Here is a 101,313-nt window from a genome sequence, read left to right as displayed (position 1 = left end):
CCAAGAGGGAGCACAAAGGCCAGTATAGGAGAAATGAGGAATATTGTCAGTCAGGCCAAGCCTTTGTAGTACAGTTCAGGGATAAAAATATGGAACTAGAAATGAACACAATGGGTCCACTTTAATATGATCCCAACAAACACATTTCGTGTTTTAATCCCTTTAAATAAACTTTCACGAATCATCAGTGTACAATCAGAGGCAGACACAGACTGAAGCAAAAGATCTTTTTTTAATTCCAAGTGAATCTTGACATGGTACACCATCATTTCATAATTTGACACTCACCAATAAGAGTCACCAAGAAGGAACCCGCTTTTTGTGACAAAGTATATACGGCTTGGTCACACTGAAACTCACTGAGAACTAGAGGAGGGGCGAGGGGCAGGAAAACGACTGCAAACTGGTAAGACACACATAATTACAACCAAACAATTATCATTTCCCCAGTCCTCAAATTGATGTATATTGCACAGTGCAGTTGCTACATGTCACACAAGTGTAGCATTTAAGATAAAAAATAAAACCAAAATGAAAAATCAAAGCCACACAAATCTACACATTTAGAACAGTAACAGATTCAATTTAGCAATCATGTCTACATAATTGTGTCCAAGTACAACAAATGTTTACCCGATAATTTCATAGGTGCCATACAAAAATTCATGTGTTCACACTGCTTATTTTTCAGTCCATATGAGACATTGAGAGGATGTTTGGTAGCTTTGATATAGCGCCAATAACGGCAGGCCTGGGGGTCCAAATTTTAGTGTTAAGAGTGGAGCCATTTTTGGATTATTGCTTTTTTGGTTTTGTTTTTTATAAGAGGGACTCGTTAAGTACAATGCCTATAGGAGGAACTCTGTCACAGAAATTTCAGCTTTCCCCTTGTGTTTTATTGGTGTCCGAGCAGTCCTCAGGCCTGCTCGAGGATGCTGAGCACCAAGTGCTTTTGGATCCTGGGCTGTGCAACCCCTCTAGTGCCTTTGAGATTGTTAACCTCAAATGGAGAGGGGGGGGTTGTGGCGTGCGATGTTGCTGAATTTGGTACATCTCATCACCTGTGCGTGGCTGACAAAGAATACACACAGGGGCTGCACGCCGCAGGATTTAAAAACTGATTTTCCTTGGAGTGGAGTACATGTTACGGTGCAGTTGCACTCCAAGCCAAACTGCGCACCATCGCGCATCACTTAAAATTCATCAACGCGGTAGAATAGTAGACAAAAAAACCAAACAGGATACACCCATTAATTAAGCAACATAGCAAAAACCCATATGATGTAATACAATAAGCAGATCAGGGTGGGATAACTTTGGAGCTAAACCTTTGAATATTAATTGATAGATAAAGCCTTTTGAAGGAGCCCCTGACTGAAACACATGATGTCTGCCTATGGTAATAGCTGCATATCAACATCCCAATCACAAAAAAAAGCAAGAAAAAAAAAAAAAGAAGCTGTGCAGCCAACAGAAACGCAACAACATTTGAAAACCACAAACAGATGTCGAGTTCCACAAATACATTCACTGTTTGAGAGTAAAGCTTTGCATTTGTGTATGTTCAGGCCCTATGTTCTGGAGTACTGCACAAGTACGGTGAGCACGATGAAACATTCCCTGACTTGAACCTTCTTAGGATTCTGTGAAAAGAGAGATTGTTTTTAGACGTCATGTCGGTCTAACAAACAAACTTTGGATTTTTTTCTTCTTCTTTTTTTGTGAAAACAGGATCTGATCCCGTTAGAAAGAAAACTAGTCTTAACGCGTGACTGCTTTGATATTGATGCGAGACATCATCTCTCAGCCACTTGTATGAAGAAAGGCACTAGTTGTACAGTACGAAGAATCGCGAATACAGTCCGATAACGCAAATAAGAAGAAAACGATAATACGTCAACAGCACACAGAATCAAAGAGTGAATCCAGCCTACGTTTGAAATACTGATGCTAAATACATACGCACAAAACACACACACACACACACACACACACACACACACACACAAACACACACACACAAACCAAAAAGCACTGAATTTAAAAAAAAAAAAAAGGGGGGGGGGGGGGGGGGGGGGAGAAAAGGAAAACTCATAACTTCCATTACAGCAGTTTACAATCACTTCAAAACAACAAAGCCAATATACAGAGGCACTATCATATAGAGTAGCATTCAATATACTCTAGGATCAAAATAAACCCCACTTCTATTGTATCTAGCTGTCAGAACTACAATATAGGAACGAGAATGCAGGCTAGAATGAGATTAATCCTCGAAATTCACAGCTACGAAGTGGCAGATAATCAGTACATAGCAGCTTATTATCTAATACATTCCAAAAAACAATTTGCCAAACACAGCTCAGAAAATAATAATAATAATAATAATAATAATAAAACCTCAACCAAAACACTCAAAATAGAGATCTCACAATATATTCCAATGTTGACAACCGCAACAAGTATGCTGGAAGTGAAAAAGAGAGAAATATCGTCGACCATGCTTCAGTAATTATTAAAAACAAACAGTCTTTGGTGCTGATTGGAGTAAAATACCAGCTGATATGACGGGTAAAGACACAGCTCTACTACACGGTGGGGGGAAAAGAAAGTCGAAAAACACTAGAAACACACAAATCAAGGCTATGCATCCACCCTGAAGGAATGTATCAAAACTGACAACAGGCTTCAATACATGGACCAAAAAAAAAAAAAAAAAAAAAAAGGTTTGCCTCACATGAATAATTTCAAACGATTATAACTCTAATACTCGATAGCCCAGCACTGATACTGTAAGTTGATAGGTTATTTCAAACACTGAAAAGCAGTTTAAAGTAAAAACATAAAAATTCATGTTTTTTTAAAGTCTATGCCACTCCCAAAATCTAGAACGTAAAATGCATTAATGCAAGTCTAGCCTAAATGCCAAATAATAAAAACACAGCAACCCAGAGCCTATCTAGATTGTATTGCAGTTACAGTAAACAGTGACAATACTGTTGTGAATTAAGTATTATAGTGAATAGAAAACGATTATCAAAATATCAAATCACTCTTTATGTACATAAAAAGCTCATTCAGTCAAAGCCCTATGTGTGCAGCCTCTAGCTAAAAGAAATCCATACTCTGACTTAGAAAGCACACCCAAGTCCAACGTTTGCCAATATTATAACATGAAAACAAGGATTAACCTCATATGTATCCAATAAGCCCATCTTATTTAAACTCTGTAGGTTAAGTGCTGCAAGACTATTTAAATGTACAATCTACTGTATAAGCTCCTGAAGTAACGTCAGAGACACTCGTTTTAAGGCACTAAGAGAGGGCAGCAGTACAGTCTGCCCGAAACAAAGAGGGGGTGGGGGGCTATCAGCGGTCGTCGATACACACTGGGATGGCTTAACAAACACAATCTGACCGGCTTGTACATGCTACAAGGCAATAAGGATAAAGGGGGAGAGAGGCTGGGCCGCCTGACAGCAACAACTACTGATTTCCAGCCGTGAATTAGATCATACTCTCTGAAAAACAACCACTGATGGGAGGTAACATGCAAAGGACACATTCTTAATTAAAATTTCCTTATTGTCATATGAATTCATTCACTCCCGTTGCGCTCTCTTTAAAGCTTTGCGGTTCTAATCTATTATTACTTCTGTTAGTCGATTTCACGGAGAGTCTTTCAGAGCTCAAGATGCTCCGACAATCAAAACATAATCAATGAATCGGGATTACAGGCTGGGAATTTCTTTGTCCTCCGAACTTTAACGTCATCTTCGGCATTGTTACTTTTTTTCTTACTCTGTCCGCTATGATACGTTGTTTTCCATCTTCCCATCTTCTTCTTGCTCATCTTCATCATTACATGCGTCCATTTTGTGCTCTGCTGCTAGCTCTCCCGGCCCAGGTTGATGCCCCTGTCCACTTCCCGTGGCCCTTCCTGACCAGAAGGTACTGCTGTGGCCCCGCCCTGCTCCTCAGATATAAGAGAACTGGGGGTGGTGGCTGAGCTTGGTGGGGCTCAGAGGGAAGCCTGTGTAGGCGGCTGGGGAGGCCATGTAAGGGTGAGGAGGGGGCGGTGGAGGAGGGAAGGGAGGCTTGAACTGGTGGGGGTGGGCGGCGTATCCAGGCTGGTGGTGCGGGTGGATGGTTGGGGAAGGGAGGAGCCTGTGAGGGTGGGGAGCGGGGTGTCCAGGGTGGTGAGGGTGGGCGCTGATGCTCAGGGTCACCTGGTGAACTATAGCGCCTCCTTGGGGGTGGGAAAGACCGTAGCCATGCTGGAGGAGAGGGGGAGGAGGTGGGCGAGAAGGCAGGATGGGGTGGGGATGGTGGGCGGTGGTGAGTGGGCCGCTGGGAGGGTAGGACAGCAGAGTGTGGGGGGCGGCTGAGGTGTGTGTGGGGCTGAAGGTGTGCGTGTGGACAGTAGGGGGAATGTAGGCGTGCGGCCGCAGAGGCCCATAGTTGCCGTTCCATTCTTTGCTGCTCTGGTTTGAAGCGTACGGCTGCACCTGAGGGAGAGGACAGACAAAGAAGACTCATTTAACACCAGGCGCAACTCACACAGGAGCAGTCTGAGACCTCTGATATATGCGCATGCTCTTCTCTCTCAGAGTAAGACCAGAACACTGACATTACTCGTGTCTGTTGCTGTGAACATGAGCTCATAGATACACAGCCTAACGCTGCTGAGTTTTCCACTCCACTAAAAAAAACAACAACAACAAACTCTTGTTTTACTTTCAACTGGCAGCAACAAAAAACAATATTAGAGATTACTGATTTAGCTTTTTGATTCACAGGTGAACTCTGGGTGATATCTGGACATGTTGGAAACCATTACTGGCCTGAACGCACCAGCAGCCAGTCAACTGGCTCAACAAGTTTTTTTTGCTGGTCCTAAGCCACTGGTTAAGTCATTTCATGAACAGAGATTAGAAGAGCTCAGAAAAGGGAAACAAAAACTTTCAGCACCTCTGTAAGTAATCCATCGCAGACAAAGTGTATAAACTGCACATTGTCTTTCCATGTAATCTATGCTGTGAACCATTTCTTGGCTGAAAGCAGAAACTTTCAAGTTTTTGCCAGTACGCGACCACACACACACACACACACACACACGCGCAAGCTTCAGAGATGCAGATTATGTTACCGCCACTCAGAAACAGCAGTTTCCTGGTAAACAGTGGCAGCATAAAAGACAGATTCTTGAGTATAAACATACAGCTGACTGCACAAGCTGACAATATCAGAATCAGTATATGCCATTAATCCTTGGGGTGGGTTGTTTAACTTTGTAACATGCACTCAATAGTTGGGTTGCGGTCACGTGGTTCTGATGACGTGCGGAGGCAGCGCGATTTTTGAGTGGAGGGCGGAAGTAAACATGGAGGACACTGTGGAGAGTCAGGAGAGCAGCTATTGTGCAACTTTAGACCCCGTTTCTCGGGAGAGATATAAACAGATAGTTAAAAAATATATCGGACGTGATCCGTATTCTTTGAAAATGTCCGAATACACCACAGAAGTAAAGGATTTGCCTACTATCGAGGCTGTGGATATCACCAACTACTTGGTCCTCCAGACTTCTTACTACACTAGGCAGCAAATGAAAGCTTTCAAGAGTCTGGAGGCGTACAATTTTTTTGTCAGCGGTGGGTCCACAACCTTGGAACAAAACGTCTCCGTGATGGATACAGTTTGGTGTTTGCAAGGGTGAGTGTTTGTTCTTATATTGCTTTATCTTAAACACGCTAACAGTTAGCGGTAGCGGCTTTAACGTCAACAAACATGCCACATCCTTAGGACTTCGTTAGAGTGACAGTTGTTTGTTTCAAGGTAAACCATTCTCAGAGGTCTAACGAGACACCTCTGAAGACTTGGGTAATTGCAAAGGAGGATGGAGAAGTGATTGCAGCTCATTGCAATTGTATGGCAGGGTTAGTAGCCTAATTAAGTAGGCTCAAATCCGGGCTCTCAGCCGTCTGTTGCATATCCAAAATCGCCTCTGCACATCGATGCTGTTCTGCCTTAAGCTTCATTCTTTTCTCTCGTTTGAGAACTGATTCCGATCTGGGTTTTCGTTCGTAGCCGAGATTGACCGTCGGAGCCCAGTCCTCCGACTCTTTGTCATCCAAAGCACTTGGGCAGCCTATAGTCCCAATCAAGTCAATATTAGACTACTAACTTAAAAGCACTAAGTAAACGAGAATTTAACGACAACCTAATGCTAATAAGTTCGTTTGCAAACATAACATTACCTCTGACGAAGTGGTCGCTGCAGACACGGGCATTGGCAGACTCTGCTCCTCCCGACTGTAAACGTAAATTTAAAATCCATTTTTTCCTACGTTTTTCGGTTAGAATTTTCCATTTTTCTCCTCTTCGTTGGGCTATTTTTGGTACCCTAAAATACCGTTTATCAGTTTCTCGGGTCGACCTACTGGAGCATCCGTAAACACAACAGGACATAGGCATTTTGCGTACTGTCTGTCTGTGATTTTGCGCTTATCTTTTTCACTTCCGACCGCCAGTCAAATTTCGCGCTTTACGTCGACGTCACGTCTACGTCAAATGAAACCTAGCTATTCCAATCGGGAAGAAAAATGAAATTTACAATTGACTTAGTAGTCGATTAAAATCTGCCTCACTATTACTTTGAAAGTTCACTGGCTTCTTACAAGTTAGTCCTGATCCCTGGTTTTCCCTTCCAGCTGTTCACTGTTGTTACAGTCAGCCTCATAGACAAACACACAGTACCACATACAGAGTGTGGGAAACACAGAGTCCTCCTGGAATGATCTCCTCTAAGTAGAAGCAAACCTTAGTTCAAACCTGTTAACGGCCTATATATTAACAAGAGAAAGGACACAAACTGACCTGTCCAAAGCCCAGAGGGTGCTGCTGCCCAGTCACCTTTTGCTGTCGGGACAGCAGGGGGGCAGATGGGAGGAGGGGGATGGAGGAGGGAGTGCTCTGTTGTCCTACGAAGCTGCATCGCCCTTTGGACCGGGACCAGGACTCTAAGACTGGAAGAGACAGAAGACACATTATTCAAACAAAAGCATATACAAAACCAAAAATAGACTCCAGGTTTAGTCTGTGTGACTAAAAAGTAACAGCAACAACCACAATGACTTCAAACAAGAATGCACACCAGAGTGACAGTAGGTTTACTCTGTTTAAAGAACATGAAACTTTTGGCATCTCAAAATGTGACCATTACTAATTTAAGTTAACATGACATATTTTAACCTGTCATGACTCAAAATGTTAAAAAACAAACAAACAAACAAAAAAAAAAAAAAAAGCCTTACTCCTGAATATATGTAAACAGCTGGGAATCTTCACATACAACACAGAACCATTAAACAGATAAGAAAATCCATAAAATCAGGCAAAGGGGAAAATGGACACTCAGAAAATGGCATCTGAGCAAAGTTGATCCTCAGACTCTGATCTGTATCAGTTTTAAACTCACTGCACAATTAACACATTTATAATACCAAATTATATTCTGGGTATAGAAACTGATCTCATGTCAGTGTCTTAGGATAACTTTTGCTGCACAGCAAGAACCAACGGCAAAAACTCAAGGTCTGGTCCAGTACCAAACCAAATGCATCCTCCTTTCCCCCTCCGTACGTAGGATCCAACAGAGTATCCTGTCCTGTCTTTATGTAAACCTTTAGAAACTACTGTAATACAATGTGGATCACTGATGGAAGACTATGCAGATTTAAAGAAGAAAAACTTTTGAGGAACGTTTCAACTCAAACGGAGGGAAAGCCATAACAGAGGCAATGTTAGCATTGCCTACAATGGATGCATCTTTTGAGGTCTTAGACTAGAAGAAAGTCTTCTGCTGTTGTCTCTTGATCACCTGTTAAAGCCTCTATGACCCACTAGGGGGCGGTAAGCCCCTACTGCTTCCAAATGACCTGTAAAGCAAACACCACCAAAGCACAGGTGACAGACCACACAACTGGGCCAAAAACATGACCACCCCCACCACTATTTCAGGTGGGTTGTTTAAAAACTCCACTTTTATACACTTTTTAAAGAAAAACAAAAACAGCGCAAAGCTCTCTGTACGTGTAACAAAAAGCAAACAAAAAGATACAATAAAACAAAAACAACCTCAGATTATAATTATACACATAGACAAACTTTGCATTGAAGAATCAGATTTCACTGACCGTTTCTCTGGACACGCTCCTCTATCCCCTGAGTGTTGTTATTCTGCACTCTCATTGGTGGAACTACCATTGTCCTGATGCCACGTGGGCTCCTGCCCTGCACAGTAGGCGAAGGTAGTGGCGCTACTACGGCAGCCAAAGACGGGTGGTTGTTGTGGTTACTGTTGTCAAGGTAACGATAGGAACTGTTGCCGCGAGGGGAAGTCGACGTGTCGGATGAGGGGGAGCCTTCCACTGTGTCACAGCCGCTCTCGTGACCATCATCCTCAGACATGCTGAACGGGAGGGGAGGGACAAACAAACATAAAGAAGATTCAAGCAACCGCTACTTAAAAGTGTTTTCAGTGTTTTTCTGTTGAGCAACTTTTTTTTTAGTTACTGAAGGATGTAAACTGCTACCTGTTGGCTCTCTTGCATGGTGAGACTGAAGGGCTGGACTGAAGAGAGTTGGAGGCAAACGAACTGGTGCTGAGGCTGCTGTCGGGGCTGCTCAGTGAGCACACTCTCTCCATAGACAAACTGGTGTTTCCGCAAGCCTCACACACACACTTCTCTTTGCACCTGAGGAGACGTTTTTAGATTTTTTTTTTAGTCTGAAACAGCCGAATTTAGAGGTAGTCTCTTGTATAATGCAGGGACTTTCACAGAATGTTGTACGTGAAGCTGACATGTTTTCCCTCATAAGCAGGGTGAGCTTGAACGAGTTAATTTTCCTGATTATACTCACTCATTCAGACGGCACCTCAGTGGTTGTTCCTCCCCACCCTCATCCTCTGCATCTGTCAGATCACTGTGGATGCTGATAACGCTGGGCGTGGGGCTCCCGTCAGTGCCGGCCATCAGAACCGCTACATCTCGCTGCCTGAGCAAGTCCGACTCTCTATTAGCGTTCGTCGCCACCTCTTTGAAGCAGCTCACTTCCTCCTCTGCATCATCATCGTCCTCATCTGTGTTTTGAACTTCTGGTTGCCTGGTTTCCACTAAAGGCACCTCCCTTTGAGGCTGCTCCCTTCCTGCCACTGCCTGTTCAACAGCATCAGCCATTTTGGGGGTCCGACATCCAGTGATGTGGACGTTGCTGGCGTGAGACAGGTTCCTTTAAACAGAATTATTTCATAAATGTTTAATATATCAGTGACAGAGAATCTAAAATCCAAAGACGTGCACAAGGAGCAGAAGCCAACCTGTTGTGACTGCGCCTATTCCTTTTATTGGTTGGCTGTGGCCACACAACGTGAGCTATGCCAATGTTGATCGGCTGATGGGCCGAGAGCGCTGGCATCTGATTAGTCAGAAGAGGTTGTTTGATCACTGCGTTATAGTGGCTGTTGTGTGGACGCACTTTCCTGTTACAGATTTTAAGAGTAAAGGGTGAAAGAGAAACATGAAGCTCCATATTTCGGGTAAAAGCATAAAGAGAATAGAAAACATGCTGTGACATGATAAGAAAAACAGTTACAACTCATGACAAGAACTCCAGTAATGATATTTCAACCCTGCTTTGCACATAATTTGGTAATTCCCAAAATGAATCTTATCATTTTTGCACACATGCCAATAAAGAATTTGACAGAAAAATGTTGACCAGTGCAAGTCTTGCAAGCAGGGACTTTCCCCAGACTTTAAGTCTTTGTGACTCACCCCCAGTCGCTGATTCGCTGAGGTCCAGCTGTGGTGTCCTTGGTTAGGGAGGATGGTGGTGGTGGTGGTGGGTGAGAGGGAGGAGGCCCTACTGGAGTCATCTGCTGCCAGGCTGCTGGGACAAGGAGCTGCTGCCCCCGGTTAGACCAGGCCTGCTACAGGGACAAAGGAGTCAAATCATAGATGTTATGTAATCTTCTTTTGATCTCCATTGGCGTCAGAAGTGGTTTTTGAGGAACTTCTACTCAGTGACGCATCAGCAGTAGGGCGACGGGAGCTGAGAGTTACTCAGGGTGTGTCTGCCACTGCTTCTTTAACAGTTCAACTTATTGTTGCATGTACAGAGCTTACCTGAGCTATTACACCAGGCCTCACAGGTAAGGGTTGTATAGGAGGTGCCTGAGTTGCCATGGGGACAGAATAACCTGCTGGCTGATTAAGGTTGCCTTAAAAAACAGAAAATTTTAATTAAATTAAACTGTTACACAATAACTAAATTTTATGCCATTTGGGTAAAGTTACTTCTTAGAAAATATAAAATGAATGTTGTGTAACTGCCAAAAGAAGCTATGAACAGTCGATATACCTTGCATGGTTGGAGGACAAAGAAGGAGGGCAGGTGGGAATGAGTCACTGCACCCAAACTGACCATTTCCGGTTGTCAGAGCTATCCCCGGATGCAACACTGATGGAGCCGACTGGGTGATAGCCTGCTTCAGGTACGTGTACACAGAGGCAACGGCAGAGCAGAGAGCAGTGAGTGATAGACAGAAATCAGGTGAGAAGGTAGAGGAGAAGAGAGGAAATGAAAAGGAGCGGTGACAAAGAGACACAACAAAGGTTAGCCATGAAAAGAAGATAACGACAGCGGTGCCAGTGAAGTCAATGTGACAGAAATATTTAATCCAGTTTACTACAGTGATGCATTACAGCAACTTCAGGTCAACATTAAAGAATATGCCAACAGAAACAATATGTTAATTAATTGTACATGTTTAGAGGCATTTATGCACTTGCTGTGCTGAATGACAGACTAAACCTATTCCTAGCACATTCTCACCTGAGTGTGGATTGGTATGTTGCTGTAGCCCAGGAGGCCAGAGGAGGCAGTGGGAGCTAGAGGTGGCCTTGAGAAATGAATGGTGTTCTGGTTGAGAGCGTCAAAAACTGCATTGCTGGACCGAGTGTGGCACATGTCCATGATGCGGAAAGATGACTGCACACTGGTAAGGGTGACAAGGGAAGCTGTACGTTTGTGGTTCACGAGTACATACTGTATTTTTACCATGCCAGTGTGCTCTAAGTTAGACAGGAGAAAGGAAGCACACAGGAATGTGAAAATCAACACATCTTGTGAGCTGTCGTAGTCTTACTGGTTGCTGTGAGGGTAGTCCAGAAGATGAGTCATAGTGAGGAAGGGGTGACTGAGGACACTGGTGGGAACAGTCCTGTCTTCGGCATCGACCAAAAGCATGCTCTTAAGCAGAGACACAAACTCCCGCCTGTCTGCCTTCTCTGCTTGCATGTCAGCGTTATCAGGACTCAGCACCAAGTTCACCTAATTGACAGAGCAAGTCACAGCCACAAACTTAGGTTTAAATATATATTTTGTGAAGGTAAGACTTGTATTGTATTGTAAGGTGTTTTATTTGTGTCTGGTGTAGGGATGGGTATCGTTTAGGTTTTATCCGATACCGGTGCCAAATCGGTACTTTTGAAACGGTGCCGGTGCTCAAACGGTGCTCAAACCGGTGCTTAAAGAATGGAGAACACAAAATTGGTCCAAAAACCTCTCATGTTCAGCTGTTTTTTGTAAAAATATAACAATGTTAGCCTTTTCTGCAGCTATGGGGCATATATGGTATCACTCTTGGCTGGAAGCAGTGCTTAAACAATGGAAAAAACACAAACTTTGTCCTAAACCTCTCATGTTTAACTGTTTTCCACTTTTTCTTTGGTCATTTTAGCCTTTTTAGCCAGGGTGAAGGGAGTATCTGCCATCAAACAAGAAGACAGCCGCATGTAGCTACGACTGTGTTTGCTAGTTCACCTTACATGCATTAATGTAATAACGTGGTTAGCCTACTCAACGTAAATTAGCTACTCACGCAGAGAAGAACGGCTGCTGCCACCATCATCCTCATCATTTCTGCTACACTGGCAGGGCTAGGGGCCAGGACTCTCCTCTTCGTGGTTTTGGGGGATGTTGCATAACAGTAGAGCTGGGCGATAGAACGATAACGATATGTATCGCGATATAACTTTTACTCGATAGAGAAATTAAGCTATCGCGATAGACCTCGCCGCTCTTGTCCTCTTAAAAAAAAAAAAAAAAAGGTCAGCCAATCCAAATTAAGTAGCGCAGAGCCGAACCAATCACAGCCGCAGCGTCACGTCACGTGACTTGTTACGTACAGCACAAGTGCCAAGCCGCACGTGTGTTTGTTTGGGAAGCAGCCAGCGGGTAATGGAGCCAGCGCGTAATGGAGGAAATGAGTGTGCCGACTAGAAAAATCAACCGAGCGTGACCGAAGAGAAAACAGATGATGGTTCCAATGCCGGAGAGATTGTCGAACGGAAGAGCCATAGAAGTTCCGTAGTGTGAAGGTATTTCGGCTATTTCAAGTCTGACAAAAAACAGAGTAGCGTGCACTGTAAATTGTGCCGAAAGCAAGTCTGGAAATACAATAAACTGGTGCATGCGTCACACTGTGCGCCACGTTATTGTTTCGGTGAAATGAATTTCTACAATACTGTTAATTGTACTCTCTGCAGTGTTTAAATGCTTACATATACACACAGTTACTGTCCGTCCACACATACGACTCGGTTCTGCTTCTATGCCCCAGCTTTGTTTACTTTTTCCCACCGAGGCTTCTAGACTTCTGATTGGCCAATATTTCTGCACGGTTAGGAATCTAGCGCCACCTGCTGCTTTGGCATGTTCATCGCAGCGTTTTCCTTCATTTCTCCCTTTATGTGTGGACGGGATTATTTTTTAAAACGAAAACGGAAAATCTCCATTTTCAAAAATACCCGTGTACGTGTGGACGTAGCCTCAGTCTCTGACTGGAAGCGCTAATTCGTCATTCGGCTTTTGTCAGACTAAAGTAACTGTTAAAACTGTTTGAAAAGCTCAGCTATACAACAAGGAGAGATTGAGAATTTCCTTTTAGTTCTCAGTTTATTTGATATTGACAAAAGTTAGTCAGTTTTGTCTGTTCTTCTGTAAAACAAACTAAGATTTATTTTTAGAATTAATATTTTGTTTCTAAGTGGAATTGACAATTTAGTCTGTTTCGTTTGTTCTATTTTGAAACTTAAACGCTTTAGCGGCTGCCTTTTGTGTAGTTTGCAATATTTGCCTTTATTTATCTGAAAAAGTCTCATGTTCCTTAAGTACATCTACCCTGTTGAACTTATTATGGGAAATAAATATTTAAATAAAAACAAGCTGCTGATTATTTCACATTTTACTTGTGAGCAACGGCACATTTAAATCTTACAAATATAGTTATTTGGCTTATATCGTGATAGATATCGTTATCGCCTGAAATGAAAAAAAAACATATCGTGGTATGAAAAAATCTCATATCGCCCAGCTCTACATAACAGGCAACCCACCCGCAGTAGATGTGCTCGGTGTGAGGTCTCGCAGCAAGCTATCAAATACGGCGCATTTCTGGGCTTTTAAAAAAAACGCTATGCGTCGCCAGGTGTTTCATCGGATTCGAGGTGTTACCTCCTTTGACAGTATCACAGTATCAGCTTAAAGCACTTGTTGCTGCTGAGTTTGCATATTTTGCTATGAAGTACAGCCAGACTTTTGACCGCTTCGCCTTGGGCATTTTTAATCTGTAGCTCTGCTCTAACAGAACGTACGTACCTGGCCCCGCCTACTATCCTCGGAAACGTAAAATGATTGGCTAGAATCTAAAGTGTATCACAGCTCAGGAAAAAAAAGCACCGAAATAAAGCACCGAAATGTGCGCTGCTTTTCGGTCTGGTTACTACCGTTTATGTCAGAACCGGTGCCATGGACACCGGTACCCATCCCTAGTCTGGTGTGGTTTGATTTGATGCAAGTGATTTGGTTTATAAAGACTCACGTGGGCTATGTCATCCAGACAGCTGAAGATGTACTTTCTGGCCTCTTTGGATTTAAGTCCTGTCTCTTTCTCATGCTCCTCTGTTGTCTGGAGGATGAACAGGAACATGAAGATAAATATTTCAGACACATAAATGTAATATGTTAAGACTTTTGTATAAGCAGGGGTTTGCATCTCTGTGTTTTGGAAATTATTACTGGATTTGTTTCAGAGATGAGGGATGAAAGGTTAGAGTATTACATAGCAGGGAGAGCAAACTATACACGTCAGCATGCAAATCTGGACGCGCAACTTGTTCCAACTGAGTTTTGCTGGAAAGTACACGTACAGATAAACACTCGGCTTACATTCATTTAAACTGCATTTAAAGTCAGCTCAGCAGGTAGTCTAAACACAGTTTCACATTTCCTTCGGCTTTCCTCCGGGTTTGCCGGCTTTGTTCTGTTTGGAAAAGATCATGCAGCTGTTTCCTATTGGGAATGTACTGCCACTTCTTATTTTTCCATGACTGCAAGGATCTTTCACTTGACTTTTTTCTAAAATTTTAATAAACAATTACTGACTTTTAATGATGTGTAGTTGGCAGGAAGAGGCAGACATTGTGTTTGTGTCATATATGTGTCTATTTTTGTAGGATCTGAATGCACATACTTTTAGTCTCCACGATGCATAGGGAGAATCTGATTCTTTGGAGAAGAAACGAGAGGTCTTGGTCCCCTTGTTGAGCAGCTGCTCGGGAGGCAGGCCTTGAGTCTGAGAGATGTACCGGATCTGAGCGGTGAAAGAAAGCAGACAGGACGCAGTGAGGAAGAGGCAGAGGAAGGAAGAGGAAGAAAATAACAGGAAAGTCACAATCAGTCACAACAACTTACATAATCACTGCATAAAACCACACCAACATGAGCATCACGAATGTAATGAATTTTACCCAGTTTCTATATTAGTTTAAATCAGCTGATGCAGTCTGCTTGTGTAAATATGTATATGACTATTCTTTAAAAAGAACATAAGGTAGACTGAAACACTTTCTCCAACATGTATCCCATAGTGCATGTTGGAGAAACCATTTTATTAATAACAATCTTCACCCACAAAATGTAATCAAAGGCTCAAATGTTAAGTGACAGATTCATATGTTCTCAGTCCATGTGTAAGAAAGGATGGCCACCTTTTACCCTTTCCCCCTCTAACTAACAAGTCCAAACTTTTTGTAGTTGACTGCAAGAAATCACAAAGTTTAACACAGCTGAATCATGTAATTTCACAATGTTTTTATTGGGATGTGTAGGCCTCTATCTGATGTTTATTTAATGAGCATGAAAATCCATTTCTATTTATCAGCCCATGCTTAATTTTACTAATTTGTGAGACATTTTAAAATGCCACTGAAGGTGGGATTACCTTCGCAGTGTGATAACACAAAAGTAAACCATCGTGCCCAGATGTAGGATGTCTTTTACCAAGATTGGTTGAGCTGACCCCCCAGGCTTGATTAAACATCTTAAATACTACGATACTCCAGAAATTCCATGAAAAACACAAATCCTACAGTAACAATTTTACAGTGTGTATGTGTGTACATGTCATGTCTACGGCCTAGAACAAATACACCGACTTGCCAGAGAGCACTGGACTGAGAACCTGCTGATGGTGCACTGAACGCCAACCACACTGTCTATGTGTGCACAAGTGTGTGTTATGTGTGCACGTGTGAGTGTGCGCACTTGTCTACCATCAGGCTTATGTTTATAAATACATTTTGCTGTGTAGAGTGGAACTGCAGTGAGCCTTGGCATAGGACAGCATGCTTTTCGGGACTCGATGTGCACGCGTGAGTGTGTGTCCTGGCATGGCCTTGTGATACAGAGCTGTCAAAGCTCAGCGGATGACTATCAGCTACTCTCTGACTGATGACAGTTCAAAGCATTAGCTTCTTATAGAGGAACAAGGACCTCCAAAAACACTGAGAAACACACAATAAAGCAGGGACGATTTTAAAGAATCGATTGCTTGGTTTGGCAACCAAGCAATCGATTCTTTAAAAAAAACAAAACAAAAAAACAACTACGTTTGATTATTTGATGTTTGAAATTCATGTCAAAACACACAACGGTGTCCCACTTTTTTCCCTTCAAATTTCTAAACCCATGACGGCCTTCATTCTGGACCTCGATGAGTTGACTATGGTCAAATGCAGGATAATCCTGCACTAGTCTGTGAATGTGTTATGGGCCTGTTCCCATGCTCCCTTCTCCCTTGCCGGGGGACTCCGTTTAGGGTCCCTGTTGTATAGTTTAGATCGCCCAACCCTGTGGGAAGATAATCACACACTGCCAGGAACAATTTCCTGATTCACTTAGTCCAGATTAGTATTAGGTGGACTTCATCAAGGATTTGTTGGACCACAGTCATAAAGCAGGAGAGAGATTGGGAAGCAACAACAAATGAAGGTTTAACTGTGTAATAAAAATACTATCGTTAGGCTCCTGGGAAAACACAGCCAAGAATGAATTATACACACTAAATTTATTTTCTGCAAAAATGAGGTTTAATTTTATTTTCTCCACCTTATTCCGCCTTCATTTATGAAAGGTCTCCCTCTTCAGGCTTTCTGTCCTTGAGAGTGTGCATGTGTGTGCGCGCGTTTGTGTGCATGTGTGCGGGAGGGGAAAGTCACCTGGTCGTACTCCAGCGCTCCAGGGTAGAGAGGCCAACCCAAGAAGAGCTCAGCTATCACACATCCCAGCGACCACATGTCTATGGCCTCACAAAATGGCAGGCCCAAAATAATCTCTGGAGCCCTGCAGAGAGAAAAGAGAAAGAAAAGGTTACGCCTGGGAGTTGTTCACCAAGTAGAATCACAAACAGGTCATACTGACACAACCCAGAGAACAACAAAATAAGTATGGATTGACAAGAGTGGAAAGGCTGGGACCGCTGCAGCTTTTGTTGGATGGAGCTCAAAAGAGGTTGAACAGGAATGTTTATGAGAACAAAAAGGTAAAACAGCTCAGCAGACACCAAGCATACACCCAGGGCATTAAAGACAGCCCAGGGACTAGTGGATGAGAAACTTGCACTTCTGGACTTGTCTGTTTAGTTGCATAATTAACCGTTACATTTAGAACACAATGAACTTTTCTGAAACTAAGACCGTTGTGGCAATGTGGGAAGACAGAACCATGAAAACCATTCAAGAAAAACAGATTATTGTAAGAACTTGGCGCATAATTGTTATTTGTTTGGAACAATTTTCTGGTATTTCAGCAAAAAGATCTCTTATGGCTGGTACCCATTTTTAGCATCATTGATGACCAGAGATGGGCAGTAACTAAAACTAAAACCGTGATTTTTTGCGAGAATGTCTCATGACAGTGACGTTAGCAAGTGCGACGTTTGTGACAACAGCTGTGTGCAGATCAACAATGGATCATATATCAAGTGCGGGAGGGAGTATGAGCGTGCAGCGTTTAAAGAGTGGAAGTACTGAGCTTACTTTGAGTTTGATTCCATAAAAAGTGACAAAAACATTAGCGTCCATTAGCATTGTGCGTGGGAAGAAAACTTCTTTTTACAGCGAACCCCCCCACTTCCAAGCAAGCACCGATTTTCCCTGGCATGTTTAACTAAGACATGGTTAAAAACTTTGTTTCAACAATGAATCTTTCTGTATTATACATAAGGAACATTATGAATACCACCATGCTGCCTAGCATATGACTGTCAAAAAGGAACCAATTACCATGTTGTCAGCAGGATATTCTAAGAACTTAAACCAAATACTACATCCATATGACATGCATTCATTCCGGCAACAAAAGAACTAAATCTCTTTCAAAGAATGGACTTTGCCACTTGCGCAATTTACTGGGTCTCGTAATCTTGCAGTAGTTTCTTGAGCTGGTGGATGAAAACAATGCTCTATCAGGCCTGGACACAGCAACTGAGAAACACTGCTGCAAACAGCAACCACTGCTGTGACGACCACAGGGAAAATGACTGTTGCCAAGCAACAACTGGACGCAGGACGATAATGTAACCGCATTACTGGGTGATAAATGGGGCCATCAGTCATCGCACTGTGTGTACATGTCTGTGAGAGTGTCTGCTTGTGTGTAGACACACAAACGCATATGTCAAGTTCATTTTTACAGAGCCCAGGCTTTCTGCCCTCCTTGGCTTGCAGGAAATTACACTTTGCCATTTCCCATTGCTCATTCAGGAGGAAGAAGTTCAGTTACGCAACACCAAAAAGAGCCTTGGGGTAGATGGCCTCAAACATTTACAGAACAGTCCTGTAGCAGGGAATAAGACGGTGATTGTGGGTTTCCTTGTTCTAAACATGCTTGAAGTGGTTGATTTTATCTGACAAACCAAAAACCAACCATTTTTCAAACAAACAGAAAGGCTAATAAAATACTTTTAAAATCTTTACTAAAATAATGAATTAAAAAATGGTTCATACTTATTAAAACAACAAATAAAAATAGATACATAATGTCCCTTGTTGAGAAACTGCAGTCATAAAATAAGACAATGCTGCTGGAGATTACAATCAGTGTATTATTCTGATGTAGGAAGAGGAAACAGTGGTTCTTGTTTTAACTGTCATCACACCCATGTGCTTCTGCTGTTTCCTTAAAGTCAAGAACAGATCACACGGCAGCAACTCAATGCATTTGGACACGTACACACAGTCAAGTTTAAACTGAGCACCAGAAAGGGGAAGAAAGCAGAGTTTAGTGACACTGAACGTAGGAGTGTCCCACAGCTGGTCTACTGGGATTTCCCCCAACACAGCCATCTCTAAGCTTTACAGAGAATGGTCTGAGAAGGACCCAGAAAAATGCTTTGTTATTAATCAACAGAGAAAAACTTCCAGACGGTTTCATGCTGATAGGAAGACAACAGTAACTTAAATAATCACTTGTGAAAATGTTGAATCAGATGGGCTACAATTTGTATGAACTCACCAAAAACATTGCTTTGTCTCCTGAAATCGTAATTTTTGCTGCAACATCTGCACAAGCAACATGAGAGTGTGGTGCCATCCTGCTTTGTATCAACAGATCAGTCCAGTGGTGGTGTAATGCTGTGAAGGTTATTTTCTTAGCACACTTTGGGCCCTTTAGTACCAACTGAGCATGTGCAAATGTGTAAATGTCTACTTGGGTATTGTTGGAAACTATGTCAACAACATAACCATCTTCTGATGGCTACTTCCAGCAGGATAATATGCCACGTCACACAGTTCAAATTGGTTTCTTGAACATAACAATGAGTTCACTGTACTCTAATGCCATCCACAGTCACCAGATCTCAATCCAATAGAGCACCTTTGGGATGTGGCGGAACAGGAGGTTCTCATTATAAATGTGCAACAGACAAATCGTCACCAACAACAGCTTGTTCAAACCATGCCACAAAAAACAAAACAAAAACAAAAAAAACAAAATCAAGGCAGTCCTGAAGGTAAAAGGGCATCTGTAAAGGTACCAGTAAGTAACTGAAAAGTCTTCGGTGACTGTGTCTATTCTTAGCTGCTATTAAATCTAGAGTCAGTAGTAATGATTTACAGTAATTATAAACTACCCAAGTGTTGATGCTCAAATGGTATGGTAAATGGGAAAGACTCCACTACACCTGAAAGTGATTCCTCGAGGCTGACATTTTGAAACGGAAGAGTCAATCTCTCTAGTTTAGACAGTACAGCCCATGTTGGTAAGCTTCAACTGCACTTAAATTTTAGTCAGTATTAAGACCACTCATTTTGTCACTTTATCTAAGGAAGATACAAGATGCTATTCTCCACCAACTACACAAGCAAAAACTCAGTTCAGCTGTGCATTACAGGCCTATAGCAAAAATAAACAGTCCACATGCATATGGTCAAGGGAGAGATGGAGACACACAAAAATAAACCTGAAGAGAGGAGTGTGTATGTGCACATGCATGTGTTGTTGTTGCCCCCCAGAGCAATAGCGGCAGCCTTCCAGATCTATAAAAGCTCGTCACACAACACACAGCTGACACTCCCGCACACACACGCACACACCCACACCCACAGGTGTTTGGCAGGCAAACCAGGTTCCAGAACTAACTAGTCTCACTAGAAAGCAGCAGCTACGACACAAATAAACAGTGCATACAGTATGGCAACACACTGCTGCGGTGTTCAGAGAACAGAAATAACTATGGACACACACACACACACACACACTCACTCTCTCTGGACACGTGTTTAATTGATGTTGATGTGATGGGACTTGGTACAGGACACGTGAACCCTGTGCTTGAACAAACTGCAAGCAGAGCTGATTCATCATGATTACATATCAAACAACGGCAGCATTTCATGTTGCAGGAAACACGTCAACCAGAGCAGCAACATTTGAAGCTTTCTGTTGCATTTTCAAAATGTTTGTAACAATTCCTTAAGACTAACTGATCTTTGCTTCTAATTTGTAAAAAAATAAAATAAAAAACCCAAACAAACAAACTTGTAAGTAATATGAAGGCGACTCAATGAGTTCTCAGGCCACACCTTTACAAACATGGATGCATGCCTGTCATTCATTTGTGACAACAACTAACACATGCTAACAGATTTTTGCTACTTCCTCCTTCCATCAAGCATCTACGAGGCCATATTTGTGATACATGCACACGCACACTTAAGGCCATACTACTCACACAGTTGCTTTATCCTACCTAGTGACAATATGTACACAATTTCTGCACAAATGTGTGGATTGGTGGGGAGGAAATTACCCGACGCTGGTCAGATCTTGGACTAAAAAAAGTTGGCTCAAACAAAACTGACAATGAGGTGATCTGTGGCCAATCCAGTACACTGTGTACTACACCAAATGTCAGCAGCACAGAGGTTGCTAGAGGGAAAGCTAATGCAGTGTAAAATAAGCAAATGAGCAAAGTGACAGCAGCTTTGAGGCATTTCACTTTAGCTACACCAAGTTTTTATTTGTATTTTGTAGGAGTTTTTTAAACTGCAAAACTGCAGCCAAATAAGTTGACATGACTGACTGGTACTCGACATAAGCAGATATCATCAGCCATGGTAAAGGTGTGGTGACTTTATGGCAGACTACATTACAGGATTAGTAAGGAGGAACAACTAACAAATAAAATGACAATTATATTATTTAGTCATCCAGATCAGCCTCAGATATATTGAATATCATCTCAATGGCAGCTACCTGACATTTATTCACCTGTTCACATGATTACATTTCACTGCTTTGTAGAATGTAACCACTATCATTGTTTTACTTCATTAGCATTTAAACACCACAATAATTTTCACTTAGATTTTGTTTATTATCTACACAAACTGCATTTGTATGCGGCTGATTATTATAACATTCACACTAACACAGTAGCCAGTGTTTATAATAATATCAATAGCCATAACAACAAAACTGATCTTATTAGCTTATTAGAAATATAGTGTAACAGTTTAATTGTGTTTAAGTGTAGCTCTGGACACACCAGTTTCAGATTTTTGTACAAACAGCTGCTTCACCACACAGTAGCATAAATAATCCATCTGGAGTCCCCAGAAAAATCAATAAGCTTGCCACACAGACACACAGCTACGCAGATTAGGTGTGTGTACTATCATATCATATAATACAATACAGGTGTACAATTTTACGTGATAAAAAACTGACATATCACGAAATCAGTGTTATAGAGATGCCGTGTGTTTACATTCCCTAGTATCCACAGAATGTGATAAGCCCAGGCATGTCAAAACGATGATTTAATACTGAAAAAGGCAGCTACTTAGACAACCTCTAACAAAGCACAGTACGTTGCAAAATATGCAAGAAAGCCGTTACTGCTAAAGGAAGACACAACAAATTAGTTTCAACGAAGACTAGAGATGCTGGCACCTGGTGATGCGAAACCCAAAAGTAAAGAAATCACTTAAAGCATTGCTGGAGTTGGCAGTCCATATAACAGGAAGTGGAAACGGTGGACGGAAATGACTGGTTATGTGGTGGCAAAGGCAGGGCTTTAAGCAGCTAGTTAAAAATCCCAACTCAAGATTCCCAGGTACAAAATGTTTTTTAGGTTCAGTTTTATTATGTGACAATATTGAGCAGGCTGCATAAGAGCTACAAAGTTAAGTTAGTTACTTAACAGTAACTAAGTCAGTTAAGTACGTTTGTTTTTATTTCTATAGCATCAGAAGTAGGGCTGCACGATTAATCGTTAGAAAATCGCGATCTCGATTCATACGTATGTGCGATCTCATTTCCAAATGACAACGATTTTAAAAAAAAACAAAAAAAACAACAACAACCAAAAAAAATAAATAAATAAAAAAAATTTAAAAAAAGACGACGACGATTGTACCGCATTTTGATCCGGGACGTAATCTGCATGAAAACAAGCGCTCACTCTTCCTGCTCAACAAATGACAAGGGCGGAGCCTTATACCACGTGATACAGAAGCTGTGCGATGCTAAAATTAGCAGGGAAAAAACAACGGAGAGCACGTCAGGGATGACGAGAAAGTGACAGGAGAAAATCCGTCCCGGTCAACCACCCAAACATCAATAACGGGAACCTTATACAGCGCTTCCCTATACACGTCGAACTCCCGCAGGCACAAAGAAATTACGGAGGCTATCACTTATCACCTGACCAAAGATATGGCTCCCATCAACATTGTGCAAAACGAGGGATTTAGGAAAATGATCAACACCCTAGACAAACGCTACACAGTGCCGTCCCGCAACTATTTTTTTTATTGTTGCACTACCTGCTCTATACACGCAGTGTCGAGCAATGGTGGAGACGGAATTTCAAGCAGTACAACATTTTGCGGCAACAACAAAACGTGAGACATTTGTTTTTATGTTTATTTATTGTTTTTATGTTCAGTCTCAACTGTTACGAAGTTGATGTGCAGTTAATAAGTGCAATAAATATTTATACTGGAAAAGAAAATCGTGAGAGAATCGTGATCTCAATTCTAAGCAAAAAAATCGTGATTCTCATTTTATGCAAAATCGTGCAGCCCTAATCAGAAGTATCATCACAAAATTCCTTCAAATATCTTAATACAACTTTGAGTCTATGCTACACAATCCTAACGCAGATGTGTGTACACATAAGCACATACACACAAAAACAAGCGCACACAGGTGAAAAAGGGGTCAGTATATAAAAAGAGAAGTGCAGGTAAATTAGGAACCAGCAAACAAGAGACAGGGAATGTATTTAATGTTTTATCATATACATACACTTAATGTGAGTATCATATATTATTCACTCAAAGTACAAGAAACGTATCATGGAATCAGGTATGGACTTCACTGGCAGGTTTCCCTGCAGACTAAATGTCAGTTAGGAAACATGATACCAAACATGGTTACAACTGATTTCCACAGTTTTACTTCCACAGAGAACGGCAAATAAAAAAAACCCAACAACAACAACAAAAAAGTCATCTTCTAGCCCTACTTTGTAAAACTGTGCCAACGTGGGTGAGGCAGCAACTTAACTCAACATATGGGTACTGCATTTTGAAAAGAAGCTCAAGATCTGCCTAGGACTCTGTCAAATTAGACCTCGACAAAGACACATCTGAATATCTACATGTACAAGATGTACGACACTAGGCGCCAAAGTAAAACATCACTTCAGTGGCAAAGACATCACACCTAGCTTAAGGAAGGCTACACACCCTGCCCCGATCTGCAACTGTGTTAAGATGATAGCAGTCTTTACTTCTACCTGAGCTGCTTAGCTGAATTATTCACATAGCCCAATGCTCCATTTTCACTGTGGGAGGTGGTTTTACGTCAACAACCCCCACAGCACAGAACAGTCACCTCACCAGGCCCTGCTGTGTCATGCTACTATGGCAACATCACATAAGCACATGATGAGCACAAAGGTTTCAGCTACAACTTTCTAGTTACAGAGCAAGGCTTAGGGGAAATCAATAAAGTTCAAGTTCATACCATCACCCTCTCAACTCAAGCACGGTGCTCACTACCAGATAAACCCAAACTATGTTGACATATTGCGCCTTTGACGCCGACAGTGAAAGATAAAATAAAATGTACACACTCACAAATTGTGTAAAATGGATGTGATAATCTTTATAAGAATATAATTTCCGATCCTATAAAGTCTATCCAACTTGAATGCATATTCCTTTACAGGCTTTTGAACATGCAAACAGGAGGATCAAAAAACCCAACCTTTAATTACTGGACATGCTACCACTTGAACCACAGATTACCCAGTGAGTCATAAGTTTTTGTTTAATTACCAACGCAATTAGCAGCAGCATCCAAAAGGAAGTTCACCGTAAATTTACACAAACATTGCTAATAACGGCCCAATATAATATCTCAAATCACAATAATCTTATTACATAAGCTAGTCACAAAAGGCCCTAACTTTACATTTAAGAAAATGTACTTATTAGGGCTGCCACGATTAGTCGACTAGTCACGATTACGTCGACTATCAAAATCGTCGACGACTAATTTAATAGTCGACGCATCGTTTGAAGCTTTGTAAGATCACAAAGGACGCAGGAATGAGTAGTAGGATTTAAGAGTGTAATAACGGACTGAAACAGAAGATGGCAGCACTGCATGTACAAGGATGCCAGCTGCCGTTAAACCCCGAAGAAGAAGAAGCTGTGTCCCAGAATTCATAGCGCAGCCCAGCGCAGTTGTCAACAATGGCGGCAGCTAGTTAGTTTTAACTGTACTCTTATTATTCTTTCTGGGTCACAAAATAAACGTTTAACATATTTTCAGGCGAGAATGTAGCTGTGTAAACCTCAAATATCTGCTCAGTTTATCAAGACACCACATATTTTCAAAAGCGCTCCGACGTTTTCGGAGATGTCTGTTACCCACTAGCTCGTTAGCTAGGCGGGGGCAAGGCTAACTAGAGCCGTGAGAACACCGGACTCCTGGCAAATCGTTTTCAAACCCACCGCCGTCTTTTGCTAGTCAGGTTAAACATATATATAAGTCACTTAGATAACTTAAAAATGTTATTGTTTGGCTTTCTTTAGTATTTTATTTGTTCCTGAGTAAATCGGTTTGGCTGAGATTAAAGTTATAGTTTTTGCACAGCTAAAACTGTCAAGCAGACAGCTGATTATCAGAAGTGTGAGGCGCTGGAGAATATACTCCGGTGTCCTGTTATATTTTAAAAAGCAAGGAGTTTATTAAACTTCACCGAAACAATCTGCAAATTTCATTAAAAATTAATAAACTACCATCTTGTCTTTATTTTTAGTTAGCACAAACACTTCAAGCTGTAAGCTAATGATAGTTATATAAGACCAGATGCTGCTGGTGCAATAAGCTGTACGCTGTACGTCCAATGGATGATGATCTGATTAGTCGACTAATCGCAAAAATAATCGGTGACTAGTCGACTATCAAAATAATCGTTTGTGGCAGCCCTAGTACTTATACAAGCAGTTATGGCTATGCTATTTGTCTGCCCTCACTTTGACATTAGGTGATATGTGAATGCCTTGAAACTAAGTTCTTTTCAGTGAGTGTCTAATGTGATTTATGGTCAGTGCTCTCAAGACTAGAACTAGACAAAACACCAATCTGTTCATTTTTTTGTGGATAAATATAGACTCTTTGTCATGCCAGTAAACACCAGGAACAAAACATTCATACTGGGCCTCATTAAAATGACCTCAGTTTTACTGCCATTTTCAGGGTTTCTTTGTGTTTTAAAAATCTGAATTCTCATCAAAGCCACACTGTTGGCAATGCCATTATCCATGGTGCTGGAAAATCCAGGGAAAACCCAAAAACATTAAGCAAAAAAGCAGAAAAAAGAAAAATCCATCCAACCACTGTGGTGAGGCTGTATCTATTAAGAGCTTCGCTATGGTAACAATACAGCACAGGCATTATGTAACATGAGCATGGGAGATGATACACTATATCCTTCAAACCACTCTCCACATAACCTCACTTACAAACAACGTAACACTCGCACAGAGTGAGCTGACTCATTGAACTGGGTCTTGTATAACAGCAATAAGAAGCAACAGCTACTTTCATCTGCTCCACACGTATAGGAAACAAAATGCACTGCAAAATATTATGACGACATCTCAGTTTGAATACAGACAATTCCCCCAACCAAGCTTACATACATGCTTACCAGTGCACACTGCACGTGCAGTACCAGCTATCATCATGGCTAAGCCAACTCCTCCTCACACAAACCCACAATGGAAAGCAGGTGGGATATACAGCAAGAGAAGAAAGCCATGAAGTACTGGTTTATTTAAAAATAAGACTGTGTCTGGAGTCAGCATATTCTTTCAGCCATACACCACCAGCTAAGATAAAGGTCAAGTTAAAAGGTACAAAATCTCAACATACAAACGTTGAATACTCAGCAAAGCCCCTCTGTGACATTCATGTGGCATTATTGTCAGGCATGTTAGGGCACATTTTATATCCAGGCTCAACAGCTGTTCTATAGACAGGGGCACCACATAGGAACACACCCAGACACACACAGGAATGTCTGAATGTTTTTTCCTGGATCTAAATGTGGGTTTTCACATACCACATTCTTCACTGGCCTGAGTGACCTCTCTGAAATCCACCAGCAGCCCATTTTAACTGCACTATGATCTCACTTTTGCTGCTTCGAGATGAAACACACACACACACACACACACACACACACACACACACACACACGTTCTCCACAGTTAAACAGGTCAAATGAGGAGCAAATCCTTTATGTTATGTAACAGCTGTAGCTCCACACTAAACCTCAGCTCTGGTAGAGGAGGGGGCTGGGGAGTGGCTAGATTTATCTAAAATAGAGAAGTTGCACAAAGCTATTGGTGGAATGTTTGTGCTCTAAGGCTCAGTTTTACATTTACACAAGTTTCTTCACCTCAGGAAACCCAGACTTATGTATCCCCATTTCAACACCACTACCAGAAACACTTTTGAAATAACTGATAATGTGCTACGTTCCTTACAGGGCAATAAAATCAGAACTGCAGAGAGTGTACTGTTGGGTGTGTGTGCTCCATTAGCTGCTGGCATACCCCTTATCCCAGCAGCCTCTGAAGAATTGCACAATGAAGAGTTTGCAACAGTTCACCCGACCCAAATGACCTGCTTGCTGAAACTTGCTAGTCGGAGCTGTGATGAATAAAATTGCCAGCGTTCTGTCCCGTGATTAGCAAAAAGCAAATACTTTTGCTTTGGAAACAAGCTTGGATATCATTATACGTATCACAAACAAGCCTACGAGTCCACAATGAGACGGCTATATACCAAAGAGAGACAAGGTTGTTTTTTTTAGTCGACCTTGTGGTCTACTTTGTTTTTAAGTACAGAAAGTCCTAAATTTATTGTGTCATAATGCGAGCATGTAAGCTTACAGCTTAACAATTTAATTAAGTTCTACATTTCAGTTCAACAATGCGTCCTGAGGTTGGGAAAGCTGTTTCATAAGCACGTTCTTGCTTTCACAGAGGCCAGAAAGACAAGCCAAATATTTCATGACGCTGTTCCTCATATAAACATTTCAGTTCCTCTGCACATTATGCAAGATCAGCCAAGTTAAGGGCGTGATGCACTGAGAACTACTCAGATGTACATCCAGGCATGTACATAAAAAATGCATACAAATACAGAAGGGGGAAAAAACAGCTCCCAAGACATGTCAATGAACTCCCAATGAGAGTGTGCAGGTTGTTACAGACCACGTCATTTTACATAACAGAGAAGGCCTAAACACACAATGCTCAGGCAAGACCTCACTAAGCCCTGTGAGAAACGGGGAGAAACACACAAACAACCATTACCCATGGGAATAAGTCAAATCACTGTGCTAGCATGTTATGAAGACAAATACCATGACATTTCACCTCGTGACATATCTGATCTTCCTAAAAATATTCTACCATGTGAAGCTTATTCTGAACACTTTGTACTACTGGAAACCAGCTGGGTTCAGTCTGATGCATGCACTGATTGGTTTTTTTAAACATATTTAGGGGCCTTTTTGACAAATGTGAGTCCTATTCAAAATTTTTAAAAGCCCATAATTACAGTAAAACTAAAACTTTAATTGTCACATTACAGGAAATAAAAATGTTTACCATAAACATTTATCTCAAAATTAAACATCATGCTTCTCTTATGATATGGTAACTGATAACGCTGCATTAAAACTACAGGGAGTAGTGAAGGCTGCATTCTGATCTACAATAACAAAGCAAGTTTACACAGCAAATTATTTTAGAACAGCTTCAAAATGTCTTTCAAAGTATGAACAGGAATGCCTATCATATCACGCCACACCCACTGGTGAATGACTCCCATGAGTCTTGAAGAATGATTCAGAATTGAGTGAAAGCACTCACCTGTAGTATCTGGACTGCAGATAAGTGGAGCAGACAGCCTTGGAGACATGGCTGGCTGAGCCAAAATCAATGACTTTGACTCTGTAGGGCTGTCTGGAGGGGTCAACCAGCATGATGTTCTCTGGCTTCAGGTCAGCGTGAATCAAACCCAAAGACTTGAGCTTCTTTAGGGCTGTTGCCACCTGCAGGAATTAACACAAATACAAAATATGATTCAAAATGGTGCTCTGCATTTTTTTTAGCCCATTAAAAACTAGGTGTGCCAGCTCTAAAAGCATCATCATACAATATGTCCTGTATCTTATGTGTTTCTATGGCAGAAAAGAAAAGTTTGTTTTACCTGCTGCAGAATAGGCCTGATGATTTTGAGTGGCAGTGGGCTGAACTTGTTCTGTTTAAGAAAGTCATACAGATTTTGCTCCAACATCTCAAACACCAGGCAGGTGTGGCTGCGGTGCTGGAAGCACTCCAAAGCACGCACCACATTGTGCTCCTCTGCATTCTCACTGCTCAACCGTGCCAATATCTCAACCTGGAACAAAAGGAAATAACATAGGCTCAGACTATCAGCTGTTAAAAGATTATGGGAGAGAGAGGAAAAAAAGGCAAATTGAACCGTTTCTGTTGTTCGGTTTTGGTGTGATGCTGCAACAAAACTGTGGGCATGCACAGAGTAACACAGCAGCAGATTTCAGCTAACACACTAACAACAGACAGTAATTCACAGTTCCTCACCTCAATCTGTCCCTGACGTGCATAAGACGGATGGTTCTTCAGTATTTTAACAGCCACCACTTCACTCGTTCCCCTCTTCCAACACTTTACCACCTGGCCAAAGGTGCCACGACCCAGAAACTCCAAAACCTCGTAGCTGTTCTTCTGGGAACACAGAACCTCATGCTGAACTAACTGGTAGTCACCATCTCCTGACCCAGCTCTAGTCACTGTAGCTCCAGCCACTGCCTCGTTACTGCCATTTGGCCTGATTTCAGATCCATCCACCCTGATTCCAATGTCTGTCACACCTTCCACCCTGTTGTGTTGAGCAGGCATCCCTCCACCTCCTAATCTGACAGTGTCTGCAAAGTTCCCAGTGTTGGTTTGCAACATGGCCACTGGAGGAGGAAGTGAAGGCAGAGCAGATACCTCCTCCACTATCTGCATGGTTCCGACACAGTTGTTTCCCTGCAGTTGTTCTCCACTTTCACCTGTCTTCTTTTCACATTTCTGGATGGCAGCTGTGTCTAAAAGTTTGGTGTATCCTCCTGGCCTCGGTACTCTTCTGTTTCTACCACCGTCCTCTTGCGTTCTGATACAGGCCCTACTCAGCAGCCCACAGTCCAGGCCTCCTCCTGCTGGAGTACCACCACTGTCCCTATAAAGCCTCACTTCCTGTGGGCCTCTGCCTCTGCTCTGGCAAAGAGACTGCTGATCCTGGGTCCGAGTTGGACCTTCTCCTAGGTTCTCTTCACTCTGTATTCCTGCAGTCTGCAATGCCCACAGCCCCCCTTCTCCGAGCTGTATTCCTGCGTGCAGTCTCCCTGAATCAGCCCCGACTGAGGATGGGACAACGTTGTTGGGATATGCAATACCGTAGTTGACTCCGATCACATAGGTTTTGGGTGGTGGTCGGTGCTGAAAGGCTCTGCTGGTGTTATTACTGCGGTGGGCTTCACCTATATGTCTGCTGGTACCACTACTGCTGGTTCCTAAGGCACTTGTTTGAGCTGAGTGCATCTGTGATGGGTAGACCAAGACTTGTGAGGCCATACCTAAAGAACAGAAACACAAGCCACATTAATCATTTAAAGCATGGCAAAACAAACTCACACCAAAATGCTACATTCAAAAAAAAGTAAAGAGTAGAACCAAAGTTTTTTCTTCTCCTTCACCATTCTCTCGAGCCAAGATTTTAAACAAAAAGAAAAAAAAAATACCAAAGGACACCAGAGCAAATACACATTAACTCATCATTTCACCATTACAGGAAAGGGGAACTGGCCTCCTGTAATGAGAGATGGGGGAAGCCCGCTGCATCTCTGGCCTGTCTCTGCATGCTATACTCAAGGGTCAGTTTCACACAAGCAGAACCACACTGCAAGCAGTACTGGAGGGGAAAATAATCCACCATAAAGGCACGATGAGTTATCAACCAGTGACATTTTACAAATATGGCAATGATACTGAAGTAACAGTGCTTATTTAGATTAGCATCAAAACCAAAATCAGAAGTAACACCATCTGTAAGAGAGGACGCTGAACTGTAGTAGCTACTGCTTTACTTTATGGCCTTTGCAATGCTGTAGTCCAAATGATCTAACAACGATTCTTTGATTAAGGCACACCTCACTCCCAAATCCTAGAAGCATATTAGATCAAAACATGCATTAAAGAAACTTACACAATCTTCATGTCAAGCACTCACTTTTCTATTCAGTGCTTTCTACTTTAGGTAGTTGTCTATTACTGATGTTCATGTATTAATGGAAACATTTGTTCAGCATACAATGTGATCTATGCTGTAAAAATGTAAGAGTTCACATTTCTAAAGTCAGAACACTGTGGTAGCACACCAGGCGTATACTAGCTAAAGTGTGATAACATGGTTAGAAACCAATGTGACACAATGTGGGGGTCATGATAACTGTGTATTGATAGTATTAAAGTATTAAATATTCATGTCATGCCTATAGCACAAATAGGCTTTCTCAAACTGTTTTTATGCTTTTGTAGAGTTACAGTTAGACTCATCACCTCCATCCACTCGGATTTCAATTTTAATTTCCCAAAACAAACGACAACAAACACATTCAGTTATAGAGCCAACTAAAAGAATACAGACTTTTTTTCTTAAAGATTTTGTACAGATATCTTTTTTGGTGTGTTTCTTTTTTACCAAAATAATTGTGGAGTGAAAATTTAATACTGTGATAGCCCTGGAGCACAATCTACAATGTTTATTAATGTTAGATGCTTTGTTGAATTGGATTACATGTTTTAAATCACAAATGACACTGACGTTATAGACCAAGGTTTAGGCCAGTTTTCTCAGCTGACAGTTCAAATCAAATTCTAATTAGATGTAGGCCTATTCAAACAACATGGATGTGTATTCAATGTTCACAAAAAGACAGAAAGGCAGTATAATTTTATGGAAATCTAAAGCATAAATTTTACTGATGGTTTTTATTGGGTAACTGAATTTATAAGAGATGGGGTATGGGCAGGAGGCTTTTTTTGGGGAAAAAAAAAAAACTTTCAGCAAAGTGTAATTCAAGTTGTCTTGATAGGATTAGGACTGTTCCATGACCACTGGGCTCTGACCAGCCAGTATCAGGTTTCTTTTAGACTAGATCAGGTGAGCAAGGACTAACTGGTGGAGAAGTGGAATAAGAAGAGGGTCTCACCACACTGAGTGGGGTTGAAATCAACCAGGTAAGACTACTGTGGCTTGATCCGTTTTTATATCTGAAAACAAACAGCAATCTTTTAATTAATCCTTTATTTTCTCTTCCAAACTGAAAAAGTACCTAATGCCCCCAAAGCTGAACAAGGACTTTTGTTAACCCTTAAACTCTTTTAAGTGAGCAATGTCCATCTGTCCCACAAAACAGTTAAATCATTGACTAGAGTGGACACATTAGGCCGAATTATTAATTATTCAGACCTTAATGAAGCACTGCTGGCATTACTCACATCTCCCTGGAAGTTAGGAATATACAAACAAAGGAAAGTGATTATGCAGCCAAAGAACAAACATGCTTGATTTAGTTTTACACCAAATAGGATATGATTAGAGAACAGTGTTAGCCATTGTGTAACATACATATTTTAACATCCCATTGTCTAATGCTACACACTACTATAAAATATTTGCCTTCATTTATTCTTTTCCTGCAACTTTCCTTTCATTGCAGCAAGTCTGTACACCGCGATAACAGGCATAGGCAAAGGCTGCAGCCATACTTCCTGAATGCCCGTGTTTGGCTGGGTTACATTGGGACTCAGGTGATTCCAGTTTGACGCTCATGAAGCCGGCTGCGTTAAGCACAAAATTTCATTCCAAGTGCCAATGCAGGTTGAGACAAGCAGAGGGGTGTGCCTCAAAGTCAACATTAAAATAAAACACACCTCTTATTACCAGCAGGGCTGATGTGTTTCACTAGACAAACTGCTGATGGACAGTAACACTTGCAACCACACTTTTCTCTCTCAATATAGATCTGTATTCAGACTCTGGTTAACAACAATATTACTCAGAGCAGAAATGAGCTGGCAAATAGCTGTGGAGTGTGGCTGTAATTAAAATTCTTGCTGACATCATTGTAGTCTAAAACCAAACCCATATTTTTCCACTGCCTCCCTCACCGCTACCTTTCTTCATTCAACAACTACAGCAGCAAATTTAGCAAACACTAAAAATAATCTGATGGTGCTACAGGAAAAAAAAAAAAAAAAAAAAAAAAAAAGGCGACACCACCATATGGCTGATGCCAACATCTCCACCTTCCTACGCTTGCCAATATGTCATTCCAGTCTCTGGGGGCCACCGACACAGCCAGTGCTGCTCTGCCTTCTCACTGCCAGGCTTAGGTAGCCTGATATCCCCACAGGATGACGAGACCCAAGCCTGAAATGGAGAGCCACGACACACACAAGTGTTTGCGTGTTTGTATGTGCTCACGGGTCCAGCTAGCGTCCACCCCACAGTTTGTTACTGATCAATCTAGAGGCATGTTAGCACACGGGGAGGGTGATGTGTGCCTGGCTGTGTGTGTGTACGTGTTTGGGGGATGGGCAACACCAGCCGAGACACCTGTTGGAACTTATAAACTGACAGGCAGCAAAGTAATTTACTCAAACTCACTCAAAAATACAAGTGCGAACTTTTACAGGTGTTATATCTTTACTAAGGGACAAAAATGTGTCAAATAAAGTCGTTTTTTCAGTACATAACTTTTTCAAGTTAGCATAAGTTAACAAAATGCATAGCTAAAGTTACTTAAAAATGAACACACATGAAAGGGCACACTAAAACCACACACCTGAATAGCTACCGTGTGCCCTAGCTCTAATTAAGCACGTTTTTATCGCCAACAGTTTCCAGCTACAGGGGACAAATCGAAGTTAGCAGCTGTTAGCAAACAAGCTAGCCATGAGCGAAGTACTGTCAACGTTAAAGGGACATATGAAACAAACACCAGCGCAGCACACAAAGTCCATTTGACGCCCAGCCTTGCCAGATAAGGTGACATACCTTCAACAAAACCAGTAAATCGTATCGCCCAGGGTGTGAAAGAGCTGGCTAGCAACGAGGACCCGCACCACAGTCGATTCCTGCAACGGTGCTGCTCCTGCTGCTGCTGCTGCCATCTTGTTCAACGACGAGGACACACCGAGCGACTTTTCGCACATTTGAAGCACTAAATAACGCAAATAACTATCTATTACGAGAGCCCGACGTGACCCATGCTTTCCACAGCCGTCTCGGGTTGCGCCGAACGTCACTCTTGTGCCTGCTTAGGACAAGGAATCCGTGTTTCTAAACTTTTGCATGTTAATACGCCTCGTCCCCCACGGAGATAGCTGCTGGCGGGCGGCTAGCTGTTGCTGCTGGTTCGGTAGCTTGTTGCTTCTCCGCATGTGTGGAATGTTGGGGAGGGCAGAGGGAGGGGACAGTAAAATAATAACAGTGCTGTCTCCATGAAACACTGACTGAGCTGCAACGTTTGATTTCTGTTTAGATGTGCCAGAATTAAAACTTGTTTTTAACAATCTGTTCATTTCATCATCTTTTGAACTTTATTACAGTACTATGAATTTGTATCCACTCCAAAAAAAGATGCTTTGTTTTTACACGCATGGCTTCATCAGCCCCCATGTTCACCACAAGTCAGTTGATAATGTTTATACTTCTTTTAGCTCATTCTAGCTCACTGTGCTGGCATGATCCCCATGTTTAAATAAAACACTCTCTAGCTGAGCTGTGACAAAGAAAATGGCACAAAGGACAGTCGGTGGCATGTAATAATACACCAACACAGGAGTACTGGTTGCTTCTGGTTCTCTGGTCCTAAATTAAAGTTGCCTTTTGTGTTAGCGGTGATCAGCTGAAGCTTCTGTGTGCTGCTATTTTTGAGTCTTTTTAGGGAATCAAACAGAATCACTCATCGGTAATAACTGGATTGCACACCAAAGTGATAAACACAACACTCAAAGATGTTTAATTGTTGTTTAATTCTTAAATAAAATGTAAATTCAAATGTTTTGTTTTCTTCTCCATCACATCCACAGTTAGTATGCATACAGCTGGGGGAATCAGATCACATGTATATTGATGCAGAATAATTGAAAGCAATAATTGCAAGTGTCATTTTGCACATTACTTCATAATACTTTGCTGAATGTAGCCATCATATTAGGTACACCTGTTCAACTGCAAATATATAAGCCAAATAGCATTGCATTGTAGCAACCTGCTTTTCAAGCTGAGCATCTGAATGGCAAAGAAAGGTGATTTATTAAGTGACATCTCAGTATTTCAAAAACTGCTTATCTACTGAGATTTTCCCACACAGCCATCTCTAGGGTTTTTGGAGAACGGTCCAAAAAAGGGAAAATATCCACTAAGCAGGAGTTCTGTGAGCAAAAATACCTTGTTGATGTCAGAGGTCAGAGGAGAATGGCCAGAGTGCTTCAAGCTGATAGGATGGCAACAGGAACTCAAATAACCAAGCCATGCAGAACAGCGTCTCTGAATGCACAACAGTCCAGCCTTGAGACAGATGTGCCACAACAGCAGAAGTCCACACTGGGTGCCACATCTATCAGATAGGAGCAAGAAACAGAGGCTACAATTTGCACAAGCTCAACAAAATTGTAGTTTCATTTTATGCTGTGACGTTCAGATGGTAGGGTCTGGATTTGGCGTAAACAGTATGAAAACAAATGTTTTTGACTAACTTTTAGAATATTTGAATTTAATTCAAATATTACATGAACTCTTTGGGAATGTCAGCCTTTTTCTTTCGTTATTCCTTCCTCTTGAAAGGTTTAAAAGCAACTGTAAAATCTAAAATCATAGTGTATAATTTTAGATATGAAGATTGTTTTTAATACATGGCTGAAAATCCTTTGCAGTCAATGACTGCTTGAAAGTGCACCACCTCCCTTGATATGTTATGCCAGGCCTGCACTTCTGTTAAAACCCTTAAATTAAAGCTGAAAATTTAAAAAAATTATAATTGTCCAATAACGTTCAGAGCTTACTCTATGTAGATTTAGTAGTAATTAAGATTACGGACAAAATGGCAGCCAGGCAGTCATAATATAAGTGAAACAAGTTAGCTATTGGATTAGCCAAAACACACCCCAGTGCAGTTCAGGACAAGACAATGCATGTTAGCGTTACAACAGTGCGAACTTAGTCAGCTCTAAAACATTCAAAGTGCATGCTCCCATCATGCTGTTGCACTTATTTCTTGGTTTCTTTGTAGGCATGTTCAAAAACATTAAAATAGTGGTCATAATTGCCAACAAAACTTAATTCAAACACACGCTGTTTTGAAGAATAAGTACAAGTCTCCCTCTGGTTATAAATTGCTCTTATGCAAGTATTTGATCGCACGCTTTTTATTGCACAAACGCAACGCCTTGTACTGGTTTTTAAATTTGAGATCTGGCGCCACCTACCGCTATATAAGTGTATTGCATGCAAGCAGCCTAGCGATACACAGAAGAATGCACCAAATCTTATTGGAGTTAATAATGAGAGCTCTATTATAAAATCTTTAAACGTTTTATTTCCCTCACAGTGTTTTTGATGAACGCAATCAAGCTCTTTGATGTGAAGATGGATTCAAAAATAAACACAGACTGCTGTGTGGGACGTAACGCTTTATTGTCATGTTCAACGAACATTCAAAGTGTAGTCAGTGTGATCAGTCAGAGTGTTATTCATTTGGGGAATGGCTGACGTCATTCTGCCTGAAGGAGTGAAACAGTGTTACAACCAGCTGTGTGGTAAGTTGTAAAATATGCACGAGAAAAGCCAAACCCCAACGAGAAGTGCTTGTTAAAATGAAATGTTCCAGCTTCTTAAAAACAATCAAAAAATCAATACGTAAACATCAGTTAAATTAAAATAGTTCGAGTTGGTCAACAACACAAGTCCCTTGGTAAAAATTACAGTACAACATATAATGCAGGTTATTTTCATTTTATCTAATATGCTGGAAACTATCTCACTTACTGCGGGTACAAAAAGTCTGCACACCGTTATTTCCAACAGATAAACGGATCCTTTTCTTTTTCTGTGAGCAGGTATAGAAGAGATTCAGATCATCTTTTTGTTTGTTGGTTTTTTAAGTCCAACCTTCATCATTAAAGGAAACTAATTTACTTTATAGTGAAGAATTTGTTTAGCTGGGTTATTGTACATATTTCTGAAGCTACTGCAAGGAGTCCCCTGTCTGTTTAAAAAAAATCCACTAGTACTTACAGATGCATGAACTAAATGCTGCAAAAAGATTAAGGTGTATAGTTTTTGTACCCTCTGTATTCTCTTTCAGTTCCAGTGTAAAAGACAGCATGCAGGCATTTGCTGTCTTGCTCATTCTTTCGCTTGTGTGAGCTACACAACTGCTTAGAGTGCCAGTTAAACGGTGCCACGAGCAGTAAGTTAAAAAAACGTAACGTACTGATGCTTTCTAAATACTTTAAGGCTTTTACCCATCACATATCTCACTGAAGGGGTCAGCTTTGTCAACTCATCAAGGAGCTCTCTGCCAGTGTTTTAGAAGAGCTCCACCTCACCTGTCAGGAGCTAACAGGAAGGAGCATTCAGGCAGATTCACTAAAACACTTTCCCCCACCCCCACAAATTCGTTTTAAAAATACTCAGTGACTTGTTTATCCTGAGTAAACAGATTCCTTTTCAAATATACTTAAATGACCCTTTCTAAGTAGAGATTGTGGCTCTTTTTTGATAAATGTAATAAAGCAAACACATCTGTGAAATACCATAACATCTCCTGGCAGCTCCTGACAGGCGGGGGCAGCACTGGAGCTTGTTGGATGTTGGGGGGAATTTCCTAAATTAGGAAAAAGGATTGTGTAAGAACAGGAGACCTGGGGGTTCAATTGTAAAGTCGGCAGTTTAATTTGCTGGTAATGACAGCAGCTAACTTCTTTCAGATCCTATATCTTCCTACTTTGGGACACTTTTATGATACATACGCTGACACTTTATCTTCCTGAATTCTTTCTTTAATTGAATATTGCGCAAACTAAGTCATAAGGACTCTACCACGTATGGTAAAGATGCAGAATACCCCAAAATATTAGTTCTGGGTATTAAACTGTTCCGAATGATACCCTGCCATGCTATAATACTGAATACAGGCTCATCCAAGACAGCTGCTAATAGGTCACAAATATGAGGTTTGACATTTTTCCAAGCTAACAACTTTGTGGATTAATGTAACTGAGATGTGAGTCTATTTTCTAATCGACTTGGTTTAAGGTGCATACTTCTCTGGGCACCTCCCGTGACTGTTTTCTTTAAATCTTAACCGTTACTAGTGAGAGGAAACCGCAAAAAAATCACAGACTGCTCTCCACATTTCTCTTCTCCCTCCCTGCAGAGTTTATGTGTCTGTGCCGGGACTCTCTCCTGGTGCCAGTATTTTCTGCAGGGTCTTTTGATAGAATGGGGAGAAGACCAGCTTGTTGTAGTTGACAAGGCGACTGAAGTGAACAGCAAGCTCTTTTAGCTCCTTGCTGACTGGAGCCAGACCTCCTGGCAGAGGAGGAGGGGTCTTATGTTGGCTGGACTCCAGGGAAGCCAGAAGGTAGTTGTGAACCCGAGATTCTGAGAGGAGAGAAGAGAGTTTAACTGTCGCTGACAAACACCTTCACTGAACTGTGCACCGCTGGTGTTGCCTCTAAGGAAGTAAGAAGTAAGTGCTCTTACCCATCAGCATGCGGACTGTGTTGTCTGGTTGGATGGCGGCGGAGATTTGCCCCTTCAGAGCGCTCTTTCGGTCAGCTGAGAATGGAGAGTAGCCATGCTGGCTTAGACACTGACTCAGCTCAACACACAGTTTCTCCCCAATGGTTGCCAAGACCTCCTGTGCACTAAATGAACTTAGGACAGATCACAAAAAAAAGCTTTAGTTTTATAACAATACAAGTTGTTAAGTTAATAAGCTTCACAACAAAAGCCAAGCTTTATGCATCTTCTATCCATAGTTTTCAGTCATGTAACTAACTCGCTACCCTAGTGTGCAAAACCTTACTCCATTATGATGGCTAACAGTGGACAGTCGGTAGTATTGTGGGACAAAAGTGCTTTTTTACCCATCTGTCTTGAGCTAAAACTTCTTGGATTTTTTTTTTCATTGGAGAAAAGCTACAACCTTTAATATATAATAAACTTATTTTACTGATACAATTAACTTTACAAAAAAAAGCTGTATGTAATCAGTACTTCATAGCCATCTATCAAACACTGTCTCAAAAAAATTGTAACTGCTTTGGCCTCTTGTTCTCATGTTCACAAATTAAGCCAATTTAGAATAAATGGCGTGGCTGTAGCTCAGGTGGCAGAGCAGGTCAGCCACTAATCAGGTCGGTGGTTCGATCCCAGGCTGCCTCCTGGCTGCATGCCAAATATCCTTGGGCAAGATACTAACCCAGGGGTGGGCTCAGTCCACGAGGGCCGGTGTCCCTGCAGGTTTTAGATCTCACCTTGGGTCCACACACCTGAATCACATGATTAGTTCATTACCAGGCCTCTGGAGAACTTCAGGACATGTTGAGGAGCTAATTTAGCCATTTAAATCAGCTGTGTTGGTTCAAGGACACATCTAAAACCTGCAGGGACACCGGCCCTCGTGAGATTGCCCACCCCTGTACTAACCCCATGTTTGCCTACTGGTGGTGGTCAGAGGGCCGGTGTCCGGCAGCCTCGCCTCTGTCAGTGTGCCCCAGGGCAGCTGTGGCTACAATGTAGCTTGCCATCACCAGTGTGTGAATGGGTGTGTGGCTGAAAGTAGTATAAAGCGCTTTGGGGTCCTTAGGGACTAAGTAAAGCGCTATTCAAATACAGGCCATTTACCATTTAAATAGTTAGTACAAAGCACATCTTTTAAAACTGTTGGAAAACACACAAACTCCACAGAAAGGTTCCAGTTGACCAGAAAAAAATAAACAAAAACCCCCTTAACATAGTGACAGCAAAGTCCAAAAAAGTTGTCCAGAAATTAGTGGTCCATCTTTCATATACAATTTGTGGAAACATCACTACTCTTGTCTAAATGAGGCTAAACTAGTCACATCACCACATCTGTGAAACTGATGGAATCTACAGTGTCTCTCTTTATTTTTGCTGAATTCAGATCAGGCACATTGCAGAATATGTCAGCATGGGACCTTTCCAGAGAAAGTTACCTTGAAATTCAAACTAATCCTAAGTCGTTCAATTTACGTATTAATGCAAGTCAAATTAAATCCACTCTGGCTCAGTCATATTTGTCCACCTTTGTTTATTCACATAGAGAATAATTAGTGCTTGAGGAAGTGAACTGAAAGAAATGAAGGCAAATTTGGCCACTGTAGCTTTAAATATAAAAAAATATATATATCTTTGTGCTTACGGTGTATGCATGTCTGCAAGCAAGACGTTAACAGTGTTTTTGAGGGTCTCCATCAGTCCTGGCAGGCCTGAGATGGCCTCCCCAGTTGTAGTGTAGACAATGAGCAGCACAGAGGAGAGAAGAACCAGCTGTTCAGCCTCCTGCTGCATCTCCTGGAATCGAACCTGATCCATCAACACCGTCTGTAGATAAAAGCAGAGGAGAATTTTAGGATGAAGAGTACAACACAAGAAGTGAAATTTAAACAAGCGCTGAGATACAATGAACCAGGATTTATTGGGTTTACCTCCGGGAAGGTGTCTGAGTCGTGGTCCCACCTGAGCAGGCGAAGATAGGCATGATTATGAACACTGAGGGGGTGGAGTAAAGAATCAGATGCAGCACCACCTGTTGCTGCTGAGTCTTGCAGGCTTTTTACTGTATCCTCAAGCCATTTCTCAGTGAAGTCTAAGGCATCTGAAGGAGAAACGATCATTGTTATTATTCAGTATAATAATAGCAGTACTAGTCAGCGGTATTACATCATTATAGAATATAATACAGGAGTCTATAACCAAGATTTTTTCAGTTTTCTGTATTGTTAAATGTAAAAGGTTCAGACTACACTAGACAGAAGGGCTAACATACAAATATTTTGAGTAGAGCAGAGATGCACAGTGGTATAAGATGAATTATTAAGTCTATGTGTAAACACTGCATCAAATCAAAGCTGTTGCGTGCTGCTGAAATTCACCTGATTTTCAAAAAGTATAACAAAGAAGTGGCATTCACACAGGAGTGACTACACCCCTGTACATCACATGCTTTTTAAAAGCATTCAATCATTGTGTAACTTATAACTGCAGTATTCGTGGGTTGACAGATTGAGTATTTCCCTTTTGTAAAAAATAAAAAATAAATACGTTAATAAAGCAAACAGTCAAATTTGAAGATGTTTGGTTACAGAAAAATGCAATTTTGTATCCTTTCTGATCTTTGGATACCTCACAAACAGCAATGAGCAATTAGAAAACAATGGACGCCACAAACTGCATATATAAAACACGCATATAGCTGTCACAATGTTGGCTTGTGAAGTCAGATTGCAAAGCCTCAAGCGTTTGTTCAGGTTTTGGCATCCAGATGTCAAGACCCCCGCTGCCTGATTCTGATGAGGAGCATAATTAATAAAATAAAGATTATGTTGTATTTGATATGACTGGAACCTGGATGTTGAGCTGATACAGTCCTGAGTCACAGAGCAAGAAAACTGAGGGCCATACTCCAACAGAAATCCACATAACTAGTCTTTTTGAGTCACCCTTTGCTGGCCAATAAAAAGAATACAACCTCAGTGGAAAGTCTGACTTTGCTTCACTTTTCACATCTGGAAGCTACATCCATGTTTTATACAGTCTGTAGTACATCTTATTAGAGCTGCAGCTCCTACAGTCATGTTCTGAATGACAAATGGGCAACTGTTTCAGTCTTGCTACAGAGGTAATCAGTGGGTATCACAGTACTCAAGATGGTGCAAAGGACATTGCACAATGTTAACGTCTACAAATCTACCAGCTAATGAGAGATATGTTTTGGGGTTCTGTATTTCATATTGCAGGTGATTAGTCTGAATACAGTAGAATTAGACACTGCGGGTTGTGTGCTATTTAAATAATCATATGTAATGTTTAAAGCTAATAATGCTCATAACAGTAAATATGAAAGTTGTATCCCTTACTTGGTTGTTTCTCCAAAAACTCCTGGAACTTGTTCCTCTCATATTCAACAGACTGTTGCATCAGATGTGGTCTGATGCTGCTCAGGGCAAAGTTAGCCATGTCCACCTTCATCAGGTCCAGCACTGAAAATATGGCCCTAAAACATGACAGATGGAAAAAATGGGCAAACTCTAAGCACTGATGATGAAATATACACATTTCATGACAAGCCAAACTTTTAATTCAGTCTTGGTAAGTCTGGATCTGTACTAAGAAGTTGTTAATAGCGCTTTGAGCTATAATCAAAGAACAGTCGCTCTTATACAAGCTGAGAGCTGCATGGTCTGATGGGAATGAAATTACACAATCTAAAAATAAACCACAGCCTGGAACATGCAGAGCTAATGATGACCTGTCTTCCATGGCTTACTTGAGCAGAGGCACAACTTCGGTGATCTGCTTCAGCTTCTGGATGTCCTCGTCTCTGCTGGGGGCGCAAAGTGAGCCCATCATCCACACAATGAACTGGGACAGACGACCGATGTCAAGAGCTCCATTTTCAGCTTGCTGCTGGATCAGGGGCAAGTCCAAAACCTCCTCAATCTGAGAGCGCAGACGACCGTGGCCTGGTAGCAAGAAAGACAGCAGTGTCTAAAAGAGGGGAGACGAGAGGTTAAAAGAGGTTGGTTAAATCTAGAGAAGGATGATTGAAGAATACGAATGAATGCAGGCTTCAGCATCTCACCTCTTTGATCTCAGCCAGAAGTTTGATGGCGTGTTCATATGACGGTGGATCCTCCTTCAGCTGGGCTTCCAAACAATCCCAGAATGCTTTGTGCATGATCTCCTTCACTCTGCGCTCCAAACTGTTCCAGAACAACACGCATGCTTTTATATCTGCAGCAAGAAAGAACTCACACTGAGGAAAAGATCCAGTCCTCACCTTCCTTCAGGAAGCTCCGCGGGTTTGATTTGAAAAGCCTGGTTCACCATTATTTCATGAGCCAAAGCCATGTTGGTGACTCCTTTAGCTGTCTCCATCAGTTCCTCCACAGAGACAAACCTGGGTGGGCTGGCTAGAAAGAGAAAATGTATATATTTGTACACAATTACACGTCATTCTTTCAAAAGATAAAGTTTCCTTCATCTGGAGAACACACTGGATATAAACCCATTTACTGAGCGCATTATCTCTCACTTCCAAATGGATTTAGTGTGAATGTTTTACAAGCAGGCAACACTAAGTGCAATAAGCGTTGATCTCCTCAATTCATCAGTCAGAGTCTAAACAAAGCTCTCTGTTCAGCAGCACACCTGCCTTTAAGCAAAGCCTCTGTTGTTGTGGCTCACGGCCATGAGCAAAAACAAAAAGTCACAATGTTCCACTCTCGTGAAGTCATCATCTGCACAAATCTAAATCTGGGAATAAACACATGAGAACATTTTCTACATCAGAACTGACAAAGTTAATCTTTTTCCGTCTTATACAAGTCCAAGCTGTTTTTAAGTGGACAACACTGTGTCACATATTTAGTAGTACTCATGTGGATATATGGCTTTGGAGGAGTATTTTGTTTTGAGGTTTTTTTTACATTTTCGAGGGCTAGCATCCTCCACAGCTGGAGCTAGAATTGATGTTTGGACTTTCCAGACCCCTTTGCAAGGTTTTTAATGTACACCGTGTCACAGTTTACTGTGTTCAGCACACAAACCAAATGATATTACCTGCCAAGCATCTTAGAAAACATGGCATTTTAATACAGAACGCACAACAACGAGGCAAAGTAGTCTGTCAAATTTGGTGTGTCCAGGTTTAGTAAACCTACCAATCAATTCATAACCAATTAGTTGTCATTACTGAGAAGGTACAGCTGAATCTTCAGAGGTGGATGATGTATATACTGCATGGACAGTGTAACCGATAACTGCTAATTGCAAATGCTTGTATACATCTATCATTCTACTTCTTTTTGCAACCTACATTTGGCTAGCTCTAGATAAAAATCAGTCAATCAGTAATAAACCCATCACACAGCCTCACTGACATGAAGCGTCTCTGTACACAGTTCTCACAATTCTACTTATTGACTCACTGGCAGTGACTGCAAGAGCCAAGTTGGTCAAAACAAGCAAGCAACACAGACAAGAAGATTTTATCTGCCAACGCTTGAAGGCATGTGCCTGTGAACTGAAGCATTCATGGTCTGACTCCTGTGGTCAAAAACAGGGCAAAGATCACATGTTTGAACAGAAGAACTGAGCTGTTCTCACAGCATGCAAGAAGAAGGGGTCCGAGCCCAACTCCAGCCAGACTGCTAAACCATCTGTGCTGCCTCTTTCAGGACATATTCTCACATGTATGTAGAAGGTCTCACAGCCAACATGTTTATGGATGACCTACCCTCAGAAACACAGGCCTGCAGGGGAAGCAAAGGCCTGAAATGACAGTGAGCAGCAGGAACCAGTAAATCTTTTTTGAAAACGTACTTTTAGGTAGAGGTGGGCGGATCGATCCAAATATCAATAGTATCGACACCAACGCTGGTATCGGTATCAGAGCAATACTAGAGTGACAGGGTCGATAAATGTATGTATATATACTTTTTTAATGAAAGAATACACCTCAAGCATGCACTATGAACAATGTCTGAACCTCTGTGTGTTGATTGTCACATCTATTTATAGCCTATATAGCACATTCAACCAACAGAAGCTGACCCAAAGTGCTTTACGGGTGGGCACATTTATATTCCGGGTTTCAAAGTACATGAAAAGCTGAATAGTGTTTTTTGTTGTAATTACTAATTATTGCAGTACGTAATCACAATCACAGTAAATCACAGTGATTTAGTGGTCAACAAATGTGTTCAAAATGAGTAAATTAATGATGATACATCTCATAAATCACGACACACTGCTCGTCCCTAAATAAGGTGCCTTTACAGGTTTAAAAGTATCGGCATTGGTATCAGCATTTACTTGGTATCAGATGGATACCAAGATATGCAGTATGACACAGCACTACTTTCAAGGATGTGCTATTGTTCAGTTTTCATTTCAGTCACATGACAGGCTGTGACACATTTAATCCAGATCACATTCATGTGTTTAGCCAGTTTATTCAGTTGAATTAAAACAAAGTTTCACAGAAACTAACCAGGAAGTCTAACAAATCTGATGCTTTTACAAAGTCTCTGTTATACGATCATGATCTCATTAGTTAATGAGCAAGCCTGCAGACAGTACTGAACAGTTAAAATAAGCCTGATCACCTTGTGGAGTGTTGCCTCTGTGAGGACTCGGAGTGTTCGCCCGGACCCTCTTCCTAACCGTCTCCCCAGAAGCCCCCTGCCTCTGCTCCTCCTTCGACTCCTTGTCTCCTCCATCCTCCATGTGGTCTGCCTCCTTTGGCATTCTGGAGTCTGCAGGAAAACAGGTGACATGGAGATTTGAATGTGCAGGGATTTGAAATCTGAGAGTCTGCTTTTAAGAGCCCAATCACTATGATACAGCCACGTCTTTGTAGAAGGGTGTATAGCAGGAAGCAGTGGCTGTCACGTGAAAGGACCTCACTTAAGAGCACAAAGAAAAAGAGATGTGCAGATTTGTTTCTGTGGTGCTCAAATGATGACATCATCTGGACTGGTAAAGGATGAGAGAGGGGAGGGGGGGATCCGTGTGGCAGTGCGATGCTAAGACTGAGGAGGTGAAGTAAACAGAACAAAGCCTCATGGGTACTGTGGCTGTCCTCGCAGGCTTCGGTAACGGTACTAACCTTGTCCTCGGCAGCCCCGGGGGGAAGAGACGCGTCTGATGTGGAGCTCAACTTATCTAACGTTAGCTTTATAGTCAGCGTGAACGCCGCTTTCTGTTTAACAATAACAACACAACAACAAAGCTTTATGACACCGCTACTCCTTCATAACCCAGACACACGTTTATTCACAACTTCACCGCCGCCAGGCACCGCGCTCAGGAGAAGAAAGGCTTTGGTTTATCCTCGGAAACTCCAGCTTTTTTATTTACGTCGCAGCCCTCCTCTGACGGGTTGCCGCTAATCAAGAGACGCTTCCTGGATTGGGTGGGGCTAGCGTGACGTAACAGCCGAGCCCCCCCTCCCAAACGCACACACACACGGACACAGCGGCAGAAACGTTACATTTATTAGGGCCCGAGCACTGAGAGTGATGGGTGACATCTGCAACTCAAATTTCTCTAGGAAAGCTTTAAGGAGTTGGTCTTTGGTTACAGTGAAAAGTGTGAGTTTTTGTTAAGGGTGTGACCCCAGCAGTATTGATGAAGAAAAAAATTAGTATAAGTCAAAGAAATCCAGTCTGATCAGTACCAGAATTTTCAGGCGTGATGACAGACCTGCCCTGAACAGATTGATATGCCCATTGTCAGGAATATGCAGAGCGCCACCTAGTGGGAACAGGAAATGTCATGTCTTTCACTTTGATATACTGATTATCACAGGTTCATCAGGTCCACCTCAAAAGCGGTGAATATTAACTTCAGTCCCTCATGATGCTTCAGTGAGAAAATTAGGAGTTGGCCCACTCCTCTAATGTCATGAAGGCTTTCTTGTTATGTGATCATTTTCATGGAATATTGCAAAATGGCTCAACAGCGCCCCCTACAACATTTAAAAACATCAGCCTCTGCTCTGTGTTTCATCTATGATTTTGAAACCTGGTAAGCTTATGTAAGCTATCAAGATGTACAAAAATGTCTCTTGGAGCAATATCCCAAATCCAACAGGAAGTCAGCCATTTCAAAATTAAAGTGTCATTTTGGCGACACCTTCCCTTCTTTTCAGACCTCGTACATTAGATTGACTCGATCTCCAGTGCAGGGGATCTAAAGACCTTAATGATGTTAAATTGCGAAGCTTTTTACGTTCAGGGAAACGGGGTGGTCATGGCGGCACGTGGAGTTTCAATCACTCGCCAAAAAGCATTAATCTGCTGTCACTCAGAAACCAAGTTCAGTCTCTCCCAAACTTCGTATGTATGAGTCGAGAGTCAAGCTCGGAAATATTTGATATGCCATTTGTCAGTAATAGTTAGAGCGCCACCTAGTGGGACGACTATAATCATCATTGAATGAGATGAAATTTTAGCTGGTGGTTCTACGCATGAATTCCATCCATGTGACATAAGATCGGACATGCTGGGTGTAGGTGTTGGGCGTGTCTCGATGCCCTGGGGTGCGAGGACCCTCAAAACGCTGCTCGCAGCTTTAATTTGATTGTAATTGTCTAGCTGCTCAGATGTGAAGAAGAAGAAGAGTTTCCTTCTCAGACATTTCCAAATAGATTTGATTTCAAAAGAACAAAAGTACATTTTACATGAATTTCTTCTTTGATAGACAATAACTGGCCTTCCTATACATTCCTATATATGGATGGTAGAAATACACAAGAATGTTACAAAATATCAGCTAAAGGAAGTGATAAGGTACAAATATTTTGTTACTGTACTTAAGAGGAATTTACAGGTATCTGTACTTTACTTAAGTATTTTTTTCAACCATCTTTTTTACTTTTACTCCCTACATTTTTAAACAAATAGCTGAACTTTTTACTTAAAATTTCAGAACAGGCTCGCTACTTTAGGTTCAAAGGTCAAACTGGTTTGAGCCTAAATGGGGGTGGGGGGGTTGTCTCACACAAAGGGATGAAAGAGCAAAAACATAAATTATGCATAATTTATAACGCTATATAAGACCTATGTTTTACTTTCTTACTTTGAATACATTTCAGAGCTTGTACTTTTTCACTTGAGTAAAGAAGTTGAATCAGTAACTTTCACTGGAGTATTTTTTAACACAAGTATCGGTATTTCTATCCAAGTAAAGAATGTATGTACTTTTGCCACATTTTCAAAAGATACACTTCTCACCTCATTGTTTGAAACACCTGTTCAGCTGATATATTTAACTAGCCAGCACCATGGCAGCAACTTAATGCTTTTAAGTATGCAGACACAGGGAGGAGATGCTGCTAAAGTTCAAACTGAGCATCAGAGGAAGAATGGTGATTTAAGTGACTTTGAATGTGACATGGTTGTAAGAGCCAAAAGGACTGGTCTGGGTATTTGATAAACTGTTGATCTATTTAAATGTTTCCCCACATTACCATCCATTCTATCTAATATTATATCCAATTTGCTGTACAATGAGGTTGAATGCCTTTTGGAAAACAAAAACATACATGCTGATTGATATCAGACGTGTTACGTGTAACAGATTTACAGAAAGTGAACACTGTTTTTGAGCAGGTTATTTTAATGCAAACTCACGCCATTGTTATGAAAGTTTGGAACCACCCCCTCAGGTTTTCAGTCAGAAAACGGATCTACAGAGAACTGAGGAGTGTGAATGAGTGGTTTCGTTTTATTTTATTTATTTTTTTAAACTCTATTAATGTTAAAGATTAAAAAAAAAAAAAAAACCTCTTGAAATATTTAAACAGCTTAGAGTCTAACACATATAATGCTTAGAGTAGAAGTTCCCAACGTGGCCACCTCAGGCTCTCTTCCAGAAAACAGTTCATTGGCAGAATATACTTGCAAAGAGCTGAATGTTTCACATTTTACAGAGATGCATTTGAGATTTTGTAAACAATTGACATTTTATTCAATAGTAAATACACATACATGCTTTAGTATTCTTCAATATTTATACATTTGATATACAGACACAAACTTACTGTCAGTCAAAAATGCATCTGTGGAGATGGTTCACTTTTGTATAACAAGCAAGTAAAAAGGCAAAAAACACTTTAAAGAAAACAGCAGAGACAAATCTGCACAGATCTACAGCACACTGAAGGCAGAGTCACCAAAGTACTGGTTAAATATTTCTGGGTGGGAAAGGTGAAACTGTCTAAGAAGACGCTTTTTCTCCTTGGCTGAGATCTTGGTATCCAGGTGGATGTTGTTTAAGAGGACCCACAGCGCTTGGTTGGTGGTGGTTTTTGTAGAGCTTTGTAAAGTGTTCCTGTCAACCTGCTGACAGAATGTAGAACCTGAAGAAGAGAGAAAAAAAAAAACGTTAAAGGAAATGAACATTGCATAATTGCCAATTTAATGTAACTACAGACCTCCAGTCTCAGCTGGGAATAAAGTGATCTGGAGATTCTGCCACCACTAGGGGGCAGTGAAACATCAATAACCTACACATGATGTAGACCAATTTATGAATCACAACGGACGAGGAGAACAACAATAAAGAGGAAAATTTAATTAAAATTGATTTGAATAGAAATGTCTGGATATTATTTAGTTTTTTCTGCAGATTATAGTCTCCACCAGGGAGCATCTGCTCTTTAGCTGCATGACCTCTTAGCTGTTCTGGCCAGTTAGTCTATGGCAGATCCAACAGTGCTCATTTTTCTTAGAAGAGAGCCTCACTCTGTGGAGATGAGGGAAATCTGCTGTTGCAGATATTCAGGATGCCACGCCAAGAAAATTACTGCATGTTGAAGAAACTGTTTCACTCCATCAGTAATTAAAGATTTTTGGAAAGACTGTCATAGTAATACACAGTCATAGTGAGAGAATTTTAAGAATTTAGAGCATTGAAAGATCGTGCGACCTGTTTGAGTTAAAGAAAGACTTCATGTTAATGTTGAAAGATAAAAGTATTTTACTGAATTACAGATACCATTCCTTTTGTGTTTTGCAGTGAGACGGAATTGTGCGATCTGTTCTGGAGTTTCTCCATCTTAAAAGGAAACTGATGTTGTGTGTCATTTACCAAAAGTAATCAAAAGCCATTTACCCGTCACATCCGGCTGTTTCTCCTGTACGAGGCAAGCCAGCTTGTCACTCACTACTTTGTGCAGAGCCCCAGGTATCTGGAGCAGAGAAAAAAAATAAAATAAAAAAATTTACAGAACAAAGCTGCGCATAATCCATGAACACCCCCCCCCCCCCAAAACAAACAAACAAAAAAAAAAAACCCAAACCACAGTTGGAAGAACAAGAACTGTGTAGCTTTACATTTGTATTTAACCCATTCATATTTTCCCACATTGTCTTCCTTTGTAATATCTACTGCTTCACAGCACCCCAAGCGAACCTTCGAGACACATTCCCATTTACATCAGTGTCTGCTGTGTGGCCACTTGTGTACAGCTTTTTTATAATTGCCATCTCTTCTACTACAAGTCAAAAGGGCCCCATGCAAACACATTTTAAGTTGTTGGACAAGCCACAGATTTACTTAGCAGAGGTTACCAAAGAGAATATTCTAGATAAAGTAACTGATTACATTAAGGATGGCCAACTACAGTAGGTCATCCTTAGCGGTGGTTTGAGTGACCGGATCACAATGGGTTTAGTTCGTATGTACAAACATTTCTTGCACAAATCTTTGATCATTTTTTCTCCCCGCTTTCTTGCTGCACTGGGGCAAGAAATCAGGCAAAAAAATTCATCATCACTTTCTCACACAGACCAAAAGCATTCTATTACCTTGAAGATTTCTTTAACATTGCTTAGCATAAAGACCAATATAAGATCTTCTTTCTCTTTGGAGAGAGCCTTGCTGTGTAGGATCGCCCTGGAGAAAGACCTCTTCACTGCCAGCCTGTTCTCAATCTACAGATGACAGAGCACATTCTTTGATGTCAGACCCCCCCCCCCCAAAAAAAATAAAAAAATAAAAACACCACTTGCTCTCACCTCCTTGTCCACTTTAATCCCATGTGGGTCAGCTGCCAGAGACACGAAGATAAGCAGCCTACGGAGCTCATCTCTGCAGCTGTGCGGCAGCAGCTTCAGACACAGTTGCAGAGCCTCGAGAGCCTTATCCAATTGAGCATTTACTGAAAAGGTGAGAGAATGAAAGAGAATGTGCTGCAAGTGGTGAGGTTATTAAAAATCTTTGGAGGAGAAGAGAGCATGGTTGGAGACGCGGTAAAAATCTCACCGTCACGTCTGAACCAGTGTTCTTACCGAGCAGCTCTGTGATGGCTGTGTAGACGTCAGTCATGTGCTGCGGCAGAAGTGGAAGCCTGTTTGTGATGCTGTAGTGTTTGACCAGAGTCCCATATAGAAGCAGCTTACACTGGGCCAAGCCACTTGGGGAGAGATGTGTGTGCTCTGCACTGTTGTCACCTGAGTATTTTGAAGCTATTGTTAAACATGCCATCATTTGCAACATAAGCTATACATGTCTCTCACCATAGCTCACCAGTGGCGTTTACATGCTTTACCCGATTCTGATACTCATCATACCACTTACCTCTTTCTTGGACGCTGAGACCAGCTGGTTCTGGGTCACAGCTCTCATTATCTTGAGGGAAACAATGAGGCAGCTCCCTGCTGAGCTCCACTACCGGCTGGTCAGGCAGGAAGTCCAAACAGTCCAAAGCTGCACAGAGCCACTCATCTTCCCTGAAAAATGAGGAGGAAACAGTGCAAGTGAGATCAACAAAACATCAAATTTATAAAAAAAAATAAAGATTTTTAAAAATCCAAACTTACTGAGAGTCTCGGAAGGCCTTGAGGATCTGTCGGTCCAGGTGGTTGCTGCTGTAGATCAGATCTGGGTTATTGTGTGCCAGGTTGGCTGGAGATGGAGAGGATGGGCTCTGCCTGCACTGAAGCACGCCTTCCAGCACAGGGAGCTCCACCAGGTTTAACAGCCTGAGCAGGGTCTGCTCCTGCCACACCTCATCCACCACTGCAGGAAAGAGCCAGAGGAACCAAGTTCTAATTGAGTTGCAGCCTGTGCAGGTGTATTGCTGCCTTTTGTCCCGCTGAATGCAGTCTATGATAGGATCCATGCTGTTAAACTACATGTGTAATGTTATTTGGCGTCAAACATTGCCTGATAGATGCATATATTGCTCAAAAGCTGAATAGATCATTCAGCATTAATGTCAAATTAACAGATGTGCAAGTCACTCAAACCATGTGAATGAATGTACTCCGATTATCCTCAGAGATGCCAGATTGTGGCTGATCCAGTACCATCTGCTACATGTCTCTTTGAATGCAATTTGCTTGATGATCACAGCTATGTAGTACAGATTTCCTGCTTGTCCTTTGTATACCACAGCATTATGTATTGCAGAAACATTTGCTTTAGTTTAGTTGTTCAGGATTGCTTTAGTGATGCATACGAAAGAAAGATTTGTGCTCACATGATTGTGGTAAACCCGTGGCTGTCTGTACCCTGCACGGACTCAGACTCAGACTGTTCATCGGCAGCTCCAATGATTGGCTGCTAGTGGCGGGAGCATCTAGCTGGCTGGAAGTATGAGTGAAGAGGACTGGGGTGGACATCTCAACAAGCGATGCAGGGGGACAGGTCTGCTCTTCCTGCCTGAAATGCAAGAGACACGGATTTCAGGCACAGTAAATTCAGACCTTGATGGATCTACGCTACAAAAGAATTCAGCCAGTCCCAAAGGTAAAAGCAAGGTGTACCTAATAATATGGACAGTGAGAGTATACAGTAATATTTATTATTCAATTCATAAAATATTCATACATGAGATACATTTTGACTTGATGCTACCTTTGGTTAGATGTTTTATATGCAGTGTGCCTGTAATACAGATAAATAAATATTTTAGAGGTGATACCTGTCTGAAGGAGCGCAGGTGAAGAACTTTTGGATCCCATTCACAAGCACACCTTTTTCCAACTCATCTACTGAAGGAGTAGATGTGTCTACAAACCTGCATGTTTATATGAAATGTTTAGGGAATGCCATCACAGGTTGAAATTTTTTTTTTTTTTTTTTTTAAAAAAAACAGTTCGTTTCATGTATCCAACCTGTAAAGAGCGCTCTTGCTGTCATGAAACGCATCCTGTTTCTTGTCTTTTCCCAGCACTTTGGTTCCCACCGCCTCAAACACGCCGCACTCCAACAGCGCCTGGCACACACACACCACTTTGTCCCGAGACACGACGGCACCTTAAATTTAATCAAATAGAAGGGCCGAATATCATAAATAAAATGATCTCTAGAAGGTGAAGCTATGGGAATAAAACAGCATCTACAAACCAACACACACCCTCAAAGCCCTTCGCTTTAACAATGTATTCTGCCAGTACATCCACACCCTCTGAGCCAAGGAAACAGTCACTGTGGGATTTCAAGAGGACTCGTCTGCGCTTCACGGTCACAGTAGACTTCAGGTGGGAGATAAGGCTGCTCCACATGGTGCAAGACTGGACTGGCTTGGAGGCCACACAAGGAGCTTTTAAAAAAAAAAAAAAAAAAAAAAAAAAGGCACATTCAGAACAAACTCTTAACATATTTTACAGGCAATTTGTGCAGGGCACGATTAGATATATGCAAAAGGACAGAAGAGACCTCTTAAACACCTTTATAGGAATATATATCTCTAAGAGAATGAGGGAAAGGAGCAATTCCACCTTGTAGTGCAGTTTGCACAAATTGTTTTAAAAATGCACTCACGCTACAAACAGGACAGAAGAGAAGAAAAAAGGTGACGGTGAGACAGCGGAGGCTCGAAGCGAGGAGGAGGTTTAAACCGTGTCTGCCGTCTATCGTGATGGGTAATGTGCGATCGTTGGCAATTAAAATCGACGAGCTCTCAGCACTGGTACGGAGTCAGAGGGAATATCGAGAGTGTAGCCTGATGTGTTTCACCGAATCATGGCTGCACCAGGACATTCCCGATGAGAATGCTTCCGTGGAAGGCTTCCACACTGTTCGGGCGGACAGGGACAGCATCGCTAGCGGTAAGCGGAAAGGAGGTGGGCTTGCTGTTTTAGTTAACAACCGGTGGTGTAACCCTGCCAACATAACAATCAAAGAAAGGATTTGTTGCCCGGACACTGAACTGTGTGCTGTTGGACTCAGGCCGTATTATTTACCCAGGGAATTCTCTCACGTCATCTTGGTGGCTGTTTATGTACCCCCCTCTGCTAACCCCACAGCTGCATGTGACACTATCCACTCTGCCATAGCTCGGCTACAGACTCAGCACCCGAGTGCCTTTATTGTGATCTCGGGTGACTTCAACCATGTATCACTGGACAATACACTACCAACATTCAAACAATATGTGGACTGTCCCACCAGGGGAGAGAAAACTTTAGACTTACTGTATGCTAACGTCAAGGATGCATACAGCTCCTCCTCCCTCCCCCCACTTGGTAGGTCAGATCATAACCTGATTCACCTCACCCCCCGCTATGTGCCAATTGTGAGGAGGGAACCTGTGACCACCAGGACTGTCAGGAGGTGGTCAGAGGAGGCCTTAGCAGAACTACAGGGCTGTTTCGAGGTGACCGACTGGGAAACACTCTGTGAGCCTCACGCCGAGGACATCAATGGGCTTACTGAGTGTATCACAGGCTACATAACTTTCTGCACCGACTCCATTGTTCCAGCTCAGACTGTTCATTGTTACCCAAATAACAAGCCGTGGGTGACTAAGGACATCAAAGCCCTCCTCAACAACAAGAAGAGGGCTTTCAGAGGGGGCAACAAAGAGGAGGTGAGGAAGGTCCAGGTGTTACTAAAGGACAAGATCAGAGAGGCTAAGGACAATTACAGGAGGAAGCTGGAGTGGAAACTCCAGCAGAACAGCATGAGAGAGGTGTGGAGGGGCATGAAGACCATCACTGGATTCAGGCCAACCAACAGCAGGGGAGCTGAGGGAGGTGAGAATAGAGCCAATGAGTTGAATCTGTTTTTCAATAGATTCGACACCACAGTGTCTGCTCCTACCCCCACAACCTTACCTGTAGTCAGCCTGGAATCCAGAGCCACACCACTGTGCCAGCCTCTCTCTTCACATGTTGCCTCCTGTGAGATTCCTGACACCCCTCCCCCACCCATCACCTTCACTCAATACCAGGTTGAGATGCAAATGAGGAGACTTCACTCAGGCAAGTCTGCTGGACCAGACGGAGTGAGTCCCCTTGTCCTCAAGACCTGTGCCCCCCAGCTGTGTGGAGTCTTTCATAAACTGTTTATGCTGAGTCTGAGTCTGCAGAGGGTCCCGGTGATGTGGAAGACATCATGCCTCGTCCCTGTACCAAAGACGCCTCGTCCCAGTGGCCCCCAGGATTACAGGCCCGTGGCACTGACCTCCCACATCATGAAGACCCTGGAAAGGCTCATCCTGGACCAGCTGCGACCCATAGTAAGACCACACCTGGATTCCCTTCAGTTCGCTTATCAGCCTCGTCTCGGAACTGAGGACGCCATCATCTACCTGCTCAATCGTGTCTACACCCATCTGGACCAGCCGGCGAGCACTGTGAGGGTCATGTTTTTTGACTTTTCCAGTGCTTTCAACACCATCAGGCCGACCCTCCTGGGTGATAAGTTAGCAGCGATGCAGGTGGATGCTTCTCTGGTGTCCTGGATTGTTGATTACCTGACAGGAAGACCACAATATGTACGTCTCCCACAGTGTGTGTCTGACAAGGTGATCAGCAACACAGGGGCACCACAGGGGACTGTCCTCTCCCCCTTCCTCTTCACCCTCTACACCACAGACTTCAGCCACTGCACAGAGACATGCCATCTTCAGAAGTTTTCTGATGACTCTGCGGTGGTTGGATGCATCAGCAGGGATGATGAGACAGAGTACCGGGCTGTGGTCGACTCCTTTGTCACGTGGTGTGAGCAGAATCATCTGCAGCTCAACGTGGCAAAGACCAAGGAACTGATCGTGGACTTCAGGAAGACCAGGAAACACTTGACCTCTGTTTCAATTCAGGGGGTCAGTGTTGACATTGTGGAGGACTATAAATACCTTGGAGTACACATTGACAATAAACTGGACTGGGCTAAAAACACCACAGCACTTTACAGGAAGGGCCCAGAGTCGTCTCTATTTTTTGAGGCGACTGAGGTCCTTCAACATCTGCCAGAAAATGCTGAGGATTTTCTATGAGTCTGTTGTGGCCAGTGCGATCCTCTATGCTGTTGCATGCTGGGGGAGCAGGCTGAGGGTCGCAGATGCCAACAGACTCAATAAACTAATCCGTAAGGCCAGCAATGTTGTGGGGATGGAGCTGGACTCCCTCAAGGTGGTGTCGGAGAGGCGGATGCTGTCCAAGATAAAGACAATGTTGGATAACACCTCCCACCCACTCCATGACATGCTGGTCAGTCACAGGAGCACGTTCAGTGAGAAACTGAGATTACCGAAAAGCACCACTGAACGACACAGGAAATCATTCCTGCCTGTGGCCATCTCCCTGTACAACGCATCCACTTAACACACTGGTTACTGCTACAACTACACATGTTTCTTTTCCAACTATTTATTTATGAGTGACTTATGTATGTATGTATGTATGTATGTATGTATGTATGTATGTATGTATGTATGTATTGTACTATTCTTAGTGTATTGTCTGTCTTGTCTTAATGTTGGTTTAAAATGGAGCACTGTAACAAAAAATAATTTCCCCCAGGGATCAATAAAGTATTCTGATTCTGATTCCTGATGAGTCAAGACAGTTGTTAGGCTGCTGATGTAAATTGATTCATTAGTGTATATTTGACAAAGAATCTGAATTGACATGTCTCACTTTTTATATGGCACGAATCAATGTGTTTTTTTATCAGGTGGCAATATGTCCTAGTGCAGACAGAGGGGAAGAGCCAGGGCCAAAGGTGAGGCACATCAAGCACAGAATAATAATTTTAATCTGAGGATAAAACGCAGGTATTGAGGCTGAAAGAAGCTTCAGTGCTCTCAGAAGACTAAAAAGATGGCTAAGGTTAACAATGACTCAAATGAGATTAAACAATGCTGCTGCATGTCCACCAGGAGAGACTGGACAGTATAGATGTAAAACAAACATGCCAGCAGTTTATCTCAGTTAACGAGAGGAGCAGGCACGTGTTTGGCTCCTTCACATAGTGGACATTGAGTTGTGTGGGACACCAGTAGTCCATGTCTGTTGCTGTAACAGTAGTTCATGTTTAGAATAGAAAATCTCAGCTCACTGATTTGATCGGAGCAATAGTGCCTAATCTGTTGCATAATTTTGCTGAGAGATCTTTTACTTTGTGGTAATCTTAGAGGAGTAGTTTTATGGCCTAAAATACTTAGTCATTTGTTTAATAGTAATTTAACATTATAAAATTCACATATAAAACTATGAATCATCCGTCCCCACCAATGCCAAAACCAAATCTACGCCCTTGGAAAGGAGAGAAATCAAGGGTTGAGGAGGAAGGTTAGACTAAGCACAATAACGGAAACCTTAAAATGACCACTGCCAAATTCTTTGCCACAGCTGTTTGTAAGTGTAGCTTTGCAACGCTTGCTTAACATGAGAAAAAAACAATCAGATCTCAGTTCAGGCCTCCGCCAGGTGCAAACAACTCACCTTGATTGCGCACACACAATTTCTCCGCAAGGTTCAGCGCCGCGGCTCTTTCTTTTATTGAAGCCATGCTTCTGACGGATTACAAACGTTGAGAATGGGCGGGTATAAAAGCAGGAGGAAGCAATCAATGAAAGCGCCTCCAATCAAACAAGCGCCCTCTCTGGCGTTTGTGTGCAGCTCTGTAATAAAACCGCTAGAGGGCGCTAGTAGCTCAGTCACACAGAGACCTCTGGCTATGGAGGTCTTCAACTATGTGAACTTTGTGTTTTACTGACTTGCTTTCATAGATTCAACTAATGAATAATGGGAACAGATCTTCTGATCCTCTGCGGAGTCATTAGCCATAGCTTTATCAACACTTTATTAAAAAATAATTTATATAAAAGCACTAAATGATGGAGTGATCATTTATTTTAAATATCAAATTAATTTAAATATTTAAACAAATGTTATGCATTTTTTTCTTCTCCGTTTGAGTGCCTGCAGGTGGTGTAAGTAAATCTTGACCATCTGCCTGTGTCACATTACTATTGTGCAAAAATAGGACATCTCTATTAGAACTCTATTCTATTAATTTATGCATACATGCGTTTTATTTGTGCATTATATATTTTTATAGAAAACTACTGTCATATTAAAATTTGTATTTATATATTTTAAAGTTTTTGGACATTTCACATTTTTGAGAATCTTCTCAGCATCTGTCCAGTGCGCTTCCTGTAGTTCGCCATCTTGCTTGCTGTGCTAATTGCTAAAGGTAAGCTACAACAACAAGCAAACATTTTATTTGAAGTACTTACTTATGGCAGTGCCTAATTTATTTCTCTGTTAAATTAGTGTACAAATATGTATTTCAGCATTAATATGGAAATGTATGTTTAAACAGCAGAGTCATGTTAGCTACAACTAGGTGGCTTTAGCTTTAGCAATCATTTTTGCTAGGCTAAACAGTTTGTGCTTATTCTGTTAGCATGGGAGTTTGATAACACTGGAAATACCTTTAGAACAACAGTACAGTCACAGTAAAAACTAATGCTCTGCATTTATTGTGTTGTTTATCAACATATCTGGGCCTTAGTGTTTTGTTAATACCCAGATTATTAGTTATCATCAGGATAATGATAACTGATTTTGGTACAGTTGAACCTAGAGCAACATTAGTTATCATAATCCAGGAACACCACCAATATGGGCACATCAGATACACCTGATATTGACGAGTCTTACACTGTCAGCTTTCTTCTCTGGCTTCAAACAGACTAAACTTTATTATTATAGTAGCTCTCTTCTAGTCTTACTGATTAAAGTGCCAAAAGTGCTTATCACATTCATACAGTACCTTTACTTACACATAACCAGATTTGTGTATCCTGATTGCCAGTATTAGGGTAACTGGATCCAGAAAACAGAAAGTTATCCTGGGTTCTCTGAACTTTCGTAGTGCAGGGCCAAGGTCTTAAAATTAGATCAATACAAACTCAGATGAACTACAGAACAATAACACATTTTTGAGTGCCATTATTGATTTAACAAAATTAAGCCAAAATGCGCAAGTGGTGTCTAAAAATTTAAGTACACCCTTACTGCCAATCATATGTACTTTATTAATTGATCATCAACAACTGATGATCAATTAACATCTGGAGTATTCAGGTGTTGACCCAAGGAAGAAAGACATTAGCAATGATCTTAGAGAAGCAATTATATCTTCCCACCAGTGTAGGAAGGGTTATCGAGCCATTTTTAAATATTTTAATAATCCTTTTTTCTACAGTGATAAAGTGTAAAACATTCAGGACAGTTGAAATCTTCTTAGGAGTGGATGTCCTAGCAAATTCACCCCAAGATCAGATCAATGTTCAGAGAAACTGCATAAAACGTTAGAGCTTCATATCAGACCCTACAGGCCGACCTTGGCATGCTAAGTGTTAAAGTTCATGACAGTGCAATTAGAAAAAGACTGAACAACTATGGCTTTGTCTGTTGGACAATGTGCTTTTGTCTTGTCCTTTGGACAAACAAGAGCAAAGTGGAGGTTTTTATCCATAATATGCAGCCTCATTATGGCAGTTCAGGAGATAGAGCCGGTCATGTACAAGTTGAGAGATTGGTGGCCTTTTGCCCAAGGATGCCAAATATCCTTGGGCAAGATACTAACCCCAAGTTGCTTTCTGATGCATCCATTGGAATATGAATGAGTGTGAATGTTAGATAGAAAGCAATTGCCTAGAAAAGGCATTTCATTTCATTTAGTCAACCATGAAATCCTCTGTATACCTAAAATATTCTAGAGTCACAGGTGAGGTCATCTGTCGGTCCAAATTGGGTCATGTAGCAGAACAATGATCCCAAGCACAGCAGCAACTCTACAACAGAATGAGTGAAAAAGAAAAGAATCAAGGTGCGTCAGTGGGTTTAAGTGTAGAACTCAGTCTGATTGAAATGGTGTGCTGGGACCTTAAGAGAACTGTATAAACCAATCCCACAAAATCCAGTTAACTAACATTTCAAAGAAAGAGTACACCAAAATTCCTCCACAATGATGCGAGAGACTGATAAAGTCATACAGGAGGCCTTTACTTTTAAGCCACTGCTGCTAAAGGAGGTTTGACAAGTGCTTGAATCACGGGGGGTACGTCGTTTTTCACACACATAAATAAGCCCACAGTATATTACAGCTTATGTTGATGTTCATTTGATAATAAGGTATGATTATTGATACATTCTTTTTAAATTCTATTTTATTGGAAGGAGGACAGCATACCGCGCCATCGGCCCCTCTGGCCAACACCAGTAGGCGGTAGGGTAAAGTGTCTTGCCCAAGGACACAACGACCAGGACAGAGAGCCCGGGGATCGAACCGGCGACCTTCCGGTTATAGATACGCTTCCCAACCCCCTGAGCCACGGTCGCCCCGTGATAATGTTTAAATATATTTTTCTTATTAGTTTTCCAACTTAGAAAGAAAGACAAGCCGCTTCAGACTAAAAACACAACATCCCTTTTAAAGTCAGAAAGTTTGGTGTGCGTGACATTTTACTGGTCACACGAGGTGAAGCACAGGTCACTTACTTTATCATATCATTAACAATGTGACAGTAAGCCAGCATGAAAAGAAAATAAGTAGAGTTTATCAGTTTAACCCCTGCATTTCTTTTACTTGACGAGGTAAAATAAAGAAGCCAAATTGTTGTGTTGCAGTAGTTGGCAGTATCCACACTTGGATTGCATGTATTACAGATTCAGAGCTTCTTTAACTTTCTTTTATGGTTGTATTACAAAACAGTTACCAGCATAACTCACACAAAGATAATGCAAACTTCATGTTACTTGACAGAAATGTTCCATTTTAATGGCTACGGCACTTCTTTTAATTTGTCCCTTCATGGCTTGGAGGTGGTAGTTAATACCTGCTCAACTAAATCCCAGGAAAAGCAAATAAAGACACTGCAGTTTCCTCCCCTCCTGCCACATTCACACATACACATTCAGGCTGTGCACATAGTGCGCCAGGAGAGCGACACACTAACGCACGCTTGCACAAATCCCCTCCCTGCTCAGCCGGGGGTCACAGTGTCAGTTTATGATAGTAGCCAATTCTAGCAGGGATCATTTAATTCTCCAACATGATTGATACTAGCGCAGGTTAAATGGGAGAAAAAAGGTCTGTTCTATTAAGAGATCATTGGCTAGTGGAGACCTCCCACTTAAATAGTTATATTTTCAGTAGGTGTGTGCTTGCAGTGTGTGTGTGTGTCACTCAGTTTCTTGGTTATGTTGAAGGGACAGTTGCAGAGGACTATCCACAGGTCAAATTAAATAACCCAGGTAATTTAAAAAGCATTGACAGTGCAATTTGTCCATTCAGTGTTATTGCTCTGACCCCTATTAGTGTCGATGGGCTGGTTCATTTGAACCTGGATGGCTTATCGAGGTGTTATCTTCTCATCGCAATGGAAGCGGTGTAAAACAAAGAAAGAAAAAAGCCCTAACAGTCATTTCAAAGCCATTAGGTCAGACTGCAGTGATTGAGAAGTATTACAAGGCCTTAATGTTCTTCTCTATTATTTCTACTAAAATCATTTAGGGGTAAAAATTGCAGATGAGGAAGTAATTATAAGCCTATAAGCTCATAAGTGGAAAGGCAGAGATGTTACTGCTTATTAAACCGTCTATTCTATTAACCTTTCCAACAAAATGCGCCCCACTCCCACCCCACCGGATTATCAGGCAGAAGAGGCCCAGTGGGACCTTTGGCTGCCCTGAAACGACTCGATGGATGTTAGCACAGAGTCTGAGACACTTCCCACCCACACCACTGTAAGTTACTAATTTTGACAGTGCAAGGCAAAGTAAATAACATCCATCAGCTGGTTTGTTTACTTGACAAAAGATGAGATTAAAATACATTTTACATGAATGATATTGTTTCAATCTTAGCTTTGTTTGAGATTTCGATCTTCTTTTTCAGTTTGGAGAAGATGTGTTGGAACATGAGCTGAATCTTTCCAGCTCACACTGTCAGACGGAGAGTGGGGGGAACATCTTACTACAGCTGCTGGAATTCAAAACCAATCTGCTCGAAGCCGTACAGGAGCTGCATATTCGGAGGGTAAAGTTGAAGTTGTAACCATGTCACTGTGAAGGCATTAAGGTACCATCTCCTTGAAGTATACTTTATTTTAATTTCATAATCAAAATCACGTCCTGTGTCATGGCTCCGGTGGCATTTATCTGTTTCTCCATGGTGGTAAAAGACGTAAGTACTTAAAAAAAAACTGTAACAAGTATAATAGACCAGTGATCCAATGTAGCCCTTTCGTGGGCAGTGGTAGTACTGCGTTGAGTGTCATGCCTTGATCCCTTTCTCCATCTTCTATTAGCAGTAATTAACAGCAGCTTAGCGACAGAGTTCACTGATTCCTAACTTTAAAAAATCTACCAGCTCCAAGCAAGGTTCATCCATACTTTAAATACTGATCACATAAATTAGCAGAACATTTCATATCAATTTACCAAATTAGTGCAGTGAAGCTATTTTATTTAAATAATATCTGAGCTGGTTGGTACTAGAATGATACACGATACTGACTTATGCATAATTTCAAACAATACTAAAAGCAAAGATTTATAAGCAGATGCGTGAGCACATGCTCTGTGTCAACACTGGTCATTATTAGCAGCGGCTTTCTGGGAATTACGCTGTGCTCGTTTAGGTTCGGAATTGGCTGACATGAGAGCTGTTTGAACTTTGAGGTGCCTTGTTATGTGTATTGTCTCTAGTATTGCTCACTTCCTCTATTCCTCTGTATTATATCACCATTTCCTGAGTAGAACTGAGACACTAATGACTCTGTTTGGCTGAAGAGCAGTGTAATTTCACAAATATATTGGTTATGTTGGTATTAGAGCATTCATAGAGAAAGCTAAGTGCCCCTTTGGCTACGTGGATTTAACCCTGCTGGATATGATGCACATTATGTCAAGAAAGAGGGGAGGGGGTCATATAAGCCTATTAGCCCTTAACCAATGAGCACAAAGTCAATTTGTTTGTAAAGAACTAACAAAAAGAATAAAGCTTTCTCCCCTCCAGCAAGTACTTTAAATCCGAGTGTGCTTAAAGGTTAGAGGAGCAAAAATGGGATGTTGGTCGTTGAGCTTTTATTGTTATAGTCATGTTAACTCAGACACAGACATTAGATGATATATCAGTCTGTTCCTCCTCAGGCACTGCCGTTATCAAAGTAGCACTTTGTAGTTGTGTCGTTCACGGGGGTGGGAAGGTTGAGAGGCAAGAGGATGTCATGATGGAGCCGGACATTCCTGAGCAGGTCAAATTCCAGCACTTTCTTTTTTTTAAAGCGGTGTAACCAGCGGCTTTAGTTGGTGAAGATGAGTCATAAATGGGGAAGAACTGCGAGTAAGATGAAATGTCACATTACATGAAATGCATGTGATATGAGATTTAGTGTGATCTGGAAACAGTGTCAAACTTTTTCCAACTCAAATTTTTATTCCCACAAACTTCCAAATGCCATTTTTTGTTTTTTAACGCCCAATAAAAGGTGACCATTCAGAACAGCAGTAAAAATGGTAAAAAGATGAAAAGCTATAGATGAGATTGTGCAACATGGCTTTTCGGCCTTCTCTTGATACACAGTTACCTGTTTTAATTTACATGGATTACTGATCTTAGAAAGGCTTTGCTGTGCATTTAACACATGCACTCACACATACACACAGCAATTATTCCCTGGTGGAAAAATAACAGCTTTATCTCCTGTGTACTCCTTTTTTCTTTTTTTTGTGCCACGCTGGTAGCATACTTTAATAGGAACTTATAAAATAAGCTCGCTGAGTTAACCGGCTCCCACGTGCACATAAAAAAGTCCCCTGGATATAGTGAGCACTTGACTTTTACCTGCCTTCTCCAAGAGAAGAGGGAGGATAGGGATGGTTTTCCACAAATATCACCTCCCTTCTAATGTTCCCCCGTCACTGACTGCTTCCACAAAAGATACGCAGGACTGAACCAAAGAAACTTAAAGCACTTTGCAGTTTTGGCTCAACTCCACTGGCCCACAGAGTGAAAAAGATGAAGATTTTCAGACTGAATCACACCTTCTTAGTCACAGCTTTCCCGTTTAAATGTTCTTATCAGGTGTTTCCTGGTTGCTTGTCTAATTGTGAACTTACTGATGCCTGAGAGTCAGTTTTTTTGGTTTAGGATGCAGAAACCCGCTTTGAGGATCAGATCAGTAAGCTGGTGTTGGAGAAGCAGGAGATGGAATGGGAGAAGGTACAGCTTTATTTAACAAGTAATATCAAAGAATAGATGAGATCATCAGTAACTTTCTTCCGTCTTCCCTTTCATTTGCAGGAATCCCTACAGCATCGAATTGAATCTGTGACAAAGCAACACACTGAGTCACTCACAAATCTTAAGAAACAGGTGTGGTTTTTATTCCTCCATTTTCATTTCTAAACAAGACTTTTAACAATGTATTAAAACCTTTCCAAATAATTTATTATCTTTTCTCAAGTTTCAGGCCAAATTAAGAAACACAGAGGAGGAAAAGGTACAGAACTCTTATTCCCCCAAACATCCCCACGATAGAGCATTTTATTCAATAAATGTCTTTAGAGGAGAAGTAAATTTACTCATCTCAGTTGCACAGTTTTGGCCCTCGGAGTGAATTCTTTTGTGCTGTGCTTTGGGCTTTTATTGCTTTTTTGACACTCAAAATGAATTTAACATTTCAGGGGAAATATCAGGTCATTGCTGAGTTAAAAGACAAGGAGATTAACAACTTAAAGGAAGAGCTGAAGTCACTGCAGGTACTGAGTTGTTCAACATTCTTCTTTCTTCTCTATCTCTGTTTTATTGTAACATGCACACCATCAGCACCTTTTATCCCTTCTTTATTAAAAATAAGCAAGATAACACAGTTTAATCGTTAAACTGTTCAGAGAGACAAGTAAATAAAGAAAAGGCATGCTCGATCAGAGTCAAGGGTTCTGGTGCATGAGCCTGGCCCGCTCCGGCTCCCCTCTGCTCATCTTCAGACTTGACACCACAGAGGTGATAAACGATCGTACTCACGGTCCAACGCACTTTAACAACCCAGCCGTGTTACAGAGACAATAGAGACCGTTTTTGATATTCTATCTGGGAGACTCTGACTGCTGTGTTTGGATAAAATGAAGCCCGTTTGTGTTCAATCTTGTGACACGGTCTGGTGGATTCTTTAATTTAACACATTATCACACAAGTGACAGGTGGCACTGAAGTGATTTAATTGCCATGTACCTTGACTTATCTGCACACCACTGGTGTTGTATAGTTCAAGTAATGTGAAATATAAAAAGATTCATACACCAGCTATTTTAATTCTAGTAGAAATTTTTTTTTCATATTCATAGTAATGTTTAAATTCATGCAAATGATAAATGGGGTATTATTGCCCCCAAACTTTACCTTTAGGACTATTTTTTTCTGTATTTTGGGGCAAAATATTTTGTTGTTGTTTACATTTTATATGTTAAGAATAAAAAAGGAAACTGTATTTTCTCCTGGCCTAAGACGTAATTTGGACAAAGTCAGTGTTTTTTTGTTTGATTCGTTGTTTGTAGGTGGAAGTAAGTATACAGTTTAAAGAAGCAAAAAAAAAACACAACAATTTGGCAAAATGAGAAAACATCTGGTGGCCCTATCCAGGGTGGGACGGCCTCTTTGAGTCCTGTCAGTGAGGCGTTCATTGTGTAACAATCTATGCCAAAAGTCTATAAACGTGGAGGGACTTAATCACAGAGCCCGTAAAGACAGTGTATTTGAAAGTGAGATGTCTGCATGACATGATGGCAAAACAAAACATTTGGACATGCAGATGCAGAGAGAGAGTTACAGTACTGAAACAAAAGCGTATGTTGAGATGGGGCTTTGTGTCACATTACATGATCTTTAGTTGGTAGAATTTTTGCATTTTTAAAAGATTGTAGATTCAAATTATTTCTTTTTAAATATGTTTTATGTTGCTTTTGTTTACCTGAACATGTTAAGGAAGTCTTTGCAACACAGGCTTCAAAGCTGAAATGTGAAGGGTTTTTTTTAAACTTTGGAAAAAGCAAGACTTGCTTTAAATTTCACTCAGTTGCTGCTGTTATTAAAAATGTGCCATCTTGATTCCAGATGTGTTGAAAACTGTCATGTACGATTGCAACATCACTTATTTCTATTTTCTAGAAGCCGCTCTCAAAAACAGGCTCGCTAATTTTCTTTTACTTCTGTCACACAGTTGCTGAAGTACAACTTGGAGAAGAAATCAAGTGAGCTGGTAAGGAAGGATTTTTCCATTTATACAAACTGTTGACAGAAGGTTGGTGGGAGGGGAGTAAAATTAAAAGAGGAGGATAAGGGAATGGTGCTAAGGAGGGATGGGTTTAGAGGGGAGAGCTCATCAGGAGTAACGGATAGGGAGTGTGTGACACTTTGAACTGCCAGCACAGCAGAGAAAATATCTCTATTAAAATATTTTATAACTGGGCCTCGCTCAGTTTAACCTTCTTCGCATGCCGGTGGCTCAGCAGAGTGAGAGGGAGTTGTAGAGATCTGGCGAAAAGGAGAGTCGGACAGATTGACTGAAGGGAGTGAGAATGAAAGAGAAGGGAGTGAGTGAGAAAACGGGAGAAGGAAAGAATCTGCTCAGCTTGATACACACAATCAAACTGTAATGGCAGTTTGAAGAGCGATAAAGCGCTCTGAAGCATGAGCCCACTTGATTCTTACATTTCACTGAAAGAGGCAGGCACTAACTCTGTCAAAGCGTGACCCTCACTTTACTTGACAGCTGTTTCCACTGTCGTATGTCTTTATTTTGCAAAATAAGCTAGCTCCTTTTGCTGAGCCACAGCCATCAATCTGCTACAAGCTGGTAATAAAGGGGCAGCGTGGTGGTGAATAGAGGGTCCGTTCTGGATTTGAACCTCCTGGTGACCTGTAGTCGTTCTGTGATGAGTTTGTTTGTTCTCCCTGTTTCATCCAGAAGCTCTAGTTTCCTCTCACAGTCCAAAGACCTGCATGCTACGTTAACTGGTGTTTCTTATTTGGCTGTAGGATGTGAAAGTGTGTCACCTGTGTCTGTATTGCCCTGTGATGAACTGGCGACTTGATAAGTCTTTCTCTTAAGCCCCCAAGGTGGATAAGGGGTTAAAAAATGGGCAAAGGACGAACTGGAGTCAGGGTGAAATTGCTAATCTGACCCCTACAAAAGTAAAACATCTGCATATGGGCATATCTCATCGACCAATTAACTTTTAAGGGGGAGGGGAGAGAAGCTGGGGACAGGCAAGTGGTGGTGGCTTTAAAGTCTAAGGAGTTTTGCTGTCACCATTTATCATTTGAAACCAGATATAACAAGTGAGGGGCGGATCAAACTGACAAACCGAGGGCCCTCATAGGTTAGAGACATGTCAGTCACATGTATAATCATCCTCAGTGATATACAAACAGTCCCAGGATCTGTGTCCATTAACGGGCCGGGTCCTCCTCAACATATTTCTTCTTGTCTGTTTTAACTGTGGCCCCTCCACAGGAACAGAAACTGGCCTTACAGAGCCGGACAAAGGACGGCCACCTGAGCCAACTGGGAGAGGTGGAGAAAAGATTCAGTGCCTTGTCCAGGCAGTGTGCCATGGTCAAGCAGGCCCATGACAACCTGGAGCAGAATGGTAATAGATACAGAAAGACAGATATATAAATTAATGTTCTGTATGATGATCACTCTAGGCTTACTAATGATCCCATGCAAACAATTATATACACAAATCAGATCACGCATTTCACATATGTGCCGCTTCAGTTTGTCATTACTGAGTGTTATTAGGTTGTTTTCAGCAGAAGAGGTTCTGGTTTGTTCCCAGTATAGCCTGAATTCTCTCGGTTATAAATATAATAAGGTGCTGGAAACAGTTCACAGGGATCCTGGTACATCGTGACGTGATACAGTAGTATGTCTCTGCTCATGCAGAATTTTCAACAGCACATTCATTCCTGAGAAAATCTTCCTTCACATCATTCATTTCACTTTATCCTCGTCTTTGTTTTGGGGTCAAGATCTGGGTAATGCGCAAAGGTCACTGTCATGTTTCTTTAAATGCTCCTCTAGGAACACTTTGATAAGAGTAAACTATGAAGACATCTCCCAGGTCAGCAGTGAGGTTTAGTTTAGCACTGGGTTGCTATCTAGAGGCTTTATGTGAGCCAAGAAAATATTCCCACACCACCAACACCAGGCAGCCTGTCCTGCTGACACCAGGCAGGATTGATCCATCACATTATTTTCCTGCTCTTTAACTTTTTAACCTTGCTGTCTACTCATCTAACATACTTTCCTCTTTTTCCTGTCAGCTAAAGGTAGAGTTTTTGTCAATGAAGCCCAGATGTAGTCATGTTTAATGAGACGTGTGTTCTTAAACTGACCTTTTACACAACACCAGCCTCAATTTTTAAGTCCAAGAGGCATTTTCTGGCCAAATATTGGGATTATTTTAGTGTCTGTTACAATTAGTGGTAAACCAACTGCAATGGGAAATCCATTTCATCTTGTGTCCTGTTGTTTAGTTTTTTCATTGAATTTGTGATTTAGATGGGAATCCTTCCTGTTTGCCCTCATGTATAAGCTGTGTATGTTTCATGCTGCACTATGTGTCAATTTCCAGTTGATGAAGCCATGAGAATAAACAAGAAACTGACTTCTGCTAATGAAAAACAAGCAGCAACCATTGTGTCACTAAAGAAGGTATGGGGCCAAGTGGTCTAGCATTTAGATTGTTTGAGGCATTTTTGTGATTTTCCTTCTAAACTTTGTACCATTTGGCGTTATCAGTTAAATATCAGCCACTAAAATATATTGTTGTTTCAAACTAGAAGATATTGAGGGTATTATTTGAGTTGTCCAGTGGCCTGAGTAGTTTGTGAGGCATCAGCTTGACTAATCCTGTGATTCTTATGGTGTCCTGTCAGCAGTTGGATGAAGTCAGTAATGAGCTCAGCAAGGCCAAGATGACTTCAGTTAGACCGGCCAAACCCTACAGTCCCACAGGCAGAGAGCAGCATATACAGCAGCTGCACCAGAAGCTAAAGCTGGTAAATGATGGTCATTAACAGAAATCGTGTTTTATTCTAGCAATTCACAGCCAAATGATCCCAGGTTCAAATCCCATTCTGTGTGAAGTTTGCATGTTAGCCCTGCAAAAGTGTTTGCCGCTGCATAGTACATGGGATAAGGTCCAGCCCCACTGCAACCCTTATTTAAATAAGCAGAAGAGGATAGATGGATCGATTGATTAATGCTGAAAAATCTAATCCAGTTCTGACACAGACAATATTTATTTTTTTGTATGGTTAGGAAACTGAAATGAACAAGAAGCTAAGGGAGGAAAATGCAACTGAACTAGCAGAAAAGCAGGTAAGGACCTGGAACATGACTAAACCTAGACAGCTTTAATGTTGAGTCTCTTCCTTCAGTGAAATTTTGTGAACGTGATTGTTTTGGAAACTCCTTTGAAGTATTTCCACTTTTTATGATGTCAAGGTTCAAATAAACCAAAATCAAGCCCGGTCAGTTTGTGCGCCATTATTGTGTTTGTGTCTGTGTGTGGTTTAGGAGGTGATACGGTCTCTGCAGCACACCCAGCAGCTGTTGCTGAGTCAGACGCAGACAGTGAGGAGAGTAGAGTTGGAGCTACAGACACAAAGACAGACGTGCGAGGTCAGAGTATTTCATCCTGTACTATTTTGTGGATGTAACTCTTCACATGTATACATGTTAGCCAAGACTTCCCTCTTGCCATGCCTTGGTAGCCTTTTTCTGAATTGGCTTCACTTTTCAGACAAGGAGATTACATCTGTGGGGGTTCACATGTAGTGCATTTTAAAAATAACTCAGTCCCCTTACAATTGCTGTCATTCAAAAAGTGGATCAGTCTAAAAAAAAACTTGGTTCTTTTTGCATTCGCGTTATAATAATGAGCTCATTTGAAAAGTCACTTTACAGAATACAGGCAAGTGAAAAGTACTTCTCACTTACCTGTATTCTGCACTAAATTCCCACCAAAGTTCCTTATCTTCATGTGATGGTAAGATGGAGAAAAAGTTTCTAGGTGTTCTGGACAGTTCCAGTTTGATGTGTTCTTCAGTTCCTCCTGCACACCAAACTCTCATTCAGCTTTATTATTATTTTCAAGGGCAACTGTTTTTTGTCTGTTTGCTTTGAGCATCTCATTGCAGTTGCGTGTGATCTGTCTGTTGTGTCTCTGCAGACCTAAATTACAATCCCCGATGATGAAACGCATGTGAAGTTTACTTTAACAGATCAAAAGAGAGAAAACAGCTAATATGCGTATCTGAGTGCCCGGCTTGAAATTACCTCCACCAAGGAGTTTCTGGTTTGAAGGCATTTGTGTGCATGTCATTCTGTCTGTAAATACAATAGCTTGAAAACTTTAGAATGAATTCTGGTGAAACTCTGTAGGGGTGTAGAGTGGAGTTTACACCCCATTCTGTCATGCTAATCTCCAAAAGTTGATTCTGTTCATCTGGACGTAGCGTTTTGTGGGAGAAACGTTTCGTTACTCATCCAAGTGACTTCTTCAGTCTCAGCTGACTGCAAGTTTCCAATCTTATAAACAGTACATTTGCATAATGACTGAAACCAGCCCACTGAAGGAACAATGGGCTGGGAGGTCAGTTCCTTAATCATAATTATGCAAATTCTCATGACCATTGATCAACAACCACTGACCAAAACCCACTGATCAAAGACCACTGATCAATGGCCATGAGTGCCATTCACAGAGAGTTGGGGAATGGCTGCAATCACAACATGTAAGATGGTGACAGATGTACCCTTAGGCCCCCTCCTCGATTCAGAGATGGTCTTTCCCTTTTCACGTAAATGGCCTCCTTGACTCCGCCCTCAAACCAGCGTTCCTCCCTGTCCAGGATGTGTACATCCTCATCCTTGAAAGAGTGTCCACTGGCCTGTAGGTGTAAACAGACTGCAGAGTCCTGGCCAGACGAGGTGGCTCTTCTGTGTTGTGCCATCCGCTTCTCCAGAGGTTGTTTGGTTTCCCCGATGTATATATCCCGGGAATCCTCCTGGCACTTAACAGCGTACACTATGTTACTCTGTTTGTGTCGGGGGAGCCGATCCTTGGGGTGGACCAATTTTTGGCGCAGCGTGTTTTGGCGTTTAAAAGCCACAGAGACCCGGCGTTTAGAAAAAATGCGTCTCAACTGCTCCGATACTCCTGACACATATGGGATCACTACAGGTTTTCGCTTGGGCTGTTCTTCTGCCTCCCTGGCCGCTGTGTCAGTGGGGATGGTGTTCACTCTGTGTTGTAGCGTCCTGATGACACCCAGTTTGTGCTCCAGTGGATGATGAGAGTCAAACCTTAAATACTGGTGTAGGTTTACGGTACACGTCAGCTTTTAGATGGCCCCCATTACTGATGGAAATCTCACAGCCTAAGAAGGCTAACCTGCCACTTTTCATATCCTCCCTGGTGAATTTGATGTGTCGGTCCACCGAGTTAACGTGATCCGTGAAATGTGGTACGTCCTGAGATTTGATTTTCACCCAGGTGTCATCCACATATCTGAACCAATGGCTTGGTGGTGTTCCAGGGTAGGATAGCAAAGCCCTTTTTTCCACTTCTTCCATGTATAAATTGGCCACGATGGGTGAAACTGAGGAGCCCATGGCACACCCATGTTTCTGCCTGTAGAACTGGCCCTTGTATGTGAAGTAGGTGGAATGAAGACACAGTTCAAACACACTTGGTCGATGCTGAGAGTGGTCCTGTTGCTGAGGTTGGGGTCATCCTAATCTCTTACGGACTACCTCCAACGCTTTCGTGACTGGGATGCAAGTGAAGAGAGATGTAATGTCGTACGAGACCATGGTTTCATCTGCCTCCATAATGACATCTCTCACCTTCTCAACAAAATCCAGGGTGTTCTGGATGTGGTGTTCAGAGCTGCCCACCAGCGGGTTGAGGATCGAAGCCAGAAACTTGGAGATGTTATAGGTGACAGAGTTGATCATACAGACAATCGGTCTTAAAGGTGCACCCTGTTTATGTATTTTCGGTAAACCATACAGACTTGGTGTAGATTCCCCTGGGTACAGCCTGTGGTATGAGGTCCGGTCGATAGCCTTGTCTTGTTCTCACTGCTTCAGACAGTCTATCACCCTCTTCCTGTAGCCACTTCCTGGGTCTCGTTTCAGGGGCTTATAAGTATTTTCATCACTGAGTAGTGACAAAATCTTCTCATGATAGTCTTTCTGGTTTAGCAATACTGTGCACCGACCCTTGTCTGCTGCAAGGATGATAATGTTGTTGTCATCTCTAAGTGATGTGAGTGTCTTCCTCTCCTCCATGGTGATGTTGGATGCTGGGGGCTTTGCATTGCTGAGACAGGCCGAAACTTTCGTCATGCTAAGTAAATAGTGCCCAGAGAGAGAGCTACATTTTGGAGTGCTTCTTGTTTATTAATGTGTTAGATTGGATAATTATGTCCAAATACACATTTCAACCTTAATCACACATTTAGAAAAGTGTTGCAAAGAAGAAAAGAATAGAAATGTAAAGTGTAAATCAGAAAAAATAGCACATCTTAATCTCCTGATTTATTTTTAACTGGTGTATTCATGTTAACTATCATATACTGTATGTAGTACAAATATTGGTAAGCATCACTGGTAAGCAAAATTGATTTAATAATAACAAAGGTTTTTTTGCCTACAGGAGAGAAAAAATTAGCTCCAGGTGTGTCTTTGTTTATCAATAATAAGGAAGAAATAGAAGAATTTATCTTGTTGATTCTTACAAATTACAGTCATACATTTAAGCCACATTTAACAAAAAATTTGGGGCGAATGAAATTTATCCTTACAGACTCTGGACTTTAAAGTTAGTGCGATTTCAGTCCTTTTATGTTAGAATACTTTAATTGGTTTTTGTGTGCAAAACCAAAAATAAATGCCAAACTTATAGTAATGACATGTCTGTTATCCCACTTCACCTTTGTAGAAACCTCCTTTTCATGCACGTTGGAGTTTTGGCTGATAGAAAATGTGATTTATGTCTCCAGATAAAACCCTGCACCACCCATTGGTCCCACACAGATCAGAAATTTTTCAGGGTCTATTTAAATGATTATAGAGTAAATTTATGCAAAGACCAAAATGAATGACAACCATTGTTCCTTCCCATAAACTTGATGAATGGGATGTTGTATATCACAGCATGTACATGTGTGAATATAGTCGGCTCCACAACTGAATGATAGTGTGTTTATTCTGCATTTATAGCTTTAAAGTTTATTGTTCTCTTTTCTTCTCTCTATACCACCCCCTCTCATTTTAATTCACCTATTCATTAATTTATTAAAATCATTATCAAAATGACACAAGCCAACTGATTTGTATTAGCAAGAAGTCCTCTCTCTGCCTGCCCTGTTTAGAACCCCCTGTTCACATTAAATAAACACATAAAAATTTAGTACTGCACTAAAACCACATGGGCGATTAATTTTACTGCAGGCCCTTAAACAGGAACATGAGGTGATGGGAGAGCAAAGCAAGGCAATGGAAGACAAGGTGGCCCAACTGATGGAGAGCTATGCTGCTTCCAAGACCAGCTGGGACAAAGAGGTAGAAGAAAAACTGTGCTGTGGGAGAAGGCATTGTGATGATAGTAGCACATATTTACAGTGTCCGTCAGGCTGGACTCTTCTATAGCAGACTTAATGTGTATATGGGAAGATGCCAGAAAATCATACAAGCTCATTTAAAATCACATCTTTCATTTGTCTGTGTGGGTAAACAGAAGACGAAGTTTCTGGATCACCTCAAGACACAGCAAGAAGCCCTTCAAGCACTGAAAGAGGCTTATGATGATCTTCATCAGAAACACGCTGAGCTGTCCTTACAGGCCAAATCACATGAACAGCACATACATGAAATGGAGGTATGTATCCAAAAACACATGTAGGGGATTACACGTGTCATGTGAGGCAGGAGTGAAAGATGGGTACGGGGGGCTACAAATGACAAATAATGACACTGTGATTTGTAGCGGAAGTAGTGAACAGATGAAAGAGAGCCTGGAGAGGTGGAGGTATGCTCTGGAGAGAAGAGAAATAAAAGTTCGTAAAAACAAGCAGATGTAACAGGGATGCTCCAAGGAGAAGAAGCAGTGATGGTGGATGAATTTAAATGCCTGGGGTTAACCATTCAAAGCAATGGGCAGTGCACAAGTAATGTGAAGAAGAGAGTGTAGGCAGGGTACAGTTGTTGGAGATGAGTGTCTTGGGTGATTTGTGAAAGCAAGAGTGAAAGGGAAGGTTTGCAAGATGGCGGTGAGACCTGCTGCTATAGAGACAGTGGTGCTGAAAAAGGACAAGAGGCCGAGCTCCAGATTAAAGCACAAAGGGGATCAGGTCTGTGGAGCAAATTGTCCCTAACATCAGGACATCTCCAGTATTAGATGCTTTCAAACCCCGTATGTATTTTTTGGCTTTTAAATCAGAATGAGTTTGAAGTACTTTCATTTGTGCTGTTTTTACACAGCTTTATATTTCATTTAACTCTGTCATTTTTCTCCTGTGTTTTATTTGATTTGATCATTTTAGATATATAGCACTTTGTTCAACAGCTGTTGTTTTTAAATGTCCTGTAGAGACGAACTTTACTTGATTTGAGTACATCAGAGAGACAGCTCAGGTTCAGTGTTTCGGAGGCAGAGTTATAGCGGCAAGGCTGACGGTTGGACACGTACAGGGGAGAGATAGTGGATACACTGGGCAAAGGATGCTAAATATGGGGCTGGCAGGCAGGAGGAAAAGAGGAAAAGAAGATTCATGGATGTTGGTGTGACAGTAGAGGATGCTAGGGATAGGGTGAGATGAAGAAGAAGAGAGTTTCTCTTAACAGAACACAATAAACACTTTTCTACAACTCTGTTTTTACATGGAAAAACTCATCACGCAGACTTTGTACTACTCAATTGATAAGTTTAAAGTATTTACAGGGGACCTTCACTTTTTTCTACCAATATCTGTACTGTTGCAGTGTTGGATGATTATATTAAAAATGAAAAATAACTAAAATGAAAAATTAACAGGTTGTGTTTTCAGCAGTTTTGACAGAAAGTGAAATACATGTGCTGACTTGCAGAACGTTAAGAACTGCAAAGCGGTCCTCTCATTTATTAGACAAACCTTTCAAAACAGACCAGAGTCAGCACTTGAACATTCAGGGATAAAGAAACCAGGAACAGAGCTCACTATAATATTTTTCATAATATTCTGATTTACAGCTATGGGAATAATGTTAATAACAGCAGGTGTAGCTGATGTATAGTAGGTGAGTTTATAAGAGAAACTGTCATGTGAATGCATGCATGTTTATTTTTCTTTGCACAGGTAAGAGACAGCAGCCAGACACTCAGTGTTTCTACCCATCCCACCTCTGTGGAGGAAGTTAGAGGCGAGGAATCTGTAAGTGAACGCATCTCCAGATCTAAGCTTCCCGGCTTTGGCAGTCTGCAGCACTCGGTCTCCTCTCAGGCCAAAATTCCAGACCGTTTAGAGGACACAGCAACTGGAACTAAGATACTTGCCACTGCAGAGACTGAAGGTCAGCACACTAAATATAAACATACAGACGATAAATATGTTCTAAGACACTATGAGACAGTCATTTTCTTATTTTTTCTCATGCGCGTTTTATTCTCTTTTAGGTCAAAAAGTCCCAAAACAACAGTCACAAACAATAAAAGAGCCTTTAAGCCACCTAAAAATGCCCAGTTGTCCACTTACCATGAATTTCAGCTCGTGTACTTTTTCTGGGACAGGAGCCACAGAGGCCATAACATTGAACAAAGGGGTTAACAACTCGAAAAGTGAACACAACCCTGATGTGCTTTCAGATCTAACTAATACTGCTCTCTCTGTGTCTGATGATGATACCCACTTTATCAGAGGTTGCTCTGCGAGTAGTATAACTGCATCGAACTCCGATTACAGCTCTCTCGGTGAATCTGCAGATTTACCAACAAACATGAAAAATAAAGGAGACGACACAGGAATGAATGAGAAAGAACATGAGGAGAAGGACAGCGGGAAACAAGGAAATAGCCATAGAGAAGAAGAGGAGAAAAATACAGGACAGCTGAGGAATAGGGAAGACGATCAAGGAGAAGATGTGAAGGAGGGAGGACGTGCTGGAGAAAAGAGAGGAACAGCCATGGCACAAACAACAGATAGAAGAAACAGGCGAGAGGACAGTGAGGGGTCAGCAAAGGATGCTGGAACAGAAACAAAAGATAGAGCGGATGGAGCGAAGGAGAGAGAAAAGACAGCAGTGCAGACACCACAAACACAGATACGAGCCCAGACGATCACTGATATGACTGCTGAAAAGAGCCACACACTGCAGGTCATTGACTTCATGGGCGCTGAGCCGCCTGTGGATGTCTGTAAACCCTCAGACTTCACACAAAGTCTCTGTCAGAAAGTCAGTGAAAAGGATGCTGAATGCAAACATTTGAAGATCCATGGTGAGACTGGAAGAGATGGAGAACATCAAAGTGTTAGCTCTGAACAACAGGAAGTTTCAAATTTGTGTCAAAACGAGGTCCAAAGCTCAGACGGAGACACAGGATCACTAAGTCAGCCTCCCACCAAAAAAGCAGGGGAGCTTTCTGCTGGACTTTCTGAACACCTGAAGCAGTCAAGTACCTCACAGACAGACGATGCCGCATCAGCTGGTCACTCATATGGTTTTCACAGCGCTGAAAACTTGGGATCATGTCAGACACATACAGAAACACGTACTCCTTCTGATGTTATTTCAGATATGACGCAAACAGATGAAATCTTTGATGTACCTGTGAGTGAAAAACTGGCAGAACCTGAGCAGCTGCTGGAAAGCTTAGAGCAGAAAGATGGGCAGCGGAAGTCTGTGGTAACTGTTGAAGGAAAGGGTGATCCAAGTGTAGAGAACAGAAGAAAAGATGAATCAAGTGTAGATACGAATGTCTATCAAAAACCTATGGAAGAATCCCACTTAAAAGATGGCAATGTTAATATTACGATGGGTGCCATAACCCTTGATTCTGAGGTGAAAAGTGAGCATATAAAGGACACAGAAGATACAAAGAAGACTAAAAGTGAAACAGATCCGAAGCTGCCACTCGTTACAAGTCTGGATCACAAGCAGCCTGAGTTAGGAGAGAAGCTGCTGAGTGATTGTGGCGAGTTGTCTCTGCCCAGCAAAAAGACTTACAGGCCATTATTTGAGTGGGCCGCTCCCGAGAGAAGAAAGTCAAACTCCAGAACAAAGTCAGATGTCACCATAGCGCACCAGCCAATCCAGGTATTAGAATCAAAAGGTTGTAGCGTTTTCAAGCTGTGTGATGAAAATATGTACAACAGTTTCAAAAGTCATATGATGCTCATACAGGACTAACTAGCTACACTAACCTAGAGAAGTGCAGTTAATCTTAGTTTGTAATCGTAACAATTTTTTGACATTCGGATGTAGAAATGCTTTAAAGCTGTGGTTAGTTTTATATCAGTTAAAATCTTGGTGTTTTTTTCCAGGGATCTTCTCTGTCTGAGCAGAATACAACTGCTGGATTCCCAGGACATCCTGCCAGCACAATAATACCCAAGCCCCTCAAAAGCAAACACGACAATGGTGGTGGTTTATCATTTCACTAAGGAGCACAGAAACTGCTCTGATGCATGACTAGGAACATCTTACACAGTGAATTCATTGTCCGTCTGCGTTTCTTACCATTACTAATCATCATTCATTCTTGCTTTCTTGCTGTTCTTGCCATCTCACCTCATTCCTCTTAGTCCCCTTGGTGATTATGAGGGCGTCAGACCTGTTGAATGCCTCCAGTGTCTGTGGGACCGCACCTTCCCTGAGGAGAAAGCAGCAGGGACTCTGGGAAGCAGTGCAGGAGACCTGCAGAGAGAGAACAGCAGCAGATACGGTCAGTTGTTAAGAAGTAGGGAATTGCTGGTACGACACTTTAGAAGGTGGCTCATTTATAACTGTGAGAGTTAATAATCATATATGTATGTCACAGAAGTTATTTTAAAATAGCTTGTAAAACACTAGTCAAGTGATAAAGCACAGCTCATGATTTACATACCTTTACATTTGAGAGCTTTATTGATGAGTCCTCACTGTGCGAGCTGCACTTTGGAAAATTTAATTTCAGCTGCTGAAGCCCGTGTCCAAGTACATTTCATCACAGTGAAGCTTTAATCGTGTTCTCTAGTACAAGTTGATGTTGAGCAGCAGGAAATGGCCACAGTGTCGTGTTCACATAGAAATGCGTGCCCCCCCCTCAGAGGACATCAGAATGACCGTTATAAAAGGGTTTTCTCTGTCGAGGTCATTGCTGTTCCACAGATTCAGAGCTTCATCATTTTATAGAATGTGTCTGAGCGGAGCCCATGGGAAATTTGAGCTGGAGCTTGAATGAATATGCCCGTTACAACAGCCTGACATGTCCTCAGAGGAACTAGATATTAAAATGCTCTTTCAACATTTTTGTGGTCCTGGACATTTAGAATGTAGGAGAACTTGTTTAACAGAGTACGCAGAATATCTGACAAAGATTTCAGAGGTTTCAAACTTTCCTGCTCTTTGATTAATGTTCGGTCAGGTGTTGACCGAATGGATGTGGCTTGATGTATGTTGAGCTCATAGACAGCCAGACAGACAGAGAACAAATGACCTGTGGAAGAAAAAGTACCTAATGATGCCTGGGTACCTCGCCTCTCTCACTCACTCAGTCTCTGGTCTCCACTCTCGCTCTGTCTTCCTCTCTCACTTCATCATTTGTCCCTCACTCACTTTCTCCACCCTCTTGCTGTTTCACTTTTTTTTAATTCTGTTTCACTTTTTCTCTCTCACACGCTCCCAAACTCTTTTGTCACCATCACCGCACTGTCACTCTGTGTTTTATACAATCCAGGTGCTCGCAGTTGAGGGAGATGGGCTGCAGCATGACTCGAGTATGAGGGGAAAAAACAAACTCATCTGATAGTTTAACAAATTGTAAAGAAGACCAAAGCGAAGAGTTCTGGCTGCTCTCTCTGGGCTGGATACAGATACAAATATCAGTTGTTGCTGCTTATTGTCTGCCCTGAATTTGTTTATCTGTCTTTTCTTTTCTTATGAAGGAATTAAGCATTGAACTGACATTTTTGTACCAAAAAAAGACCAAATGGTGGTGATAGATTTCTGCCTTATAGGTGCACCAGGTTGATCACAGTCTGTGGGCGTCTGCTTGTCCGCTTGATTTTCAGAATTGGCCATAGATTGCAGATCAGGGGAGTTACTGGGTTGTGAATCCACATTGTTCATTTGATATTCCACTTTATCACTTTATCAGGACTAGATTGCGATCACTCAGGATTTGGCCTAGAAGCATGCCACAGAGAACTGAAGGAGAAGGTTGAACACTATGAATACTCACTCTTTTCATACATTTGATTTATCTGCCAGTAATAGTCCAAATCCTATAGAAGAATCTTTGTGTTTCTTATTTACTGTATTATCTCAAACTATTATATTATAGAATAATAAATATGAAACACAAACTTTGTGTGACCACAATCATCAGCAGGGATGATGAGACAGAGTACCGGGCTGTGGTCGACTCCTTTATCACGTGGTGTGAGCAGAATCATCTGCAGCTCAACGTGGCAAAGACCAAGGAACTGATCGTGGACTTCAGGAAGACCAGGAAACACTTGACCTCTGTTTCAATCCAGGGGGTCAGTGTTGACATTGTGGAGGACTATAAATACCTTGGAGTACACATTGACAATAAACTGGACTGGGCTAAAAACACCACAGCACTTTACAGGAAGGGCCAGAGTCGTCTCTATTTTTTGAGGCGACTGAGGTCCTTCAACATCTGCCAGAAAATGCTGAGGATTTTCTATGAGTCTGTTGTGGCCAGTGCGATCCTCTATGCTGTTGCATGCTGGGGGAGCAGGCTGAGGGTCGCAGATGCCAACAGACTCAATAAACTAATCCGTAAGGCCAGCAATGTTGTGGGGATGGAGCTGGACTCCCTCAAGGTGGTGTCGGAGAGGCGGATGCTGTCCAAGATAAAGACAATGTTGGATAACACCTCCCACCCACTCCATGACATGCTGGTCAGTCACAGGAGCTCGTTCAGTGAGAGACTGAGATTACCGAAAAGCACCACTGAACGACACAGGAAATCATTCCTGCCTGTGGCCATCTCCCTGTACAACGCATCCACTTAACACACTGTTTGCTGCTACAACTACACATGTTTCTTTTCCAGCTATTTATTTATGAGTGACTTATGTATGTGTATATATGTATATATTGTACTATTCTTAGTTAGCGTATTGTCTGTCTTGTCTTAATGTTGGTTTATGTTGGTTTATAATGGAGCACTGTAACAAAAAATAATTTCCCCCAGGGATCAATAAAGTATTCTGATTCTGATTCTGATCACAGCTTTCTCACAGTGGATATTTGGTGATATCTACTGTTTGTCGTCGTTTTTATGCAGGATGGCAGAGCTCCTCCGCCAAGCTGTTCTTTTCCAGCCTCCAGCACAGGCAGCAAACTGTCATGGCAAACCACTGCAGAGTGAGTATGTTTGTTCTTTAGAAAGAAGACACCAGCATTTGAACCAGAATAAATGTCAAAGTAAATAAGTAATAATGGGCAAATTTCATAGCTCCTATCTTTGTATCTACACACCTGAATGAAAATGTTCTTCACTAACGTTTTGGCCCATTCAGTAGTTAACAAAAGTATTGACAAAAAACAAGAGGGGTTTTTTTTTTTTCTTGGTTAAAAATGATATTTTAGAAGTTTTAGAAGTATTCTTATCATCTTATTCTATTCCAGCGTTTTTCTAATTTTTGCTATGTGACTTTGCACTGTCCACTTTCTGCTGTAACAAATCAAATTTCCCATGTGCGGGGCTAATAAAGGTTATTTTATCTTATTATCTTATCTTAAACATTTTCATTTAAGTGCATTACTTCAGTCTAATGGTAAGGAGAATTTGTATCGCTTAATTTGAAATGTGTATTATTACATGATTAATAATATGATTACTGACTACAAACAAGTTCATGCTAGTGTTTTCTTTGAATCAGGTGTAGCAGAGCTCCTACCTTAGCTGCAGGACCTAGTTCAGAGTCCAACTGGGAACTCTCCTGCTCCCAGGAGAGGGACGATCAACAGGAATCATTCAGGGCGCAGATCTCAAAAATCGAACAGTTCCTCAAGACAGAGAGACTCCGTCTGCCCAAAAGACAACGAACTGAACCAAATCTGTAGAAACTGCTGGTCGTCTTTATTCGCTGTCCTAGGTGAGACATTGTGTGGCACACGTTTGACAGTTATTGTTAGCGCAGGTCTAAATGTTCTGAAACATAATTGCTTTTTAATATATACATGTGTTACTGATTCCTTTGAACTGTATAGTTTCTTCTAACATTGCTGTTTGAAGTTTAAAGTTTTTTGGGTCAAATCATTAATTCTTCACTTTATTGTTATTTTAACATTTCTGTGCTTTAAATGGAAAACTGCAGAGTTTGTGTGTTTGTTTCACACGTGTGTATTTTTATGTTTTTAAGTGAAGAGATGAAAATAAGATAAGATAGCCTTTCTAAGTGACAAATATACAATACTACTACTGCTACGTTGGTAAGATTTTATTTTATCACACAGTTGCATGTGATTTAAGTAATTTTAAAAAGGCTCTGATGTCACCAGTGTAAAAATCCAACATTTCCAATCTCTTGTAATTTCATTAAATTACAGGGTTATCAGTTGTTTTCAAAATATTGTATACAAAGACTTTAGATACACTACAAGTTTCTGCAGCCTCACTGACACAACACTGACTCATCAAACCACACAAACAGGACATCGGTATGTGTTGAATGTCTTTTACTGGAAACATTATTCACAGTAAATCATGCATTCACAGCAAACAGCTGGATAAGTAAGGACCAAGAGCGCTGTTGCCCATTAAAAAGGCTGGGAACATGCTAATTAACATTAATTAGCATCATAGCCAATCAGTGTGGCATGTCTCAGAGGAGCTCTAATTGTGGAGGCACCTTTGGTCTACACCATGTTGTTTCTGCTGCTGCTGTTGTTGGAGGCAATTACAACTCGGGACACTCTGGTTTGACTGTGTTTACACCTATTAAATTAACAGAAATAACAGTTCAAATAACAATTAGCACTAAATACCCCAACCCTAATTAACCAAAAATCAATTAGTGAACACACAGTCCAATTAACACGTACTAACAAGCCTCTCGTTAACTTTATGTTCCCTGTGAGGATGATGGCGGAAAGAGCATATGGCCCCACAAGAGCATGAAGCAGCTGACCACACATGTTTGGATTCTCATTAGTCTGGTTGCTGCTTATGTACTGTAGACGTGTGGCATTTGGCTTCAGCTCACTCGCATCAGGTTAGTTTAAGTGGGTTTGAGAGTGTTGGACAAAGAGGTTTTTGTAGTATATAGACTGTCTAGATGCAAATTTCTATTAGCAAACTGATCTATTAATACATCTGACTGACATCAGTGCAGTTTGTAGCCCTAATTTTCAGCTGTCACACAGATACACAATGCTTTTTTACAGTATCACCTTCAGAAGACGAGATAATTTCAACATTATAATGTGCTGTTACGCATTTTTGACTTGGTGATAATGTGAAGACATAAAAATATATTACTTCACTTTTTAAAAATTACTTTTTTATTACCTCACTTTTTGTAGGTCACCATATTGATGCAAAAAAATATCTTTTTTTTTTAATATAGCATAACAACATAGTATGTAAATATAATGCAAACATAATACATAATACCCATCTGTCAATTTTCCAGCACTCATCTAGGGCCAGGTCACTGGGGCAACCGTCTAAGCAGAGAAGCCCAGTCCTCATTATCTCACCTGCATAAACAGAATAACGCAAAGTTCAGTGTTGCAATGCTTCCCGTTTAACTTCTTACCTGTGCCTGATATGCAGCGAGTCAACAGAATTGCATGACACTGCCTGAGAGCATCACTCATATAGGGCTAATTGTTTTGGTTCATAACGTTAAATGGACTCATTCTTATATAACGCTTTTCTACTCTCCCAGAGTACTCAAAGCGCTGTATACAACATGCCACATTCACCCAATTACACCCATTCTCACGGACTCTAAACTAAGTGATTTTCTAATGACATTCACACACATTCACACTCGGATGGATGCATCGGAGAGCAACTTGGGGTTAGTATCTTGCCCAAGGATACTTGGCATGCAGACTGGAGGAGCCAGGGATCGAACCACCCACCTTCCGATCAGCAGGGGACCTGCTCTACCTCCTGAGCTACAGCCACCCCACATTAGATTCTGTCTTTAGCTTTAAATCCGATACACGGGACTTTGAAGCACATAAAGATATAGTTTTGTTTTCATTACTGTACTTTGACACTATGCTGTGAAACATAGGTTAGCAAAAGTTAACCATTTGGCTGTGGTAATTGACCCTTATGACTCCCCCACGCCCCAGAGCATGCCTACCAACAGATCCACAGCAGACCTTGTTGAAGTTATAAGAAAAGACTCGAGCTTTCACCATATTTCTACTCGCACGCTAAAATTAACAGCTAACATTTCAGTGGTGGTAAAATGGCTCAGCTTGATCCATCTTACTACACTTACTGATAATGAATACGTCTGAACCTTAATGCACTCATAAAGAAACCTGGAGCATTTGAGTGGCTGTGCCCACCACTGCTGACCCTTATCCGTATTGGGAGGACGGGAGATGATGGGAGGAGAGGTGGGGGAGGTGTGGAATATAAAAGAGTTAATTTTAATGCACTCGTGGTCGCAAAAACTCATAGACGATCTATATTTCTCACTCATACAGTTTTTGCCTCTCCTCTTTTACATAAGCGTGCACATGGCCACATACACACATACAGTCTCTGTTATGAAGTGTTGGCACTTTGAAACAGTCAATTACCCTCTGGCTAGGGAGGATACCTGCTGTTAATTACTGCTCAGTGTTTTATATGGAGCGTAAATAAAGAGACCGCTGACATTCACATTCCATCAATGCGTCCCCCAGCTCACACTGCATTGTGTGTGTGTGTTATTTGAGTTTAAAATAACCCTTGTGAGGTAGGAACCATGGGGAAAACAGCATTTTGGAAAGAACGGGTACAAATCCTCCAACCTGACCAAAAAGATGCTGTTTCCCAGTGAATTTGCCTCATAAGACTAAATCCTGAAATAGTACCCCTGCACAGATATGCAGTATAATATATGCAGTTAAGATTTTGGTTTATAGTAATGTTGAGCTGGGGTTGGCAATGGCAACCTTCCATTTTAAACACAATTTGTTTTTACCCTTCCATCTACCCCAGCCTCCTCCTTAGTCCTAAAACACAGTCAGTCTTCAGTCCCAAATGTGAATCTGATAAACTTCGATCATCAGTTTTTAATGCATGTTGACAGTACAGTGATAATAACTATAATGAATCAAGGCCATGATACATGTCTATTATTGTTTTGTTATATCTCCCTGTCATTGTTATGAGTTATGAGTTGGTCCCCCTGAATTCATCCCAGGTTATCTTTAGTTGCAATTATACACTGTACATAGTGGGAAACATTGGACCACTACTTTGAAGCCACAAGTAAAGGTATCATCATCTTTCTGTCATATTGGTAAACTTTTAATTTGTTTAGTAGAGTGAGGTTCTCGAGCCAAAAATGCCATTCATACGTCTCCATATAGGGTTTTAATTATGAGCCATAATGTTGTAGCCATCTAAAGTTGACTTACTATATTCTTCAAAACTGGGAAACAATGATATGTGTCTTGTAGAAATTGCCATAAGATATCAACAACCAACCAATGTGATGTCAGACAAAACATCTACTATATCCATAATCCTAAAGGGAAGCAAATACATCTCTGATTAGTGGAGGTCACTGTTGCCATGGAAGATTTTAAACATGTGACAAAAACTTCAGAAACTGTAATAGCAGTGATTGCAATCAGTTGATGAAGCACTGTACTATATCGATGACGTGGCTATATATATTACTTTGCTACACACAAACAGCAAAATATATTTTAAAAGTTCCGGTTTTATTTATATAGTGCCAAATCACAAAAACAGTTGCATCAAGGCGCTTTATATTGTAAAGACCCTACAATAATATAAAGACAACAGAGAAAAACCCTTATAATCATAAGACCCCTATGAGTAAGCGCTTTGGTGACAGCGGGAAGGAAAAAAATCAATTTTAACAGGAAGAAACCTACAGCAGAACCAGGCTACAGGATGGACGGCAATATTCCGTGAGCAGTTGGGGTGAGGAGGGGAAGACAAGACAAAAACATGCTGTGGAAGAGAGCCAAAGATTAATAACTAATAATTGATATTATTATCAAAAGTCCTATTATGCAGCGCTGCAATAATGAAAAGAATTTCATTTGAAAAAGTTGGAAATCATTATGGGATTTGCAAAAACTTTTGGGATGAGTAGCTCCTTCACTGTTAAAAGAAATTATTCACACAGTCCTGCGTCTTTTTATGGTCATGACTCAACTGGTAGCTGGCTGCTTTAGTTCAAGACAATCAACGGGTTTCTTTGCTCTCACTGGTAGTAGCTTCAATTGCTCGCTTCAAAGTTGAGAAAAGTTTAACTTAGGACAACACTGGCGGTTATTTCATCACTTTCTGTGGTCTGTCGCCACCATATGTCTTCTAGTCACTTCCTATGTGGATGCTCCATAAAGGCATTTGTATAACAGGCTAAAAAAGAGGCAGATAACCACTACTGTGGCACAGATATAGGCTTATTAGTGCATACAAATACATACAGGATACAAATTAAATTAGCATCTTACCGATACCAGATTAAAAACAAATCCAATATTTGAGTTTCCACAGCAGTTATTGTTTTACTTGTTTACACTCTGCTTGAGTTCACTTGGATCAGCTGGTTGTCGTGTTTGTGACGTTTCAAATATGTGTTTCCAACAGCAAAGGTGTCTTTGGTGGACAAACTGCAATGTCAACGCTCGTAACATGGTTGAAGAATGCTTATCTCATCTCTTTGTTACTTTTTCAACCTTAAATTATCAGCCAATATAAATGCTAATACAAAAAGATTAACATATAGCTAATATCAGTAATCTTGCTGGCGGTATTGGAGGTTGCCACTTGGTGCAAAGTATAAAGTGACTTAATCACACACACCTCCACCTTTACCTCCCAAATTGTGGCCTGTACAGTTAAAAGAAAAAAAAAAAGACAGAAAATGTAGTCAAGTTTAAATTCAACCCTGATTTACAGTCCCATTTATTGAAATTCTGTACATGAGAAGGGAGGAAAGTTATATATTTGCCAATCCTCCAGCTAAATGGGTCTCACCACCACTAAACATTGCTGACTGTCCTGGGGTTACAGGGCCATGTTTTGTCATATTATACCTCTTTGCCTCAAAAGCCATCACAGTAAATCTAGCCGGGAAGTCGTATTAAACAGTGCAGTAGATGTCTGCAGAGACGGACGCTGAGTGCAATCCTGGCACTCTGAGTGTACTCTGCAGTCTTAAAGTGAAAAAGTGCAGCTGCTCCTTTGGCCCTGTAAAAATACTTAAATGAGCAGATTATTATAGAGAGAGAGAGGGTGGCTTTGGCTCCTCTTACCTCTTGTTACACTCTTGGTAGAATAGAGCTTCCTTTTTGTATTTTCTATATATAGTAGCTAATTTTTAGTATACTTCTTACTTTAGTATAATTAATGTTAAATGTGGTTTGGCCCTGTTTTAAATAACCCTTTTGCCAATCAGAACATCTTATTGTTTTGCTTTCAATAAAATTTAATTGTATAGATGTATGGTGACCTACGGAGTGTAAATAGCCACAATTAAAACTGTTCCTCTGTTGTAAATGGCCCAAAACTCTGCAGAGTGTTTCTTTAAGTTTCTGTCTTTTTTAGGCATGAAGAGTTTGCTTTAATTCAATTTCTGACTCAAAAATCTGATGATTTCTTTGATTTTAGGGACTTAAGTTTTTGATCTTGAACTTAACTTCTTCAGAAGGCTATTACTGTGAAAAGCGACCTGTTAAAAGTCAGTATAGTAGTCAATCTACGCTCCTTTCCACACCTATGGTCACGAGCTCTGGTTTGTAACCTAAAGAATGAGGTCGGCTGGACTTAGTCATTCTTTTTCAACATGTTCAAAATAAAGATTCAATCAATCAATCAATCAATCAAGAAGGACCCGAAGTAGAACAACTGGACCTCCACATTGAAAGGACCCAACTGACTGGGATTCCTCTGGACACTTCCCAGGTGAAGTATTCCGGGTACAACGGGGGATTCCCAGGACTCGTGTTGAGACTACATCTCTCATCTGACCTGGGAACATCTCAGTGTCCCCCCAGATAAGCTGGAATCTGGGAGGACACTGGGGTGAGGGAAATCTCAGAATGCTGCCCCCGTGACCCAAGCCATGGTAAGCGGTAGAAAATGGGTGGCTAGATAGATACATGCAACTGTCCTTAAAGAATTTTCCAAATAATAAAGAATAAAGTAAATCTTTTCCAGTTTAGGGTCACAGGGGAGCTGAAACCTGTCCCAGCTGTCATAGAGCAGGTCGACAGGCTGTCACATGCCTAATGGAGAAACACTCACATTCTCACCTGTGGGCGGAAGCTAGAGCACCTGGACTCATATAAGCTCCACACAGAAAGGCCTCAGCCTACATTTGAGATGCTAAGAGGCATTAGTGCTAACCACTGTACCACCTTGCTTCTAGTTTAAAGCTATGAAAGTTTCCCTTGAGTATGGCCCTTGAGTTTGTACACACACTAAATCAGTTAGGTACCCCCTTAAGCAGCTGGACACATCAGAGGAGGAATCAGTCATCAGTACAAAAGAAAACAACCGACATTTAAACTAAAACCTCTCAAATGTTTTACTGTTTTCTTCACATAGTATTTCTTATTCTTAGGTTTGAAATATAGTTGTGCTGTTTGTCTTGGTTTCTATCTCTGTGCATTTTTACTGCAGTGAGACCTCGCGACACTGATAAATAACAGGCTTCACCTTTCCTTAGCGGGGCTTAGCATGACTGAATGCACTCCTAGTCTCTCTGAGAGTGTGTCCTCAGCTGTGAATCACTTGTCTTCAACATACATCTACGGTATACTCACACACACACACACACACACACACACACACACACACACACACACACACACACACACACACACACACACAGATGCTGCTCTCGGCTTTTACCGGCATGCAGAGAGCAAAGCAGAGAAGATAATCTCTGAAATGCTGACCTGCTGTCAAAGGTCAGAGGAGTTGAAAGGTCGCCCTGCGCATCATTTATAGGCTCTTAAATTAGACTGGCTCTTACACTCTGGCATACTCTCCCTTTCAAACTGTTATCAGACTCTACAAGTTATGACTGTGAAATGTGCAAATCGGTTTAGTTGGCGATGGGTCCAATGGTAGAGAAGAAAGAATGCAAAGAGAACAAAACACAACAAAACAGAATATGAAAAGATAGATCGAGGCTTTGGGATCTACTAAACATCTTGATTGGGATCTTATTTTTACTTTTAAAAATATTAATTCTTTATCACATTTTCTAGAACTTTTCTTACAGATATCGCTAACACCTGCTGTTTTCACAACATTACATAAACACAACATTGTATTTGTGTTGCATTTCGCCTTTTTATTTATGTTTTTATATGTCGTTTATTGAATAAAATTCCATAAGGTCCTGTGGTGTGGTTTAACCATGTTTTAGACAGTAACTTATCAAGGCACTTTCTGATCCCTTAAAAAAAATCTTTTTTAAGGTTAAAAAAAAAGCTAGAGGCTACAGTTTGTCCCATAATCTTACCATTTAATGCAGCCCGATTTTATTTATGTAGCACCAAATCACACCACAGTTGCCTCAAGGCACATTATATTGTAAGGTAAACCCCATACAGTAATACAAAGAAAACAGGGAAATCCCCACAATAATATAAACCTCTATGAGAAAGCGCTTTGGTGACAGTGAGAAGGAAAAACTCCCTTTTAACGGGAAGAAACCTCCAGCAGAACCAGGGTCTGTGAGGGGCGGCCACCTGCCGGGACAGGTTGTGGGTGAGGGGAGGAAGATGGGACAAAGACACGCCTGTGAAAGAGAGCCAGAGATTAATAATATTGAATAATGTATTTTTCTCTTACTTACGAAGGAGTATTAATGCCACTTTAAGAAAGAAATAGGACATTCCTTTTTCTTTTGTTATTATAGTTGATTTTGAGAATAAGGTTGAAATTCATAGATTCAAGTTGTAGTTTCAAGTTGAACTATCTACCCTCTACAAAATTTCTTGTTTAGTTGACTTCAGAATCAGTTTAAGTAACAAGGAAATGATTTATCTTTTGTGATTTGATGAATGTGATGATAACTATGAGGACGTTTCAAAAGGAAAAAACACACAAAGTTGGAAGAGTTGGCTGGATTTGTGCAAACTTATTTAGCTTGAAGCTGAGATATTGATGGTTACAACCTTGTCCAGTAAAGAGGGAGTATGGTGCATCACAAGACAGCTGATCAAGTTGTTTCACTAACTCTTGCTCTACAGATTTTTCAGAGGGTATAGCAATCGTGGCTGTAGTTTGACAACTTAATCCCCTCTTTGTTCTCAAAATAGTATTTTGACGTTGTCTAACATTGAAGCTTTGTGTCTGTAATACTCTGTTGTAGTCACTCACTGAACAGAGAAAAGTAGTAGTCGTGTGGCTAGGGGAGCTCACTTCATGAAGGAGTAGTCTGCTGTCCTTGATGCTACCGTTTTGGAGTGAAAACAAAGTTAAGGGGCTGTGAAGAGTTGCTAAACCTAGTGACAAAATGTTTAGGTTTGCAAAACTGAGGAGAAATGAAATGTAGCAATCAGTGCTCCAGAGATGTCAGGGACTCCAGCTGTGAAGCGACATATAATTCTACAACAAACACTCAAAGTGAAAACCTACCCAGCAAATTAATCTCTGAATAGTGGAATTGGTTGAATAATGCTCTAACCTAAAGGTTACAGTTAACATAATGGTTGCTCTACAGTAATGCCACCTGACGCCTTTGCACCTGTCATAGTAACCAAGACCACCAAAGAGCTTCTTATGTCTGTTATATGTGAAAAAGTCTATATGTCATTTTTTAGGACATTTACTAAACAATTAGTTCCCTAACATTGCCGTTGAACGGTGTCCATTAATAGTGTAACATATAATAAACTGTGTAAATCGGTCACTTTCAAATCATTTTTAACTTAAACTACCAGGCAAAAGAGATTTTCTGATGATTTCAGAGAACGATGTTACACATAAAAGAAGCTAAAGATACACACTGATTATTTCCACCAGAGTTGGACCGATCCACCGCTGACTGGTCTCTTGCTGTTATTTGCTTATCAAGCTGAAAATAAAATACTACATGACGAGAAAATCAGATGTTGAATTAATTTGAGCTGCTGGTGGAGTTTAAAGAGGCAGTAAAAGCATGCTCGCACCTAAACTTCTCTATAATTTACTTACTACACCTGGAAATGTGGTAGAGTCACAGGCAGGCACAGGGAAAACAGATGAACATGAGCGATGTAAAGAAAGACGGGATGAAGTGAGAGATAGAGAAGCCAGCCAGGCCTGTGATACTCTGTGGACTGTTACCAGCTCCAAAATTATCTTCACGGAGGACCACCATGGCGGCAGACATACGTTTCTGATTTCCTGAGAAGGCTTTAACTTCTTACGGGTACATGGTCCTCCCACAGACTAACACTGTCACTGATGCCTATATATCTACAGGAATGTGCGCGTATGTCGCAGCATGCGTACGTGCTTGTCTCTGCACGTGCACGCCACTCTGGAAGATGAAGCCATTTTGTAATTGATGGAGCAGGGGCCTAAATCTGGGCTCTGGGTCACACAGACACACGTGTGCAGATGCACACACACACGCCATGTTAAGTGTCAAGCCTGGGAGTCCCTCCCTCAGCGGGTTGCTTGTGGTTGGTATTGCAGAGCATTTCTTTTCATTCCAGGGGATCCTATAAACCTGTCACAGCCATGATGTCTCTCTCTTTTTCTCTCTCTCACTCTCTTTATTTTCCGCTTCACAGCATCCTTGTCTCTGAATCCCAAAAACTAAACACAGCTTTTCCGAGATTAGAAGTTCTGCATCTCGCTTTCGTACACACACATGCCCTTCCCTCTAAATCGTCAGCCCAGAGCAACCTGCCAGCTCCGTTTTGGTACAAATGTATTCAACTTCTAAATGTCAGGCCTTGGAGGTCTATAACAACCCTGTGTGTTTTTTTTCTTGTTTTGAACGTGGAACTCAGCTTGAACTCATAGATAACGGTTGCTATGTTTCACCTTGTTTTCTTAGATTTTGTTTCAAATAAATGGGACCTGCGAGGCTGAGACAATAAACCCAGGGTGTCATGTAACACGTGATTTGTGCAAAGTCCTGGCTGAACGTTCATGAATTTTAACAGCGCGCATTAAGCAGACAAGTATTATCAGAGCGCGGTGAATAACGCGGCGTTATGAGGAGAGCGGGAAGGTAAAAGGTGCATCTGTTCATATCTGTCAAGTCCTAGACACGCAAGGCTAACATAGAGGCTATGCTGTAAGATAGAGCATCTCTCCTTCTGTATATAAACACAGTCAAATTTACCATAGTGAGACTAATTCTCTGGAAGAGGTTAGGTGAACCATTGGGTAACCACAAAGCACCTCATGGTGCGCATATGCAAAAAAGCAGCTTTGTGGAAGATCCTGTCAGTGCAAATTCACTAGTCTTCTGTGAAAGCTCTTTATTTAGCATTTACATTTGTTGCTGGTCAGTTATTTCTATTGTTTGTTAATGTCTCACCTGTCTTGTTAAACTGCCACATTAACTAGATTGCATAATTGATTCCCTACAAAAATACAGACTAATCATCCTGTATTCGTGTCTGTATGATCCATCATTTTCTCCAATGTTAAACCAAATCTATACGAAAGAAGTCATTCCATTTTTGTTTTATTAATTATTTTTGAAAAGGATGTAAGAGATGTTGAATGTTTATTTTATGGGATAAATGTGTAAAACATGTAAAAGATGGATGTGAGGTACAGTATCTGCATTCTTTCTAAGCAGCCACCAGGGGGCGACTCTTCTGAATCTCATAACATCTGGAGCTTTCCTTTTCCTGATGAGTTTACTGTTCTGGTAGTTGATTTCAGGCCTTTTTGTTTGCTTTTAAAATTATGGGTCCCATCAGTGTTAAAAAGGAGGATAAACCTGGTTATGCTTCGTTGTGTGATTGACCTGTTGCTGACAACCCGTATCCATCAGTTTTTCAGTCACATCCGTGCCTTACAAATCACTTCAAGTCTCAGGTTGATCCTTCACACCGGGGCTTTTGTGTTGTCCACATTTGCATGTTTTGTTGTCTGTAAATATGACTTTTGTGTTGTTTTTCCTCTGATTTTTCATCTGACGGCTGCTTTTGTGCTGACAGAACATCTTACACGGGTCTCGTTTCAGTGCTAGACGTCATCCCACTCACTGCCCCATTAACCACTCTGATACAGCTCAGCTCTGTTTGTTTTGATAGCACAGCAGCGACACAGATGAATGTCTCTCTCTATTATGATTTCATTAACAGAGACAGTGTCATTTTCCCACTCTGTGCAGCTCATGGCCTCTGTGGTTTTCCATGGACTAGTCTGCCCAGAGACCCACTGCCTTCTTCTGCCTCCAGAGTGGGTTACTGGGGGATAAGTCTGGATGACCTCCCTGGTATACTGGAGGGGCAAGACCCAGGAGATAAAATGTGAATAAAAGGACAAAACAAATAGAACCAAAATGGAAATTTTACGATCTCACTCGAGGGAAATATTTTATTCTCCTCAACTGCCACAGTTTGAACAAGGTCAAAGCCATAAATATAAAAATGACAGGGAACCAGGCTCTATGAGACTACGTTTAAAGTCCATGTGTACGTGACAGTAACGGTTTTGACCTTGAGTTGTGATTTTTTTTCTTCAGAATACTATTTGACTTGACAAAACTCAGCTCAATGCCACAACAGAACAGAAATATGAATTCACAGATCCATTGGCCTAGAGGTGTCAAACATCAGCCCGCCATGTCTGACCCCCTGGAAGGCTTTCTAAATGTGCAGCGGTGCATAGATTTTATAATAATAATAATAATGGATACTTTATTGATCCCCATGGGGAAATTACTTGTTTTTCTCTGCATTTGACCCATTCACTCAGTGAAGCAGTGGGCAGCCCACTAAGCAGGCGCCCGGGGAGCAGTGTGTAGGGACGGTACCTTGCTCAGGGGTACCTCAGGGTAGCCGTTAAGTGGATTCGAACCGCCGACCTTCCGATCATGGGGCGACCACTTTACCTACTGAGCTATCCCTGCCCCATTTTGCACTTTTAACTGTTTTTCGAAAATAAGTTTTATAGATTTTTCTATTGATTAAGACTTCCCTTGTTGCCATTCATGCAACACCAAATATTTTAGTTACGTAATAGAGAAATGATTAAATGACAGAAAAGTTTCCTTTTTCCAGTATCTACTATATCTAAAAGAAGAACATCATTATGAATACAGCTGCCATTGCCTGGTCAACCAGCTACCAGAGCTTTTTACAATAGATTTTACAATTTTATCATAAAGAAAACTGAAATGTATTGTTGAGATTGCACTTCTTTTTCTTACATTAATATATGTCAGGGATTAAATGTAAAGTTAGACACTCACAGAAAGTGGAGTTTCACTGGTCTGGCCCACTTAAGGTCACATTGCCCCTTATGCGGTAGTTTGACATCCTGCATTCATCAATCTGAGCACTACAGAGTTACAACATCTTGTACAAAAGGCCAACATTAAGGAGAAAGAGATCCACAGTGTGTTTTTTTGTCCTGTCTCTCTCCCCTCACCCCCAACTGGTCACGGCAGATGGCTTTCCCTACCTGAGGCTGGTTCTTCCTTTCTCTTAAAAGGAAGTTTGTTCTTCCTACTTTTGCCAAGTGCTTGCTCGGCAAAAGTAGGAGTTCATTTGATTTTTGGGTTTTTCTCTTTATTATTGTAGGGTCTACAGTTGTTATGATTTGTTGCTATAAAAATAAAATTGAATTGAACTTGATTCAGGCATACTTTTGTGTCATGTAGAACTCAGCCTGTATACTCTGCGAATCTTTTAAAAGTGGTCATTATGAGCTATGAAAAGGTTTCAATATGGCAGTGAAAACACCTCAGACAGTATACAAGATGGACATCGCTGCTGTGATGTCACCCATCGGTTGTGAAGTCCCACTTAAAGCCTCAAACATTTTCCCCATTGTCTTCTTGGTGTTTGAAACTGAATGTGTTGAGTGAAGGTGTGGGTCTGACTGCACAACCACACACTCTAAATTTCAAACCACAGGCTAACAGACTAACGAACTGTGACTGAAAAGCCATTAGCCATTGGGGATGTCCTGAAATGTGCATGTCCTGAAATCAGTCGCAACTGATTTAGTTTTTTACAAATGTTTCCAGTAACAACCACAGGAGCAACAAAACTTTTAAACTTCCGCTCAGCCCTTTTCTTAACATGTCGATTGTTCTTTTTTCTTCCATAAAACAACCTTAAAATCTTAAATTCATATAAAAAAGTTCACTTTCCTGTAGATTTCACATTGTAAAGAAACATAAGTGATGTGGTTCAAATACAGTTGTTCTGTTTTTTGTTCTTTTAGACTTCTTGACCATTGTGGTTGGTTGCAATCATAGCATGTCAAAGCAACGTGTCTGCACATCCTGCGACGTCATTAATATGCAACACGAACACTACAGAAAAGATGGATGTTGAAGCAAATATATACTTTCTGCTTGGTCTGTAGCTGTTCGTCACACTCGGGGAACACAGTGTTGTTTTTTGTAGCCATTTTCTTTGTCGCCGAGTTTCAAACATGACGATTTTGATTTTCCTGAATGAGACACTCTCATGACTCATCGAGTGTCGCTACTGACCAGCCAATCAGTGGCATGTAGTCTGATGATATCACATTTTAGTACCTTGTCCTTGTACCTAATGAAAAAACCTGCAAGTCTTGCCGAGTCGATTGAAGTAGGTACTAATGGAAAAGGGTCTTTAGTGATTGTCTGGCAACCTCTGGCTGTGAGGGAAAAAATCTGCATATATGTAAATGTGTTGGTGAGTGGTTGCAGGAAGAGACTGGGTCAAATCAGTCAGAAACTGGGTGCTGCACTAAAATCTGCTTGTGACCGCTTTGGTTGCTAGCAGATTACCACCTGCATCTGTAGTTTGTACGAAAGATGCAGACTTGCCTGTACTCACCATTTTACTCTCCGAGCTGTAGTGTAGCTACGCTAGCGACCAGAAACCAAATGCCAACTCATCACAGAATACACACTTTCCCCAGTTACCAAGGTGTCACTGACCCTCTCTAGGTTTGGGTGACTCGGGCTTTAACAACTGATACCAGGAACCACTCACGCCCAGTCAGGGAATACATATTTTTCTCTGTACAACTAACCGGTTTCATGGCCTGTTTGACTGAGCCCTTAGTTGCATTATTTATATGGGTATAGAGAGGACACAAACTCAAAAGAACAAGTCAAGTCTTGGTGATCCTGTCCTCAGCAAGAAAACAGGCAACACAAACAGGGCACAGAGAATGTTTGCCATCAAAATAAAAGGTTGTGCTTTAGTGCTGTAACCAAGATTTTAGAAGGTTTAACTTTTATTCAAATGGTCTCTGTTTCCTGTTTAAGTGTGACACCACCTTAAGTGTGACACCAAGACAAAATGGAAATAAATGTTCTTAAATTGTTGAAGTTGTTAGGTGAGAAAGGATTTTTCATTCCATTGTTGCTTTTCAATAGTTGTACCCCACACTCATACTGAGGGTTGTTATGGTTGCATATTACTCACTGCGACACTGCACATCTAGCGAAGGGGAGCCTTGGCTGTAGTGGAAACAGAAATGCAAAACGGCTCACGTTCACTAACCCCCATCAACTCCTCCAGACCTACAAAACATTACGGTTGGCCCCCACTTATCTGCTGTATTTAAATTCACAATTCCTTATCCAGCCTACAGTTTACAAATGAGCACGAAGCTGCACGCTTGTGTTTGGGAGAGCGCTTTGTAGATAGAGTTTACAGCCGTGTGGTCTAAACTGTTTTTATTGTAGAACTCCGTGTTTCAAGGCTCCTACGTTTTTTTTCAAGTTTTCTTTTGGTGTTTTGAAGCCAAGATTCATTTTTCTATTTTTGAAGTTTACCATTCTCATTCTGCAGAGCAGTAATTTTAGAAATGGCTCCATGAGCTGATTTACTGATACACAGAGGTCAGCAGTTTGATTTACTCACTTCCTGTAGTGCCTGCCTGTTATTTGTTCTCATGTTTTTTTTTCTCTCTTTTAATGGTTTTTCATAGCCGGTAAACATTTCTCAGTGAAGATAGCTGTTTTTCCCCCCATGTTGTCTAATTGATAACTCTTCAGTCATGGAATTTTTATTCGACAATAATTTTCATCGAATTGTGGGATCAAAGAGATAAAATTGTTACACACACGGTTTTGATAACTAATTGATAATGATGGATAAAGTGTTTTTACTTTCAAATAACTATTTGGAGGGAGGCAATAATGTGGGTCGATAGTGATCTGTTAGTAGTTGATTGATTGTGTTCAGTCCAGCCTGAAATGACCTGTCAGATGGAGGAAAAAAATGAGGTCAGAGGTCATCAGAATCAGATCAGCGGAGCTCCTGCCCGCTGCCACTGTGGTCATCTCTCCCTGTGTCTCTGATAAAGACAAACAGTGTTTGTTTTCTGGTGGGTTTCTGCGTGTCGGAAGTGAAATCGGGCCGTCCTCCAAGAGCAACATGTGGAACTAGAAATAGAAGGTTGAGATTTGCAAGGGAGTTCTGATGGAAAGAAAACAGAAGATAGAAATGTTAAGAAAACTAAAGGGAAGCAGAATATCTCCTACTGGGCTGCAAGGAGTCTGCTATTGCTGTGCCGAGTTCAGTCAATGCTTTCAAGTAAAAGAACAGCGGTAACCTCAGTTATCAAAGCTTTGTCACAGCACGAGATACTTACAGACTATGCAGCACCAAAGAACAGTGTTAAAATGATCTATTATTACACTTGATGACTGAACTCATACCCCCCCATCATCGTTCGCTGTCAGCCCATTTGTTATTAAAGTGCTGGAATGTGTCTGGTACTTCATCATGGCGAGCGTCGCTGAGCGGTCACTCTGCAGCGGGAGACCTCGTGACCGAGCTACGCTCTCACCCACCAACTCAAAGATGTTGCAACAAAAAACCCAGGAAAAAAGATGCAATCCGGATAAATAGACTAAACTGTAATGAGACAAAGATGAAGATGTCAAAAGAGGCAGTGGTGATGGATTCAGAGTTGGTCTATTGGGCAATAATCTCTAAATGTATGAAGGAATATGTATGTAATATAACGAGTATCATTTTCTTTTTGTTTTTAACTGCTATGCCAAGGCTGATCTCGCACTGCATTTACTGCCTAAGAATATACATCCATAGTTTAGGGATTTCAAAATGTGGACAATGAAAAAAATATACCAATGTCAACAAAATGAAAACTGGATTTGTATGACTAAAGAGCTGTCATAATGGCATTGTAATTTATGGTTCCCTAGGGTTAAACTAGTAGAATTTTAGACACCCTATATCTCAGTTCAGATGCATAGAGGTACCACACCTTCATGTAACACGTGGTTGCTTCTGTAAATTGGGAATTTTGACAGGGTAGTGTTTGCAGTGCTGATATCATCGTCAGGGTTTTAAGTTTTGGGATGTTTTTAGTTTTCTGTGACCTCGTGATTGCCGCTTTTGGATTTTGAGATGTTGGTTTTTTTGTTGCATTCTCCCTCAAGCTGTGTGTACTTCCTTGTGGTTCATCTGTGGTTACCTTTTGTTAGATCAGCTGTCCTTGACAGTTGACTGAGATCATCGCGCTTCCTTCTGCATTTTATGAACATTTGCAACTTGGGCTGTGTATAATAGGCTCAGAGCTACACTAGATAATTGTGGTTTGATCCATGATTCTAATGGCAGAATCATGGAAAACTTGTCCTGTAGCATTAGCCACAGTTTATAATACTAGTTTGGAATGTTGCTTTTTTCCTTTGTCCTAAAACAAAACGCTTTGTTGACCAGCCAGTGAACCCAACACACATATAAACACATGTATGCAGTCCTTCCTCTGTCTGAGATCTGTTTCAGTGTTTCTGCCAGTTTACTTGCCAAATGTATCATTGCCAGAAGGGTAATCTGTTCTGGTCTGACTCCCTATTAGCTACTTTATAGTCCCGGTTGGCTGACTGAATCTCGCTCGTTATGAGCAGGTGACAAGGACAAGATGAGGATGGAGGGCAATGCTTGATCCCTGTCACTACAGTCTGGTTAGCCCAGTGTGGAAGGGTGGGGGGTAACATTTAGTTTTCTGTGTTGAGTGTAGCACTTGCATTAATACTATAAATCTGGAGAACTTTATACATATTACAATATGCTATGTAATCAAGCACTTGGCGACAGTAGGAAGGAAAAACTCCCTTTTAACAGGAAGAAACCACAGAACCAGACTCAGGGAGTGGCAGCAATTTACCTCGATCAATTATGATGTGAAACTTACTTACTACTAAACCTTACAACCAAAGAAGCGAGTAACTTTTTAATATTTTATTTTTCTGAATTTTTATTTTTATTTATTTATTTTTTTGACAAAGGGGGGATTTTTTTTCTTCTTTCTTTCTCAAGTAAAAAAAAGTTATTTTCTGAGAAATGTTCTCTCTGCTCGACATTGTTTCAAAACTCATCTGGAAACAGAATTGTGTTACGGGAGGAAAAATGAGATATCAATGAGAATGAGCGAGAGAAAGGAGATGACAGGTGTGCGCACATGAAAACTTACAATCAACACTGTTATCATTATTAAAAACATGAGAAATCTCTGGCTGCTTCATTTTCCATTTAATATAAGGTACTTCAGAGTACCTACTTTTCATTTCCTTTATAATATGTCGGATTATTGGGCAAATAAAAGAAAAACCTGATCATCAAAACAAGCTGGCTATGAACTATTACCAAACATTGGCACCCATGAGTCTATAATTTGCTGATATATGCATGACAACAAGCAATACAGCCCAGAAATCCTGCAAGAGGCCAGGTAGACCCCAGGCAGGTCACCAGTCCCTCCCAGAGAGCCAGAGTAACAACACAGACACCTGGGAGACCAAGGTCAAAGTTCAAATGTTCTTGCACCTTTCCCCCGCCCCCGCTTTGTGTTTCTCATTTCAACAGTGGTCTTGTTTGATGCCGTGAATCAGAGGTTACTTTGACTGTAGCACAACATCAAAACGTACTCCATCAGCACCCAGCTGTTAGATCCCACTGTGGCCTTGACTGGTCTAGTTTCATTGTGTATTCTTTGTTGCATTTCACGCTCGTCTCGGTCCTTTTATCTTTCTCCATCCTGGTTTTATGTGGTTTTGGGTACAAGCAAGAGTTATCAGTACCTGTTAAACCTGGTGAACCTAGGGAAGGGTCAAGCATTGGCTAAAGGCACAGAGGGGTTGATATCAGTCTGTTTATTTATCTTTTTTATAGACGTATTTTACCCATAGACTCGCCTTATCAGACATGAGTCCGTTCTGGTTTTGTGTGTTTATAAAACTGCTGTTCTTGTATTTTTCTCCATGCCAGTGCCTGCATTTCCTCTGAACGTGACCTGCGTAAAGGTCACAGACTACCTACAGTGTTTCCTCAATTTCACCTAAAAATGCAGCAATGGCCAAAAAACTTTAATGAGCCTGATTAATGAGCAGTTCTTTTCAGTCTGTTTTAGCATCAGACAAATTTTAGTGTCTGGCGAGTTAAATCAAAGCCATCTCAAGTGGGTCAGATGTTTGGATCTATTTTCAGATGTATATTAACTCATGTCTACAGCTTCAGATTGTGTCGGTGGATTTGGCTGGATATTAAGGAGAGAGCAGTGATTTGTTGCTCTTCTATTCAATGCTGAAAATATACATACATACTGATTTGGAAGTCGTTCCCTCAGCCGTCTGCTCAGAGACAGAGATAGTATCTTTGAAGAATTGTCTGCAACAGCCAGAACATAACTCACTTTACACAGCCTGCTAAAGCTGATAGCACGCCAACATCTGTGTGTGCGTGTGACTGTGTCTGTATATCACTACCTCTCCCTCTGTCCTCTTCTTCACATCTGCTTCAGCAAAAACATCTAAAAAGTGTTCATAGAAATCCACATTTCCACAGGAACAGCGAATACATTAATTATATCTGAACAACTTACAAATAAGTAACAATACATTGAACCATTTATGTTCCTTTGAATATCTGGTCTTATAAGAGTGAGATATGTCAGTAGCGAAGTTGCCCTCATTAATATTTTTATATAATCTTTAAATCAAATTATGTGTAACACTAAGACAGCCACAGCTTGGTTTTATTTTTATTTATATTTTTTTATGTCTTTCGGCTTCTTGTTTTGTTTTAAAGCACACATTTACATTTTTTCTCCATTGAGGATTTTATGCTGACTGTGCATACTCTACACTCGTTCAAGAGCATGAATGGTAAATTAACTTTTTTAGTCTTAAAAACCAATCGACCAATTACACATTCAGCTGTTCATGCACACATTCACTTCAGTTTTATTTATACAGTTTTAAGTTGCCTTGAGTTGCTTTTATTGAAAAGACCCTACAATAATACAGAGAAACCCCCAAATCTCCATCAGAACCAGGCTCGGGGAGGGACGCCCATCTGCTGTGACCCGTTGAAGGTTGAGGGGAGGAAGACGGGACAAATGGGACAAGATTAATAATAACTAATGATTGAAAGCAAAGAGGTGTATAAACACAGAGAGTGAAAAAGGTGAGTAAGGAAGAAACACTCATCATGCGAAGCCCCCAGCAGCCCAGCCCTGTTGCAGCGTAACTAAGGGATGTTTTGGGCTCACCTGGACCACCCCTAACTATAAACTTTCATTGGTTCAACACTTTAGTCTGTGCTCTCTATGTTATGTGCAGATAACACACATGTATGTTCATGTACTGTATTATTTTAAACAGTCTCCCTTGCCAATTTTTTCTGTTTTATTTATAATAACCTGATATACATTACAGTGTTAGAAGAGGCCAGTGTCAAGCATAACTTTAATGATCCTTGCTTCTCTGAATTCCAGCAGTTGAGCTATTTCGAGCTGCAATTCATTTTACTATTTCTTTCTTTCTGTGTGTGTGTGTGTGTGTGTGTGTGTGTGTGTGTGTGTGTGTGTGTGTGTGTGTGTGATCACAGTTGGTTCAAGGTTGTCTAAAATATGAAAAACTGAGAGCGCAGCTGGTACTACCACACTCTTAAAGCATTCTGGGACTGCATATCCACCATCTGGGGCCGGGCCGTTATTTGCGCCCTGCTTTATCATTTGTAAAGTGGCCGGTGTT

General features: G+C 41.2%; 4 protein-coding genes across 8 annotated transcripts; 1 reads left to right on the top strand and 3 right to left on the bottom strand.

The window, feature by feature from the left end:
* Positions 1 to 213: 213 nt before the first annotated feature.
* hipk3a (homeodomain interacting protein kinase 3a) lies at positions 214 to 34,005 on the bottom strand. Of its 4 annotated transcripts, none has more exons than XM_085414802.1 (18): positions 33,634 to 34,005; positions 29,112 to 30,148; positions 28,717 to 28,908; positions 28,377 to 28,558; positions 16,623 to 16,746; positions 14,597 to 14,716; positions 13,946 to 14,032; positions 11,210 to 11,394; positions 10,897 to 11,059; positions 10,423 to 10,549; positions 10,188 to 10,282; positions 9,837 to 9,991; positions 9,380 to 9,541; positions 8,923 to 9,291; positions 8,595 to 8,756; positions 8,196 to 8,470; positions 6,877 to 7,025; positions 214 to 4,508 (listed from the first exon to the last, which is right to left on the bottom strand). In XM_085414802.1, the coding sequence occupies exons 2-18, from the start codon at positions 30,144 to 30,146 to the stop codon at positions 3,978 to 3,980; spliced, it is 4,113 nt and encodes a 1,370-aa protein (XP_085270928.1). In that variant the 5' UTR covers positions 30,147 to 30,148; positions 33,634 to 34,005; the 3' UTR covers positions 214 to 3,977. The 4 variants fall into 4 exon arrangements, with proteins under 4 accessions (XP_085270928.1, XP_085270930.1, XP_085270929.1 ...); XM_085414804.1 differs by having other exon boundaries at positions 9,837 to 9,988; XM_085414803.1 differs by having other exon boundaries at positions 10,423 to 10,546.
* Positions 34,006 to 37,851: 3,846 nt separating this feature from the next.
* tcp11l1 (t-complex 11, testis-specific-like 1) lies at positions 37,852 to 45,789 on the bottom strand. Its single transcript, XM_085414801.1, has 10 exons — positions 45,506 to 45,789; positions 45,003 to 45,152; positions 42,674 to 42,806; positions 42,476 to 42,596; positions 42,161 to 42,381; positions 41,751 to 41,887; positions 40,320 to 40,489; positions 40,034 to 40,215; positions 38,350 to 38,522; positions 37,852 to 38,247 (listed from the first exon to the last, which is right to left on the bottom strand). The coding sequence occupies exons 2-10, from the start codon at positions 45,142 to 45,144 to the stop codon at positions 38,024 to 38,026; spliced, it is 1,503 nt and encodes a 500-aa protein (XP_085270927.1). The 5' UTR covers positions 45,145 to 45,152; positions 45,506 to 45,789; the 3' UTR covers positions 37,852 to 38,023.
* A 2,712-nt stretch (positions 45,790 to 48,501) lies between these two features.
* Positions 48,502 to 57,147, bottom strand: LOC146666674 (DEP domain-containing protein 7-like). The gene is made up of 12 exons (XM_085411398.1): positions 57,081 to 57,147; positions 52,766 to 52,951; positions 52,524 to 52,665; positions 52,331 to 52,426; positions 51,887 to 52,068; positions 51,225 to 51,423; positions 50,983 to 51,134; positions 50,694 to 50,855; positions 50,421 to 50,563; positions 50,211 to 50,336; positions 49,516 to 49,591; positions 48,502 to 48,760 (listed from the first exon to the last, which is right to left on the bottom strand). Exons 1-12 carry the CDS (start codon positions 57,145 to 57,147, stop codon positions 48,549 to 48,551), a joined length of 1,743 nt encoding a protein of 580 aa, XP_085267524.1. The 3' UTR covers positions 48,502 to 48,548.
* Positions 57,148 to 61,355: 4,208 nt separating this feature from the next.
* ccdc73 (coiled-coil domain containing 73) lies at positions 61,356 to 81,010 on the top strand. 2 transcript variants are annotated; one of them, XM_085411397.1, is made up of 21 exons: positions 61,356 to 61,400; positions 61,552 to 61,692; positions 63,808 to 63,879; positions 63,961 to 64,032; positions 64,124 to 64,159; positions 64,344 to 64,418; positions 65,876 to 65,914; positions 67,172 to 67,307; positions 68,298 to 68,377; positions 68,602 to 68,724; positions 68,987 to 69,046; positions 69,245 to 69,349; positions 73,190 to 73,300; positions 73,476 to 73,616; positions 75,073 to 75,286; positions 75,390 to 75,483; positions 75,649 to 77,026; positions 77,254 to 77,350; positions 77,515 to 77,654; positions 80,229 to 80,308; positions 80,827 to 81,010. In XM_085411397.1, the coding sequence occupies exons 1-21, from the start codon at positions 61,356 to 61,358 to the stop codon at positions 81,008 to 81,010; spliced, it is 3,423 nt and encodes a 1,140-aa protein (XP_085267523.1). The 2 variants fall into 2 exon arrangements, with proteins under 2 accessions (XP_085267523.1, XP_085267522.1); XM_085411396.1 differs by having other exon boundaries at positions 75,390 to 77,026.
* Positions 81,011 to 101,313: the final 20,303 nt, after the last annotated feature.

This window comes from Rhamphochromis longiceps, linkage group LG7 (genome assembly GCF_057381845.1).
Source record: "Rhamphochromis longiceps isolate RC_006_pf linkage group LG7, R_longiceps_female_GT1.1, whole genome shotgun sequence".
Classification (NCBI taxonomy): Eukaryota; Metazoa; Chordata; class Actinopteri; order Cichliformes; family Cichlidae; genus Rhamphochromis; species Rhamphochromis longiceps.
Note: the sequence above shows the minus strand (reverse complement) of the source record. Positions and strands in the feature narration are given on the sequence as shown.

What these genes read in the sequence shown, in the direction of transcription:
- hipk3a (XM_085414802.1), bottom strand. Translation starts at nt 30,146, where the DNA reads ATGGCCTCACAAGTCTTGGTCTACCCATCACAGATGCACTCAGCTCAA. An exon ending in GTCTGGATGACATAGCCCAC is followed by an intron (nt 11,395 to 13,945) that starts GTGAGTCTTTAT and finishes TCTGTCAATTAG; the next exon opens with GTGAACTTGGTGCTGAGTCC. An exon ending in TTGTCCTCCAACCATGCAAG is followed by an intron (nt 10,283 to 10,422) that starts GTATATCGACTG and finishes CTGTTTTTTAAG; the next exon opens with GCAACCTTAATCAGCCAGCA.
- tcp11l1 (XM_085414801.1), bottom strand. Translation starts at nt 45,144, where the DNA reads ATGCCAAAGGAGGCAGACCACATGGAGGATGGAGGAGACAAGGAGTCG. An exon ending in CAGAGGCAACACTCCACAAG is followed by an intron (nt 42,807 to 45,002) that starts GTGATCAGGCTT and finishes TTCTCTTTCTAG; the next exon opens with CCAGCCCACCCAGGTTTGTC. An exon ending in GAAGTTGTGCCTCTGCTCAA is followed by an intron (nt 41,888 to 42,160) that starts GTAAGCCATGGA and finishes GTCATGTTTTAG; the next exon opens with GGCCATATTTTCAGTGCTGG.
- LOC146666674 (XM_085411398.1), bottom strand. Translation starts at nt 57,147, where the DNA reads ATGGCTTCAATAAAAGAAAGAGCCGCGGCGCTGAACCTTGCGGAGAAA. An exon ending in ATTGTGTGTGCGCAATCAAG is followed by an intron (nt 52,952 to 57,080) that starts GTGAGTTGTTTG and finishes TTTTTTTAAAAG; the next exon opens with CTCCTTGTGTGGCCTCCAAG. An exon ending in AGCAAGAGCGCTCTTTACAG is followed by an intron (nt 52,427 to 52,523) that starts GTTGGATACATG and finishes ATAAACATGCAG; the next exon opens with GTTTGTAGACACATCTACTC.
- ccdc73 (XM_085411396.1), top strand. Translation starts at nt 61,356, where the DNA reads ATGGATGTTAGCACAGAGTCTGAGACACTTCCCACCCACACCACT. An exon ending in CACTTCCCACCCACACCACT is followed by an intron (nt 61,401 to 61,551) that starts GTAAGTTACTAA and finishes CTTCTTTTTCAG; the next exon opens with TTTGGAGAAGATGTGTTGGA. An exon ending in TCACAAATCTTAAGAAACAG is followed by an intron (nt 64,033 to 64,123) that starts GTGTGGTTTTTA and finishes TCTTTTCTCAAG; the next exon opens with TTTCAGGCCAAATTAAGAAA.